Source organism: Balearica regulorum, chromosome 4, assembly GCF_011004875.1.
Source record: "Balearica regulorum gibbericeps isolate bBalReg1 chromosome 4, bBalReg1.pri, whole genome shotgun sequence".
NCBI classification, from domain to species: domain Eukaryota; kingdom Metazoa; phylum Chordata; class Aves; order Gruiformes; family Gruidae; genus Balearica; species Balearica regulorum.
The window spans coordinates 46,277,760-46,410,225 of NC_046187.1; the positions used below are offsets into that span (position 1 = coordinate 46,277,760).

The window sequence follows — 132,466 nt, forward strand, 5'->3', positions numbered from 1 at the left end:
CTTTCTTTTCCGTGGTTGTTTTTTTTTTTTGTTTGTTTGGTTTTTTTTTTTTACAAAGGCAATTCTGTCGATGTAAAGTTTATGAAACATTCAAGTTTTCAAAGTGCACAATGTACTCCTTTACACAGGTGTACTTCCAATTTCAAACCTTTTTTTTTTTCCCATGAGTAGTTCAGAGCTCTTCTGCCATTATCAGCAGGGCTACATCTTTAAATTGCTTAGAAAATAAGCCAGTGGTTCTCTCTATAGTGCCTTGCTAAATGTTACACTAAACCAGTTTGCATACATTCAACTAGTATTGTAAACTGAAGATCTTCTCCTCCCCCCCTTTTTTTTACCTGTTTGAACTGTGCTGGAGAGGAGATGAAAACTACTAAAATGACAACGTGACAGAAATACTCTACAAGTGAGCAATCTAGATTTTTTTTTTCTTCCTTGAGTGACTGATCTGTAAAAACAGCTGGAATGAAAAGCATCCAGCTTTGTGCTTGGAGAAAAGAAGTCTTTGGGTATCTCACCGAGTAATAGCACCTGAGATTCAGAGCTGGCTGTAGGGCCCCTTTGCTGTTCCCGTGTACTGGTCGGTCTGAATTGATCTCGGTATTTAGAGCACAGACTGAAAGAAGAGGCTGATGGCAGAGCCCTCGTGCAGAGGCTGCAGGTGCTTGCTAAGCCTTCCTCCTCCTCCTCCTCCTCCGTTGCTGGGTGCTGCGGCTGAGCCCAGCCACTGAGGCACCCGGCGGCGGAGTGATCTGCGTGGCTCCCAAACGAGCAGCTGCTCCTCTCCAAAGAATGTGCTCAAGAACACTGGCACTATTACTTTATTTTATTTGGCATTATTAGGAAAAGAAAACAAAACACCCAACCCTAAACCCTCTGTTGTCAGGATTTTCTTTAAATAGCCAGTTCTGGAAAGAGGAAATTCCTTTACCTCTGGAAACAGGAAACAGATCTGACTGTTACATATTTGGTTTAAATCTTTCAATTATCCACTGCTGCCCGTCACCTCTGACTTTCTTTCTGCAGCTCTGCAAAATTCTCATATTTATTTTTGATAAGCCAGTATCTGTGTGAGTATTGTGCGAGACTCAAGGGTATGCTGCCATGGAGTAATTCAATGTATTTTGTTATAAAACTGGCAGGGCTGATGTTTTCTGTATTCACCGTGTTCATTATATGTATCAACACAAGAAGTTCTGTTTGCTGAGGTTTGATACAGAGGTATGGTGTGATGACTCCATAAGTAATAAAAAAAGAATGGAGAAAATGAGAACTGGCATCACAGAACTAAATGAAGGACAACTTTTTTTTTTTTTTTTTTTCAAGGCTAATAATCAGAGCCTACTGACAAGAAAGGGCATACCAGAGGAACTGGAGTACTGCTAGAAATTCAGGGCCAGAAGGGACTTCAAGATATCTTCTAATCCATCTCCTTGCCCCTAAGAAGAATAGATGTTTATCTCAAAACCTCTGATGAGGGTGATTTCACAACCCATCAACAAATCCTGTGCCAGGTCTTCACTCTTGGTGTAGTCAGAAAGGTTCTTCATAATACCCTCAAAGCTTATTAGGTGTAGAGTAGGGTTTTGTTTTCCTTTGTGTAGTAGAACAACTGATGGCCATCCTTTTCATACAGTTATCTGGTCTCAGGACTGTATATTCTCAGGATGTATTCACCGCCTCTGTAACCTTTTCTTAATCTTGTGAGCTTTTACCCATAGATCATGTTTGCAGATGTCTTTTGGCTCTTGTTGCTTGCTTCTTGGACTGTATCCCAAATATGCCTGTCTTTTTCCGAAACGGTTATTTCCCAGTTTGGGCAAAGTCTCCACCTGAAGCTTCAGGGCTGCTGAGCAGAGGGAAATAGCTGCCCCTCAAGCTGTGCCTATGATGTCCTGTGAGTCTGTGCTTTGGTGGTCTTTGCAAGAGCTGTGTGTCATTGACCCCTGATCCATTTGCAATGCTCTGTTACTTTGATGTTTTGGTGGTACTGCTGCCTCTCCGTTTATTCCACTTTAGTTTTTGCAGAGTCCTCCTTTCTAAGCAGAGCACGGTGCTGTTAACTGTCCTGGGAACGTGTTGGCTCTTAAATCATCACAAGCTGGGCCGCTGTGCCAAGTTTTCGCTTGGACTAACTGTTTTTTCTGCTTCCAGACCTTGATGTAGCTCCAGAAAACTAAAGGTGTTTACGGATGCAGTATGAATTAGCACCCTGCTTGCCAGTCCTTTGTAGCTGAGTCCCAGCTCCGGCAGGGTGCTGTGATGCCTCTCGTGCTGTGAACATGCTCGAGCCGGCGGGAGTCTCTGTCGATCCCGTGGCGTTTGCACCTAGATTCTCTCTCTCTCTCTGCTGTGGTGCAGTGGGTTGTTCTCAAAGCCCTTTGGTAGCCTCTTGCATACAGGGTGGGACTCGTCTTTGCTTGCCCCAGCCGTGCTGCTGCCCTTGACGCTGAATTTGCTACCTCTTGCTCGTTCCCTCCAAGGCTGGCAGGGCGTTGATGCCTTGTGCCCTTCTTGTGGTTCAACCCGGCAGGCAGCTAAAACAACCACGCAGCCCTTCACTCATTCCCCATCCCCCCAGCGGGATGGGGGAGAGAATCGGAAAATAAAGGTAAAACTCATGGGTTGAGATAAAGACAGTTTAATAGGACAGAAAAGGAAGATGATAATAATAATAATGATAAAAGAATATACAAACCAAGTGATGCACAGCACAGTTGCTCACCACCTGCTGACCAATGCTCAGCTAGTTCCCGAGCCGTGGTCCCAGCCCCCCGCCAGCTTCCCCCAAGTTATATACTGAGCATGACGTCATATGGTATGGAATATCCTTTTGGTCAGCTGGGGTCAGCTGTCCTGGCTGTGGCCCCTCCCAGCTTCTGGTGCACCCCCAGCCTACTTGCTGGTGGGGCAGGATGAGAAGCTGAAAAGTCCTTGACTTGGTGTAAACATTCCCTAGTAACGACCAAACCATCAGTGTGTTACCAACATCATTCTCATCCTAAATCCCAAACACAGCACTATACCAGCTGCTAGGAAGAAAATTAACTCTATCCCAGCTGAAACCAGGACAGCCTTCCTTCCCAAAGCACCCCAAGATATGCAGGGCTGCAGGGGTGGCAGAGGATCAGCGAGGTGTTATCTGTTGTCTAACCGTGCGACGCTGGGCTGCAGAGACCCCCGGAGCTGGAGGGAAGAGGGCTCCCTGCTGCTCCCCAGCACTGCAACTCACCCCTGCAGTCCCAGGGGCTGCCTCAGCATCCATCTCACGTGCTTCTTGTTTGTAACCTGCTTTACGCTTAGCTGACTTCTCCCATAAGGGTCTCGGGAACAGAGATAGAGAGGTAGTGGTTAACACCAGTTTAGCAGTGACCTGCTGCCAATAGGCACAGCTATTAATCTCTATACACCCCACTGGGCAGCTAAGCAGAAAGTAGCTAACAAGAAGCCTGTAAAACCTGAGGAGGCCTATCTTGTTCAGTAAGGAACCCCCCAAATATATCGATAGTTTTTAATTCGCTTCTGGTTAGTACAGAATCTATAGTATCTCATCCATGCTTTAAACAGCACATCGGTTCTGGGCACAGTATGCCGCACTGCTCAGCCCGGCCGCTTCCACCTGATCCCTGGCATCGGTCTGCTGCAGGACACAAGTGCTTTTGATGTTAACTTTATTTGCTCTTAGCAAAGGGTAGCAACTCTTGGCAAAGGATCCTAAAACAGTCACCACATTAGCGAGGAAATAAAACAAACCAGAAATAACTCTTTGTTTTAATTCCAGTGTAACGTGTTGGAGCAGTTTGAGTATGCTTTGGCATGCTGAGTGGTAATGGAGATTTTTTTCTGTGTTGGTTAGTTTGAAAAATAGCGATCGATCACAGCTGAAAGAAGAACGATGTGCATCTTCCAGATCAATAGCTTTGTAGCTCATGGACAGCCTGCACAGCCCTCTGACCGTTCTGATACCTCCTTGCTCGGAATTAGTACGATGTCTTTCTCTTCGAAACATAACCAATGGGGAAAAAAAAAAAAGTGATTAGCTGCTAGTTGAAGATAAGCTTCCAAATGATGTCTCCAGAAATATAAGGAAAAAGAATAAGAAATAACTTTTTTGTGTCCAAAAAAGCAGTAATATTAATTTTTGCCAAGTTTCTTTGGAGCCTGTCGTGGTGTGCGGTTGAGTTTACCTGAGGTCGATGGGAGCCTTGCCGGTGATTTCATCATGTCTCAGTGCAGCTCTGTCATGGTAACAACTCATCTTTCCACCTCGCTTGGGGAACAAGTTGGAAATCCTGATTCCAATGCAGAGGAGCAGAGTAGCCAGCTAACCAGTCTGGCTGGGTGGTTTTGGTGTCATCTTCCCAGATTGCAGAAAGGCAGCTGAATTTGTTTTTATTTTGTTTTATTCAGCCTCCCTGAGCCAGGGTGTTGTGTTTGTCCCTGTTTTTGGGCAGCAGCTCTTGACAGTGCCAACTCACTGGGTGTGCTGAAGTCATTTTGCACAGAGGCTGAATTCCCTACGTACACAGCAATGACTTGCCAGGGCACCTGAACATGTACATGAGCTGGGCTTGGGTGCAGCACTCGCTCTGCCTGGCACTTCTCAGCAGCTCTGCCCAAGGATGTGGCTTGTGGCTGTAGCAGAGGACGGCCGCTGCTGGAGTAACCTCTCAGGCTGGCCAGGTATGCCTCCTGTGCTTCCTTCACCTGGGAGTTTTATTCAGGACTTGTAATATTTAATTATTGCCATTCCCATCAACATACACAAAGGTGCTGTATTGGGTTTGCGTGACAAGGTTTTGGTAGTGGGGGGCTACAGAGGTGGCTTCTGTGAGAAGCCGCTAGAAGCTTCCCCCATGTCCGACAGAGCCAAGGCCAGCCAGCTCCGAGATGGACCTGCTGCTGGCCAAGGCTGAGCCTGTCAGCAACAGTGGTAGTGCCTCTGGGAGAACGTAGTTAAGAAGGGGGGGGAAACCCCAAAACACCAGGAGCAATTGCAGCCAGAGAGAGGAGTGAGAACATGTGAGACAAATAACTCTGTAGACACCCAGGTCAGTGCAGAAGGAGGGGCAGGAGGTGCTCCAGACACCAGAGCAGAGATCCCCCTGCAGCCCGTGGTGAAGACCATGGTGAAGCAGGCTGTCCCTCTGCAGCCCATGGAGGTTGATGGTGGAGCAGAGATTCCACCTGCAGCCTGTGGAGGACCCCAGGCTGGAGCAGGTGGAGGCACCCAAAGGAGGCTGTGACCCTGTGGGAAGCCCAGGCTGGAGCAAGCTCCTGGCAGGACCTGTGGCCCTGTGGAGAGGAGTCCAGGCTGGAGCAGGTTTGCTGGCAGGACTTGTGACCCCGTGGGGGACCCACGCTGGAGCAGTCTGCTCCTGAAGGTCTGCACCCCGTGGGGGACTGACGCTGGAGCAGCTGGTGAGGAACTGCAGCCCGTGGGAAGGACTCATGTTGGAGAAGTTGGTGGAGGACTGTCTCCTGTGGGAGGGACCCCATGCTGGAGCAGGGGCAGAGTGTGAGGAGTCCTCCCCCTGAGGAGGAAGGAGTGGCAGAGACAACGTGTGATGAACTGACCGTAACCCCAATTCCCCGTCCCCCTGTGCCACTGAGGAGGGGAGGAGGTAGAGAAATCAGGAGGGAAGTTGAGATGGGGAAGAAGGGAGGGATTGTGGGAGATGTTTTAAGATTTGTTTTTAGATCTCATTACATCACTCTGATTTGATTGGTAATAAATTAAATTTAATTTTCCTCAAGTCAAGCCAGTTTTGCCCATGCCAGTAACTGGTGAGTGATCTCTCCCTGTCCTTATCTCAGCCCAGGAGCCTTTCCTTATATTTCCTCCCCCTGTCCAGCTGAGGAGGGGGGTGACAGAGCAGCTCTGGGGGGCACCTGGCCTCCAGCCAGGGTTAACCCACCACAGGTGCTAATCATTCTAGCTTTCCCCAAGTGTGGGGCACTGAGCACAGTCTCCTGCACTACAGCATGTATTTTTCTAATATGACATCTGTCTTGCACCAAATAATTTACCTGCATCAAATGATCATTATGCTCCTGTTTAGTATGTGAATCAGAGGACTCTTTTGGTATAAAGCACCCTAGCATTTTGGAGCATGACTCATATTGAAGGCATTAAGTTTTCAAGGAGTTAAGTGTATTCATGTGTATTTCACAATGAGGCATGTGAAAAATGGTGAGTAGGTTCCCTCTGCTGCCTTGAAAGAGGCTTGCCTTTTTATTAAACCATGGATGATCTTTACTGCCTGTCTTTCACTTAAACAAATGCATAGCTGGTAAGCTTGTTGCTGTTTTATTAGATGGCTATCTAATCTTCAACCTGTGGCTTCACAAATACGTACTTTAACATTTATATTAATTTCTACAAAATAGGAGTAGCACATAATGTAAACCAGTCAAATTGCTGGGTTTTCTAATGTCCGGGGGCCTGGAGTGCACGTGTTTTGGAAGAGTCTGAGGGACAGGGACTTCTTCAGCCTGGAGAAGAGATGGCTTTGGAGAGGGACCTTATAGCAGCCTACCCCTACCTGTGGGGAAGTTAATGAAAAGATGGAGCCAGGCTCCAAGGGACAATAGTTGCAAACAAAATATTAAAAGAAAAAAATCTCTGTGGGGATAATTAAGCATTGACAAACCATCCAGAGGGGCTCTAGGAGTTATGTCCTTGGAGGTTTTCAAGGCCCAACTTGACCAAGCCCTGTGCAACCTCATGTGAAGTCAGGGTTGGCTCTGCTTTGAGCAGGAGGCTGGAGACTTCCCAAGGTCCTATCCCACCTAAGCAACCTTATTTAGTGACATTACCGAGAAACACGGGCTTCGGAGGTGAGTGAAATGCAGCGTGGCCAGAGCTTGCACTCCCGTTGGTATTCCACTTCGGAATGGGAGTAAAGAGAGACACCACCATGATTGTGTTAAACGTGGTGTTAGTGGATAATTCTGCTGCAGGAAATGTTTCTGTGTTTGCTGCCTGCCTCATTGCATCCCGGGGGGGGCGGGCACCGGGAGGGAGGGAGCATGGGGTGGTTATCTGTGATGCAGCAAACACAGCCCTGAAGTCATCCTAGCCTTCAGTCTTGCTGTTGTCCCCCTTTCCCAAATTGATGGGCGAACACTGACAGACTGTATGACATCACCAAGATCATGTTGCAAATCCAGGTTTTGTTGGAGGAAACTGGAAAAAAAATAAGGTAAAATAAAGTCTTCTATGCTGGTTGGAGCCTGCTCACCCCAAGCATGCCGGCCCTCCAGTTGTTGGGGTGCCTCTTCCTGTGGTCAGGGGTTGGGCCATCTACGCAGGAGGGGGGGCATGGGATGGCAAGCTCGCGGCAAGCGGGCTGTGGAAGAAAGCTAGCGTCCAGTGGTCCCGGGGCCGGTGTTGGCAGCTTGGGTGGCAGCCGCGGGTCAGTCTGCATCCTCACCAGCACCTACTGGTTTTGCAGTTCCAGGGGCCAGTTTCGGCAAGCAAAGTCTGTGGAGCGCGTGGGGACCTTGTGAACGCGTCACCCCGAATGGGTGACTACGGATGATGCGTGTAATTGGAAAAGCCAGCAGCCGCAGCTCTCGCGCCCTTGGCGTCTCACTGCGCGTGAGGCTGCTGCTGGTGGGGCTGGGTGGGATGAGGGGCGCCGGCAGGTGGGGCCGTGGGGCGTGGCCGTGGGGCGTGAGGCGTGGCCGTGCGGCGGCGGGTGCCGCTAGAGGCCCCTCGAGGCGTGGGGACGGCGTGGCCGTGGGTTCGTGGGCTGCCCGGGCTGCCCTTGCCGCAGCCGCGGGCTCGCTGGGCTCCCCTCGCTCACCGGGCGGGCGGAGGGGAAAGGGTTCCGCAGTCAAATCCGTTTATAAAAAAACCCGGTTAAAATCGCCTGAGCAGAAGGGAAGAGGGAGGCGATGTGTTGCGGTTCTCTGTTTTTTGTGGGATCTCTGCCGCCGGCCCCCACGGGGTTTCCCCGGACAAGCCCCACGTGAGTCCAGCTGAGCTGATGCAGAGGCCACGGGTGTGCGTGCCACCCCGGGTGGGGAGTGAGGCAGATCCCTTTCCAAATCTGATCCACAGCTCAGCCTCGACAGATCCCGTGCTTTGCACCATTTTCTGTGGGCGCCAGTCTTTCTGCTGACACAACGAGATCGTAGACGTGCAAGCTGGAAGCGTTACCTCTGCCTTTTCAGGTCTCGATTATTTTATTCTGCTTCCGCCTGTCACGTTCTCTGGGAAATCTGTGCCACTTTAGGTGCCACTATTATTCCTTATTTTATTCTTTTTTGCCCTGTCTCTCTCTCTTCCTAGGCACGAGGGTTTTAAAGCAGAAATTACTTGGTGGTCTGAAAACTTCAGCTGCGTAAATTTATCATACAGATTGTGTTTGGCCATTGCAAAGTATATTTGACAGCACTAAGCTAAGTGGCTAAAATGCCTTGGTGATTTATAGTCCACTTAAGGCGCAAACGTAGTTATTCGTTTGCCTCATCAAAACAAAGAAGTTCACCCTTGATGAGGATAGTTCGTCACAGCTCTGCTGCCCAGAAGTAGTTTGAGATGCAGGGATGGCCGCTGAGCTCTGGGGAGGGCGCAGAGAGCAGAGCCTGGATGCTCGGTGTGTTCGGGGAAGGTGTTGCTGCGCACTTGTGCTCTCCTTGCAGCCTGGCTTGCAATAATTTCAAGAGAAAAGAAAGGGAAATACTTTTTTTTTTCCCCCCTAATGTGAATATCCCTGGATGTATTTTTACAGTTGTTGGGCGCTATCCTGTATAGTGTGTATATATATATAAAATAGCAAGCATTATGCATTTAAAACCTGTCCAATGCTGTTTTTCAAATGTAGGGTAACCCAGCAGTATTGACGTACTCCTTCACAATCAGAAGCTTTATTGACTTTTGTGCAAACATTGTTCTGGAAATTATATATATATAGTCACTTAAGAACAATCATATGTGATCAACTGATGAGAAGCATGTTTTAGAATGTTCCCCTTTTTACCTCTCCAAAATTGTATTTATTTTTAAGTTTAGAGAGACACCAAATCAGATTTTTCAACATAACGTGCATAATTTTTATAATCTCAAGTACGACAGCACTAGGAATGTAGTTTTGAGCTGAAACTTGAGCTCCCAACTTTCAGCCTCACAGTGAGACTTTGTATTTGCATTTTTAAGCTTGTAAAAACTAGGGACTCAGAAGTTCTGGCAAACCGTGCTTCAGCATGTTGCAATAACAGTTGGGCTGCAATGCCTGTCTGCACAGCTCACCACCATCTGCCTGTCTCTTCCCCTACGCTTTTTTCCCCTCTTTATATTGTTTAGATTTGAACGACTGTGTCTAAACAACAGGCTGGCTTCCTATATACAGTGTCTTCTGCTATCTTAAAATAAAAGTTTACAGAGTGGAAAAACAGCAGGAAAAATGTTTCAGAGATGAGAAAAATGGTGAAAGGGAAGCAAAGCCTTCTTGATCCATGGCTTTTAAGGGATAAAAGAAAAATATATTTCTACTAGCTCTGGTTCCTGAGGGTTTTGACACACCCTTTTCCATCTTATTCTTATGATGAGAGATCTAAGAGAGAAATTGAATTCTCATCCATCAGGGGTAGCCTGGTTGTTTCCTCCCCCATCCTAACTGCTTGGTCTTCAGCAGCTAGGTTGCTCTTCCACAGCCTTTTTTGTTCGTTTTCCTTTTTTAGGCTCCAGCTTCTGTTTCTACCATATCTCTTCCTTCAAAGCTGCTCCTCCGGCTGTTCACAGAGCCGTCTGTCCTCATTCTCCATCTCGTCCTGCTCTCTCGGACATGCAGTGCCCCATGGCTGGTTCCTACTTGTGTCCTGCGGTTGTGGACCTCGTTCCTGAGAGGGGGAATGATCCTCGGGATCCAGGGAGCAACCTGAAGGAGTCAAACCGGCATGCAGCCTTTTGCCAGCCAGCAGGTGAGCGTGCAGTGTCGAGCCAAGACATCAGGACTGAAGGGCAGGAGGTGTGATGGAGCGCAGCCAGGTTGGGGGATGAGGACTGACATTGGCCAGGTTCCTGCAGCGGTGCTGCCTCCTTGCGCTCTCCTGTGGTCCCACCCCAGGCTGCGGCACTGATGCCTGTCTGACCCTTTGGAGGCTTGTGTTAGCTTCAGCGTAGTGGGCTGAGACATCAATGTCTCTGTCCCACAGAATGAGGGGAAAAAAAGACATTTTGAGAAGTTTTTCATTGATGATCTGGCAGCAAGTCAGAGCAGACTTAGGCTGGGGCTCAGCTCTCATCTCCCAGTGATGTTTACTTTCTGAAGCACGAGGATAATAAACACAGCAAAACGTGCAAGAGAGAATGAGACAAAGAAAGTCTTCCCTCCCTTTCCATCTCTGTGTCTAGCTGTGCTTTCGTCCTGAGAGTGATCCTCTTGGACTGAAGAGGTTATAAAGGATGAGATTTCACTTCTGAGCAGCCCATGGAATAGCCCAGGGCAAGCCATTCGTAGAAGATGCTTCCCCCTTCTTAAGTGGGTCATTAACTTTTGGATCTAAATACTGCAGCAGGGAGATGAGAGAAAAACAAATGGGGAAATAGTTTCCTGAAAGGAGGAAGAAAGAGCTGTTGTTCATATTCACTCATCTGTTCAGGATATTATTAGATCTGCGTGGGAACAGCCTAACAAAAGGAGGAAGCTTGAGAGAGGCAAGCCAGGTGACAGTGATGTGCATGGGGACAGTCCTGAGGGAGCTGATGCCGTGTCATCCTTAGGCAGAGACACGGTAATATTCTTCCCAAAGGATTTCTTCCCCATTTCCCATCTCTGTCCCCTGCCCCTGGTACAGGGGAGTGGGGGGAGGAGAGGTCTTTAGAAAGAAATTCGTCAGCTTTGATTGCCACTGTGCAAGTATCAGTTGTGATGTTGCTGTTACTTTGGTGCAAGGAGCTCAAGGGAGGCATGGTGACACTGCGCCGATCCCAGGTTGCTCTCCTGGAGATCCCAAAGCGTTCACCTGCGCTGATGTGCCCTTCCAGGACGGCAGGATTGAGCCAGCGGAGCAGGGGCAGCTTTTGTTAAAGTGATGGAGGGGAAAATGCGGCTCACAGGGAGCTGGACAGATGCCCCAAACTAGGAGTCTGCGTTGCCTGCGGGGAGGAGAACGAGCTCCTGCAGGGTCTGGTTTGAAGCTTGAGACAGCTTTGCAGAATAGCAAAGGATTAGAGCTTGCTGCTTCTCTCTGTCCCCTACTGGCAGATCACTTTTGACCCCAGTCAGATTTAATTACTTCAGATAGGTAATTAACAAATGCTCTTATTCAGTAATTAGGGGCGTGTGAGACTATATTCCCGAGGAGGGGGGAAAGTTGTGGCTGAAAAGTCCAGCTGGCAGCGCTGCTTCCATCTGCCCGCAGCGTCCAGCGGTACAAGGTCTTAATACCCCCGCAGGTCTTCCCTCCCCGGGGCAGCAGCCGTGGGAGGTATTGCTGTAGGCCACTTGGATGTGATTTTGGTTTCTGTCGGGTTTTTTTCCTGGCCACCTGAAATGCAAGATTGATAAAATAGATCTTAAAGAATGATATGCAAGAAGGGCGGTTTCTTTGTGGAAATTGTGGAAATGCTGGCATTACTCTACCTGGCTGGCAAGGCTAGGGGAGGTAGGAAGTCTTGCCAACTTCTGTGGCAAGGGAACAGGGGCAGCTCGATGGTCATCTCTCCAGGCTTTTATAAAATACCAGATTTTGGATTACAGCAGCTGCATCAGGATTTAAATGCCATGTCTATTACGCTGTAGCTAAAAGGAGACAAAACATATTAATGGGTAGCAAGGTTTTGTTCCCGCTTAATCAAATTATCCTTCCTTGCTGTATCTCACTCCTGTAGATGCTTCTAATAGGTGCCGATGGATATACTGTGGCAGAAGAAAATAACATTTACGTTGCCTGTTACATTAATTTCTCTGATAAAATGAGGCTACCAGGATGACCCCTCTGACTCCTGCGATATTTTTGTAAAGAATGAAATTGAGTACTGATGTTATGATTAGTGTATTAAAAGTGTTAGGTTTGTTGCGTTAGTTGTGCTGTGCTTTGTCATGCTCTCTCTTACGCTGATTGCTAATGACAGGCTTTGGCAGGAGCTAGCCTAGGCAGTCTTTCCTGTGATGGGAACCAGATGGATGGTTTCGCTCTGGCTGCCCCTCCAATTGAACACCAGGAACGGGAGGAGGGGGAGCCCTTTTGGAGGGGGACGTTGGTGGAAAAGCAAATGAATGTCAGAGGACCAGTTCTCCTTTATCCTCCGCTTCTCTTCCCTTGAGGCTCCCTGTTTTGCAACTTTAAGCCTCACCCTTGGCTTCGACTTCTTGGCTTTCACGGGATTGTGCTGTACGCTACATTTTCATTACTGGTACAATTGATGGAAAATCACATTTTATTATGTGAAAAATGCAGTGTTCTTGACTGTCAAATCTCCATTCAGCTGGAAAAAATCCATGTGAGGCACTCTTTTATATTTCATGTATTTTGTGCATTGGTTGGAATGAAAAAATAATGAAAGCCTGTATTTTGTCAACTTTTGCATCTGTCTGACTGGCAGCGCTGACTGATTTGTTTTTTAAATGTATTTATTTCTTGCACTAAGCGCTATTATTCTCCACCCTTTCATGATAAATGCAAATAATATGTGGAATGTTGGGAAGAGATAGATGCAAATTATTCGATCCCTCCAGGTAGGTCTGCAAAGGAACTGGAAATGTGACTGCAGTGTGGAAAAGTACTGTCTTTAAACGAGCTGCAGCAGTGATAACAGGGCCACTGCTGCCTCTCTGCGTTTCAGGTTTCTGTGGACATGTCTATTCTATTTTATTTTCTTAAATGCATTTTTTTCTTCTTCTCTTTTTTCCCTTTCCTCTCCTGCTCTGAAACTTCAGATGGGATCTGGGGACTTTGAACATCTGAGGGACATCATTCTGTTCATAAATCCCTCCACCCCCAGTGGGACCGCTGCTGCTCAGGCACGATGTGCCCAAACCACCGAGGCTGTTGGGTTGGGCACTGGGAGGAAGGTAGATAGCCTTGGTGTCAGCAAGAGCAGGCAGATACCTCTATAGCTCTCCTGAGAGCCAGGCTGGTATAGTTTTTAGCATGAATCAAGCTTTCCCTTAGGGCAGAAACGTGGCTTCCTTCCCTGCACAGCCGTGCGCCAGCTGCGTTGGTACGTGGGCATGAGTCAGATGGAAGGAAGCCAGGCTGACTTGATGCTGTGAGATGCTGCAACTCTTGGGATGTCTTTGCAGCAGGACTAGCTTTTGTTCCTACCTCGCCATCGACCCTAACTGTGCTCCTGCCCAGAAGTCATCACACCACTCTGTGCTGCTGAGTGGTGGGATGTAGCTCTGGGCGTCTGGGCCGTGCTCATGAGGCAGTAACCTGGCGAGGACTGCGTGGTGTAGCTGACCAACCTGTCCTGCCTGGTCTGCTGGGGCCATCGCAGCCGCCGGGATGTACTCTGTGGTTCAGGCATACCTCTGATTCAGGATCTCCATGCAAACTGAAAACAGCGTTTTCTTTTATTACAACAACTTTTTTTTTTTTAGTGTCACAATTGTCTTTGTACCCAGATCATTATAATTGCAATTTCAAGTGAAGAGCCTGTGAAAAGAGGTGTCAGGGTGCTCCTTCTCAGCATTGTTTCATTATTGCCATTTGTAAAATTCACTCCCGATTCCAGTTAAGATTTTAACGTGACACAAATTTTCAGTTATTCTAAATACTAAAAAAGTGATGTCTTTATTTGTGCTAGATTTTCTTTCAATGCAAAGAAAGTAAACTGAGCAGTAAAGGCTTACAGAGAAAGTAGTAAAAGTAAGGGCTTGCAGTAAAATCTAGAAAATCCTTCTTTATAGCTGAGACATTGTTTATCTCTGCACTTCTTGACTCCCAACCCTGTACGTGTTAGGAGCTCTTCAGTGGGGACCATTAGGAGAACCTTGGTCTGGAGACCTTCCTGGCTGGAGGAGGGTACCTCGCTGTGCCTTTGTAGTCAGTTGGCCTCAAAATCTTTGTGAGGGTGCTGGGCTTGTGAGAACTTGCTGGCCTGGATAGTAAATGGTCAGCAACGTGTTGGTTGGGGTGAGAAGGTCTAACAGAAGAGGATCCCAGGATAAGTCGGGTCAGAAGGGACCTCAGGAGGTCTCTGGTCCAGCTCCCGCTCAGGGCAGGGCCGGCTGTGAGATCAGGCCAGGTTGCTCAGGGCTTGGTGCAGTCAGGTCTTTGAAAGCCTCCAGGGATGTGGATAGCACGGCCCTGCTGGGAAACTTGTTCCAGGACACTCTTGGTAATTTGCTGTTCATTACCACCTGGCACTTAGAGCAGTCAGAGGTGGTCAGAGGTAAATACGTGCCATCATTCTCTCGCTTTGTAGATGTTCCTGAGACTCTTGTTGTTCAGGAGGCAGCGTAAGCAATGATCCCACAAGCCTGGGACGCTTCTCCTACATGGCGCTCCCTGCCATGAGGAGGTGGATGCAAGAGATGAGGACCTGCTTTGTCCTCTTTTGGGGGCAGGTGTGGGGCAAGCAAAGCCATCCTGCCGATCGGGGGGCAAGAACCAGTCCCAACCCCTTCCCTCCCTTCCTCCCAAAGCCCCAGCTGGGGATGGAAAGCCAAGCCTCGCCGGGCAGGACGCAGCCCAGGAGGTGCCTATTGGACTCTCTGTGCATTTGCATTTTCTAATCTGCTGCCTCAAGCATTATCTTGCTTGCTCAGACAAGTCATCCAGTACATCAGGAGCGTGTGGGAAAATAACCCAGTCAGTATAACCAGAGGAAAATAAATGATTGTGTGGTTGGCCATTTGGAGCTGAACTAGCTTGGGATTTTTTTTTTTTTCTTTTCGCAACACCCTGAAAAAAAACGCAGTGTGAATGGGTGTGAAATATAAAGAGAGTTTGCTTCCTTCTTGCATAGGCATACATCCAAAAAAAAAAAGGCAAAGTAAATATCCAGGCAGCTATTCCTAAATGCTTTGGTAGGGCTTTAGAGGATCCGAAGGCTCAGTGTGTTTGACTGGTGGGACATCGGATCTTCTCCACTCAAATGAGCTTTGAATACAAGGGAAGTCTCTGGCACGGAAGAGAGGAGAAGCCGCGGTGATCACCTGGGGTGTTTCAATTGTGCTGCTCAGTCACCCAGAGCCTACTTCTCTTGATTTTCTGTTTGTATTTGAAGAGAGGACCCCAGACGTAATGTAAGTACAGAGGGGCAAACCGTGTCCTGTGTTAGGGGCAGAAATACCAGGGTGCAGTGGGTCAGATCTGCCAAGGGGCTGATGTTTGTTACCGGGGCGAGGAAAGAAGAGAGAAAGCATCCAGGCTAAGGCAGTTCTGAATTCCTGCCTATTAAAAACACGGAGTTATTTTGCTCCTGTGAGATGTAAACTGGATTTCACAGCTACTGTTTGCTGTTGCTGTTTAAGAGATGGCAGCAAAACAGAACAGGATAATGTCTTGTGCAGCAATACAAATGCCGGTGGAAATAATTTATTTGCTAATTGGTAGACATTCCTCTAATGACAGCGATCTTTAACAACAGGTTATTTGTACCATATCTAATCCTGTATTCTAGAGGTGGCTCTTTCCCCCTGTTGGGTGTTAATGCAGTTGTGTGGATTAATCACACTGTAATGCAGCTGAACAGCTCTTGTCCCTGCTTGACTCAGGGAGCAGAGGCATTTTGGCTTGATACTTGCATGAGAAAAATCACATCCAAGTTTTACAAAGTATATTTTGGAAATAAAGGATGAAGTTTAATTAAAAAACCAAACAAAACACTTTTTTTTTTTTCCAGTAAATGAGGTCATGCTGCCTGATTGCCTGGCCCATCTGTTGCTGTTCATAAGTATGTTATTTTTTTAAAGGGCAATACTAAATGGTATTATGTAGTTATCTACTTTCGTATGCCTCTTGGCTTGTCAAGCACTGTCATTATATCGACCACTGTTCTTAAAACAGGATTTTGGTTAAAATAGTATATACCTGCCATCTGGTTGAAAAATGTAAGCTTCCTACACAACTAAGTGGAGTTGTACTGCGGTATTAGGAATAGCTCGTGTTCTCTTGAAAATAGCAGCTGATGGCAGATTGCAGAAATCAGCCAGTTATCAGTTGTCATTAAGCTATTTGATATCTGACACACATGGAAAACATGCTATTTATAAGTATGCATTATGATATAGAACTATTCTTTTTTTTAATTGTCTTTTTTTTTCTTTTTTTTTTTTTCCTTGTTTAAATGTGTTGATTTGGCTGGGCTGGAAAGCAAAGTCCCCCTTAATATCCACAGACCAGATGCGCTGCAGACTGAAGGTGTGCCAGACTGCGTGTAATATTTCTGCCATCAAAAAGTGGTCCGAGAGGGGTCTTGAAATAAATTTGGTGTTCCTGTGCTATAGAACAATAGGTGTCTAAAGACAAATGTCAGCTACAAAGAGCCCAGGAAACAGAAATACGTGGAACCAACCGGTAGAAGATTGCACATCTAGAAATTGTAATGGAAAAGATGCATTTTACTTTAATATGTATTTGCATTTCAGCTGCGAGAAAAGAAATTGAGTCTTAGGATCAACTAAAGCAGAAACACTAAAGACGTAATTATTTGGTAAACCTGGGCAAGGCACCGAAGACTCTCAGAGCTATAGGCTAGTCACGAACATGAAACCTGAACGCTAACCATTAAGCAAGGATGCACGTACAATGCAGGGCAGAGGATGCTGCTGGAGAAGGCAGCGAGGCATGGTGATGCTCTGTCCTGTTCCCTTGTAACACATTTTGAGGTAAATGATGATTAGTGGATTAAGTATTATTTCTATGAGTGGAAAGATGACCAAAAAGAGTCGTCAAAATAGGATGGGGTGCTGCAAAGGCTGTTAATTTTACTCTGAGATGGTATGAGGAGGTATTATTTTCACGTGGGCTGGGGTTTAGACTGTGATTAATGTGCTTCAGCGACATTGAAATCTTATGAGCACATCCTGCAAGATTTTGGTCCAAAATGCTATAAATGATAGGTGATTATTCTTACAAGATTTTGATTACATTAAACCGCAAAGGTTTTGAGAACTATGAGGAGCTCGTTGTCTTCACTGGCAACCCCCACCATCTCTTCTCCTATATGAGGGTTGACTGGAAAATTAAGGTCTTTGTTGTTTTGGCTTCAGCATGATCTCGATCAGATTTGAATCTGTTGGGTATGGATCTGAATCCTCTTGGCTTTTCAAATGACATCTGAGACCCTGGTTTTGAAAGGTCTCCAGTAATTTTGCCTTTAAAAGTTACTTCACCCACAACCATCCATCCACGATGAAAATGCATTCAGCTTCATAATTATAAGTCTTAGGCTGTTACAGTCATCAGAGGTATGTTCTAACAGAAAATTGGGTAGCAAAGGTGTAGGTCAGAGGTTGTGGTTTGTTTTTTGTTTGTTGACTTTTCCTTGCCAGAGGAGTATTTGGAAAGCTTGTTATGGAGACTAATGACGTCTGCCTTGCTTCAGGCTTCTGGAGACCTTCTTAGGCCATCAAAGCAGCTTTGGCAATCTCAGCATTTTGGTAACATTGCAACTACCTTGACCATCAAAAGACTCGAAGCTGGTGCGGAGGGCACTCCCTGCAGAGGAAGGTTTGCAGGAATGAGTACTGTGCAGGAGTAATTTCAGCTCTCAGCACTCCTTTTCAGGTGTGTGCACACACGCCAGCTCCCTGCGCTTTTCTGGTGAGCGGGGCGTTCCCAGTGAAAAGCCTGTGGTCTGCAGGTGCTGCAGAGAAGCCTTCTGCTGGCACACAGGGAAGGCTGGCAGAGGAGGAGGGACAGAGACCCTTACAGAGCAAAAAAAATGCAGATGTTTGACAGTTCAGGGCAGTTTGGCAGAAAATATCTCTTCCTTTCCACTTCCCAGACAGCGTACAGTTGTTTGCAATTCTTAGCTGCTTATTCTCTAATTTAGTAGCTAACCACTCACCTGCCCTGGTACGCTCCTCCTCCCCTCCCAGCCACCAGCTCTCCCTGCTTGCTCACTTGCTCACCAGCCGATGGGAGCAAATTTGCTGCCCGGTTTGGTCCCCTTTGGCTCGACCTTCACAGGCCACTTCAGCTCCCCCCACCCTGGCAAAAGGTTAGTGAAATCCCATTGATATGCCTCTCTCTTCTTTGGTTTGTAACTTTTTCATTTATTCATGTTTATCTGCGCTAATACAGGTCCAGCAGACGGCTAATGAAAAAAAAAGTAGTCGAGTAATCTAAGTTTGTCTTCTGTGGGTGGGTTTGCAGAGAAAATTGGGAGGGAGAACAAGCGCTCATAGGTCAAAAGTAGCTGTGTAGGCAATTTTATTGAAGGACAGAACACAGTATGGTGTTTTACTTCTCACATTTGAGAAGAAAAAAGTGTTAAAAACACTGATTATAGTTGAAGAAAGCATTTTTAAGTGTATCAAAAACCTGTAAAGATGATCGGGGTGGAGTGTGGTAATTAGGTATGAGCGTGAGAAGCAGGCAGCATCCTGGAAGACAACGGATGTTTCTCAAAGGAGCTCAATGGTTTAGCAAGCACGTAACAAAGTTTGCCTTTCTCTGTGCTGTAGGCAGATGCCAATAACACTGGATGTGGTGGCGTGTTACTCCTAGCATCTGTATAAGGAGGTTAGGAAATGATGTAAGAACATGGTAGCAAAAAGCAGGGTTGTTTTTTTTTTCAGATGGGTTCCGAGAGTATTGCCTGTCCAAATGAATTCATTGTGTCAGGTGTAAATGTGAGAACTTACTCTCGGCAGTCCTGGACTGCTAAACTTTTCCCAATAAAAACTTGTCTTGGAATTGAGCTTTCTGGGACATCGTCCTGTTGATGTTCTCAGGTTAATTGTTCCAGGTCGATTTTTCTTATGGAAGCTTAAGTCATTTTCTCACCTTCTCAAATTCTGACCTCTTTGCGTCAGCAGGGCATCTGGTAACACCCGTATTTAGGCCACCAAATGCACTGTGTTATGAACAATTTCCTTTTTTTCCTTTTTTTTAGGTGAAGCAGGGGGTGGGGGAGAGGAAATCTAAAACTATTTTTGTTTGCAGCAGCATATAACTTGCCTTTGGCTTAGGGGAGCATCTTTCCTTTGACTTGGGAAGTTCTGCTCTTACCAAGAAAGAGCTAGAAAGTGAAAATTCTCTTGCCATGGCCTACATCCCTTGAGAAAACTTTAGGTGTGCCAGAAAAATATGTACTCTGTCTGGACCACACAGCCTTCAAAGCAGCAGCAGCCAGAACTGCTCTGGGATTGCCTAGGGAACTGTGAGACGAAGAAGAGCTTCCCAGCACCCAGCATATACCCTGAGAACCTTGCTGAAGGGCACCAGGTGATAAAAGAGTCTCTCATCATCCAGCTGGGAGATGCCCAGGAGCAATCTCCAGGCCCTGCAGTTAGTGCTGGGGAGGCAGCGCTCTCTTGTTCCTCCTTCCTCCCAGAGCAGCCACAGCCTTTCCCTATCATCTGATACTGCTCAAGAGGAGAACGCATGTGCTGAAGGTCAGGATCAAGTTTGACAGGCAACGTCCAATGTAACCTGTCTAATCTGAAGATTTTTTTAGGTATAGTTTAAGTTTTTGATGAGTGTCATGTAGTAGTTGCTGGTGCCAAGAAGTATTCTGCATATATGTTACTGAGTATATTGCACAGAAAATTAGTGTTTTGGCTTAAGATGAAAGAAGAAGAAGAAAGAAAAACTTAAATTCTGTAACCTCGGCACAAAGTACTCTTGCTGCCTCTACCACTGCTGCCACCATGAGATTAGCCTTCAGTAATGAGGCCCATCAGGGCAGCATGTTCTGGAATAATGGCTGTCCACAATGTAAGAAAGCAGATATTTAGGGCTGTACACATATAGCGTAGAGCATGCATTTGCATGTAATTAGCAGCCTTTCTGTTTTGCTTAAGTCACCTTAGGCATTTGTGTGCTAAAACCTGAAATTAAAAGCTCTGAAGGCAAGCGCTCGCAGCTTAAGAAATCACAAATTTATAATTTCTGGTACAACCTTAAGTTTTGATGTTCTCCTGCGTGTGGGTTATGATGGACAAAGACTCTTTCAGGGTATGTGTATGGACCTTGCTATCTCCGTACCAGAACGTATATGATATTTTTCTGTTTCTGTGATCACAGAAGCCCTTTGAGGGAAGGATGTGTTGCTATTGTCATTTTACAGCTGAGAGCAGGAGAGAATACATGACCACATGCTGTGTTTTTTCCCCAGGATTTCTGCTTCATACTAGCTACGCAGTAGCTATGAGGGAATATATGGTGAGGGCCACTTGAATCTGGGCTGTTATACTGGGAAGGGTGTCCTATGGCAATGTACTGGTGGCATTATTGCATTGCCTCAAGTGTTCATACATCTTCTCACCAGGTGGATATCTTTGTAAGAAGATACAGGGAGAGCTGGAATCTAACATGCTTTACCTGAAATTATGCAAGGATCCTTGTTAAACGCTTTCTTTTTGCTGTAGGGGAGACTCGTTTCATGACTGTGGTTGTGATGTGCAAAAATAATGGTTGTGAAGTACTCGTTGTGCCTGCTGAAGAGGATGGTTCTGGCATGCGGGATTCCCGTGGGCTCGGGAGGCAACGGGCCCATGTCTTTGTGATCCTGTACCGTTCTGTCTGAAAGAGAGGTATTTCTGCTCTAGGTAATATAAAGATTAACATAGAGCTTTAAAAGAACAATATGTCCTTTGGACTTTTTCATCCTGAAAATACAATTAAAATTTTTCATCGACTACAGGAAAGACGCAGGCATTCGCACGTACGACGAGTGGTGCATTACATTACCTTCTCAGGTAGCAAGCAGAAGCCCACGCAGCGCTGTCCTTGAGGACTCATTTGGGTTGCTCTTGGACCAAGGTCTTGTCTAGATTAAAGGCTCAGATTGAGTTAGGTGAGGCGCTGCAACTGCATGCATACTCTTTGGTCATGACAAACGCAAGGTTACTTGACTTATTTTAGATCTCCAGTAAAAGCCCTGGGGCTGATAGCGCGATAGTGATAACGTTCAGCTGATGCCTGGTAGCTTCGTTATGAATTGACTATTGAGAAAAAAGCAGGAGTGTCGGTGTACATGCTGCTGGGTTGGTTTCATTGTGTTGACCGCTCCCAGCTGAAGCCCGACTTCGTGTTGAAATGCAGGTTAGCTCGCTTTAAACAGGAACAGGCTGAATTCAACCAGCCAACGCAGATCTAAAGCAGACCTGCCAAATGCTTGAGGGTTGCCTGACGTGTGATGTTTCTCAGCCCTGCTTTAAATGGGTTATTTGGCATCACCATCACGTTATTCCCATAGCCCAGCAGAGATGCTGTGTGTTCAGCAGGGCTGCAAGATGGGCCGGCTGGGGCAGCTCGTGACCATGGAGCAGAGCCCCAAGCAGCTCACCTCATTTTGGATTGCCGGGGGGGGCACTCATATGAGGAGGGAGAGGTGGCAGAAGCTTTCCACCTCCTCCGCTGTGGTGCCTACCCCGCTCTTTCTTCAGATAGACCCTACTGGAGCCCATGGAGAAAACATACGGAAAACTTACTTAGGACTGGGCTGTCGGGCACGTTGCCAGCTTAGCTTATGGGTGGAAATGAAAGAACTGGAAAGGACGACTCCCTCGCTTTTCTCCGGGGGAGGGAAGCCAGCCGCAGCAAGCTGGCTGGCTGTACTTCTCTTTCCTTGCCACCGCTTTATGTAAAGGAGAAGCAAAGGAGAAGCCTCAAACTTGGCTAATTGCATGGATTCATAGGGCAGAAACCAAGCACCATGTTGATATTAGCTGTCTGCCTTGTACTTAGTCTGTGTAAGACAGAAAAAAGGAAGTATGTATCAATTCTTCCCTCTTCTCTGGAATATCTCCTTTGATTCCAGGCTAGAGCAGAAATTATCAGTTTGGGAAAACTTATTTTTTTAGAAAGAATTTTCCTACCATAACAGCTTCATGCCAGTTTTTTGTTCAAGAACAGTGTGGAGACCTTGAGAATTTCATGTTTCCTGTAAAGTAAGAGACCTTACATTTTCATGTCAGTGCATTTGTGTGACACTTCTGTTTCATGCAACATGTATGTGTGCAAATAACATCTTCTTTTATGACCTAACTTCTTGAGCACTTTTTAATCTTCATCAACTTTGTTGAATTAGATTTTGAGTAGAATGCTAATAAACTAGTTAAAATGCAGAAGCCTTGCTTCTGGAAAATATTCCTTGTTCATGAAATGGATCAGAATTCATAGTCTGCTGCGAGACAATTTCTGTTAATCTTCTTAAAGGCAGCAGATAAGATTTCAGAATCAGATTAAATATTTGTATTCCACATTAGGAGACCTCCCCGGTTCTGCCTGACAATCAATAAATCCTCTTCAGGCTCGCAGTTCCTCCAGTCTGCGTTTACCTCTCTTATGTTGTGCATCAAGGACCTTTTATAGACAGTTAATGCACATTTATTTGGAAGTTGAAAATTACATCAGAGGTTTGACCTTCCCTTATGTTTGTTTGTCTTTGTTTTGTTTCTTTTAGCCGAGAGTAGGGAGAGATGGGCACTTCCAGCTCACTTGAATTTAGCAGGAGCGGTGAGGGCAGTGTGTAGACCATGTCCCACTGAGCTGTTTAGGCGTTGTGAGTGTCTCGTGATTAAATCTCATGCTGAGGGTGCTGTACGCTCCCCCCACCCAGCCGCCCAGCGTCTCGGCTCACTCTCAGCATGAATTTCCCACTATGTAGATGTGGGAGGAGAGCTGACAGCTTGCTCGCAGACAGAATGCAGGATACTCGACGGGAAGAGAGAGTGTAAAACACATCTGCTCTAAGCTGGTACTGAAGATGTTTGCATAATTTATTAGTTAGTATTTTTAGAAAACAAGAGTAATTAAGGAAATAAATATTTGTCACACATACAATATATCGTGTTGTTTAATATCAAATGATGTCATTGTTCAGTGGTGCTTTGCCTATTACCTCTGTATGCAGCAGAGGGCACTATGTGGTGCTTAGCTTTTAAAGCGCAGCAAAATTCTGCATCTTTTTTCTTCATTGCCCAGAGAGCTGCCTTAAGAATACTTCTTGTGTGTCTCAGTTACCGTCTAGTACTTTTTTGTGTGCGTTTGTCAGATTCTTTCCATTGTGTCTTCATAAGATCTAGAGAAATGGCCCATCCAAGGGCAGTCTACATGTTTTGAAAAAAAAAAAAAAAAATCAAATGTTACACTCATTTTCTTAGTTCATCTGCAGTCATCCCTGTCATTATGACTCCTTATAAGTTTCCAGGCACAATTGTGATGAAAATGGGGAAGACCTAGACAGATCTCTCATCCTGCAATGGTGATGTAGGTGAACTCCTAGAAAAACAGGGTTAGAATTTGAAGAATTTGCCAACCTAGAGCAACCACTGCAGGATTGGAGACTGAAGTATTTTGATGATTTCTACAGGCAGGATATTTTGCACAATGCTGTAACCACTTTTCAACAGAAAAATAATCTAAAATAACTTTTCTGGAAGCTGTCTGATATAAAAACTGTGTGGGATGGTTCATTACAAGTTTCATAACCCTACACTAAAAAGTAGTTTATATCACTACCATCTCTTGACTACATTCAATGTGCCTGGTTCAAAAATTAACTAAAATAAGGCAAGAGTTCATTATATTTAAATGCAACACATCAGAGATGAAAACGTTCTTCATGGTAAGAGGTGAGGAGGTGAACTGTTTCTTCTCTGAAGAAGGAGCATATTGTGGTCAGCCTTTGTCATGCCTGTTTGTGCATGCAACCTTAGTTATAAACTCCAGTATTCAATAACGCCACAGCTGAATTCTTTCTATATTGAGAGCGATGCTATCCCCCCAAAATAAAACTGTTTGAAGTGCCCAGTAGCCACTATCCCATCAAATCAGGCAAGGTCAATAATGTTGTATAAATCTGTGCTAGTACATAAAGACAACATAATCATAAGCTGCAATGACATGATGCTTCAGAGGTGGGCTTGTCCAAACCTCATGAGGTTCAACAAGCACAAGGTCCTGCACACGGGTCAGGGCAATCCCAAGCACACCTACAGGCTGGGCAGAGAATGGACTGAGAGCAGCCCTGAGGAGAAGGACTTGGGGGTGTTGGGTGATTAGAAGCTCAACATGAGCCGGCAGTGTGCGCTTGCAGCCCGGAAAGCCAACCGTGTCCTGGGCTGCATCAAAAGAGGCTGCATCAAAAGAGGTCGAGGGAGGCGATTCTGCCCCCCTACTCCACTCTTGTGAGATCCCACCTGGAGTACTGCGTCCAGCTCTGGGGGTCCCAATATAAGAGAGACACTGAGTTGTTGGAGCGAGTCCAGAGGAGGGCCACAAAGATGATCAGAGGGCTGGAGCACCTCTCCTGTGAAGACAGGCTGAGAGAGTTGGGATTGTTCAGCCTGGAGAAGAGAAGGCTCCAGGGAGACCTTATAGCAGCCTTCCAGTACCTGAAGGGGCCTGCAGGAAAGCTGGGGAGAGACTGTTTATCAGGGAGTGTAGTGATAGGACAAGGGGTAATGGGTTTAAACCAAAAGAAAGTAGATTTAAATTAGATGTTAGAAAGAAATTCTTTACTGTTAGAGTGGTGAGGTACTGGAACAGGTTGCCCAGAGAGGTTTGTGGCTGCCCCCTCCCTGGAAGTGTTCAAGGCCAGGCTGGATGGGGCTTTGGTCAACCTGGTCTAGTGGAGGGTGCCCCTGCCCATGGCAGGGGGGTTGGAACTAGATGATCTTTAAGGTCCCTTCCAACCCAAACCATTCTATGATTCTATGTGATACACTTTAAAGTTGTTGCTCACACAGGCACTGCTTGTCAAGGCCAAAATAATATTTGGGGGACATTAAACCAAAGGGAGCTGGGTTCAAAAGAAAGAGGAGGTGATTCTTCATGTCAGAGGGAGTGACCTGCAAGATTTCTGGCTGGACGATGCTGTGGGTGCAAGGAGTTTACGTAGGCTGATGGGGAGACTGGGCAAGGCTTTGGCAGAGAGGTCTCATGGAGACTACTTGACAGAGGAATCACAGCAGGCGCAGCAAATCCCATGAGCTGAAAATGGCAGGGGGGACAATACATGGATTATTAGGGAGAGGTATGAATGCCACCTTATTCTTCCCTGGCTGTGCACTGCTGGCCCCTTTAGGAGGCTCAGTATTGGGCTAGATGTGTATTGGGGACTGCTGGGGCTTTTTTCTATTTCAGTGGTCTTGTAATTCAAATTTAAAAAAATGAAGCTGTTGAAAGCAGTTCTTGTGCAAATGAATCATAAATGTAAAGCAGTTTCAGGTGCCTGACAAACTGCATTCATTGCTTGGCTATCAGAATATAAATCATAGTTACAAACCCACGCCTGTGGAAGATTTCTGCTGTATTTATTCAGATGGCTTTCAAGCCTCACTGAAGAATGTGTTTCTCTAAATGTTTTCAAATGCTACCTTCTCGGGGTTTTTTTTGTTGAATAGCTTACTAAAATGGTATGAGTTGAATAATTGTGATATTAATATTTCTTCCTCCTGACCTCCCATATTCTGTCAGTTCCACTAATAGATCTTCAGTTTACAGGATGTTAGAATTCTAAGTTGAATAGTTGCTTTCTTTAATGTCTTATTCTGAGAGCCAAGGTACTTGAGCAGGTTACAAATGCTATCTGCTATTCAAATGACCAGAATATAGAATTCTGGACTAAATTAACGTGCGTTCGTTGCAGGAGTCCTGTGGCCAGAGTAGTAAGTCCAGTCTTGCCTTCTAGCAGAAAGGCAGCCAGTCCTGGCAGGGAATGATGGCTGCACGTCCCGCACTTGCTGCACCTCCGTGCAGCACAGTATCACCAGCATCAAAGGCACGGCTCAACGTCTTTGAAATGACCCTTTCATTTAGTCGCAGAGTAATCTTCCTAACCCTGCACCGACGGGTTTTACTGAGCAAGCAGAGCCCGTCTCATCGCGGCTGCGGCGCACGCAGGACTTTGCGCAGGAAGGTGAGGTGCACCAGCCTGCTGGTGGGATGTTTCTCTGCCCGAGCAGGGCTCATCTTCCCCGCGTCTGCCGGGGAGAGCCAGGAGCAGAGTGGGGTGTGGAAATGCCGGGGGGTACCAAGGTGCTGTGGATGCCTGGAGCATGCGGGCACTGGCTTCTGGTGGGGGATGCGTGCAGTAATTTTGCCAGCCTCTGGAGGAACAGCTTTACCCTTGGCTGGGTTTTGCTGCGGCCGGTTGGCCTGCCCGGGCTTGGGAGAGCGCTCAGAAGTGCACGCTCCGAGGTTTGATCTACATTGCTTTAATCATCCCAAACAAGCCAGTCCTGTCCACATGCAAATATTCAGTAAGTGCTGAACTGTGTCATCCTTTTGTCTTTCATTTAACACTTTAATATTTTTCTTGGTTTGGCAGTTGGTGTGTCTTATGAGAGTCATAAACAACCCCCTTGCTTGGAGTTGGCCCTTTCGCTTATTTGGGCATACGGTTTCAGATAAGCATCAGTATTTCAAATCCTGCTTTCGCCTTCTTTCTAGCCCTGAGCAGAAAGTGCCGGTGGTGGGACTGGTGGGATGGTCTGGAGGCACGCAGGCATGCCCGCTGGGAACGGCGCTGAGGTGGGGCAGAACGAGTTTTCAGATGGAAGCTGATCGCAGCATGAGCCTGGGGCTGGTGGGGCTTCCTCTTAGAGCTGAAAGGTTTTGGTGTGGTAATGAGTCCTGTGAGCAGTCTCCATTCTTCTTCCTACCTTAAATCGCTGCTACGTTAAAAGTACGTTCCTTTTCTCCTACACCATTCTTCCTCATGTCAAACAAAACTGTTTTATCATAAGGCTGAGCAAAAAAAAAACCAAACCAAACTTTTAATTATTTTTTCAGGGGCCATTGTACAGGTAGTTTAGCATTAAAGATAAATGAAAGATTGGGATCATTTGTATCTGTGTGTCTTCAAAAGCTACCCTGTCCTTCTATCTATGCTTGTCAGTTTAGGGCAAGCTGACATATAGCCCATGGATAATATGTGCACAAGGAACATCTTTTTGCTCTCTTGTTAGGATGCAGGGTCAGCACTAGGAGATACGAGTGCTGTTCCTAACTCTGCTCCTTGTGTGGTGCTGAGCGAGCTCCTGGGATGCTCTGGAGAGCAAGCGGTGCACTGGAGTGTTCCCCTTTTAGGAGTCTCAGTTGGAGCCTGCTGGGGACTGATTTTCTCCTCCTTTTTTTCTGGGATGCTGAAGCCCAATGAGAAGCCAGTGGCCACATTTGCAGTTGTGGGATTTTGGACTTCTGTGAAAAATAAATTTAAAAACATCTTCCTCTTCACTATGAAAAATGAGGCAAGTGAAATCACTGGACAGCTTTTAAAAATGGAAAGTACTAGACTGTGTACCTCTATGTACACATACGTCGTATGTCCCAGAGTGCTGGGAGGCTATTTCAGTTACTTGTATTCCAAGCTACAGAAATGCTGTAGGTAATATATTCTATAATTAATAGACCACACTGTCATGTAGGATTAATAAACCCCTCTGACTTGACAACTCCAGTACTTGGAAATGTTTTTTTTCTTTCTTTTCATTTTAAAATGTAGATGTGAATAGGAAAAAGATGGCTATGATTTCACATATTTAGAAAGAAGGGTTTTTTTTGCTGGTCTGGATTGAAGTTTTCATTGTATTTGCATTAATGTATGAAATTTAGTGTTCTTTCTTCATAGTAGAATGAATAAAGATGGGACAAAAAAAAAGTTACTTCCTCTGTAGACTTTATGTTCTTGCACAGATGTCAGTATTGCACATATTTATGCCTGTTAATTTTTATAGAAATAAGAGTTTCTTCTAGTTAAACTTCATGCTCCCACAGAAATTTTTCCTTTTTTTTTTTTATTAAAATAAACAGTGCAAGCAAATTCAGTTAGAAAACTAAGAGCAGTGTTGTGGGAGATGAAAAGTACATTTTGACTTTGTTTCTTCTTCACTACATACAGAAATGGAAAATGTAAGATTGTATTAGTGCTCTTAGACCATCTCAGACTATTATACGCGGGAGGCAGGGAGGAAGGGAGGAAGTCAAACGCTACAGTTAAGCAGATGGTGCTCATGAGTCTGTTTGTGTAACACTTCCTACGCTGTGGAGTGGGTGGAGGGATGGGGGGAGACTTCTCTACACTGGCACAAGGGCTCCGATGCTGCACCAGGTACGGTGCGAGGCTGCCTGGACCAGAGGTGGGATGGGTCAGAGGGGAGCGTTCCTGCTCGGAGCCCCACTTTCCCGCACCGTACCTGCTTCCTTCTTTTGGGCTTCAGTCTCCAGACTGCAGCTGTGGGACCTGCTGTACCCACGGTCCCGCTGAAGCCCGTGGGACTGCAGAGGTAGTTGTTGCAAGAGGAGTTGTTTGGAGCTCAGCAGTTTCTTCAGAGAGGCTCCCCTCTCCTTCCCCATGGCAATATACCTAGGAACGTGAAGGGGATCTGGTCCATGCATAGTGGTCTGCGAGGGCACCGATAGGCACGGCCTGCATCACATTTACGTCCTGGTAATTCAAAGAAACTACCGAAAAGTGTTGTGCTCTACTTTCAGCACTCTTACCAGTACGTAAAATTACACTGACTATTTTTTATCCTTTACTCACTTTAGTTGCAGTACAAGAACACAGTGAAACTTTTGCTAGTGGGAAAATAATGTAAAAGCTCTTTGTCCAGAAAACACGGGCTAGGAGGTGGTTGCCAGTAGCCGTAGCTGAGGGCAGTAGCACTACTGTAACTGCAGACAGAAAATATTTTCTGGTGATTTTCAGAGGGTTAGATCGCCACACAGTGACCTTTCTTTCCTGATTTTCAGCAGCTCATCTGGCAGCTGAAATATTTTAATTCCTTTCCCAACACTGTATTTATATATAATTGGATTTTATGTGCTTAGAACGGCTGCATTATTTTTCTATGCCCAGAAGATAATGAGAACAATTAAAGAGAAGATAATGAGAACAATCCTAAAGAGGGGGTGAGATGATCTAAGAAGAATCTGTGTTTTCAAGAATGGTTCGTGTGACAGGGCTTGCTGACACACAAACAGTGCCTTTTGCTTCCCAACCATGTGACGGTGGTTTCATCATGCATCATGCAGGGTTAGCACCGGGGTTGCATCCACAGGGGGTAGAGAACAGGCAGAGGTAGCAGTTCCTGAATAGTGGAAAGGGTATAGCGAATAATAACAGGCTCAGTTCCCTGCCCTGGAGGACCTCAACTACTTCTGTCCTGTCTCCAAGCCAGTGAGCAGGGCAGCTGTAACCTTGTGATCCCCTTTCAGCCAACCCTTTCCTGAGCTGCGGTGTTAGACACACCAGCCGCTTACCTCCCTGACCCTGGGAAGGGTCAACGGTGGCTTTTGTCATTGCAGGAGAACATGTGGTAATTTGAGGGTATATACTTGATCCCTTGCTGTTGTGTGTAGGTAGCGGTATGTACTGTGTATATAATATATACATAATATATAATATAGCTGCCGCTAACATAAGGAAAGTTTCTTTTTTTGCAAATATGTGAGTAAATAAACAAGTTCAGCCCACATAAGTCAGCAGACCGAGAGTGATAACTCATTGGCCATCTGCTTCTCTCTGCGACATTGTTTACCTTGCCTGCTTTTCGGATGCGAAAATGTATCACAGAGAGCTTCAGCTTGCCATCTTGAGATAATTCAGTTGTGGCAGTCATCCTTGGGAATGATGGGTGATTATGTTTTGCTTCTGACCATGAAAATCATCATAGCCAAGAAAAAGTTGACTTCCAAAAAAAGTCAAGCAAACCATGAACTCATACATGAATTATGAACATGATTTCTCCAGTTTGTCAGCATAACTATTTGTACTGGAGTCATTTATTTTTAATCTAAACCCAGTAATTACCCTTTTTGGTAAATGTGGAACCCTTGCTTGTGCAGGAATAGGTTCAAACATGGGTAAACATAATTAAGTTTCTTTAGGGGTGTTCAGTACCTGTTAACTTGCCTCCATCACCTGGGAGGTGTTCCTGCTTGTAGTACCTGTAGTAGTTTGTATTCACGTTGCTGGGTACATCTCCATAACGGACTCTAAAGCTACGCATCCTGTTTTGGAAAGGTCTTGTGCACTTCTTTCCATTAAAGGTGTGTCGTGTTACTTTTTTTTTTCTTTGAGAGAGAAAAGATAGTCTGAATGTTTTCTGTTCTTGGTTTTGACCACTGAATTTTCTCACAGTTGGTAAGCTCACGTCTCTTTTTTAAACATTATTTTATGAGTTAGAAGGTTTGAATTTCTTACCTAATTGTTCCAGGGGTGGTAGAATATTGTTATTAGAAGATGGATATGGGGAAATTTGTGTTTCTAGCCATGTCTTCTCTTGGTCTGTTTGTTATGAAATTGCCAGGCTTTGCACTGATTTTCAAGGTGTAGCAATCGGGGAGAATGCAGTTTTCTGAAGTGGTACAGATAAATAGGAGTCTGTTCAGACACCCTCTGAATCAGCTCTTACCACTTTCAAAGTGGCCTAGTCAACATCTCAACTTGCTAAAAGAGGAATCTGCATATTGTAGTCGTGTGCTGAGAGATCAGTGTTCTTGCTTGGTTTGTTGGGGTTTTTTTCTTTAAATAGGGAAAAAGTAAAATGTGTTGGAAACTTCTCTAACTGGTTACACTGAAACAAGAAGTTGAACTAAATATTTAAATGAGTTGTTGATAGCATAGTTATGAAAAAACCCCATACTTTTATAATGTTAGTGGTATATGTCTCATTAAAATTGACAAGAAGTCTTACTCATCAGAAATATGTGATTTTAAAATTAATATTGAATCATCAAAATTCTTTTGCAAATAATGGGTTACTTTAGTTGAGGACAGAGAGTACGAGCGGTTTTGTTTCATACTGAGTTTTTTTTTCCTCTTGGACAAACCAGGCTGGCTGAGTGTAGTTGATATTGCAAACAGTGTGAGTCAGGACAAGCCTAAACTGTGTCTGTGAATCATTGCTGCTGACTCCTAGGAAATTCTGTGGATCTGATCTCCTCTAACAATAAACTACCTACCTACCACAGTTCCTCTAGGGACACTTTTTTAGCTGCACACTGCCGAAGCCTAGGTGCAGGTTATAACTACTTGGAGTTCGTTCTTGCTTGTTTTATAGGGGTGAGGATTCCAACAGTCAGGCAGAGATCACTATGTACCTTGCGTTGATTCCTGCCATGAAGAGGGAGGATTGAATACAAGGAACATTTTTGCCTGTGTCCAGCAGTGCCTGTTCTCCGGCGTACTTCCAAGTCTTTATACTGCTTTGCTGGCCTAAAGCAGGGGGTCGGGGCAGGGCCTTTGTTTCGGAAGACCCCCGTCTTCTTTCAAACTGCGGAGAGCCAATACTGCCTGTGCAGCTGAATTATTGAGGCACGTTCTTCTGTGTGCTAGTCTGGCATGTTATAAAAGATGTCTGTGATCTGTAATCATAGTTTCTGTGCTTGTTTAATCATCGAGGAACATTAATGTTTCTGCTTACCCTCCTTTGCCTTTCATCCTCCTCCATCCCACCTTGCCAAAAGCATGTGATGTTCCTGAGCTTGTTATAACCTTTCAGTCCTTTTTGGTAGCTGGAACATTTCTGGGAACAGGCTTTCCCTCCTCTGAAGGTACCCAAATAATATAGTTCTGTCTAGAAGCAGAGGACAGCAGCTTGTCAAACATGCATGTAGTCACAGCAATGGCAGTTTCTGTGGGCTGGGGTACGCTAATTTGCAAATAACTTCAAACTGCAGTAGGCTGGTTCTTCAGGATCACCAGTGATTTAACCACACATTTGCTGCTGGCTGGAGCACTTGTTCCATTAACCACTTCCACTAATTAAAGGGGTTTTTAACTCTTGGTACCCTTCATAAGACTGAATTCCAAAGGCTCTTCAGCATGCGGACATCAGTGTGGCAACAGGTCATGTTCCTCCTCATCCATGCAATCTGTAAATCTGAACAGGGATGTTTCTATGGATGTCTGGTGGAGCATCTAGCCAGAAGCTAGTACGGACTGGGCTCGTGAGACCTCGCGCGACGAGCAAACCAAAGTTCTTCAAAATGAATGTAAACCTCATTTTTCATTGAATTTAACATACCCAAATGAGGAAGGAGAGGCACTGAGTGTTCAGGGTGGGGCAAGGGCCAGAAATAAAACTCCCATCACCCTGTGATGGGGAATGCAACTGGACAGGAAAACTTGATCACTGACCAACAGTTTTGAACCACAAAACTCATCGCTTCCAGCTGGGGCCTATGTCAGTGGCAGGGCACTGTTGTGTTTGCCTGCTTCCCTACCCCATAAGCAACTCTCTCATAGTTTAAGCTGACAGTACTTCTTGGCAAAGCTGGTATGCTAAACTCACTTTCTTTTTTTTTTCAGCCTACCTTGAAAATCCCATCCTCCTAAGTAATTACCTGTACTTGTTGAGAAAATTTGCAGTGGAGAAAAGGCTTGTTAGTGTATGGGATAAGAGGGGATAAAACAGGTCTTGCAATTTTCGTTCCTTTTGTGTGCACTGGAAAGCTCTTGGCAGAAAGATAGCTGGATTTCCAGTGCAGCAGGGAACCACACTGGCTTCTATTGAAATAATTGGGCAGATGCTACAGAAGATTATGCAATAAAACCTATATGTTACTTTTAAGTGGCTGGGTTTGTGATAATTGCTGTAGGACCATTTATTAGGTAAATAATTAGTCTTTCCAGATAAGAAGTGGGATACAGTATACGTTGGAGAGATTTACGAGAGCTAAAAGGTAACACGTGCATATATTAGCAGCTGTTTACAGCACTAATTTGTGTGTTTCATTTCATTCCTGAATTTTATTTCAAAAGCTTCAGACAATGCAGGATTGAGAATACGGTGGCTGAAAGCAGAGCAACTGAGAAATGTATTTGAAAAGCCTGCATATGATATCCATTCCTTTTATACAGAATATTTCCTTTATGATCTCCTCCTGCTTTGTATTTAACATTTCAAAGAACTTTGGGGGACTGTCTGTAGGCTGTGTCTTCATGAAGCCAGTAGCCAAGGATTTAAAGTATTGTCACTGCTGGCCTGAAGCTGAAAACTGCAGGTGGTTTTAATCTCAGGGGGTGTGTGTGGCGTGTTTAAACCCAACCTTTTGTGTTCAGATTAGGAGTGCAAGAGGATAGACTTAAGGGGTGTTAGTGAGAGTTTTTTCCTCTGGCAGCTCAGTAATAGCATCAGGCTTTGGAAATACTTTTTTCCAGTTCTTTGTTATTTCAGTAATTACTATGTGGTGGGTAGAAATCCATAGGGTTTGTATTTTTTTAAGTACCACAGCAATGACACGAGGATGTGGGCAATAAAAAGAAGTACTTGTTTTTATAACTTTTTACTCCTTGGACGACTGAGGGCACTTAAATGCCTTCTCGGATAGGCTATCATTTTTTTAGTCCTGGATATCTGTGTTTATTTTGTCTTGGTTCCATCAGCTGGGATAATAGTAAGATCCATCTTTGGAGAGGAAGGAAGAAAAAAACCCAACAATTTGACACTGTGTGGTGGGTTGACCCTGGCTGGGGGCCAGGTGCCCACCAGAGCCGCTCTATCACTCCCCGCATTCACTAGACAGGGGAGAAAAAGTACAACGAAAAGCTTATGGGTTGAGATAAGGACAGGGAGGGATCACTCACTGATGATCGTCACGAGCAAAACAGACTGAACTGAGAGAGGAAATTCATCTAATTTATTACTAAGCAAAACAGAGTAGAGGAATAAGAAATAAAATCAAATCTTAAAACACCTCCCCCCACCCCTACCATCTTCCCGGGCTCAACTTCACTCCCGGCTTCAACCTCCGCCCCCCCTCAGTGGCACAGGGGGACGGGGAATGGGGGTTGCAGTCGGTTCATCACACGTTGTTTCTGCCGCTTCTTCCTCCTCAGGGGGAGGACTTCTCTCATTGTTCCCCTGCTCCAGCGTGGGGTCCCTCCCACAGGAGACAGTCCTCCACCAACTTGTCTAACATGAGTCCTTCCCACAGGCTGCAGTTCCTCACCAGCTGCTCCAGCGTCAGTCCCCCACGGGGTGCAGACCTTCAGGAGCAAACTGCTCCAGCGTGGGTCCCCCACGGGGTCACAAGTCCTGCCAGCAAACCTGCTCTGGCGTGGGCTCCTTTCTCCACGGATCCACAGGTCCTGCCAGGAGCTTGCTCCAGCCTGGGCTTCCCACAGGCCACAGCCTCCTTCAGGTGCCTCCACCTGCTCTGGCCTGGGGTCCTCCATGGGCTGCAGGTGGAATCTCTACAGCCCCTCATCCTCCCTCCATGGGCTGCAGGGGGACAGCCTGCTTCACCATGGTCTTCACCACAGGCTGCAGGGGGATCTCTGCTCTGGTGTCTGGAGCACCTCCTCCCCCTCCTTCTGCACTGACCTTGGTGTCTGCAGAGTTTCTTACATCTTCTCACTCCTCTCTCTGGCTACAAAAGCTCTCCCTAACTGTTTTTCTCCTTGTTAAATATGTTATCACAGAGGCGCTGATTGGCTTGGCCTTGGCCAGCAGCGGGTCCGTCTTGGAGCCGGCTGGCATTGGCTCTATCAGACACAGGGGAAGCTTCTAGCAGCTTCTCACAGAAGCCACCCCTGTAGCCCCACCCGGTACCAAAACCTTGCCATGCAAACCCAACACACACTGGTGTCATGGTCTGACAAATCTGAAATCTGCCAGTTGTAAAGACAGATTGCCTGATCTACCTTACGCTGTCTGGGAGATGGAGAGGTTCCCAAACATCTCTCCCAGCAAGAAAAAGATCAAAGGCAAGTCACTGAGCACTTGCATGTGGAGTTTCTTGTACTTTCTGTTAGAACGCAAGAAATACTTGTCCGGAGTATTTGTCAATGCCTGGAATAGCTGGGGGTACAGAGAGAGCACTTGAAACTTTTAGGTATGGAAACATGGTGACTCCTCGCAAGAGTTTCTGAGATGAGCACCATAACTGGTAAGATTTACCACAGTTGGCTTGTGAAGGTGTTGAGTTCAGCTCAATAGTGATCAGTTTTAATAAAGACTACAGATTTTCTAGCTCTTCATTTTGTACATGATTCTTTCAAATGGAATTCTAATGCTAGGAAATTTCACTTTCATGTAAATTGTCTCACTTCAGATGTTTGCTTCTTCTGAAAAAGATCTTTTTAGATTTCCAGAAGTATTAAGTATAAGTGGTTCTCTGTGCCTCACAAAAATTCATTATAATATGAAAAGCATTTTGAAAGAAACCTTATTCTATGCCAGTGCCATTCACATGTTTTAAAGGATAGAAGTACGTTTTTGTGGTGGGAGTGAGGAGTATGCTTTTCAGAACTAGAGAGGGATTTTTTTCTTTATTTTTCCAATTTGATTTTAGTTTACTTTTCTTAATTTCACTATTTCCATTTCGTTATTGCAATGATATTCTTCTGTAATAAGGGATGTTTTCCTTCATAACATGTACATGTTTCACTTGTTCTCAGCCTTGATTCTGGTGCTGAAAAATTCACACTAGAGACTGCTTTTATATCCAGTGTGATGCTCAAGTGCTATGTTAGAAGCATTTCACTAAGGTGAGGCTTTGGGTGCTCCTCCCTTCTGTTTAGCTCCACAGAGGAGTTAAAGATCTTGCACTGACCTTCAGAAAATCTGGGAGGTAATGGCGCTCTGCTGGATTTAAGTCCCTTTTTGTATTTAAAAACAAATTAATTAATAACAAAACAACTGACAGCCACTCAGTAATATAGAAAGATATATAGAAAAAAGTAGTAGAGCTCCCTGTGATTGGTACATTTGCTTTAACAGATTGCACTGTTATGTAGGGCATCACTTAGTAAGACAAAAATTATTTTGTTTGACTAGTCCCCAGCTGAAGAATGCAACTTTCTTACAAGGTGATTGGAGAAGTTTGAGACCCAGTGCTATAAAATGTTTTTTTCTTGTTCCTCTACTAGAATACAAAAATCTCTGCACTCAGGAGAAATGCTCAGAACAGCTTCTACAGAGAGGCAAGTGCAAGTGGTGCCTGCGTAAACCTTCATCTGAACAGGGCAATGGGAAATTGTCTCTGGGTGCACACAGGTGGGTAATGTCAGAGCTTCAAAGGCCAAGGGGAGGATGGCAACAAGCCGTGGTAATCAGGAATAAGCAAGGCAGCTGTCCCAGGAATGGAGTCTTCCTTCTGACGGGCACTCCTGTGGCATCAAAAGCGACCAGAGAAGCTCCAGGGTCCCACTGAAAACCAATGACTAAAGAGTACATGGGAACAAACTGACCCTGCAACACTGTGGTCTGGTCCATAGTCCACAGAACTGCAGGCTGATAGTTTTGCATTGATTTTCCAGAAGCCTTTGGTCAGGCATGTGTTGAGTCACCTAATTTCTGCCTGCATTTACGATTCCTCTCTAGAGTTTCTTCCTGCCCAAATACTAGTATATGCCAATGAGACAGCCTCTGAATCTAAGACTATAATAAAATATCCAAGAAGTAATTGAATTAACTTTTCTGTGAGGTGATGAATCAGTGCTTTTTCACTCTTGGGTTTGTCTCTTGCTTTCATTCTTTTCAAACTGATGGATGGGAACCATACATTTTCAGTGCTAAACCACTATTTTGAAAGCCTATTTAATATAGGCAGAGCTTCATGCACATATGGAAGTAAATTCATGACAAGAAGTTGTTTACAAAGGGTGGAGTAGCCTGTTTTCGAGCCTCCCAACTTTTCTAAGGTTTTTAAGATCTCTGCCTGTTATACATGCTATATATAAAAAACTCTATAAAATATACTCAGTATATTGCACAGCTGTATAAGCAAGAATTTTGAGAGGGAGCTTAGTACTGGGTTGTTCAGCAAATGCTCTGTGGAGTTATAGCAGCTGCTGGGATTTAGTTCCCTTGGTATGCTGCTTCGGTTCTTAGGACTGCCCGTCGAGTATGTTCATTGTCCCATTTGCAAACATGCCTGTGGTGCTTTGTTCAGTTTTGTGTATGGTCAGTAATTCTTCTGGACAAGAATTTAGCATTTAAAACTAATATATGGATAAGTAATAGCCATGCAACATGCAAAAAGTGCCCACTTGCTATAGCCAATGACTTTTTTTTCTTTCTCAATGGGTTTTTCCTTTAAAGGTACTGACCTGACATGCAGAATCTGCTCGTTGTTTGTGTTGCTGCAGCACCCAGGAGCCTCACAAGAGCCCAAGGCCTGCTCATTCTAGGTGTTGTCTTTGCAATATCATGAGGTGTTACATGAGCATAAAGCAGAAACACGGGCTCTGTGGAGGAATGGGAAGAGGCGCAGAGATGTGTGAATTAGTCTTTAAAAACATAATCTGTAATGGCTTTTACTGCTGGTAGGCTTTATACTGGAAACTTAACTTCTTGCTCTCTATTTATTCAACTCCCAAAGCAGAAGGATAGGCTGTCTTTCTAACTTACAGTACAGCTGGCCCCCATATATCAGTATGTTACTTAAATACCAGGGTACTAATGATATGTGACACCAGTGGAAAACAAGAAAGTTGAGGCCAACATTTTTGCCACATCTTTTACTACTATATCCTTTGGAAGAGCAGCCAGTGAATGAATTGAGTTGCTGTAACCCCACTTCTCCGAGTTTTTGAATTCTATTATATGTGAGAGGTTTAATAAATGCTTGACTGTGTGAAAATCTGTGCGGGATTCATGGCTTGCCTCCCTCTCCAGTTAGTTTTGTGCACTGAGGAGTTACAAGCCCAGCTTCCATCCGTTTTAACTAACCCGCTTTGAGTCAGTGATAATAGGAGAGGAAAAGCATGCGTCAAAACGAAGGCTGTATCCTACAGCCTGTGTTCCTTTTGGTACGCTGGTACGTTTTTAGGTAGTCTTGGGTACCCACATTTGAAACCCTTCTGCATCAATTGTCTTCTGTGCAGAGGAAGCACAGATTCAATCAGAAGGTCTGGCATGAGACAAAACAGGGGAGCCTTTCTTCTCATAACGGAGGCAGGTTTTTCTTAAAAGTCATGCAAGTTAAAATAAATACCACAGCGCATAAGCCAGCACACAGAAAAATGAATCGGTGAGCTACAGCATGTGCGCAGCAGCAGTACTGCATTCCTGTCATCACGCATTCCCAAAGCATAACAGTGAGAGAAATATGATCCGAAACTGGTTTAATAGGTGCTGTAATTAAGCCAGGATTACTACCATAGTATAACACAACCTGATAGCGTTCTGGAGTTAGACTGAAGACTTGCTTGTGATAAGCTCGGAAACATTTACTTTTTTTTGTATTTGGAAGTTTTTTCACTTGCACCTTTGGCCTCGGGATTTTTCCTTTCTCTTTTTGGTGGAGTTTCTCAAATGCTGTCTCCAAGGAGAGAGGGTTGTCTGAGCAAGCCCAACGTCTTCCTCACCAATAAACCCGTTAAGTGAGACCGCCTTATTTTGTGACCTCGACCACAAGCATAGATTACAAGTACTTGGCTTCTCTTGTGTATTTGAGTAACAACAAGCACTAGGAGAGGTGACAAATTAATGGTTTTAGTGTCAGAAGTCTAAGGGCTGCTGTGAAAGAGGATGTGCTGCATCATGAGTTTTCTGGTTTGTTTTTGCCAGTACATCTGATTACAAAGACCTGGAAGGGAAAACTAGTACTTCCTACAGCCAAAGACAGTTGCAGCCTGTTGCCAGACCTCCTTAACCAGTAAGGGATTGCACAAAACCACCTTTTTTTAGAGTCCGAGTTCTGCACATTTGTTAGTGTAGAGACACAGGAATCCATGCATGAAAATGGTGAGTCTTTGCAGTGGACAGTTTTCCCCCTTCATGGCTTTATTAATATTAGAAATGCAAGTAATGTGTTTTCTCAGGAAGGCTATTATACGAGCTGTAGATCTAATAAAACCACATATCGCCAAGGCCTGTGATGTTATCCCTGAGTTTGGTGGTTTCCCCAGTTCTGTTTTCAGGCCACAAGATGACCCTCTGCTCCCTGTTTTACCTGGCTGCCCGTGACTGTGGCCTTCGTTAGGGCAAAGCCTCCCCTGCGTCCCAGTAATACCAACGCTATTCATAGTCTTTGTTTCTGAAGCTTGGGACCCTGAAAGGACACTTATCATAGACCTGCAGAGAGCGAAGCCACAAAGCTTTGTGCCGAGCACTTGGCGTCTTGACAGCGTTGGTTCTTCTGGTGGTGTTGGGTGCTTGTCAGACACCAGCTCAGCTGACAGTAATAAAGCGAAGCCATTTTAATTTCCTCCCTGCGAGGCAGTCCGTTGACTATGTGCAACAGGCATGGTAGCGACAGGGTAAGGGACAAACCAGGCTTTGCATGCATAGTTTGAGATGATGATTTTAGAGGTGTAGCTTGTCTTAGCAAAGAGGAGGACTGCTTTCCTCCTTGCGTGTCCTGTTATTTTGCTGGTTTTATTTGGCTTGCATGCTTATTTCATTTGAAAACCTCATGCCATCAGTCCCCAAGCCAGGCAAGCTGAGGTGGTGACACCAGCCCACCCTGCTACTGAAGCCTGCTGCTCTCCCCTACGGAAACTCGTTTGTCATGGGGAGGAAAAAAGAAGTAGCCCCAACCGAAACTTGAAATACCACATTACATGGTATTACCACATATGCACACGTGCACAAGCCTACATACATGCATGCAGAGAAATATATATACCTATAGATATATACAGCTCACCATATTGTACCCTGCTACATCTTTTTCAATTGAGGAAAAGTAAGCCTATGCAATGGAAGTTGGGACCCTTGAGTTTTAACACTATATTTGCCACTGATTTCCTACACTCTCCTGGGCCAGTAATATCCTTTTCTTTTTGCCATTTTCCATCTATAAAATGGGAACAGACCTGCTTAGCAACTAATAAGTGAGTGGTTATGAAGATCAAATGCGATAGATATCCTGAGTAATATTTGTTTTCTCACTTTTTAAAAAGGTAACACAGAAGGTTTTCAGAAGCTAAGCTTTTGAATTGCTTCTCCAAAAGCCTTTGGGCTCCCTATGAATTCGGACTGTAGGGTTGTGATTGAAAGCTTGAACACGTAAGAATCCTTTGCAATGTCCTAAGCCTCTTTTCTGAAATCCATAACGTTAAAACAGTGCCTTGGAAATGGCTACTATTATGTTGCCACTTCCTGATAAGGAATTGTTAGGTTAAAAGGGAGGCAGGATGCCTATTTTTGGTTTAGTTCAGACTTTTTTCCCTAAGATCTACATGGTCTGTTCATCCAAGCCTTACCTCTCCTTCTAGTAATTCAAGAAAAAGATGGTACCTGTTGAACTTTAATGATAAAAATAAATGTTTTATCTGGTTTTCAACAAAAAGCTTCTGAATTAATGCTTTCCTTTAGTTAAAAAAAATGCTGGGGGTGAATAAAAAACAACCCCAAAACCAACACCAAAAAGCTTTGAAACCATCTCCTTTTCCTCTTCATCAATGATAGCAAGTCATCAGATTCCCATCACTTCAGTTCCTGCTTGAAGAAGGATTTTCCCTTGTTCCCAGCAAGCTCCATCAGACTTTTTCCATATTTCTTTTTACAATTAGGCAAAACTTTACCAATGTGTCACAGGTAGGCAAAAATATTTGTAAATTAAAGCAGAATTTCCAACAGTTTCAGCCAAAGAAAATTATGATCCTCCTCACCCCTGTTGGAACAGTTGGATTCACCAGTATATTTTTATTTATGTATTTATTTATAAATTTATTTATTTTTATTTCAAACCATGCTTAGAAGGGTACTGTTCAGCAAGCAGACAGCCATTTGTAGCTGGGAACTCTTCTCTCCCTACCCTGCTCTAGCATATCCATACGAATCCAGACATTTATTTTGGGTTTTTTTTCCCAAAGCCCTCAAACTTTAGCTTTCAATTCATCTGAAGAAAATTATTTTATTTCAGTTTGGCCACCGAAGCAAAAAATCAATTACACTCACAGTTCTAGCTCTATTTCCAAAGAAAACAGCCAAAATTTAAACTTGGTCTTTAATTATATATTTGATTCATCCCAGTAACAACACTTGACTTCAAACAATGCGAGAGCAGGAGGAAACTTGCTCTGAATTCCTGTCTTCAAAGGGAAGAAGTCTTTCAGATACCATGTCAGAAAACTTTCAGCTGAAACCGAAAAAGAGAACTGTGAGAAGACTGAATACAAGGAGTTTTAGCTGACCACAGGAAAAATGTCTCAGTACCAAGAGGAGGCCTCCAAAATTGTTTTTAAACAAATCTCCCCACATTTGGGAAGGGAAATTTGACTTTGCTAAGATATATTTCTCTTTCTCTGCCTCCCCATTTTAATATGAAAATAACTTCTCATTGTTGTAGGAGCAAATTACTTGCTCAAAATTATCACACAATGAAAATGCATCCTGTTATCTGTGCCCAAAACTATAAACCAGTCTGATTAATACAATCAATAAATAGAAGATACTGTGTGTTAACCATATGGACTGTATTACTCTCATGACAATTCCTGCAATCAATTTTATCAGTTTAAATAAATTAAAACTACTTGAAAGACTTCTGTGCACTGACACCACTTTGTTAGTGCATAGCAAATTGTTCAAAAAGAATTGGGGTATGAGTGCTTTATCGGACAGTTGCAGAGCTATCCCCTGGTTTTTGATCTGGTACTTGTTAGACTAGGTCTGAAACTAGGCTCAAATATTTTTAGTTGGGAATAATTATGCAGAAAGCCAGCGTAAGGATCACTGTGGTCTTGTTTGTTCCCCCTCCCGCTCCCCGCTTTGTTCTGTCTTTCTACTTCTTGACCTCATTTTTCCTCCTCATTGCTTATTCCTATTTGTGTCTTGTCTCAGATTATGCCTCTTGTTCTCATGTCTTTTTTAATGGAACAGATTGATATCTAGGGCTGTGTCTAGACTAGGAGAAAGGTTGAGTTTAGTTCAGCTGCAGGTTGAAGTTAGCTGGCCAGATATATTCAACCACTTCTTGACAGCTGGAATTGCACAGGCATCGTTCATTCAACTTTCAGACAGCAGAATGAGAGTTTACGCTCCTGGCTAGAGTTTAATTTGCTTTTACATCTGGTAAAATGGGTAGGTTTTTTTAGGTTTTACTTAGCTATGTAGTAGTGCTAGTCAATCTATTGCAACCTCAGCCTTCAATGAGAAAAGTTGAACGATTCCAGAAGTTCTCCTTACGTTTTTTCTGGTCTGAGGGTGAAAACATGCTCTATTATAAGCTTTGCGTAGGTTGATGAGTAAATTGCTAGATGAGTAAGTTGCATGATGGAAAATATCTTATATTTTCATTAGTGGAGCTCTAGGCCATTTCTTTTGCTCATCTTATTTTTTCCCTTTGCTATCTGTGTACAAAGTATCAATGAAAAAAAGTCATTCCCTGATGGCTTTTCACACGGCTGGTTGGAGATGAGGCTGAATGAGAAAGGACCCTGTAGTATTTATTTTTCAACATTCTTGCTGGGTTTCATTCACATAATTTCTACTTGTGTGAAAAGGGTGGCTGCGTATGAAACCCTGAATGATTCTTCAGTGCATGTTGTGCCCACGGTAGCAGAGCTGGGCGAGCTGGGGTGGGTACTGAAGTGACTAACCCAAAGCAGCGCTGCAAGGCAGCAAAGGGATAACATCGCAAGGTCCGTTGGCTTTGATGTTCAATTCATTCACTGACGGTCATCCTTTTACTGGTTCACCACTACTGAAAATTTTCAGTTACTGACAAAATTAGCCCTCTGATTTTCCATGCTCTTAGAAATGTGACACAGCCCACTGTAAGAAAGGTTAAAATAATTATAAAAATGTAAATGTAAGTAATTTATTGGCAACATTTTCAAATCCCTGCATTGCAGTTGCCTCCAACGGGAAACACTGGCACCACCTGACGTCAGGCGTGCTCAGAGCTGTCTTATGGAGGACGAACTAAGTCCGTTCACACGGTTTTGGTTACCCCGAGTTTGTAAACCCCTGCTGCCCTGGCCGCCTGGCCCAGTTCAAGATGGTGCCCTGGGCGCAGACTCGCGTGCCACTGGGGTGAGAGGCTGGGTGGCCTCCTTCCCACGGGCGAGGCAGGTAGGCCACATGTCCTGGATATCCTTGTGGGGTGCAATGTTTTTTTTAATATGGTGGTGTGACTGACCAGGCCTCCCAGGGGAGAGCCAGGAAGCGGCAGATCTTCAGGCGCTGAGGGAGAAACAAGGCGCTGCTGAGGGAGGATGCGTGGGTGAACCCCGCAGGCTCCACGCAGCGGTGGCGTGGGCATACAGATCTCTCCCGGCGCCCATCCCTCCGCTATATCCGAGGTTGTCCCGGGGCGGGAGCGGTGCCCGAAGAGGCCGGCAGACGAGGCCCGCCGGGCCCTGCCGCCGTGGCCGCCCTGCCCTTCCCCTCCTTCCCGCCGCTCGGGGCGGTGCGCGCCGCTGCCCCCTCCCTATTCGGCTGCCGCGGGCGGCGCCCGGAGCCCAGCGGTGCGGGGTGCCCGGCGCTGCGCATCGCGCTCGGCGCCCCCCTCCCCGGGCACGGCACGGCCCCGGCGCTCACCCGCAAGAGCCACCGCCAGGGAGGAGGGAAAGGAGGCGGAACGGGAGGGGGCGGGCCCCCCCCGCGGTGCATGGGGCTTTGTACGCGGGTGCCTGCAAGCCGGCCCGAACCCCGGCCGGTGCCGACACGGGGGAGCGCAGAGCCCGGCGGGACCCGCAGGCCGCGCCGGGACTAGCATGAGCCCGGGCGGTGGCGCGGCGCCCGGCGCTCCAGCAGCAGCTGCTCGCGGCGCGGCGGGGCGGAGAGCGGGCGGCGGGCAGGCGGGCGGGCCGGGCAGTGACCTCCCCGGCGGCCTCGCCCCCCGCGCCGGCCGCCCCTAGCGCGGAGCCGGTGGCGGTCCAGCCCCGGGGACAGGCGGGCGGGGGTCGGGGTCAGCCACGGCGAGGCGCGACGCTGCCGGGGGCCGCGGGCCGCTGCCGGCTGCCTGAGGGGGGCGGCGGCGGCGCGGGGGTCGCGGCTGCTTCCGCCGGTCCCGCGGCCGGGAGGGGCGCCTGCGGGCCCTCCCTCCTTCTCCTCTCCTCCTCCTCCTTCTCCTCCTCCTCTTCCCGCTGCTCCTCCCGCCGCGCCGGGAGCTGCCGCCTGCCTCCCCAGCGCCGGGCGCGCCGCTGTCGGGGTCGCAACCGGCGGCCGCGGGTTTTTCCTCATTTGTTTGGGCCTTTTGTGTGGCGGCTCACAGTTGGCTAAGCACGGCCGGGCTGAATCGGGCCATTGTTCGGGACCCCCGAGCTCCCACGCTGCACGTCTCTCGTCCCCATCCCCCCCTCCTCTCCGCACCCCCCCCCCCTATTTTTTTGCCTGAGAAGCCACATAACGTGCCTTTCCTCCACGCGAATCTGGGAGCTGTAAGCCGGACCGATTGCAAATGAAGTGTAATGCATTGTGGGACGTGTGTAAAATTGGATCATTCGAGGGGAAGAAAAAAAAAAAAGGAAGGGACCTGCGGCTGGCGCCCTAGAAGAGGTAGCGGCGAGATGCGCGCAGGTTGTGCCCCGGCGGTACCCGCGCTAGGCTGATGCCAGGCAGCGCGCATCCGGCGAGCCGCAAGGCCTGACCCATGCTGCGGCGGGAGGATTAGGCTCGGGCATCCTCAGGATGAAGAAGACACGGAGTACGACCTTGCGGCGGGCCTGGCCTAGCTCCGACTTCTCCGACCGGGCCTCGGACCGTATGAGGTCCCGCAGTGAGAAGGACTACCGGCTCCACAAACACTTCCCACCAGCTTTTATTTCCCAGGCATCACGGGGCTACATGACATCAGGTTTGTAACATAATTTGTGGGTGCGAGAGAGCTTTATTGCGAGGCTGGTGCGGGATGTGTGTGTCGCTCTGGGAAGGCTGTGTCGCTGGGTACGGAGGGGAGCCTGCAACCGGGAGGATAAGTTTTTATGAATAATGCAAAAAAAAAAAAATAGCATACATCCACCATTTTGTACCTCCGCAAGATTCACAGCGGGGCCCTTGCAATATGGTGTTTACTATCTATTAGTCGAGTGAAATAAATGCACGAGAGAAACGGTCGCGCGTGTCTCTGTTGTGGAAGGGCAGATAAAAATGACTGAGCGTGCAGAGCATGGAGCCCTTTGCTCCTTTTGTGCAGAAAAGCATGCACTGGATATTTACAGCTGCCCCAAGCATTCCCCTTTTAATGCAGTTAACTCTAGTTAACTCATTGGGCTTTCATGTTTTTCCATTTTGGAAAGGAAAAGGATCACCTGTGATTGCAAATGCTCTTGCCTTGTTAAATGTTCTCTGGGTTTCAGCTGCCTATTTCTGCAATGGCAAAGCACGCTTTGGTGAAAATGACTGTAAACACATTTGCATTCGTTATTTGAGGCATAAAAGGAGACCAGACATGTGTATGTGGGGGAACACACATGTGCATGTATATTCATTCGTCTGTCGATTGCTTTCAAGGGAGGCCATAGGGAAATAATGGACACTGCACCAACATGTTTGTGCATGGGAAAGAGAGAGCGCAAACAAAACAAAAAACAGTGCAGGGAAAGGCAGGCATCGGGGAGAGGCTTGGCCTCTGATAGAGTGCTGGTGCGATTTTAGAAAGCCTCAGTACTATTAATGGAAGCTGCTCCATCCTGAAATGCACCTTAATGGCCTTGGAATTCAGACATTTCATAAACACCCGAAAGAAGACTTGGGAAAATGCTGATGGGGAGGGGGCCGGGGGCAGAAAATCCTGGAAACCTCCTTTGTTGTTCTGCTGCCTGCTTATTGTGATGATTGGACATAACGTTTCATTACTATGATGGCAAATTCCAATTTATCATGAAGGCACGTTTTCCCTCTAAGGCTCAATTTAGGTTGAGTAGGCAGATTCCTTTAAAGGAGAAAAAGAGAGAGAGGGAGAAAATGAAGGTATTTATTATGCGTTACTGAAAACATTTCAAGCCCTGTGCCCCGTTCCCCCCTATTTCTGCTGCAAAGGTTGAGCCAGAGATTGTGGTTGTTAGTTATATGCTCACTTTCCTATCTCTGGCCCGAATAAACATTTCTCTTCAGTCAGGATTGATTTCTCATGTTTTAAAAATGTCTCATGACTGTTATTTCTCTAACGCCTGAGCACAAGGGAAATAATACGCATTTTATTGAAATATCTGCCTGTGTAAGAATATTGTGCTATTTTGGCAGTAGCTGCTCTGACTTTTCCCTTTCCTGGGAAGCCACATATTGAGAGGAAATGACAAGGATAATTTATGCTTGAACAGCTGAAGAAGAGGAGAATGGTGGTGGTAGAGGGGTTGTTTTGTTTTGTTGGTGCTGCAGGACCTGAAAGCAGCTGGAAAGCCAAATCTGTCCGTACTGCGAAGATTGTTGTTGTTCTGCGTGAACATCCTGATATTCCCCCTGTAAGATACGCTGTGTCAGTTCTATTGAAGTCAGTACTTTAAGGCCTTTCTTTGAGTGTGGAAGCCTGTATTTAAAAGAGAAGGAGCTCACGTGAACGTTTTGCGCCAAGTGGTGTGCTTTTTTGCTTGTTTTTAATTCTTCAGGGAAGCAGTCTGGCTCAGGAAAGCTTTATCTTGGCAAGATTGGTACAATTCAACCAGGCGCTCAAGCACCAGCAATCTGCAGAATCAGATGTGTCACCCTGCATTTTTTTGGCAGATACCTGTGTCATTGGGGGGCGAGCAGAGATTTGTAATCTACTAGAAATGTTTTAAAGTAATATCTGGACCCCCAGAATACCGTGTTTATACATATACAGTGCAGTTATTTAAACTGCAATAATTGAAGAAGGACAAATGTCATGCTTAGTTTGAGTAATTCGCTAAAGTTGTTGGAGGGAGAATACATTGAAAATTAAAATCAACAAATGTTTGTTGTTTTTTTTTTGAAGTAACAACTTAGTAGGATTTTAGCTGGAAGTCCAATTGTTTTCTCTTGATGGATAGTTTCCACATTCATTTATTTTTAAAGGATCCTTATCCGCTGCGATCCTAAAATACTAGTTTTGGGAGGACTGGCTACTGTATTTAACACTTCTTGCTAGTTGAAGAAGACTCTCTTCCTCGCAGGAAATCTATAGGAAGTCTTCTGGCATAAAAGTTGTGGGGATCAGGAATACAAATACATTCTTTGTCACCCGGAATGTTGTAGGGGAGAAAGTGTCCTGAAACACATGGGCTTTTCAGAGGGCTGCATTCTGTTTATCCAACCATTTAACCTCATCACCATTAGCATTGTTGTGTTTCTCTTCTAATTAAATGCCGCATTGTTTGGAGTGGGGGTGGAGGGTGGGAAAAAAACCTTGGGGTTTTGCCTCAATTACTCTGCTTAGGGAAATACGAAAAAGCAGACAGTCAAACGGCCTTCAGTAAGACGCTAAAAAGCTTGAAACGTTAATATTCGAGCACGCCTGAATGAGGCATGGAGAATCGTATATACGTACTTTTCTTTCAGCAGACAGAAATAGTGAGGAATGGCGTTGTGGTCAGTGCCGTGGTGAGAAAATACAGTCTCTAAGCAGAACCCTATTTTTAATGAAGGTGCAAACCTCATGCTAGAGTGGTGAAGCACATTGGATTTTAAGCAGCCTTTTCAGTAAAACTGAGTAAGGACCACTTTGATATTTGCTCGATTAGAAGCAGCATTGGTGGCTGGAAGTCACATTTTCAGTACTTGGGGAAGAAACTGCCCGTAATTGTAGAAAATTGATGCAGATGTAATTCATCCGAAATTTAAAGATTGTTTGACAGATGAAGGGAGATGGAAGTAAGGAGGAAAAAAAGCAGTGAATTTAGAAACCCACACATTTTTACTGCTGAATAATCTCTCGATACATGCTGTTAAATCGGCTGTACTCCAGGGTTTCTTTAGGCCTCCTAGCAACCACTAGGTTCAAAGGCCATGCAAGGAGTTCATTGTTCATGTGGAATATTAATTTCCCAGTGGAGGACTGACTTGGAGAAAAAACGTTGAAAAAAAAAAACTACAACAATGTAGAGCTTTGACCTTGCATGAAAAGTGATGTTGAAAAGTTTGAATCCCATAAAATTCATACACCTTACTGAAAAAGGGGAAATATACTTGGAGTTTTTGATAGATTGCTGCTTTAATTGAAGGGGAAATAAAGAAATCATATGAAACTGCCAAGCAGGATAAAACTTACTGAAACTTAGAAAGGCTCCAAAAAATCACACAAAATAATATGTACAGCTTTTGAACTGTTGGAAGCTTCTTGGTTTTTTTTTTCATCTTCTTTTTTCCCTCTTAAATAACAAAGGCAAATCCTGGATTTTGTTTTAGCGGAGAGAGGAACTGCATCCTGTGGTTGACCCAGCCGTTAAATGTTACCAGAACTGAGTAGCACTCTGGAAAGAAGTAATTTTTTCTGCAGCCTTTCGTGAGCTATTTTAATTGAAGATCTTGGTGTTGGAGGTAATGTGTCAGTTTGAGATGGGGGTGGTGTAGGGTAACAGTCTAGCACACACAGCATGAAGGAATGTCTGAAGAGCTTTTTACAACGGTAAAAACTAATTCCAGAGCATGATTACTTGAAGGTTACCTTCTGAAAAGTTTGCAATTACTTTATTGCTCTTTGCTATAAAATTTCCTTGCAGAGGTTTCAGTGCTCCAAAGTTGAAGGGTAAAATTCAGTCTCGGGGTTGCTCTGTTGTTACTGGAGTTTGATTACCAAGTTGAAGCAGAAGGGAAAGGAGAGAAGTACGTGACACTGCCACCCAACTGATAGTATCTGTGTGCAAATTAAAATTTGTATGAGAAAAAGATAACCTTATTCTCTGTTTCAAGGATGTTTCATGGAAGGTCTAGGACTGCCTCTTCAGCTTCCTTGAACAGCAAGAAGGATCTTGGGAGTCATTTGAGCAAATTTAAGAGTCCTGAGTATTTTTCTCTTTTAAAGCTTGAACCTCTAATGAAAATTAATATTTGGAGATAACCATGCACGATCTGAAGAACTCAGGTTAATGTAATTGAGAAATGACAGATACATGCAAAGCCTTGAAGCTCATTCAGTTCTCCTGTCCCTTAATTCAGTTATCTAAAGGAATATGTTCTAGCTTGAAAGTAGCTGTATTGTAATTAATATTTAATGGAATAATCAGTATTGCATCACCTTCTTTTTCTCTCAGTGTGGTATTAAGCAACACCTTCCAATTTGTCTGCTTAACAGTAATGCGATCTCTTTGCCTCCCTGAATTCTGAGTAGTTTTAGGCTGTCTTAGACCAGATCCATTAATGGGGCAGTAAAAACTGAGAGCGTGTAGGTGTCAGTGGCTAGCAGGGCTTGCTTTGCCTCTTGGCTCCTGCTCTGTCTCGTGCTCAGCCTGTGCTGACCTGGTGAACCCCAAGTGGGTCGCTCCGTTCAGTTACTGCAGGGGCTATGCTTGCTTTATTGCTTGGGAAGGTGCTGCTCCTGGGCTCACTGTGCCTTCCAGTTCCTTTTGGCTGCTGGTGTATCTGCTTGCCTTGACAGAGAAATAGGAACTGTTACTGCAGCCTGGTTTGGGGAGAGGGTCTAAGTGTGCTCTGGCTTCAAACCACAAACTTGGTCCAAGTTCATGGACCAGTCATTTTTGCACTGTTTCTAGCTCATTTCGCTGGTTTCTTGCTGTCCTGGTTTTGGCAGGGATGGAGTTAATTTTCTTCCTAGTGGCTGGTGTAGTGCTGTGTTTTGGTTTTAGGATGAGAAGAGTCTTGGTAACACACCGACGTTTTTAGTTGCCAAGCAGTCAAGGACTTTTCAGCTTCTCATACTGCCCACCAACGAGAAGGTGCGGGGTGCACAAGAAGCTGGGAGGGGACGCAGCCAGGACAGCTGACCCAGACTGGCCAAAGGGATATTCCATACCATATGACATCATGCTCCATATATAACAGGGAGAGTGGCTTCGGAACTAGCTGAGCATCAGCTTCGGGTGGTGAGAAATTGTACCGTACATCACTTTTTTGTATATTCTTTATTATTATTATTCTTCCTTTCCTATTAAACTGCCTTTATCTCAACCCATGAGTTTTACCTTTTTTTTTTTTTTTTTTTTTTTTTTCCCTTTTTGATTGTCTCCCCCATCCCGTGGTGGGGTGGGGGGAGTGAGCAAATGGCTGCATGGCTCTTTTAGCTGCCTGCCGGATTAAGCCACGACACTTGCCTAAAAGAATATAGAAAACAGCCTTCTCTCTTCTCCTTCTGTAGAACCCTGGTTTTCACTCTTGCGGTAGCCTGTGCAGTATTAGCTGCAGTGCTGGCATACAGCACTGTGCCCGTACCTGTCTGCACACCTGGTCCTTTCCCACCAGATACCAAGATGTTTTCTGCATATCCATGCTTTTAGACCAAGCCACAGACAGTGGCCTGTGTACCAATTGTCTATTCAACTGACCAAACTGCATTTGAGTACCTGTTGTTCTTGGCTGCTGCAGCCTATGAGCAAAGGGATCCAAAGCAGCTTTTTTTCCCCAAAGTAAAATCAAAGGGGAAGGAGTATAAGAAAGAAGCAAAAGTCTGTGTGCGCGCGCCTGTCTTACCTAGACCTGTTAGGGTTTCTATCTCGTTTCAAAGCAGTCATCCCCTCAGGGCTAAGTTTCAGGTTATTTTTCTTCCCTGGCCTCTGTTGCTGCTTGCACTCAGTCCTGGTGTCCTCTCTGCTGGTCAGCTTGGACCTCTGGCCAGGTCGGGGTGCACAGAGGTGCTCCAGAATCAGGTCACCAAAGGGTGTCGTCTCACTGGCATTTGCTCAGAGGTGTCAGTCTGAATGTGAATACATATTTAGGTGTGTTTTCCAGTAATCCTGTGATTGAAGTAATTTGTTATATGGGCACTAGACGTCATGGTAGCCTACTGAAGATACAGGAAGCTCCTCTTTCAAGAGCAGACAAGGGTTCAGAACAAACACAGTACTGATTCATCACAAATAGCTCCCAGTCTTTCACAGGTGTAGAAGTTATACTCTGTCGGCAACATTTGATAAACCTGAAGGGTGTTGAATATCTTGCCATTTTGGAATTGAATAGCAGCCACATCTTTGCAAAATGCATTACTTGTCGGAGGAGGCTGAAATGTGAGGATTTTGCAGATCACCTTGGTTTAGCCCAGTGACCTGCTCAGTTGTGAGCAACAATAGGCCTTCATTTGTATGCAGGACTGTTCATCCCAGAGTAGACTACCATCTTTGTTATGTTCTTTGTACACTTGAAAGAGATATAAGTACAATTAGGTATGAAGACTAAAAAGATGCTATTTTGCTATGCACATTGTAGAAGTCCTCCAAAAATTGGGTGTTTCTCTTCTTTTGCGTGAGACTGCTCTATAAGCAGTAGCAGGTTGTAGAATATCTCTGTGAACGGCATTAAAACTGAATTGATATCCTATCACCTAAGCTCTGGGCCATGATTCAAGTAAAGCAGTGTTGAAAAAAAATTTTGGATACAATTACTCTTGGCTCGTCCTAAGCTTGCTTTTACCTGGTTGGAAGAGGCCAGACAGCATTAAAGCTGTGATCAAAAACTGTCAGCTAATTCAGAACTTGTGTAAGGATTGCTAAATAATACAGTATATGTTGTGGTGTTGTTTTTTTTTTTTTTCCTTGAAAAGCATGATACATTACATTATTTTAAATGATAAAGCTACCATTAAATGATCAAAACTGGGTATTAGACGTTTTTGGTGGAGTAGATATAAATCTGAGCCTAAAAATAAGGGTTGCCCTTTGTAAGAAGTATCTAATGAATACTTCATGCAATTCCACCTAGCTATTGGGTTTAATTTTCACCAGAAAAAGGAACACAAGTAGTAACCATTGAAGCTGAGACCTGAATGTCTGAACTTAACCAGAACACTTTCAGTTATAGGTCTTTTTTTCTAGGTAGATTAAATATGATGACAGGAAGCAGAAACGAGGGTTAAAAGCTTCTCTCAAAGTCTGTGGAAACTGTGTGCTTCTGTACTTGCCCTTGCAATAATTTTTGGTACTAAGGCCAATGGCAACCAGAGTACTTCTAGGGAAAATGCTTGAATATTGAAGCTGCAAAACTCTCCCAAACCAGGATTTGTTGCTCCCAAGTGACTGCCTGTAGCTATGAGGGGGGTATGAAAGTTTTTTATAGCTACTGGCTTGCTTTTTTTTCAGCACATTTGAGTTGGTTGCTTTACTGATGCTGTTTTATATCTCACTCTTGAATGACATATAGGTGCTGGAATTATCTTGTTCAAATAGACCATGGAGGAGAGGGGATTAAAAAAAAAAAAAAAAAAAAGAAAAGAAAAAAGGAAGACCTGGCTTCACAGGAAGCGTATTTGGGTGTGCAGCATGATGGAGTGGGTAGAGCAGTCTAGTTTAGACAGAGCCCTGGGCTCTATTGGCAGTTTTTAAGCAGTCTGCAAAAGGTAACCAAAACAAGAAAACTTGACTTCCAACAGGCTTGAATTCATTATAAAAAGGATAGCAAGTTTCCCTTTTCCTTCCTCCAAAGAGACATTGAAATCACTAGGTTTGAAAGTCAGGAGGTGAGGGAGGTGTTCCCACTTGTGTCAGTGGTCATCTTTGTTTTCCTGGGCACTTGAACTGTTTCTGCAGTTCCCTACACTTAGGTTGTAACCTGTTCGGTAGGAGAACTGTCTCCTTTATATTGTACTGTAATATTGCCAGTCACAGAAAAGGTCCTATCTCAGCCCAGAACTTGAATTGCTAACAATGGCTAAGAATGAACATCCCAACATAGATGTATTCATTCCGCAAGTGAAATCCTGCGTTCAGACCAACCTTTGAATGCCATGGTATTCATAAGAATTTTCCATCTCACCTTCCTGCAAGCTGAAAAAGAAAGCCCGTTTATAATACCAGCAGTAAATGATGTGGAATGATTGTTACTCGGTACTGTTATCTCTTCTACTTGTCAACCAGCTCCTCACAACCCAAAGATAGTTCTGTTTTTCATTAAATTGTAGATGATGTGATTCCTATAATTTTTAAAGTGTAGGAGTGGTTCTTGTTACTTCAGTGGGAAATGCTTTCTTCAGGAGATAGCTACAAATGCACAATTTATGAGAAATTTCAAGTCGTGGTGTTGGAAAAAACATATCACGATGGTTTTATTGGATTTGATAGGGTGTGAAAGAAAACAAAAGAGGAAGAATGAACATTTTATTTGAGGAACTGCTTTTAATTTGTGGACTTTTATGTGGGCCTATGATTTTTGAGGGTAGGGATGGCCTGTGTATTGCATGTGAATTTCAGGTATTGTGAAAAAGAATGAATCAGAAGTTGATCATATTTATACTAGGTCTTTTTATTTAGTGAAAGTAGCAAAATGCCTCTGCTGTCTCTCGTCTTTCAAGTCTTTAATTTTGTATTGGTCTTGTAAAGTTACTCCTAACTTTTGTTTCTCTGTAATTCGTTAAAGGTATTGGTAGCTAGGCAGCGCATTGCATGCTTTAGCTTTCAGCTGAAATGATCCAGCAGTAACTGCTTCTGTTTAGCAGTTTTTCTTTAAAAATTTGGCCAGATAGCCTAGATGAACTGTAGCCTTCTCTCTTCCTTATGCCTTATTGAGCACAGGAGTTATTTTGAAAAGTATGTCTAACATTAGAGCAGAACAGACTCCTGGACACCGATTGTCATCCTCCCAATCATGACAGAGAATGCAGCTGCAGTGTGGCTGAGATGCTGGAACTGAAGCAATTCGAGAATCTCTTCTTGAGTTTGGGTACTATCCTCAGGGTGGTACGCCTGTCCATGAAGCATCTCGCACGCCCGTTCTTGAGGTGCCGATGGCGAGTAGAAACCTGCATTTAGTGATCTCAAAACACCTTTTCCAGCTACTATTTTCTTTTCCAGCTGTATTGTTTAAAGGAAAAAAAAAGAATGGCCCTTTCTAGTGAATTTGACCTCAACGTTTTGAGGCCCAAAGAGTATAATAGACAATTCAGAAATACTTACTTAATGCGGCCTGGAAAAGGCAAAGTTCAGTGAGAAAGTTGATTTCATCATAACACAGGAAGCTGTGTTGGGAGAACCTAGATTATATAAACTGTTTTCATGCCCATTTGTGTTCTTTTAATTTCCTCCATAATTTCCTATGAATTTCCTGTTGATGACCTGTGACCTAGTTTCAGAAGATGAACTTCTGACCATGTGTGATAACATTTTAAATGCCATAAATTGGACCGTTCATCTTAGAAGCCAGTAAAGATGATGTACTAATTTTCATTGTGGTACTTAACTTTGCCTCTTGAATTTTCACAGTGTTTCAGAGCAAAGTAGCGATCTACATTTTCATAGGATGTTCTAAATTCTGCTCCCTTGAGAATTTCCATTCTTGGATCATACAGTGACTTTGTTTTACTACACATAAGCCTTAAACTAAATATTTTTTTTAATGGGGTGAAAGGGAAATATTTTTACAAGCTTTTCTTAGGATTTGTGTGCTTTTAGGTGTAAATGCTGCATGCCTGGCTGGGTGACTGGAGGGAACAAAAACTTCAGAGGAAAAGGTTTATTGGCTTTAACATTAAGTTGGAAACAGCTGCAACCCCCAGGTGTGAATTGAACATATCTGCAGCGCATCTCTTTTGAGAGAGGGAGGACAGATACCACTGGCCATGGAAAGTTCACCCAAAGGCCCAAGTGGTCCCTCAGCTTCTGGTGTCAACCTCAAGGCAAGTTTACTGACACGGAGACGGAATCTCACAGCACGGCTCGCTGCTGTTGGTCCACGTGCTGGCTTCTTCCCTTTATATATTGGTTATATTGGTTTGTGATGGAAATTATGAAAAATCTTAGGGAAATTATGGGGAGTGGTGTATATATATATGTATTCACTTAGTCAGTAGGAACATGGTATGGAAGTACTGTGAGACTAGCGCTCAGTGAAAATCATTTGGGCTTCTGTATGGGATAAGCGTCCTTCCATAGGCATTGACTTTCAGGAGTGAAATCTTGAAATCATATTTGCGTGGGATGTCTGTGTAAGAATGGATCTGGTTGGAATATTTGCACAGAACACAGAAGCAAAAAGTGGTTTTCTGCATTTTTTTCAAGCCAAGTCTAATGAAGTCTCAGTTTCTGAACAACTTTTTGGGATTTCTCTGGAAAGACATATAGCCATCTCTAAATAAAACATTTTGCAGACATTTTAAAATTATTATTTGCTAAATCATGAGGCGTTTTCCTTTGGGTCAATCTTAGGTTTGGTCTGTACAATTATTTTAATTGCAGAAATATTCTCTAATAACTATGAGTGTAAAGTTAAGGCATCTTTTAGAAACCACATTTTAAAACCCACGGTCTTAACTACCTCTTTTCACAAGAAGGTGAAGTAGCTATGTAAGGTATTGTTTATGTTAGAGACGTGCAATAATTTTTCATCAGATACATGGTCTGCCATATTGCCCTATGTAGCACAGTAAAGCGTAGTTTCTGTAAGTTTATTAAATTTTATATGTTGCAAACCTGTGCTCTCTGCATGTGTGCTAATGGCTCTTCATGAGAATGCATGCTAAGTCCTTAGTGGGAAAGGTGGGCAGATTTTTGGTTGACTGTTCAGGTAGGAAACCTTAACTTCTAGCAGTGCTGCTTCCATGTATGATGCACATATCCGTCTCCCTTGCACATGCTCTTTGCCTGCATCAGGGAATTGGAAAGGCTGAGGAGGGAATAGCTGTAAATGCTGAGTAATGCTCCCTTTTAATTGAAGTCTGCCTTTGAATAAGGGCCATAGATTGGACAGCTAGAGAAACTAGGGCAGGCTTACCAAAACCAAGGGTGGGTGCGATGGCAGCAAACAAAAAGAGGAGTCGTGGGCAGAGTTGTTCTGCCAGAGCAGGCTTGTGTTGTTGCATCCTGACCGCGAGAAGTACGCTTCCCCAGCTCACCCCGATTTCAATGTAAGTCATTTAACTCGCTGGATTTAAATCAGGACCATCGCTCCTTCACTTGCATGTCTCTGAGCTCATTTCAAAGGCTAATGAGTGATACAACTTTTTTCTGCATACCAGATGATAATCTCATTCAGTTTTGATCCCAGTGCTGATTGTTCCAAATAGAGCAGTAGGCATGCAGCAACACAGTGCACTCAGCTTTTCATGGTTTCCTTTTTCACGTCTTCAAGAAATACACTAAAGTAAAATGAAGTGTTTCACTGTAGCTTGCATTTAGATTTAAATAATAAAAAGGTAAGTTAAGAAAGTTGAGTGGAAAAAAGCTTTACCTACTTGTGTCGTCGTAGTTCATTCACAGGTTAATGGGGCGGTTGAATAGAACAATGTATTTCGAGCAGTGCTAAAGCATACAAAATGATGTCAACTGTTGGATTTTACTCATGGATTGGTGTCAAAGCAAGCTCTGTCAATGCTAGGTGTGGTCAGATTGTCTGGCAGTGCAGCTGCCCTTGGGAGCTGTCATTTATCTCTGGTAGCAAACTAGCTTCAAACCCAACTTTTCAGATCAGAGTATTTGGCCTGGGTTTTGTGTACACCTAAATGGATGTATGTATGGCATCGCTGTGCATAACATTAGGAGGCCTGTTTTATTATGGGTTTAAGCTGAAGGAGGGTTGATTTAGATTAGATGTTAGAAAGAAATTCTTTACTGTTAGAGTGGTGAGGCACTGGCACAGGTTGCCCAGAGAGGTTGTGGCTGCCCCCTCCCTGGAAGTGTTCAAGATGAGGTTGGATGGGGCTTTGGGCAACGTGGTCTAGTGGAGGGCGTCCCTGCCCATGGCAGGGAGGTTGGAACTAGATGATCTTTAAGGTCCCTTCCAACCCAAACCATTCTATGATTCTATGATTATGGGGGACCAGCAAGGAGAAAAAAACAACATGTCAAACCCACTCTGGTATACATTGCCGTGCAATGACAGTTTTAGATGGTGGTTTTCCAGCAAGAGCTGGTAGGAGTATGGAAAATTTTCCTTTTTTTACCACAAGCAAGGTCATGAGAGTGGCTGTGCCAGTTAAGACCCAAGTCTGTCTTGCCCACTGTGCTGTGTCCAGCTGTGACCCCAAAGAGGTGCCCAGGGAAGAGTAGGAAGAGAGCAAGTGGCGTGGTACTTCCCCAGCGTGCTTCCCTGCCTCCACCCGTTTCAGGCAATAGGGTTTGGTTAGTAATCCTCACCCGGTTTCTCCTGCAGGTATACTCTGTGGTACCTGTGGGAATATTAGGGGAGTGACAACTCTCGCCTTGTATACGAGGAGCTGCCCTGTGGCAGCCCTGGGTTGTGTGCATTATCAGTACTAAACTTGAATCTCACGGTGTCCTGTTTTGCAGTATTTCTCGCTAATGAGGAATATACGCACATGTGAAGAAGGTTTTGAGGTATTTTTCGTGGTGGGAGAGCAGCAGATCAGCTGCTTTTAGGTCAAGAGGCAACATTTATCCCCTCTCTCCACATACAACACACACAAATTGCAGATTCCTGTAACTGGGATATGAATAGTATTCACGTCATAACACATTCTCTATTTACATAAAATAGATTGTGAGGTCATAAAAGAGGCGTTTGTTAATTATTTCTGTGATTCCACTTACTCCTTCTTTCAGTTAGTTTTATTCCCTTAGTTCCTCCCTTTCCTTTCCCTCTGAATCCTGGGCATTGTGAGCCGTCTCATCTCGAAGGTGACACATGTCTAGATGAAAGGCTTGCATTAAGCAGGAGTTTCTTGTTATATCAACTCTTGACATTCCAAAAATGTCAACTCCTGATTCATGTTGCAAGCAGGATCTGGTGCCAAGATGTTACTCGTTTCCAAGTCTTCCACTTATTAATGAGGCAGAACTGCTGTTTCAAGATAGAGTTGTTCTGAGAAGGTACCGCAGAAGTGGATCCTAACGTTTCATGTCTCCAAGGTATCCCCTTTCCTTATTTTGAAGGCGTTGTCTTGCTCACGAGAATAATCTTGGGTGGGAGGTAATTGTTCAGCTATTAGCTAAAGACCGTAACTTTTCATCATGGCTTCCTGAGCTTGTGACATATTGGATGTCTCACTGAAAGTGCTAGTTTTCACAGGAGCCAAGCGTTCAGCGTCTCTGAAGGCTGGTAAATTGGGCAGTGCAGGTTTTAAAATCCACGGACCTGGATTTGCATCTGGGCCTGAGCTGACCGACCCCATCCGTGTGCTTGGCAAATGGACTGCCTTTGAAAACGGTAACAGGGCACAGAGCTGAATACCTGTCCGGATGCTCTTTCTGCGGAGCTGCCTGAAGCATCCATCAAACTTATGTCCCAAGCTCTGTCAATTCATAGACCAGCATCACAGAAATGTGTTTTCTGAAATAGATTTCAGGTGTGTTGTGTAAATGTGGATGGAGACAACTGTGTGTGGTGATGGTTCCAGTGATGCTCTGTGTGTGCACTGCCCGTGGTCCAGCCCTCCCAAGGGACGCCGTCTGCACGCTCAGTGGCGCTCATGGGAATCATCTTTTTGCTGTGTATGCGCAAAATAGCTTTACTGTGCGTGCTGAGTGGTATAATATCTTTATATAGGTTATACATAATTTTACCTTGTATTTATGTTCTTTTTAAGACTGCTCTCTTTAATCTTCACCCTTCTGCTGACATTTTTATATTCTACTTGTTAATATAGCATCAGAGCACATCCCTTTAATATATTCTATTTGGGGAGACTATATTGTATACCAACGTGAGTGTATTTTGTTTATGCTTTGTGTACATCCGCAGGTGTTTTAATTCAGATGTGCATGCTGTTAGTAATTGCAATTAATGTTGCAGATGTGTTTCCTAGCAAGACTAAAATATAAACATTGGAACAACAATGCAAATGGTAGCAAACATAGGATGCAAAACAGTAAAAATGATAAAAAAGTGATGAAATTTTAGTAATAGACTTGAGTTTAAAAAAAATTAAGAATTCTCTCTCAGCGATCTTTGAATTGGTCACTTTTTGGTTCATCTGCAGAAGTGTTGTTAGCCACCGTTATAGCACTGAGATTCTCACAGGACATCGATTTTTTTAAAATTTTTTTTTTTTTGGTCCACTTCAGTCCTTGATCTAATCTAACCATTTAGTGGGTGCTTAATCAGAGTAACTCCAAAGTAGATGATTTTACAGTCTGAAGTTACTATTACATGTTTAAAAAATTAGCATTTTAAATTCTAGTGCACAATAAGAACATATCAAATGTTCTTTACAGATTCTAAAGCCTTTATTTTGTGAACTTTTGAAAAAAGTGTGTACTTTTAATCTGTATAAGCTAATCTAGAGGCAACAGCAAAGGTCAAATGTTAAATGTTTCATTTGTCTTCTCTAATTGTAGGATTATTGAAAATGACCTGATAGGCTATGGGGTCAGATTCTTCTTTGTATGCCAGTGCAATTCTATTGATTTTTAACTGAGTTGTTACTAGTTTATTGTAGTGTGATAGTGAAAGCAAAGCCATTGCTGGCAAAAGGAGAATAATTTCTCTAGATGGAGAGCTAGGCAACAAAATTGGACTTCACTTGATGACAGTCAGGGAAGACCAAGGATCATTTGCAGTATGGAAATCAGCACTCTTCAGTCCTCCGTTCATTAGTGGTGCTGGTTAATTCCTAATTGTCTGATTTAAAGGGGGATATTCACACTCACATTGAGTAATACCATATGTTTGCAGTAGTGCCATTGAAATGTATGGTGCTACTGCTGTGACAGCAGTGAGTTCAGTCTGGTCTTGCACGTGCATGGAGGCTGGTGATCCCTGCTTGCGCAAGGAGTGAAAGTGGACCTAGAGCTCTTGGTGCTTAGGTGGAGGTGAAGGAGAAGACGCTGGGGCATTTATGTCAAATGCACACAGGTGAGGGAAAGGGAAGAACTGGAGCTTAAAACGGTTATTGCTGAGTATTACTTGCAGGTAATCCTAAAATCAGGGCAGGGTGCCAGATTCTGTGGTAAGATGTCATGCCTTGCTGAAACATGCTATGGTGTGACACCACAGTTCACCTTTCCCTCCCGTGATCCTGAGCTGTACCTTGCTGTCATTGTGAAATGTTTATCGATGTTCCATCATGAAACCAAACCCTCAGAAAAGTCTATAAACAGGTCTCTAAGAAATACATGGGTGCCCTAACTTCAGCGTATTTAATTTACTTAATAGTTACCTACTCCTGGTAGGTAAACCCAAAGCATTTTATTAAAAGGGAAAGGTTTGCCTTGTCAATCCCAATTTCAGAGCTCTTCATGAGCAAATTCTTTTAACATTTCGACCCTGGCTTTTGAGCAGTGACAAGGAATGAGCTGGGTGACTGCTGCAATCCGGTAAGGCTATCCTCTCTGTTGCAAAGCATAACCACCTCATCGGTACTTTAGGGTAAGATAATTTATTTAATTCAGCATCAAGGGCAACCCTGGATGTGTAAATATGAAAAGAATGGGCCACAAATAAAGTTGGAACATTCAGCAGTGTTTCACAACTCTGAAACAAAATACATGAAGTGCAGTGTTAGCAAATGTTTATATAAAACATGCTACAGTATTACATTGAACAATTATACCTCTTATCTCAGGCACTTATCTCTAGCTAAAGCCAAGTGGCTTGCAGGTTTAAATTGCTCAGTATTTTTGAAGTCAGTGTGGTAATGAAATATGCTAAGCAGCTGGGTTTTATGTGTGAGCATTTTGGGTATTTTTCTTGGCCTGCCTACTTTTATCTTTGAAGACACAAAACTAATGTAGTCAGAAGGAAAAGGCCAAAGTCTAATGAGCTTAATTGCAAAGAGCTGATGTTTGTAGTTGCATTTAAACCTTCTCTTTAGCATTTGCATCTCAATTTCACCATTTCTGAAACTCTTTTGTATAGAAATATTTATATTATATGAGGGTAAATTCTACGCCTTCCTCCTGTCACCTCTTTCACAGTCACACAGTGACAGCAGGGCTGCTGTTCCCATGGTCAGGGGCAGAGTGGTGGGACTGAGACCCCTTACACAAGGAGCTAATGGCTCGCCACCAAGCCTGCCTGACCAAGCATTTGTGAATGGATGGGAATAGTGTAAACTAATTTGTTGGATGTCTCATGGCTCCTGCTGTGTTGTATACTTGTAAAAGCGGCCTGAAACCAGCTCAGAGGAGCAGTGAGAATGCATCGAGGCATGGCTTGTTTTTAGAGATCTAGAAATCATAGTTATGCTCAGATCTTTCTTGGTACATGTGGGTTTGTTGTATTGGTTTTGTGCTGTGAAGAGCAAAAGGCATAACCTGCTTTTGTAGCTTGTGTTCAGGTAAGAAGTTCATGTTTGCCTATAGTTTAAAATGGCAGATTTTTTTTTTTTTCTCTTTTAGTGTGTGAACCACAAAAGTTGGGATCTTGTGTTGCTTGCCCTTACCTCTGTAATTATAGAGGACAATATCATCTCGTTTGCAATGATGTCTCCACTGTGATTGCAGCTATAGTTTACATGGAGGAATAACATTAGGGAGCAAATTAATATTGGATTTATAGCTTTTCTTAGGATAGTTCCTCAGACAAGACCAGCCAGCTCTTCGTGTGACATTAGCAAATGCTCTGTGGTTCACCAGTAGAGCAAACCTTGGAAATACTGCAGTCTGGCTTTGGAGGTCAAAGGTGGGATGTGCTTTCTGGTAGTTCTCAAAGCATCAGCAGTATGGAACAAGTGGAGATGTGTTTTTTATGGGCTTAACGGTAAGCATGCATGCTTTTAAGTGGTTTCTTTTTGATTTCAAATCTAGCACTCCTGAAGTTCCTATGCTTCTCATCTTGACTAATCAAAGGTTATCTTTTTTTCCCTTCCATTACTTCTCACTCTCTTCACTCTTTGCTTTCACTCCCCACATTGCAGTTGGGAATAAGTAGAAAGTTCAGTGTCAGAATTCCTAAATTTTACTGGGACCAGTAAAGCCAAAGAAGCAAGTGCTTCTTTGTAGCCAGAGAGACAGGGAACCCAGCAACTTGGTATTTAAGTGCTGGTTCTTAGCTTCTTAATGCTGCTTTCCACGTTTAGCACTACTTTGCCAGGTTCCAGGTTGTGATTTTTTTACTACCCTTCTCGCCTTGCCTCTCCAGGCATTGGTCAAATGGACCTCAGGTCCAATAGGCCATTTTAGAAATTTTGTTCATGCCCTTGGCTCTCGAGAGAAACAGCTTCGCATCAGCTTTACAAAGGGGAGCTGAGTCTGCCTGGAAGGAGCTGAGTTATGTTACTCAGGGGAGCAGCCAGACAAGTGAGAGTGGACGAGTAGCTCAGGAACCCTGAAGCCGAAAGTACTGACATGTGAAGGGATTTTTAAGCTGTATTTTTGCAGGATTTACAGTCTTTTTTTTTTTTTTTCTCCTGAAAATGTCACTTCCTCACACTGAGGAAATGAGTTGTATTTCAAAGATCATGTCACCAAGAGAAAGACTGTGTTTTTATTTATTTCCTTTATTGATATCTTAAAGTGTCCTCTAAAACACCTTGAAACATCTCAGGACCGTTGGTGTCCTGACAGTGAATGGCTCTATTCTGAGTTATTTTGAAAATAAAGCTTTTACCTCTTCCTGTGCCAGCAACTTTCAGATGTGACATTTGTAGGAAGTTTGACCTGTAAAATGTCAGCAAGTATGAGGAGAGTCTCAGAAAACCAGGTTAAGCCACTGATTCTGAGCTCCCAGCACATCTGCTTTATCTCTGGTTCTCTCAGATGAGATCTCATCTGTGCAGCAGTGAGACATTTTTGCTCCTCACTTTCACCCCGAGACCTTCCTGCCTTACTTTCACACTCACCTCTTCTGGGATCTCTGCCCCCAAGTGGTGACCCTGCTTTCTGGAAAGGTCCATTCCCACAACTTTGCTTTCTGCTATATCATGTAGGCAGAGCTTGAAGTACGAGGCTTTGAAGGTTTCAGGAAGAAAGACTGAGTTTGTTTTTACCGGGGAATCAAAACAGAACTCTGACTAATCAACATAAGCAAGGTATCAAGACCTGTTGGATTTTGGGGTACAAGCAATTGCTCTTTAAGTTACGTTGAATATTACAATACTGTATTTGGAGAGAGAATTTTTATGACTTTTTATTACTAAGTGGTGGGTATATATGTGTTGTCTCTATATGGATACATTTGCTTGTGCCCAAAAGTAGCAATACTTCCCTCACATTAGTCAGGATGTTTTACTGGGATCTGGACCATGCATTCAGGCCAAGCTTAATGCAAATTGGAGCATCTTATCAGTAAAAATGCAACAAGAAGTTTTAGCAAATTGGATACAGTTTTAGTTTCTCTTGCTACCGTTTTATTAAAAACCAACTTAATTTAAAGATCAAAACCAAATGTTGTGCACTGATCATTGGCATGGCTCATTTTGTTATTTGTAGGTAAGTTGTTTTGTTGTTTGTGCTGATCTCTGAAGCCTTAGGCCTTGGGGAGAGATAAAGTAATCATGTTTATTTTTTGCATGAGCAATGTGATATTTTGGCTTCCAAGATGACAGTACTGTGTTGAAGTAACAGTTTAAAACTAGAGGCAAATGCATGCTTGTTGTGTAAAAGTCACTAGCTGACAACTTTAGTAAAATGATCTTGAATTTGTTGACCTAACTTTATATAGCAGGTAGCAAAGAAACTTCATCCCAGAAGTATAAATTGAGGTATTAAATGATCTGGGATGCTACCTTTCACCCATTCTTAAGCCATTCATTAAAAATAAGGAGAAAAAAGAAACTAAGAGTTAAGGTTGAAATACTCTGACTTTCAGTGTAGTCATTCTTCTGCGCAAAAAAATTTTTTTTAAATATTTCATGGCTCACTTATGTTCCACTTATGTTCCAGTGGCAAGAGCACTTGTTCTAATTCGGAGCATTCAGGATTTTAAAGTAGTTTAGTCAGACTTTTATATTTGAACTAAAATAAATAGGCATATGGCAAGTGGAAGAACATATAATCACTCTGCTGCCTCAAAATTCTTTGGAGGTCAAGAATTTGAAAACAGGAACCTATAGTGTGGCTTGTGAACACAATAGGAACAGCTGGTGTTGAGCACTTTTGAAAATGAGGTCACTTTATTCTTGGTTGAAATGTGCAAAATGGGTCATCTGGGCATAGGCTTAAGACAAAGGCTAAGCATGTGGCCATTTATAACCAAGTTGTCCACATTTCCAGAACTAGTTGGTTAAAAGGATTCAGTTAAACAAGGAAACACTGGGATAGGTCTGCATTTTCCCCAACTTTTGGAAGCATAGCTCCCACTGGGAAAATAAATCTCTGCCATATATTTCCAAAGATCTGCTCATCCTAAGGATTACATCATCCATATTTTCCACAGTCACCCCTCCCTCCTGTGCCTTTCTGCTCATCCTTCACATAACCTACTTTAGGAAACACTGCTCTATTGTACAGTCCTTGGGAACGCTGGCTCTCCACCAGTCTCAGCCCTGGGACTTCCCTGGCCCTGCCAGCAAAACAAGGGAGAAAATCCCAAACGTGCACAAAACATCAGCAAAATCTAAAGATGCTTTAGGAAAGATAACAAGAACTCTATTTAGATTTGACTGTTGAGTTTTCATTATAAATATTCTATTCAAAATATACATAAGTTGATAGCATTAAGGCCCAGATTCTGCACTTTTGATTAACTGAACTGCTGTTGCTTACACATCCAAGGTGATGGTACGAGTCACAGGATACAGGTATATCAGAGTTTGCAAATTTGAGACCCAAGATTGATCGCTGTTGGCTGTTGCATGATGTGCATCAGAAGTTTAGCATGAGAACTGATACATATTTTCAATAGGAGTGTGCAGGTCTTGGATTCCAGACCCTGCCTCCAGTCATCCCAGTAGCCTCTACAAATTGGCATCCAACTGAACACCTAGAGGGTCAAGATCATAGGAAAATTCAGATTGGAAGGGATCTCAAGTGATTATATTCCAACCTCTTCTTCACTTATACAAGCTGTTCCTCTCAAGTGAATTTGAATATTTGTGCACAAACAATGCTTTTTAAATTAAATTCTGTTAATTTAGTTGGGGAATAGTACATGCAAATCACGCTGGCCTTAAGTAAAAGCTTGAACCCCATGCTAAAATAACCTGCACCCCTAATTCAAGGACTACCCGTTTTTGTCATTAATGATCTTACCTAGAAGTGTATTTTGTTTATCTGGCACTGTTTTATGCCATTTCTTGCTTTAATTGCAAAAATACCGGTTTTGTTGATGACATAATACTTCTGTGTTGTTGTTCTTATTTTTTGTGCAGTTTTGTGTCCAGTTGATGGAATAACCCAAGAATGTGACGTTACCAAGAATAAACAAAGCAGAAAGAAAAAAAAAAAGTGTTCTCAAATACTGTGCATTTTGCCTCCTGAAGTGGACCTGTGCTAGAATTAGCCAGGGCTGCATCTCATAGCTAGCACCAGATTTCAAATGTGCCTATGAGAATGGTTCTCGTTATTTTATTATTATTGTAAATATAATTTGCTGAGGGAGGCTTGGTGATTGCCTTCATACAAGTAAGGTAATTTGCCAGTCTAAACCAAGCTTATATTTTGGCTAGTTTTTCACAAGAGCTGTCAAAAAGAACATGAAGGAAGAAGACAAAGTGGTGATAGCAGCAGTACAATGAATTCTGGACTGGAAAAGCAGAATATAAGGAGGCAGTTCCGTGGTTGGCAAAGTGCAGCCAGGGCTGAGCCGCGATACCAGCACACATCATCACAGAACAAAGTGTTGCTTGTATGACATGTTTGGTTTTGAGAAGTGTTTCTTTTCCATCGAAGAAACTTTCATTGAACTCATATATATGATGTGATAAGTATTCAGTGGCAGCTAAGTAGTTAATATGAAGATGGATAATGGGTGGGTTTTTTTCCTCTCTGCCACAAGAGAAATATCTTGGATATCTTTCAGCAGTCAGAAATACTATCTTGTGATACCACATGGCTTTACTACTTTCAGTTTCACCGGCAGAGGAAAGCACTTAAAAAGCGAAGCGTAAGATTCCCACAGTGTCTGTTTCCAAGGTTTGCCTTGGATGAATTGCTGCACTGAAGAGTGATTAATCACTAGCCAGGAGATGGAACAAGGGTGGCTGGCATAGCAGACAGAAACAAAATTGTCTGCTGGATGCCCAGATGAATGGACTGTGTCTGGAGGAGCAGTGGTGGTGTCTGTCTTGTTTTCATGTTGTGAATTGTGTCTCCCTTTTGACTTCATCCCAAATTGTAGTAGATGGTTTTCAGGTGATGACCATTTTGCAACCACTGTAATTGATTCTTGCTTTGCAGATGTTGTGGTTTAACCCAGCAGGCACTCCCCACCCCCCTCCCCCAGTGAGATGGGGGACAGAATCGGGGGGGAAAAAAAGAGGTAAGACTCATGGGTTGAGATAAAGATAGTTTAATAGGACAGAAAAGGAAGATGATAATGATAAAAGAGCATACAAACCAAGTGATGCACAGCACAGTTGCTCACCACTCGCTGACCAATGCTCAGCTAGTTCCGGAGCTGCGGTCGTGCCTCCACCCAGCTTCCCCCAAGTTATATACTGAGTATGATGTCATATGGTATGGAATATCCCTCTGGCCAGCTGGGGTCAGCTGTCCCAGCTGTGGCCCCTCCCAGCTTCTGGTGCACCCCCAGCCTACTTGCTGGCGGGGCAGGATGAGAAGCTGAAAAGTCCTTGACTTGCTGTAAACATTGCCTAGTAACAACCAAACCATCAGTGTGTTACCAACATCATTCTCATCCTAAATTCCAAACACAGTACTATACCTGCTGCTAGGAAGAAAATTAACTCTATCCCAGCTGAAACCAGGACAGCAGAAGAGGTATTTAAAGTGTAAGAGTAGTATTTACTAGTCATTCCACAGTACATTGTGTATTTCATCTCATCCTGAGTTGACACTGTTGCTGGCCTAATAAATATAACAGTTTGTAAGTTACTTCTCCAGGATTTCACGTGTAGTAATTTCCATCCTTGCAGGAGTTGCCACTAGAGAAGCTGTGTACAGTGCAGGTTCCGTTTAGAAAAGAACCATTTCTGGCATCCCTGCAGTATCTTTTACATGACTATGTTTTTCTTTCTTACTCAGAGCTGAAAGATTTGTGCCTGTGTTATATGGATAAAACTATTTTTGTGCCCTTTAATAATGCAGCAGTGATTGTGGAACTTTGTATTGCATTATACATTTCCCTTGAAGTGGGTAGTTTTCTTTCAAGTTTCTGCACAGCCAAGACTTAAAAGCAACCCTCCATCAAAGTCTAAATATCAATACAGGTAGGTTGCAAGCCAGTTCTAGTGGTGCTTTAAATATAGTCATTGAGAACATTTGGACTGCACGTGTCCCCTTAATGTGGAGCAAGAGGAATAGAGAGGCTCTTCAAGCCCCTGATCTGCCTGGAGGAAAACTGTCCTCAGCACAGAGACTGGAAAGTAATTGTAGGGATGCCATTCGAGGACAGTGCGCAAGCCCTATTTAGGGTGCCTGCTGGGAAAAAAAGAAGGTATATTCCTGGATAAGATTTCTGCATGCTGTGGAGCTTCAGGGAGATGATTGTAATCAAACCCTGCTGAGACCACAGAGCAGGGCAAGGGGGGAAGCCCAAAGGGGATTCAAAGTTGTCTTCGCCAGGCTTGGTGTTCTCTGGTGGGCAGCAATGAGAGGAGACAGGAGCGTAACCTAGTGTGCACCATGTCTGTGCTGCAGCAAGAAAAGTGCCCTGGATTGTAAATGTATACATTTTAAACATAAATCAAACACCCCCTGCCCACCAACTCTGCCCAAATCAAACTTAGGGCACTTTGCTTCCTTGTGTACCTAAGGTAGTGGCTGCATAACAGCTCTGATGTCTTCCCCTGCAAAACGCAGTATTGCAACTTGCCATACTTAGTGTTGGATGATGTGTCAAACCCCTTGGTTTAAACAATGTTCAGGGGGTAATTAGCTTTGTCTGCAATATTCTAGTATTGGCTGTCGTAAGAAATGGTACAGAACATCTTTCCTGTGCTAAAGTCTTTCTCACCTGCTCCGAACCTCCCTCCCCAACACTTATGTTTCTGTAGAACAAAAGTTTATTCAACAAGTAATGCATGTTTCCTTGTATGTGTATATATCACAAATACAGACATTTGATTCTGCACTTTAAAAAAATCTTTTCTGTGCTTTTTTTGTTAGGTAGCATTTAGTTTATTTCAATGCAGCGTACTATGGTGCTGAACACTGACTGCATCTGCTTTGTTAGATTTTTGTAGTGTTTTTACATTTTTAAGTGAAAGCTGTGGGGGCCTATATAGATTCTTTGTCATGCATATGAGCACATTATGCAGGCTTACTTTATTCTGTCTCCATGAGTCTTGCTTTAAGTGTTTTCTGTCTGTCTTTTGCTTTTTGTGCGATGGGTTAAATCACAGACGTGATGCTTTTGTTTTGGGTCTGTGGACAGATGACTCCCAAACTCTGAGACCCTTTGTGATTTCCCGGTGAACATTGTCATTATGAATACTCATATGAATACATATTTTTACAAGCATTTACTATGCTTCGTGTCTCTGAGCAAAATTCAGTTGAAATATTCTTTGAGATCAAGTACAATGTTTTGTTGATATTGCTACAATGGATTTTCATTCTTATTTCATTGAAGTAATACATTTTTGCCCAACAACATTGAGGTCTTCAAATATTTGGTGTCAGATACTTTTGTCTCAGTCTTTTTCAAGAGTATTTTGGCCAACAAACTTGAGCCTTTGTTGATTTAAATAACTTCTCGCAGCAACTAGTAGTAAAAATACTTGTTGGTTGATTCTGAGGGGAAAATGTGAAGGACCTAAGGAGACAATTTCTTAGGAATTGTAATGATGGTGAAATTTTGGGTTAGCCTGACCTCTGCTGGGTAAGTCTTGGACTTGACCCTTCCTCCCCATCCCAACCCAACCCAGCTCTCCCTTTCTATTGACAATGACCAGAAATTCAAGTCTTGGCTCTGCAAGCGGGGAGACTTCACCAAAGTTCACATGCCTGGTGTGCAACTGAAGAGATAATAATGTCAATTTATTCTTATCATAATTATTTGTTTGTATTGCAATTGGGTACCTGTTGTGCTGGGCACAGAAAATAAAGGACTGGAAATGCCCGTGAAGTCTTAGGCTCGAAACAATGTACTCAGAGAGGAGTAAGATGCAAGAAGAGATGGAGATGCAAAATATGTGCAGAGTAAAATATTCTCCTATATTTTATACTACCAGTGAATTTTGTCAGTGAAATAACCTGGATTCTTCTTTGTTGCATTATTATTAACTATAGTTTGCAAGAGAGACCTCACTTTGGAATTTGGGGAGTGTGGAATAAATCATCTGTTAGGAGCTTTTATTCTCTCTTTTGCAGCAGAGCCATTACCTTTCCTGTTCTTGTAGTTATGTGCAGAACAGTGGAGTTAAAAACAGCCTCCGTAAATGATGCATAAACTGAATTGATTTTTGTTTAAAAAATACCAACAAGAAAAAAAAAGAGATAGGAGTAATTTATAAACTTATGTCATTCAACCCTTGTCTGATGATGAGAACCAGTGTGTGTTAAAGAGTATGTATAGAAATGGAGAAAACTGGTAACATAAACAGAGCCCCTCCATTCTGAAGTGAATAGTCCTGTCAGCAGTAAAGATGAAGTATATTCTTTTAGCATTTAGGTCATCTCTGTCTAATGGTTTGATGTTAATCTCTGTTTTCCCAAGACATTGGCAAAGCAGAAGGCAAAATTGGGAATTGCCTGACTGCCTCCAAATCACTGTGGCTACCAGAATAGCCAGAACTGTCTTACCACAGTGGCTGGCGAAGTCCTCCTCGATGTCTGCAAGGCTAGACTCTGTAATGTTTGCCTGGGGAGTGTTCAAAACAAAGCTGGGTTACAGACCTGCTACCTGTCATCGCTGAGGCTGGGAAAAGGGAAAAAACAGAAATGTGGGGTGCCATATTCTTGCATGTCAGCTTGACTTGACTGAGCAGCACTGTTAGGGAAATGGTGTGCATATGCTGTTGTGTGTGGCACATGTTCAATACGCATCACTGTGCTCGGTGATGGGGATGTAAGTGAGACTTGTTTTATGGGGCTTTAAGGAACTTTGAGAACTCCTGAAAAGCTGTGACTATAACTTGCTGATCTTTTTTCTTTTCTGAGCATTGACACCCATAGGCTGTGAAAGTAACCCGATTTGTTAACAAGCAAAAGAACTGGAAGGAAAAGAAAACAAACCCACAAAAAACTTTTGAGGTCATTCTAGCTGCTTATACTCAGTTGTATTGTGCGTTAAATATGTAAAATAAAGAATTTCCTAGTGCATGGGAAAACAGGGTTTGTCACTTCTAACTAAGCTTATATTCCTCCTCTGGGGGTAGGGGCCCTGGTATAAGTAGGATATGGTTCATGGAGGTAAAGTATAATACCTGGTTATACATTCACAGGAGATATTAATTGTTGCCTGTGTAACTGAATGTATAACAAGAAATGGAGAATGGTAACCCATGGAGGCAACCACTGGAAAATTAATCTACCTGGGGTCTCATAAACTGTCTTGAGCTTCTTCTTAATGAAGAGTTCTCAGGTGATACATGCCTAGACTGGGAGAGATTATGGGTGGATATTAACACGATGTTGAGCTAGTCGCTGACACAGAGCTGGTTCACCTTCTTTCTTCACTTTGAACTTTAATTATATCCTGAGAATGTGGAGTGAATCAAGAAAGAAAAAAAATAAACCAAGGTATCCCCCTCCCCTCAAAAAAGCAGAAACCCAACCAAACAAAAAAACCCAACCAACCAAACCAAAGCAACCCAAGAAAGAGTTCTTGGGAATCTATTTTGAATAGCAGTTCATGGGGATGAAGTGAGGGAGCTGCTGTCTGGAAGGTATTCTGACTTCTGCAGTAACCTGGTAAGAAATCCTTCCTCTCTGCACCAGGTTGTCCCATAGCTGGAAGGGCCGAGCAGCATTTGGAGGCCGTGGATTCCACCCTGCTTCCACAGTCATGCCATCCCCCAGGCCAGCAGCCCAGACCTGTATTCAAAGAGGTGCTTGGAACATTAGTTCAGGATGCTCAGCCTGTTTAGCAGTGCGGGCCAACCTAGGGCTTCTGCTGTGGTTTTCATGCATCATCCCCAAAGGACCATCCCTTCATTTCCTGTGGTCAAGTAAAGAGCTTGTTAGTTTTGTCTTTTTGGTCTGGGTGGCCAACAGGACCATTGTGCTGATGGTTTTTTGCTGGCTTATAGATCTGCCCTGATCTTGTCCAGTTTTTCTTTTGGAGGAAAAGCATTTTCCTTCCCCTTCAAATGCCAGGGCTTCGTAACAGATGGCGTCAGCATCTTCTGGGAACCCCCTCGGTGTAGGGGGTATCTCTCTCACTTTCTCCTTTAAATCTTTTTTTTTTTTTTTTTTGGTCTTCTAACTTAAATTTTAAAGAAATTACATCCGTTTCCCTAACACTGTAGATATTTTCTTTTCTCAGGTATTTAAAAACTATCAGTTTGTCTCTTTTTTTTTTTTTTTCCTTCCTAACTCTTTAAATCTCTCTCTTTTTTCCTGCCCCCCCCCATCTTCCATCTCATTCTGGAAGAGCCTTTCTTCTTTCTCATTATATCATATGTGCTCTTTTGCCCCCCCGCCCCCCCCCTTCAGGCAGGAGAGAGTACACTTCTAATCACCCCTACTTTTTATCTTCTTTCTAAATCTTAAGCAAAGCCTTTCTGATCTCTGTGTGTGTTCTGGAGCAGAACACGCTGGGATCGGGACAGGGTGAGGCTGAAAGGAAAGTCACTGAAGCAATGTTTGAGAGTTGTCTTGAAAGCAAAAAGTTAACTTTGTGATTCATTATCTTCTTACAAGAGCTAGAAAGTTCTTTCCATGTCTGAACGTTTAAAGTGCTTGCATTTTGAATGAGCGCAGGAGGTTTATTTGGAGAGTTAAGGTACTGGGATGAGAGTTTTAAGTGCATTGTTTGAGCACATTTACGTTTTTTGGAGTCTGGCGTTTATCATGTCAAAACATTTCAATTGTTCCCTGTGTTTTTGGGGAAATTTTTTTTGAGTGGGTGATTTTTTTTTTTTTTTTTTTCTTTTTAAGGGGGTGCAGGGGAAGTAGTCAGAGAATCAGGATAATGGCTTTAACAAACGGAAATAGTTTGTGCGAATAACTCCACAAGCAGCTCCTCATTCAAGCATAATTAGAAACACATTTTAAATCACTTTCACCCATACAGTTTTGTGTGCATCCTTTGGGTTTGTAATAGAAGGTGGCACAAAATTAACTCCCAAGATGAGGGATTCTCTTCTGAAGAGGCTGCATGGCTTCATCCATGTTATTCCTGAAAGATCATAATTTTCTTTTTTTCTCTTTTTTTTCTTTTTTCTTCTTTCCACGCACTCAGAATCTACCTGGATTTTTGTGGAGCTCCCTACAAGGTATGAGATCCAGTTAGATAAAGTAGAATTTCAGGATGATATTTCTAGCTAAAATACTTTTCTGCCTTTTAAAGTTTAGCCGTGTCTTAGTTTACTGCACTTTCAAAAAGTTGGTGCCACTTTTTAATGGACATTTTATTTTTTTCAGCTAATAGCTGGTTAATGAATAGCCCTGGCTGTTACAAGAATGATGCATCCAATACAACAGAGGCATGGGGACATTCCCAGTGGTGTGTCTACCTTGTTTTGTGAGACACTATCCATCATTAAATTTCCATTTAAAACAGCTGGTGTTAGGTGCTCATCTTTGTGAGAGGCAATAAGAATGTCACAGGACTTTTTCATTTACATCTTGGTAATAGATGATTAATATTGAACGGTGTTATTAAGGATCTGAGACAGTAGAAAGACTCACAAATAATCTACATTCTTGACCACAGAGCTCAGACACTAGATCACAGAGATGACAGACAACTACTTGAATGTTGTGTCTTGAATGTTTCAAGAACCTGCCCACCAGTTAGATCCTCTTGTCACAATGCTTGTTTATTATTGCTATTTGATATGTTCACTTCCAGTGAGAAGATGCCAGCTTTTCACGGGCTTTAAATGTTGGTGAGCTTTAAGGCAAAACCACAGCAGATCTTTAAAGCAGTCTTGGAGTTCTTGCTATGCAGCAACCAAAACTCATTTTTCCAGACTATTTTTGTACGTGTTAGGAATTGGTGACACAGAATGTTTTCTTAGTATGATTTGTTCACTTGCAGAAAGGTTACCCTTTCTGATCCCTTGAACATCAAAGTAGGCACAAACTGAGGGCTGGCAGTCCCTTCCTACAGAAACACTTGGTTAGGCACTCCAAATCTTATTCCCAGGAGAAAATTGTCTGCTCCTGAGACTCCTGCCTCAATCACTCAAGTTGCTTAATCTGCAGCCTTGTACTAGGTCTTATCCTGACCTGAAAAGCCTTGTTAGCTCCACATTCTTCCAGTGGGATCGTGTTCTTTCAGCAGCAAGCCTGGGCTGCTAAGCTTGACAGTGTCCTTCTGAGCTGATAGGCAACTTGCAAGGTGGGGAGGATGAAATCATGCTCTAGACAACATCGTTGTTCTGCTTCCTTTGCTTGGGGCTTCTCTTTATCATTTCAGAATCAAGATTTGAAATTAAAAATAAACATTTACAAAACAGTCCTGCTGCCCTGCAGGGGTTTGTCTAAATGCTTTCTCCTTTGTAGCCTGTCTTCTAGGTATTCAGGTGCTTCTCCAGCTAACACTGTTCCCCCAGCTGCGTTCTGGTAGGGGCCTGAATCTGAAGACACACACGTTTGGGGTGTTTGAGTCCCATCTCTTGCTATAGCTGCAGGTGACTTAAACCTTTCCACAAATGGCTCTAGATCCATTTCAAAACCAGGTTTTGTCCCTACTGTTCCTGTACTGCTACCCCACTGCTGTCACATGGCTAGCAGTCTTGGTCTCAGTTCTTGTCTGAATTTTCTGTTTGCTGAAACAATGCTCTTTTTTGGGTGACGCATGGTGAACGTCTGCCCCAGCGCTGGCTGTTTTGGACCCTTACTGTCTGTTCTGCCTAAATGCATAGCTTAGCTTAAAGAGTGGTAAATGTCTGTGGTGCAAAATGAGGTGGTTTTTTAAGGTTTACATTTTAGATTAGAAGAAGAATTCTTATGTCAGTCATTTACATTAGATGCTGACTAAGTCTTTGGAAGTAATCTGTTCTGTAGTTTATCAGCCATTTCCTTTTGGTTTCTTTTCAGTTTGTTTTCTCTTTAAGTGTGATGGACAAGATCTCTGTCTTAGACTTAAAATATTCCTGCTTTCTTTTTGAAACATTTCTTCAAGCTCTTCTTTTTTTTTTTTTTTTATGCATGAAGTGCTTAATGCCCTCAATCTGCATGAAAATGTTTTGTATATAACTCTAAAAGCTCCCTTAGGACTGAAGACTTTTAAAAATGGAACAATTTAAACATTTTCCACACAAATGGGCACTTGGGGCAAATGTCATTATAAAAATTTGTTAGGTATTTTCACTGGTTTTTGTGTTTGGGTTTTTTTTTTTTCTTTAAGACCTACATGTCTAGTCATAGTGGAAATTACAAGTCAAATAGCATGATTTCTCTTACTAGTAGAGAAGTGAAGAGTTTGTAAGGCTAGGAAGTTAGATATTAATAAGAAAAAGAAACAGTAGCCAGTCTTCTCTGCTTCAGTCAACATGGTGCAGGTGTTGAGGCTGATGTAATGGTGTTGCTGCTTTCCTACTCTGAGTTGTACATACATATTTATAAACACATGCAAGTCAATCAAGTATTGCAGTTGCAAGATAAATTAACAAAACAGGGATTGAGATGCAGAACAAGGCAAAACCACTTCCAGTTCAAATCCTGCTCAGACTGAATAAAACTTTTCATTCGAAACTAATGTGTTAAGATTTTCAAGTTTCACATGAGGAAATAAATGATACTGGATATTCTTGTAAGGACATATGTTGAAAATTGTGCTGTAAAACCTGAGCCTTACATATGGTGGACTAGTAGACAGAAGCTCTATTTTATGGAGGTTTTTGGATTCTAAGGAAATTGTTTTCTGATTTGAAACAGAGCTCCAAAGTGGTCACATTTCACGTGGAAGAAAATCTCAAACCTAGTATTTTTAGACCAGATGAAACACTTAATTCCAGCAGCATCAGACTGTTTTGTTTCAAATTTGACTGTTTAAATGTTTTAATATTGCTCTACCTAATGCAGCCTTTCAAACAAATTAATTCGAAGGGAGAGAAAGAAATGCTTCATGTAGGAATGCACTAACAGGAAGTTCTGATATTTGACAAAGTATTTCTCCCTCTCCCCAAAATTAATATTTCACAATACTAGTATGGTTTTCTGGTACATTTTAGTATCAGTGAAATTGTCCTCTACTCAGTAGGACATCATTCATGTGAAGCCATTCTTTCTGTGTCTCGTCTGTTTTCTAGGGAAATACTCCTGCAGTGGGTGGAGAAATGCAGGATTCTGCCTGTCCTCTCCTGCATGTTATTTTCCACTAGAATGGTTGGTATCTGATGTCTAATAGACCATATTCCTTGGGAAACTCAGTTATTGCTGGTGACGGTTTTTAACAGATCCTTAGTACTACTGGTGAAAATGGGTACATGCTGTCTCTGTCAGAACAGCACTATTTTTAAACACATTCTTGGAATGTGTGCTTGCTACATATATCCTTGTTTCTTCCAGCTATGTGTCCTTACTTTGTTCAAGTCCTGATGGTCTATCAAATATAACAAACTATGCTGCCTTTTGCAAAATATGCCCTTTGTTGATAAAACCAGCACACTGAAGACCTGAACCCAGATGCCATTAAAACAGACAGACTTTAGTAAGCCTTTTTAAAAACCCTTTGAAAATTCCAGCTGTCATGGGGATTTGCTGTCAGAGTGTCAGTCATTTTTGTGGTGAGTGGCCATATTACAATGCAGTTTCATGATAACGAGTTCTTAGATATAACTCGTAGCCCCCAGAAGCAGGAGGGGTCCTGTTCTCCATACCTACATTGCCTGTGGGCTATTGCCTCCTCCTTAGCTCTGAGACAAGGCCTCCTCTGTCCTAACAGGGCACCCATTCAGGGTTTGGCATAAAATATTCAGGGGTTTTTGGCAGGACTAGCCTTTTGCTGAGTTAGCTCCCTGTCCTGGTTTCGGCTGGGATAGAGTTAATTTTCTTCCTAGTAGCTGGTATAGAGTTGTGTTTTGGATGTAGGATGGGAATAATGTTGATAACACGCTGATGTTTAGTTGTTGCTAAGCAGTGTTTACAATGAAGTCAAGGACTTTTCAGCTTCCCAGGCCCTGCCAGTGAGGAGGCATGAGCCTTCCACGAAGGGGCACAAGGAACTGGGAGGGAACACAGCCAGGACAGCAGACCTAAGCTAGCCGAAGGGATATTCCATACCATATGACGCCATTTGTATAGTATATAAGCTGAGGGGAATTGGCTAGGGAGGGCCATGGCTCGGGAGCTGGCTGGGCGTCAGAAAGTGGTTGGTGAGCAACTGTGCTGTGCATCACTTGTTTTGTATATTCTATTATTGTTATCTTCCTTTTCTGTCCTATTAAACTGTTTTTATCTCAACCCACAAGTTTTACTTTTTTTTATTCTCTCCCCCATTCCACTGGTGGGGGGGGAAGTGAGAGAACAGCTGTGTGGTTGTTTTAGCTGTCGGCCAGGTTAAACCACAACAGTCCCTGCACTAACTCACGGTGGTTGATCGGCCATGAATGCTGGCTGTCCTGGGATGGGTGAGGAGAGCACTGGTTACCCTTTAGATTGGTTAGCTCTGCTGCACAGTTAGGCATCTATGAATGTTTTGGCAAACGATGGCTTGTCTGCGTAAAGGCTTCCAGCATCTATGAACAAAGGGGAAATACCGCAAAATATCACCGGCATGGTAGTGGAGTCCTTGCGTCATCCGAAGTAGCAATGATGACATCCAGTCAACAGCATTTTCAGTGTTAGTCCAGAGGATCTAGCTGAAAATAGTTGTTCACAGTGGCTTTGTTTTCTGCTGTAGGTCAGGTTGGGATGGTTTGGTCTTTTTGGGGCTTACCCAGACTTACCTGTTGGCAGTGCATCTCAACAGGGGCTGAGTGCTGTGAGTGGATTCTGAGCACGCAGCTCAGCTTTGGTTTCTCCAGAGCTGTTGAAGGGAGTTTGGTTCTGGTTCCACTGCCAGCTTAGATGTTTTGCCCATTAAAAGCACCTGATTTCCTAGTAAGTTTTTAAGCACAGACAAGAGTGTATAATTTCTAATGTATGCATCTGACATGAGTGTTTCATGGGTAATATGTATATGTATGGGGGTTTTTAATTGCCTCTTTAACCCTATCTGTCTGTTATAAATGGAAGATTTCTGACATGGGAGAGACTATTTTGCATAAACTATTCAGTAAGGTTTTCCAGATGCTTAGATTTCAAAACTAAAAAAAAAAAAAGTCTAAAAGAGCCAAACATATGTCTAGGATATGCTGAGTACGAGGAGCTGTACGCATGACTTCATTTTGTATAGGCAGGCCAGAGCTAACTCTAACCTAGTCAGCTCTGTTAACATGAGCAATGTAACTGCTGCACCACAATATTCAACACGAACTGCAAAACCTATTTGAGTGGTCAGGGAGTTACCCCACATGGATAGCTTAAAGCTGGCCCAGCACATTTCCATCAGTTACAGTCACAGCAGTGAACACACCACAAAAGTGTCAGGTAGCTTTACGTCATCTTTACCACCCCTTGCTTTTGAATCAAAGCTGTTTTCCTGGTGCCATTTAGGGAATCCTGATGATTAGCCTGCAGCAATTAGGTGTGCTGGACCTGTCCTGGAGCTTTTCCTGGTGGCTGGAAGAATCCAGGTATGCTGTTTAAGGATCTCCTCCTGAAGTTATTTTTGGTCAGCGCAGGGGGGCCTCAAATTTGGTTCTTGCTGTAACTAATTTGCTTGATAATCATCTGTTCAGTTCAAGCTGACATTTTTTAGCCTGCATCTTGGAGAGGTGGGAAGTTGGCACAAAGTGAGTGCCTAGCCTAGTTTAATCTTTGCCATAATCTTTCCTTTTTAGCAGTGAAGGAGAAAAGAGTAGAAACATCCTGTAAGCTTCGAGCAAAAATCCAGAATTTTAGTATCTGGTTAAATCCCATATGTGGAAATTGTAGTTAGATCCTTCTAGGCTTCCAGTTAACAGAAACTATGTGGAGAAAGCTAAGGAATCCTTTGCTTTCAATACTGCAGAAATATGTGAGCACCAGGTTTTTTTCTTATTTTCTTTAAATACAAATGAGATGCCAACAGAAATGATGACTTTTGATTGTAGGTTTATCATCCTTCAGCTAATAGTCATGGCACATCTTCTATGGATTGTGCAATTTGGTTGAGCAGTTGCTACTTTAGCTGTAAGCTATTGTCAGTCATCTTGTCCTCCCTGGTTGTTTGCCAGGTTCCTCCTCCTGTACTTGAGGAAAAACGGAATCGTGAATGTTAATATAACTGAAGGTACATGGTTGGTCCCAAAGCCAAATACCAAAACTGATAAAATCATTATGAGCCTTTTTTTTTTTTTCCTTTCCAAAGGAACCTTTTAAACAGAAGTAATTGATAACTATGTAAAGCTGAAGATCACAAGAAGGAAGTGATCTCATGCTTCCATGGCCTCATAGATTGTATCTGAAACATGTTGGCTGTGTCTAAACTAGGCTGTGAACTCCTTGGGGCAGGGCCGGTCTTCTTCCAGGTCTTGTAAAATGCCAGACATTGCTGATGTCACCTGGTAAAGAACCATTTCCTCATACCTGACTTGTAGAGGGAGTGATGGATTTCAGTTGCATTAGTGATGGAAAGATGACTGCCAGCATTTAAATGTTTCAAAGATAAATGACAAACAGAGAAGCCAAAGCAATACTATGGAAAATCAATGTATAGGCAAGAAAATGCTTTGGACTCAATATGGTGGTATGACTTTTGAAAAACATTTGCACTGTCTTGGCTTGTACCTTCTGCACTGAGCCTTGGCCTGGGATTTTCTGTATGCCAGGGATTGCATGATCATAGGAATCGCCTGCTGTTGCTCTTTTATATTGCCTGGCATGGGGAAAAAAGGATTTATAGAGGTTTTGGGGTTTTCTTTCTTCACTCTTTCAGCTATTTGTTTAGTATGAAAGGGCTGTACCAGTGGTCTTGTGGATTGTGTGTGCATTTCCAGCTTGTAGTTGCAGGGCTGGGGAAATCCTAGCAGTTGTGCTGCCATCCACAGTTCTCAGTCTTGCTTAGAGTGGTGGCACTTCCCTTTCAAAATTGGTATTACTCTACCGTGTTACCTTCTTGATCTTTCTTTCCATTGCTCAAGCAGAAAGTTTCCATTTCTTTCAAGTTAGCCAACTCCAGTAAGGAGTTGCATGTCAGTCTGGAATAAAAGCATTTGTGCAGCTTCCTTAAGTAATTCAAATGATGAGTGAGCTCATAGAGGGAAGAACATTGAAATTCAGGCTGAATCAGTGGTTAGTTGGCTGCTAGATCTCAGCTTCCCTCATGCCTGAGGGCTGGAGGAGGATGAGGTCGTGGTACTGATTCTTGACCACAGCATGCTGCAGACCTCCTATGTGTTACGAGGGCTTGCATCAGCTGCATCCCAAACACCGAGATACTGTGACACAAATACTGCTTTAGCTTTCTCCTAAACATTCATCAGGTTGGCGTGGTTAGGCTGTACGTGTTGCTGATGCCTGTGGACCATGAGACACACCAGCCCTAGAAACCAAGATGCCTGTTTACACTTGTGAAGAAAGCCTTCAGCCCAAGTTCAGAGCAGAGCACAAATTCATCCTCAGGATCTACAGCAAAGCACCTTTTGTTACCCCGTGATTTGCCTTTATAAACTAATTCTTCTTGCTTTTGATGCCTTTTTAAAAAGACTACACAGTCAGACATCCTTTTACAAGCAGAACCAAGAGGGATGGAGGATGTGGTTTGTTTTAGCTTTCTGATTTGCTCTACAGCATTGGTTTTCAGCAGGTGTGCTGGTCACTGTTTTTACAAAGCATGTTTGGTCATAGAAACTCCTGCATCTGTTCAAGACAGAGGTAGCAGGTCTTTCTACCCTTCTTGTGCAAAATCATTTCCTTTGTCGTTGTCTTTTTAGATGATAACTTCTTCAAAAGGTGGAAAATTGGCCTAAGTGTCTGTACAAGTTTGGATTCTACCTCAGTAGCACGCAGAGGGGTGTATTAAAAACAAAACAACAGAAACCTTGGATCAATTATGAAGCCATGCTGAGTTAAAAAGTCGCATGAAATACTTGAAGGGGTTAGCCTTTTGAAGAAGGGGGTGGATGTGGTTGCTGTGACTGTTCAGATGTACTTCTGGTGTCATCAGCATGTGTCCCATCACGACAATACCCTCGAGGAGGCAAAGGGGTTTTTGTGCCTTTACTGGTTTGTTTGGGGTTTTTTTAGAGTAGCAAGCCCCCGTCATGCCCTCCCTTCAGGTGAGAAGGTTTCTTGTGAGGACAGAGTGCCGATACAGGAATTGGATGGAAATCTGCTTTACCACCATGTAAAATCCCCAACCTCACAGGAAAACACAAAGAAACCCCGCAACCCCAAAGAAACCGATCAACAAAAAACTTTTTAATTTTTGTTTCCTGTGGCAGCAGCAGCGCACAGACGTACATGTCCTGTGGGAACTGCTCCAGCATCCAAAATGGCGCACAGGTGACCTTCACTGAAGGAAAGTGCTGCCCCTAGTTTTGGTTGAAAATGTGAAATGTGTAGTAAAGAGGTGGGGGTAACGTAGTGCCTTCGAACTAGGTGAATATTGCTTTTCTTCCTTGTTTTGGGGGGCCTGAAACGTTGCCAGCTTTGCTTTAAGATTTGGGAAGGGAGATGGTGCGCCACGCGTTGCCATGACGACGGGCTGCCGTGCCCCCCCCCCCGCCCGCGCGGGGCATGCCGGGACGGCGGCGGGGCGGGCCGGCCGCGGTTCGGCGCCGCCGGGAGGTGCCGCTGGTGAGGTACAGCGTCGCCGGGAGGTCGCCGGGCCGGGCCGGGCCGGGCCGGGCCGGGGGGAGCGTTTCTTTTCCCTTTTGAGTCAATTACCCGCTTTGCTGCACAATAAAACCTCCGTCGGCAGCGCGGGGCGGTGGGTGGCAGCGCTGCGTGGCCCCCCCCCCTCGTTCGCGCAGGAGTGTCGGTTGGTGCGGCGGGCGGGTCCGGTTGGGCCGGTTGTACCGGCGGAGCTGCTCTTCTCCCCGGGAAGCGTGGATGGTGCCTTGCCTTTGTCTTCGGGATTAGCAGGGGGTGTGTTGGCGGTTGAACGTGCGCGGTGCTGTAGCAGGCCGCTCGGAAATTACCGTTCTAGTAAAGGCCGTGTGTTTCTCTTCGGTGCAGGTTTAAAGAGACGGTGCGGGTCAGAGTCCGCTCTGGTGTAAGCACACGGTTCGTTTGAAGGGAATAGTGTCTTATTCGGCCGTTATTTACAGGCCTAGAAAGCTGGAGAGTTTAGTGGCAAAGTGAGTAAATCTGGTATGTCTTAGCAGTTCGAGATTCTTCATTGTTAATGCTGGAGGGCAAAGAAACAAATATGTATTTAAATAGGTTACAAAATTGCAAAGCATACTTCAAACACTGAAACACCTTACCAGTCAGTCTGTGTTATTTCTTCTTAACGTTTTTAACAGTGGTCCAACTGCAAACTAGAGATCTAAGTTTTCCAGACCCGTGAGTGGACTCCAAGGGAAGTCTTGAACAGCAACTGCAAAGTTGTCCAGTGTTTTCTTCCAGTCCTAGAATGGAAATTGGTATGAGTGCCTACACTCATAATGCTGGAAGTCTCTCCTTCCAGCTCCAGTAAGCTGCAAGTAGGTCCTTACTCAAAATTTTTCTCAAGTTGCAAGATGCTCTCACACTATGCAACTGCTTTATGGTTGCATCACAGCTCAGGTTGCAAATTACAAACTGGGCTGTTTTAGGATTTTTAGATCTTAATCTTTAAAATCTGGGACACTTCCTGACAGGTAAATTATGCATGCATAGTACACCTGATGTGTTGGACCTGCTGCACATGTGAGATGAGTCTATATGCATGCAGTAGCTAGTTTCCAGACATCAGGCAGCCTGAGTTGCCAGGCATCTGGAGAAGTGGGCAATTACTTCAAAAATATGGGAAAAGTGTTTTCATGTGCAAGCATGCATGGGGCATGGGATTTCTGTGAATAATGTAAGTCAGTTCTCACCTGCTATCATTCTTCCTTTCACCTTCCCCTGATAGAATATAACTTACTTTTAAAGCTGAAACCAAGTTAACTTTAATTTGTGTTCTGCATAGTTGCATGGAAGCCCCAGTGGTTCCTTGAGGGCCCAGGAAGCATTCGTCAGGTGGTTTTATTTGTGCTATTTTTGAGTTGCTCCATGGTGGGGACGTGGGAGGTACAGGTTTTGGAATAGTTTCAAACAGGTTCTGGAGTTCTGTATTTTACAAAAGTTTTAAACAGGATATTCATTGGGGATTAAACCAGTTATTGATGGAAAAAAAGGAACCACTGGGAGCATAATGAATTATTAGTACAAGTGTTTTATTCTAACAGCAATGTTTGTGGTGAAGATTCCTGTGACTACAAGTACATTTCACAGGGAAGAATCTTCTAAGAAAATACTGGTTCTTGCATTGTGAACAGTATTTAAATAATTGTAACTTACAATGCATATTTTTTTTCAATCTTTCTTAGGAACATAAACTCCCAGTTTGGAATCACCTTCACAAATCCTTGGCTTAACAGTATGATGGGCTAATGGAAGATGTTTCCATACTTCCTTTTCTTTCTTTGTTTTGGGGGGCGGCGAGAGCATCGCTTTCTGGAACTTACTGCCACCTTTGAAGACCTGTGAATAAACTAACCAGGAGACAGTTTGAGGAAAGTGGTCTGACTGCTGTCTGTGTTTGACTGAGGAGTCAAAAGATGTGGAAGTTGTTTCAGGATTCATCTCCCATGTAATAGCTCAGGAAGGCAGCCTGCTGTTAACTCAGTTATTTGGGAGCTGTCAAAGAAAGCAATATCTTATTTTACAGTATTATTTGAGAAAAAGGTGCATGTCAGACAAAGACAATTTACAACCCATTTATTTTTGACATTCTCCTAATTCTCATTATTTGAAGTAAAACCCATCTTCCTGACAGACCAGCTTCTTCATTCCCCTAATGCTGCAGCAAAGTGATAATCCTTTATTTGTGACCTCATAGACTGTTGCTATGGAGAATGCTGTGATATCAGAAAGACAGCACTGTGACTTCACTGTTGGTGGAAGAAGCCACGGTTGAAGGAGATGGCCTGCTTTCTGCAGGCCTGGGGGAGAGTTTATGTACTACTTGTGTTCTGCAAGCGCTTCCTAAGGAGCAGTATCTGGCAAACAAGCTTGCATAATGTCTGTCTGCGTAGGTGATGATACAGTCAGCAGCAGTGTGTGAGGGGAAAAATTGTGGTGATTATGTTTGGCAAGGTTACTCCTGCCCTTGAAAGAAGTTACGTTGTCAGGAGGAAAATGTCACTGGGAAGTTACGCAAGGCTTTCACATCCTCAGTCTCCAAAGATATCATGAGGATATGACTCTGAATACCAGAATTATTTTCTCTAGAACTAAGAACTCCTTGGTCTGTATCCCTTTCTTTGAGAATATAATTTTGTCAAACCCAAAACTTTCCTTGGAAACATTAATTACATCAAAACTTCTATCAAAAAAAGTTTTTCAGGACCAAGGCAAAAGATACATAAGTCACATTCAAACCTTTATACCCTAAAGTAGACGTTTGGGCTTTTATTTATAAACTAAATTTTATTTATAAATGGAAATATGAAGGAGATGCATAACTTCAGGCATTGTGCCCGAGATTTTCAGATACTCCCAAATAGCTTATATGTGTGGATTCTTTGCACGTTCAAGTCTGAGCTTTTATACCAGCTTTCTGAATTGTATTCCTAAAATTAGGCTCCTGAGTAACTGTCCTGATTTTTCAGTAGTACTGAGAGTACAGCAGCACTCAATGGAGCTAAAGGGTAGTGCAAACCTACATCAGTTTTGAAACTCAAGCCATGACTATTAGAAACAACATATGGCAATAGGAACCAAATTTTGCTCCTCTAATAGCTCTGCCTTTGACCATAACAGGAAGTTTTTAGAGAAATAGTACTTGCAACTCTAAATGTTTGTGGTTATCTGCTCTTCAAGAGTTAAGGTATCAGAACCAAGGAAAAAGTATTAGTAAAAGAAAAAGAGTAATTCCTTTGTTTTAACATTTAATTTTTGAATATGTGTGATTGAACAATAGGAAGCCACATTCTTGCCTCCAATAAAATTATTACTGTCTTTTTACTATTGATTATTCCATTTTTCATTTTCACTCTTTTATGCATGATGTGAAAGTTCATGCAGAGGAATTTAGCAGGATTATGCGTGTACAACTGCCTCCATTGATAGAACTTTTGGAAGTTGTATAAGCTAAATCAGGCTAAAAAATCGCTCTTTTTCCAGAATAAATGGGGATTTATGTAGGTATAATTACACCAAGATAATTCTGGCAGTAAATTAGTCTTTTAGACCAAAGCCTTGAGGTCAGTTTCCATCTTATCCCTGTTACACAGATGTTCCCCAAATTGTGTTCAGAGAATGTACTGAACTAGATGCTGTGTAACAAATCTACAGTGCAATATCTCAATTAAATATAGTACCAGAATTAAAAGACCACAATTTAAAGAGGAAAAATCACAAGCCTTATGCAGAGGCTTTGCAGACCACACATGGCATGCAGGATGCACTTTGTGAAGCCCTGCATTTTCGAGTTCTTGTGGATTACACCTTCTTTCTATGAAACTACATGTGCATGTGTGGAAGGGCTTCTCATAAAGCAGGAGAACACTTCTAAAGACAGTATTGGTGATGACATGCTTAACTGCTTGCACATGTTTTGTTTCAAACTGCCCAAACCATTAGCATGCTCCCTCAGTGGAGTGATGTTGCATGTGTGCCTTATTAATTTACTCTCAGCTTTCTTGACTGTCCTGTAAGCTCTCATCCTTCCCTTAGCTTTGATCTTTCATCATAAAAGCTTAGAAGCAACCCTTTGGAGAACAAGCTAAATGTTTCTTTTTAGCTATTCTGCCTGTTCCAAACACTGGGAAGACTCATTCAAAGCCACTGGAGGATGCAGTTCCTTTGGCCAGAGCCAGGCACCCTGGCTTCCGCCTGAGCTGCTGGGGATGCTCCGTCGGCTGGGTCGCTGGCACTCGGGCTTTGGCTTTGGGCTGCAGTGCAAGATATGTTTGTTCTTCCAGGCTTTTAATTGAGACTTTGAACGGAGGCTTTCATTGAATCCTTTGTGTGCGTGGGGTGAAGGTCAGCCTAGAAAACAAAACAAAGGCAAGCACCGAGTGGATGCAGAGCACATGCAGATCGGCCTTTACAAAACAACTGTCCTTTTGTTCACTTCTTTCTTCACTGATACACGCAGCTGTTCCCACTTCACTTATTCCAGCAGTCCTGTAGACCCTTATATTTTCCCAGCCTTCCTACAGCTGGAGGTACTAATTTTATATCTTACCATTTGTTTATTATTCCTACTTCCGTTTAGCCCCACTAAGCATTTGGATTCTTTTAACAAGTCTTCTTTCATCATTAACATCGCATATGCTGCATCGCCTGCTTTTGTTTTTCAAACAAAAATCATCTTTTTCCTCACATTTCCTTTTAATCTTTCCTGTGTTTTTTCTTACTTATATTGTTTCTTGTTTTTCTCCCCGATCTGCTGCTGCTGCTAATTCAATTTTTATAGCTTAGGGGTTTTTTTAAGTAACCTCTACATTAGCTGTTTAAGACTAAAACTTGTAGCTACCAAACAGGCAGGAGGAACAGCAGAGGTTTCAAAAAATGCTTTTAGGGCTACTTACCTCCCCTGTGTTTCCACGGGCTGGTCTGCACAGCAGTTCCAGCCTCCCAAGGGGGGTGAACAGGTGAGGAGAGGGGCATGTACCATCCCCTTCACTATGTGCAATGCAGTGTTTACTGATGATCAGAAATGCTTTTGAAGCAGAGAGCCTTGTCAAGCTCTGGCTCTGACAGACACTTTTTACCCTTCTAAATAGGAGTCATGTGCCTTTGGGCCATAAGGTCTGGGTGAGTTAAAGTACTGCCTGTGGGGGTAGCTTGTTGAAAGAGTATGGCAGTAACTGTAAGCCCTTTTTTCTTATGGTCCAGAATGAGGAATGACAACATAATGACAAAATAAGGAATGATGTTGTCATTGTTTTAATGGGTGTTAAGAAAATATTGTCTTGCTATGGCATAAAATGTAATCATTCAGAGCTTGGATTTCTACATCCCCTATGCTTTAATCTCAAAATTTTGTTATATGCGATTTTCTCTCTCTGTCCAGTGGTTACTTGCCAAATTTATTCAAGAAATTATCCCAAATCTCTCCTTTTGCCAGCCTTCTGGTTTAGTTCAATGTAAGTTGAGATGATCATAAGCCCCTGAGATCGTCTCAGGAATCTAGTCTTGATATCCTAGTTTAGGTCTCTCTCTACTGAATAAGAGGGCAAAGATGCAACTATTTTTATGTACTCTCATCTTTCAGAAAACTGGGTCATAGTGACACTTGGGGAGTACAAGGACTCTTCCACGATCTAGTGCTTTATATATGCTTGGTGAACGTCCAAGAGAAAAGTCTTGTCGAGCTCAGTTTAGAATACAGAGGAGAAAAAAGAACAACAGCAAGTTCTGGTCCCTGGAAAGGGTTAACAGTGCTCTGTGCAGCAGGGATCGATACCAAATGTTTGGGTTTTAATAGCTGTATTAGAAATCTGAAGGATGGAGTGGATAATGAAGTGGTAACCCTATCTGTCAGATCACAGTTGTTCAGGTTCATTAAGACTGCTGAGGAGGACTTCAGAAGGCACTAGCGACAGCTGAGTAAAACAGCTGAGCAATTCTGCAAAATAGGGACATCAGGAGCGTAGCGTAAGGCAATGCAGTGAACAATGAAAAAATCGTGCTCAAATATGTTAGGTTTCATATTTTTTAGGAGCATGGTCTGCACATTGCTGGAGTCAACAGTGAATGTGTTAGATGAGTGAGGTGGTGGTAATTAAAAGTCTAAACATAAGGCTGTGTAAATTAGGAGATACATAAGAAGTCAAGCAAGAGAGCTCTGTCTGTGGAATTGATAATTTCATCCTTGTTTTGGATACCAGGTTCAGTTTTGTGGCTCATGTACAGGGAGATTTTCAGATTCCTGAAATTTCACTTTAAAAAGAAAAGAGCGGGAGGTAGGGAGGTGTTACTGTTGTAATAGTAGTAAAATGCCTGGTGTAGGTTTTGGTTTACTGCTTCCTATAGTAAAACAAGTGCTCAATAAAATCAAGAAGCAAAAAACCATGTGAAATGGACAGGAGGAAACATTTAATCTAGTGAGTTGTTTAACTGTGGGAACCCCTGGTTCCGGGTACTGTCATTTATTTGGGGAGGTAGTTTTTGATTGCTGCATTTACTGATAGTCATACTAATTGGGAGAAAAAAAGGAAAATGTGGCAGTCCTTGAGGATCTCAAAAGAATTGTTTCTGTCTAGAACAAGTGCATTTCCCTTTAAGATGCAGTATACACTAGTGGCAATGTGTGCAGTCGGTTTTCTAATGCTTCCTGTAAGACGCTTGACCAGCATGAGAGGCAGCAGATTTGGTGAGTTGCTGAGCTGTTGTGCTGTGGCATTTCCCCGTGTTTCCATCCGCACAGCTGATCCCCACACAGGGGAGACCAAAGGACAGAATGTGAAAGTATTTTGAGCCATTGTGGGAAACAGGGGCCGCTGCATCTATCCCCTGCAGGTAAAGCCCATTGGCAGATTATCTTAGTATAGCTACTTCATGTATTAGGGTGTAAGATATTTTTATTTCATAAGCATAAAAGTACATCTTCTTAAATGTACTCCAGCCATAGTGAAAACTTTTCTTTCCACCACAGGGAAAAAGATGACCCAGTAAACTCTCAACTGCTAAGTCTTTGGAGTGTCTAACCTTTTCTTTTTAAAAATCACTTTGGCACTATTTTAATTGATTCCATGCCTGGCCTTTTCATCAGTTCTTTCCTAGCCAGGAAAAACTGGGCTGTTAAAGGCTGCTGCAGTACCATGGGACTTGTGCTCAGTGTTGCAGGTTCTTATTTTAACCTGAAGTTATCTGCCAGTCATCGCTATTTGTCTGAAAAGCTGTAACTACTGCAGTATCATCTTTGGGATGAAAATCCTTCCATGGTTACAGCAGTCAGGGTAAAAGAGGGCGTACTATGTCATTGGGTTGTACTGCTAATCATCCCTTCACCTTTGAAGAATATTAGCAGCAGACTAGACTCTTGCTGAATATTTGCTGCAGCATCCCCAGCCACACTGAAAATGTGTTCTGGCTAAACTGAAGAGGATAGTGAAGAACATGTGGCTAAGACAGGCTGATTGTTTTGTTTCAACAGCCACGTTCTGTGCTTTCAGGAGTGTTTATAAAGGAATATTTTCCTCTGCCTTTATAAAATTTCCACCCTAAAAGAAAACATCTAGGTTTATCATTGTTTGTTGGGGGGGGGGGTGTCTTTTGTTTCTCATGTGCTCGCTCTCTTTTGCCAAATCTCCTCTAGCGTCAGATTTTTTTAATGCTTCTGTCTTTCCTTGTGTTTACTGTTTGCTGCCAGAACACAGGCGGGCTTTGTTTTTGAAGGGGTGGTGTGGTCTATAACAATATAGCTTTAACATTAATAAAATGAAATTAATAATAACAAGTTTCTGTGCAACACCCCCCCCACCCCACCCCTCCTCCCATCCCGTGGTCCTAGCTGTCCTGTTAGAGAATTCTTCTGTGCGGTTTAAAATATCACATACTTTCCAGTGAGCTATAATTTAAAGAAGTCTCTTTTAGTAGTGGAATTCGAAATAAACAATTGTTTTACCTACTGGGCTTTTTAGGGTGGGAGTTTTGTGGGTTGCTTTGTTTTTCCTGTTAAGACTTGATGGGTTCATTCAAATGCTGTTTACTGGGTTGTTGTATTAGCAAGTGTGGCACCTGGTTATGGTTCTGTCCTGCATTAGGTAACATATAAAGTAGTGTTTGGTTTTTGTTTTAGTTTTAGTGACTCTTTTTAGCATGTGATAAAATGGAGATGCCTAAAGATGGATAACAAATAAGAAGAATTGGATGGTCAAAGATCCTTAATCATATCCACAGAGTGAGCTGTTAAAGTATAATGGGCAAGATCAAGGTCTTGAGAGGCAAACCTGGGAATATTTGCTGCAATCTTATTAGTTGCAGGCAGCATAAAAAAGATATCTGGAACTGGTTGTTCAGTTGTGGGGTGACAGTGAACCAGCTATGAAAAAAAGCAAGTTTTGTTCCTATTATAGGGCAGGGTATTTCCACTAAAAGTATGGAAATTTCAATTTCCTTTTACGTGATGCAGGTGAGAGCTTAGCTGGAGCACTAGAATATGGTGCAGAATTCTGATTGTTGCTTTTTAAAGAAAAATTATGTAAGTTAGAGTAATGTAGAAGAGTCTTCTAGAAAGATTAAAGGGGCAGACATAGGTAAGAACACTAAAAGAGTGCTTTTTTTTTAAGCTAGTGGAAAGCAACCTGAAGGAGGGGAAGTATGTTCTCTGCAAATACATTGGGGTATTTTGCAACAGGAGAGGGGAAAAAAAAAGAGTATTTAAGCTCCTAGACAACGTTAGCACAAAAACAGATGGGCATTACTTGTTGGGATATTGCTGAATTTAATACCCTGATCATGTTCCCTCTTGTGTTTTCTTAAGTCATTTCTTAAAGAACGAGGGGATTTGTTCAGGTAAGCCAAGTGGAACTTATTAGCATACTGCAAGTAAGTTGTTATTAGTAGAGCACTAATATTGCAAAATTCTTAGAATGAAGAGATTTCCTAAAGAAATGTAAGTGTAAGTTTGTATCTTTCTGATGTTCCTTAGTCTGGTTTCTTCTGGGGCCACAGGGTTCATGGGTTGGGTTCCCAGTCCCATGTTTGGGTGCTTCCTGCTTTGTGAGGTTGGTTCTTGTAGAATTAATGGTAGATAATAATGGTAGATGACCATAGTCTCTGCAGCTACAGACTTTGAATGCTGAATGTTGATGGCTGATGTTAGCCTCCGAAATTCAGGATCCACCAAAACTGGTCCAGGCTAGTCTGAATTTTCTCGTGCTTTTGATGGCCTTCTTGACATCTTTTGACGGTGTTATTTTTTAGCCTTTTTTTGTTCTCTGCCCCGCTCCCGCCCCCCCCCCCCCCCCCCCCCTTGAGGACATTCCTTTTTTCCTCTTGAGTTTCCCTCTGGTGATGGCGAAGGGGCTGTGGCAAAGGAACGGAATCCCAGGCCCTGGCTTGGGAGGACTCAAGGGTGTATGCAAGCTAATGTGGAATTTGACAAAGGAGTCTGTGTTCAACTCCAGCACAGTGCGTGTGCAAGGCAACAAAATGGGATCTTTACATCATGTGCTTTCTCAGTGTATGAGAGAGATCAATCTCAGGCTACACTGTATGCTGTACTGGTCTATTTGGATGCACGTGCATGCATGAAGTTATACAGGACGAAGTATATGATCTGTTCATGCCATACACTGTCAATAAGGCAGCTTTTGTTTCAGTACCAACTTCTGTCATGTGCTGGGAGGGAGATGGGGGATGGAGGAACAGAGTAGCTGCCTTGATTGGGAAGTGCATGTGGTATTTTGGCTAGACCTTCCTCCTGTGAGGTCATGCTGCAGTAACATCACTGATGATGGCAGCACTGGTTTGTCCATCAACTTCAGCTCTTCTAAACAGTCTCATTTACATTTTCCCCACTGCTGGTGTCTCCTTTCACTTTTGCTCTCTGCCATGCTTGAAGTATCAGGCACTTCTTGCTGTTCTTAATAGTGATGAAAGGGCTGTGTAATGGTGCTGTGAGCTGATGAATTTGAGCAAAGGCATGCCTAGGTGCATGGGCACACTCAGTGTGTTCTACATGTCTCTAGGATGTTACATGTGCAAGAGGAATTGTCTCACTCAAAGAGCTTGCAGTTGTGTTAGTCTGTTTGGAGTAGTCAGGCTGGTCCTAAGTATATAATTTGGGTTCAAGTGCTGGATAAATTTGCTAGAGAGAAAGGGTATTAGGGTTGTGGTATGAGCTTTATCTTTTTTTCCGCCAGTATTTTAACTTTGTTTATAGTAGCATGACTGCTGCTGCAAGAACTTGTGCATGTGTGTGCAAACAGTACCGCACACACAAGCCCAGCTATTTAGCTTTGCATGAATGTTGTCTGGTGCAAAGGAAAAGCAGAGTGGAGCTCTGGGGTTGGTTGGTTTTTTTTCAGTAGGTGCCTGTTGTAATTCACTTTTAAACCCACAGAAATTTTTCTTCTTGTTGCTGTAAAGTGGGTGTGGGCTTAGCAGACAACCAACCAGAGTTTCCACAGGGTGATCCTGGGGGACCCAAACATCGCAAATGCCAAGTTGGATTCATTAGAGGCTTTGCGGCTGATCCTGGAGCCCCAGGGAAGGCAAAACTCCTGTAAAGATGAAGGAAGATTTCCTGGAATGAGGCCTTTCAGGGAACACAGAAATGGATGACTGTATAGCAAAAGCCCGGCTTTTAATGTTGAGATTTCGGCTACTGTGTAGTAACTGCAGGTGTAGCATAGCACCCAGTTTACCTTACACTTGTAAATTAGCCTGTTTATAATATGGTTTTGCTGCATAACAATCACCATAGACCTGTCAACAAAAATGATGTTTGTTACTTGTGCAACCCAGCTATTTACTTGTTCTCTTGAAGCCCTTACATAGACCTGTTTTAGGCTGGGTTTGACTCTTTCACTGCCAGGGTAGTTGCTAGGGCTTACAGCACAGTGAGGTGGTGACCTGTGTGTTCATTTAGGGGAGAATTGAAGAGAACTGCCTGTTCCAGCCCAGCACAGGTGAGTCCTGAAGTGCTGTGTTTCTGGATTTTACTGATAACTAACTACTGTGCTTGAAACTATTTCAGAGCGCTTAGGATACAGGAACCTTTGAAGTAGTGCCTTGTGGCGGCACTCCTTTTTTTGTTTGCCCCTCTGTTTCTGCATACTGGTCTTCTCATTTTGATGACTACATCATGACTACAAATAGTTCTTTTGCAGTAAAGGCAATTTTAAATGTTTCCTTCTCTTCAGGGAAAATCCTCAAGCATCTAAAAATGTTTCTCCAAAACAGCAGCATCTGTCTCTCATCACACACTATTCCTACCTCTTCTTCGGTGTTTTCCTGATGCTTTAGCTTAGCATATCCTCACCAAGCAAAGGAAAACCTAGCCCTGGGAGTGAGATCCTGACACAGTGACCTCGTTCTGAGCATTACCTTCTTTGTCAGCAGCGGCAGAAGCTGAAGCAGCTCCGCTGGCTTTCGGCACTTGGAGCAGTTTGACATTTTCTGTCTGGCATGGTTTCAGGGCTGACTTTGTTGTGAGCCCAAATGGTGAATGGGATGATGAAAAATGAGCTTGCAAGAACTTGTCCACCGCTTCTAATTTTTTGCTAAACAGCATGCAGCAGCACAACTTTGATCCAGCATACAGCAGAGCTGTTTGTTACCTGCAGGTCTGCAGCATTCTTCAGGACTGACATAAGGAGAGTAAATCTTTCTTTTTAATCAATAGAGTAAAAACTGGTAAGTGTTATGCTAAATAGTGAATTATTTAAGGAAATACTGCTCTGTGTAAGTGTGCGCGGGGTTGCATTTGTGGTTTTGTGTATTGGAGCGTTGTGTATTACATCAGGAAGATATGTTAGGGGTACATTTTTTGTCTTGACTAGAGGGTTAAAGCTTTCACTTGTCTTTGCTAATGCATGTAAATAGCTTTCTTGTCTACTTAATGAGGAGGCTGGCTTGTTATCCTGTACAATGCAGCTGGGCACCGTTCCAGAAGCCGAGGCACTTGGTTTCAAAGACAAAGAAGCCAGCACAGACGTAGGGAGAAACCTGGAACGTTGCGCCGTTGATTTTTTTCACAGCGATGACTCATTTCAGTTCACAAAGGATTCTGGGCAGGGTAGTGAGAAGTCAGGTTGGCTGATCCATTCCTATGACTTCACTTTGCAGAGAGCCAGGGAGAAGAGGAGTGACACTGCAGAATCCTGAGGCACTGCAGTGGAGAGGTGCTTTGCGAAGACTGTGAGTGCCTTCGGAACAGGGGGTGGTGTCAGAACGTGATTCCAGCCGTTCTGTGGAAATAGGGCAAAAGGAGAGAGATGTTTTCAAAACAGTGTGTGGGAGTTATATTTGTAGTCCCCTTTAGATTCTCTACCTCCACCTCCCCTGTCATTTCTTAACCATTTATTTCTCGTACTTATGTGAGAATTGTGTGAAATAGTGTTCCTTTCAGTGGAGCTGCATAGATACTGCATTATTTTTTATTTTCAGGAAGCCCCTATTTCCTGCGTTAAGAGGTGGGTGTTCAGTATATTACTGCCTAAAAGCATGCTTTTTTTTTTTTTTTTTTTTTTTGTCTTCTTTCAGGTCCTGTGGCACTGACCTATGCTGCAGCCAGCCACCTTCCACAGTGATACAAAGCCCCAATATTGCACATTGTTGTTACATGACAGCTACTCTGGATACTGTACTGGAGCATGGAACCAGACCATAGGGGTTCAGGTAAGTCCCCCTTTTTTAACATATTGTGTGCCAGGGATATTGACATGGGCATTTATTAAAAGATGCATTTGAAAAATACTGTTTGAGGAAACACATCCTAAAGCACACAATATATTAAAAAAAAACAGTCCCACTCTCCTTCTTCCCAGGATAAGCAACGCCACCAAAATCTCCTTGACTGAATCCTCTGGGAAAGTTCCGTGCTCCAGGAGAAACTTTTTATGATCTTAGTTGTAACACGTGCTGGGATATCACTTTGGATCAGGAGGCAGCTGGCCACAGGACATGAACAAAGAAAAGGAAATCTAAATCACAGGAAATACGCATGATGAATGCATGTAAGACAAGTCTTCTGTCTGTGGATAATTTAGCACCTGTTTCTGAAAGTTAGCGCCACTTGGTGAACCTGGAGATCATGCTTTTAGCTGGGTCTGAATGATTAAAAAGATCAATTTACATGGTTGAAGTTAACAACTGGCAAGGGACTAGAACTTTGTTCAGAGGCCAGTGTTTGTCATATGATTGGTCATCATTAAGATTGCTGTGTTTTCTTCAGGCTGGTTAGAATTGGAGTGGTCACACTGCCAGGTCACATTCTTGACGCGTTCATGATCTGTATCTGCAAGGGAAGGTATGTTTTGGCGTGCATGCATTTCAGAGGTGCAGAAGGAGCTTGCTGATTAGCAAATGTGGTACTGCATTTGTTGAGCCTTTGTTTAAACTGCATTTAAACAGGAATAAATGGACAAATCTTTAATGTATGTTTTTTTTCTTACTGTTATTAGTCCTCTGATATGTGCAGCTGTCTAGTAAACACAACCTGCAGCTTTGTTCATAAAATACTCCAGGAAATGTGGTTTAAAAGGAGGATTTAGCTATGGCTGAGAACAGCACAAGCAACACACCTTCTACTTTTCTTTATTTCAGATTTTGCCAGAAAAATGTGTTCTTTTCTGTGTTAGTGTGCTAGTGCAGATCCAAGATGTTTGAGAGTAATACCACAAAAATCTACATATTCTTCCTCCTGGTGTTTATTCAGATGGAAATGTTGTCTGGCTTAAAATGGCAATTATATATACATAAGAAAGGTTTTATTTGCTACATCTATGTAAGTATTCTATAATTAGAGTGAGTCAGTCACGGGGTTTGGGGAGAAGAAGGGGTGATGTGCAACCCAGACCCTTCTTTAAGTAAATCTGAAAATGTGCTTTTTCTAGAAGGGGCTTTTTGTCCATTACCAGTAGTTTTGGTTTTGTTAGCTACCTTTTGTTTGAAAAGGATCTTTCTGTAGTTCTTCCCAGAGTGAAATCATAGGTGTTGACCACAACAGGCTGTTGGCAAGACATTTTTTTTAGGGGACTTCTGTTGCAACCACCAGTATAATGATGAGGTGCCATGAAGTTACTATAGTTTGATGTTTTCTGATTAATAATGTAGTTCTGTAACCAGCGAAAGTAGCGAAGTCAGATTTCCCTTGACAAATGTGGGGTTTTTTGACTGGATTCTCTCCTGTCTGGTGGGCGGTGACTATCCTGAAGCTCTGTGCAGATGGAGCGTGCATAGCAAACACTCAATGTAGAATCTTTGTTGTCTAGTGAGGCTTGACACATGGATGTACACAGATTGTGATTGTGCAAGCCTCATTTCCTGTGGAAACCAGGCTAAAAACATGTTTAAAGTTTGTCTTGATCCATAGGAAGCAAAAAGTTAAAAAGGTGTTGAGAGGCTGGATGGAGAAGAGAAACTGAGCTTTGGCTTCCTGTATTTTACAGGATGCAGAGTGTAATCAGAGGGTGTCTTCCTCATTTCAGGGAAATAGTGTGTATAAATTCTAATAAAGTGTGGCTTTGCACTGTAATTTCCTTAATTTTCCTTCACAATGGCTGTACTGAATTGGTTCCATTTATAAGTCAAGAGGTGATTTTACAAACAATCTTCTTGCAAACTTCACGAGACAGGGAGTTTGACTTCAAGGTCACTTCTTTCCAGCAGTAGAATCACTAATAAAAATTCTGTCATCAGCATGTAGTTGATAGTTTAATTGCTGATACATGTTGCAGAATATAGTCTACTTCATTTTCTTGGTGGTACCAAGACTTTCAGAGAACAGAGACACTAGATGAACTGGCACAGGAAAGGTTCTGGCTGGTACGGGTTCAGGAGGTGTGAATTTTTGTTCCCAGCTCTGTTACAGACTATCACTTTCTCATCTGTATGCTAAGGATAGTTATGATTACCCAGTTTTTCGGAATGTTTTGAAATCCGCTGAAGAAATGTGCTATGTAAGAGCTAAGTGTTTATTTTATGTGCTACATAATCTTTTGTTCTAAGTAACAATAATTATTTTTTTCCCACAGGGTGGTGCTACAAATCTCCAAGGCATAAATGAGGACAAATCCTATTAATTGTTTGTCTTGTGCTTAGACATTTTTTAAAAGTACCACTTAAAATGAGAAGTCTAGAAAACTTTTTTAATTCTTTAGAGAAAAGTTTTGAAAGACACTGCAGAAATAGAGCTAAAACTAGATATATATATCATCTCATATTTAAAGAAAACATGCAGTCAGCTGGTGAAAACTGCTTTCTGAGCTCCAGTTTTCATTTAATTGGGAACATAAACATATGAAAGTCAAGGATAGTAATTTGATTTCAAAAGAAAGCTGCTTTAGACAAGCATCAGTCAGACCTAACAGGAGCCATATGCTAGATGTTTTATGTAAGTGATGTGGCCTTCCAAAAAAAAAAAAAAAAAATTAGGAAAAGCATTTTGGATTTTTTTAAAACAGATCTTTCCTAAAGAATTTCTAGTAAACCTTCTGATCAATGGGCTAAACAGTATTTATGCATGTAATTGATGTTAATATATTTTATTAAATTGTAGACACACGATAATTTCTGTAGTTGTGCATCAAAGAAGTTTATTCACTGAACTGTAACCACAGAGTACTTGTAATTTCCCAGAGCCATGGGATAGTTAAGATAAAACTTGGCAAGTTAGAGCCTCCCTGAGTTTAGGGGCTTTTGGCTTTCTATCACTAGGTCTGTTGAAAGTTTTACATATGTGTGCTAGCCTTATTAAACCAAGAGCCAGTAATTATCTCCAGCAGACAGTTATGGACAACAATATGGAGGTAATTCTGGCACAACAGAGGTGAAACAAGAGTTGCCTTGTCATAATGAAGAAGGTTGAAAAGCACTCAGTGGAAAAGAATAAGGCTTAACTGGTGATAGTCCCTTACAAAACAGAAAGAAAGGTGTTCACATAAACCGATGTCGGCCATTTCTGTTGCATTTAAAGCCATTGAAATTATGATTTTATGGACAATTATAGTTGTCTTTATAGTTAATTAAATGGTTGTTAAGCTCCCAAATGTTTGCAAGCAGAATGTATGTTACCCTGGCATACTAACTATAGCATGCTTTGCTAGACATTGTGTTAACATTAAGGAACTGATACTGAATGTTTTATATTGCTGAGTTATGTGCAGTATAGTTAGTATTTCAGTGGAAACTTTTGGCTTGTTCCCATTGACAAGAACCCAACTGGCAGTGGTCAAATGTGCAGACTGAATGTTTTCTGCACACTGACCTAGAAAAGCTGGAGGCCTACTTTGAAAGGAAAGATTTTGCAAAGTGCAAGGTTACTAAAATCCAGGTAAACTTTATTATTCCTTAACTTGTACTTAGCTGATTTTAAGTTAACAAGCCCTGACTGGGAGTGATCCCAGAGGTGAATCTCTGCAGGCTGTTGACAGTCAGGGGAGTGACATGGGGTGAGCAGAGTAAGTGGTTTGAGTTCTTGTCCAGGCATCCCTCTGGGGGCAGCTGGGAGGCTGCAGAGCAAACCTACATAAATCAGCAACACTCACTAGGCTTCATATATAACCCTCTTCGAGTCCCTTTCCCACTGCAGGAAGCTGATTATGGTATTAAGGCCGATTCCTTACATCCTAAATATTATTCTGGTTAGCTGCAAGTGGATCATTCTGGGTGCAAGGGAAAGAAAGAGGTCTTCCATCCTGGTGGCTGCGTAGGTGGCAGTGTGAGTGCATGGCTGGGAGTAGGCACAGGGATACTCTTGCCACGGTGCTTTGGTTTAAAAAATTACCGGATCTTTGATGATCTAGGTAAAACAAATGAGGAAGTTACTGCCCTTCACCTGGATGTCCTTAAAGCTACCCAGGGAGCCCATTTCAGTGCCCAGTGAACCTAATAAGTTTAAACCTCAACTGAAGGCAATATATACCAATCTGTTTGACGTTGCACTGAACTGAATTTAGTACTGTTCACCAAGACACCCATGACACAGATAAGCTCCCTGTGAAGGGCAGTGATTTCTTAAATTGCTTAGCTAAATCTGCATAATTCTTATCATAATTATGATGCTTTTTAGACATGAAACTAATCATTAAAGAAACTGATCCCCTACAGCGTGACTGTTGATCAAAGTTGGTAAAGTTATGTGTCTGGTTGATTACAGAGATTCATCTATGGACAAGTTTAAGCTGACAGCAGGTATAATTATTAGTAAATAGTAATATAGTAACAAATTATATTAAAAGTATAAATGGTGTTTGCTCCAAAGTCATGTGAAAGTGTATCTGTCACATTTCCCTGTAAGTTGCCTGTGATCTTGATTGCCATTGTCTGTAAAGCACTTGTGGCAGGAACTTTTCAGGTGTACATGCAAAAATGCCCAGAAAAGGTTATATTTTAAGGCATCATTGTGTGGTCAGATAAGAATGAGGAGGATCTCAGGGTGCACTGTGTTGAAGCTGGAGGAATGCTGCTGTGTTGGGATTGCGGCATTGGTCTGGTCAGGCCTGATTAAGCAGAAGCAATCAGGAAGCAATAGCAGAAATGTGTATTTTAAATCATTGCTGTGTCTTCAGTAATGTGTATCACTGTTGTACAACAGATTGTACAGCTGGTGTATTGAAATATATTGCAGTTATGCAATTTGCTACTCCCACCAATTTTTTTTTTCTAAAGTACTGAATATAATGCAAGATTAAAAGCATTTTGATAATAATTTTTAGAAACCGCTGTTCCTGTTTAGTAGGTGTATTAGGAGTGTAGAATTAATAGGGCAAATATCAGATCCTCTAAATAGTGGAGGAAAGTTTGAATTTGAATTAATTTCCAGTATTTGATTCCTGATTTGGTCACAAGGTATTGCTCCATGACAGCAGAAATATGGTGATTTTCCTGAGTTTTCAAAGCCATTTAGGTAAAACTTAATCCCTGGCTGTTGACTGACCTGTGGCCAGAAAAGGATTCATAGTCAAGCACCCCTTGTACTGTCTGTTACTCTTTATTATTCCGTTTCCAAAGGAAATCTTTTAGCCTGCTGCTTCCTTCTATTTGAGATAATTGGGGAACTGTTACCACTTCAAGAGGAGGTACAGAGCAGAATCTAAAAGCAATTTCTATATTTATATGAACTGTGTTAAAATGCACATATATGTGTGTATTTGTGTAGTCATGCTAGTATTATCAAATTGTAATTTCTCCTATAACTTTTATTTTGAAGATCTTTCAATGTTTTGGGGTTTTTTTAAGTATGCATTAATGAATTAATTTTAAGGACAACATGAGAAAAGTTACAACAAAGTTAATTTTCACGCCATCCTGGAACTATTAAAACTTCTCTTCTAAAAAATATGTAGTCCATACAAAGACATTTGACATGTAGATCCAGGAGAGATTTATTCAAGGTACCAATCTTAAGGCCTCTAAAGAGTGTGCTATGCTTTATCAGCTGAGCGAAAATGTTATTCATTAACTTAGCAACCTCTTTTTTTTCTGATCTTTGTTACTATTAAGAAAAAGTATTCTATCAAGTGGAAGTGGTGGGTGATCCATACTGCTAGTCTTTGAAAGGGGAGTGAAATCGCCCCTTTTATGTCCAGAGGAATAAATGCAACTATTTTGTTTGTGCAGTTAGCTAGCAGGATATTTAAACATGAGGTTTTGCAACGATAAGTGCTAATATGTAGATATTTTTTCTGAATCAATCTACTGCACCCTTTGAGAAACTATGTCTGCATAGTGTATATCTCCTATTTTCCAAAGTTCACCATGTTGTAAGTTTTGAAATAAGCCATTGAATGGTTCTCCATTCTAAGAGTTTTAGCCCCAGCTCAGTACAAAGACTACAGAGCTGTGTGCATCTTCTCCGTTTGTATCTCTACATCCTTGTTCTATGAGCAGATTTTTAAACAAAATGCTTCATTGCACATCTGTTGTCTTTTTACAGGTGATGTATCACCCATCAGCATGTCTCCCATCAGTCAGTCACAGTTTATTCCACTTGGAGAAATCCTTTGCCTGGCCATCTCAGCAATGAACTCTGCCCGAAAACAAGTCACACAAGAAGCACTAATGGAGCACCTAACAACCTGCTTCCCAGGTAACTGAACATTAATAAATCATTGGTCAGATGGGCAATGGGCGCATGTCTGTAAAAGGGCATTTAAAGAATCCCCAATCCCTACCCAAAAGGATGCTTATCTTTTTGGCTTCCTTAAAGAAGGAGTTGCAGTGTTCGGTAGTCTGCTTTCCTTCACTTTTCTGGACTCACTTTTTCAGGAGTCATTACTCCTGAGATACTACCCAAAAGTAAAAGGAGGCTTTAGGGTTCTAATCTTATAACCTTTTCTTTATTCTTAAACGTACAGAAAATCGAGTTCTCTTTGACAGGGCTTTTCATGTGAGGTGCATTTTGCAGTTTTAATTCCTGACTTTATGTAACTGTTAAAAATAACTTGAAGTACTAAACAGCAAACTGTATTGGTATATTTCTTTTTTTCAGACCAGTATCAGAATAAACTTGTTTTGTGATTTTTCTCACAATATAACCTTCTTTATCATCATAGTCAAAAGAGCATAGGACTTCTTTAGTAGTTACGGAGAACAAAATATTTTATCATAGCCAGAGCGGACTTATTCCACCTTGTGGCTTTCAAGCCAGTTGTGAGCCAGCTCATAAAAGCTCTGTTGACATCATTCAACCAGTTCAAATGTCATTGTCCAGTCTCCCTAGACATAACCTCATGGAGGTCTCTGTGTAGAGCATTGTCTCTTAAAGAGCAGGTTTCCCACATACTGTAATGTCTTCCTCCACCTACGACAGGCTGTCAAAACTGGTGTGGCCTGATGCAAGTAATAGAGTCCAATGACAATGATGTGCCTGCTTCAGGGAGAGGTCATATTTAAATTGAAAAGAGGTTTGGTTTCCAGGGGCTTTCAGGGTCTTCTTGGACACAGTTCTGGCTTTTGCCTCTGTACTGCCCTTGCTTGAAAATCTTTAAATATTTTGTTTGGTTGGTTTTGGTTGGTTTTTTGTTTGGATTTTTTTTAACACAACAACTTCCTCCATGACTGAAGGTTTGGGGAGCCATAGATACACTTGCTGTGTTTGTACGTGCTGGTGTTCAGAAGATATTCTTGTCAGCATTTGAAAATATTTATCAAATGGTGAAATGAAAATGTTGTGGATTAAAGACACTGTAACATCAAAAAAAGGAAACCTGTATTAAGAATGTACTCATGAATATGCTGCTTCCCAGCTGGCAGTCTGTATCTGGAGTTGGTGAATCATGCAAAATGCATCTTGTAGAGCCATCTAAAAGTGTGGTGTAAAAGCACTGGGCAGAGGTTTACTGCTCAAGAGTGCGTAACTTTTTCACTTGTGCTTTGTATGATAACAGGCAAGAAGTTTAACCATTCTGTCTCTCAGTTTACAATTCTCTAAACTGGTTGAGAAACTTCTCTATTGTACCTCTTTTACAGCTGTAAAAATTACCTAACTAAAAATGCTTGTGGTGGGTTGATCCTGGCTGGGGGCCAGGTGCCCACCAGAGCCGCTCTATCACTCCCCGCATTCACTAGGCAGGGGTGAAAAAGTATAACAAAAAGCTTGTGGGTCGAGATAAGGACAGGGAGAGATCATTCACTCATCACGAGCAAAACAGACTGAACTTAGAGAGGGAATTCATCTAATCTATTACTAAGCAAAACAGAGTAGAGGAATGAGAAATAAAAGCAAATCTTAAAACACCTCCCCCCACCCCTCCCATCTTCCAGGGCTCAACTTCACTCCCAGCTTCAACCTCCGTCCCCCCTCAGCGGCACAGGGGGATGGGGAGTGGGGGTTACGGTCAGTTCATCACATGTTGTTTCTGCCACTTCTTCATCCTCAGAGGGAGGACTCCTCTCATCATTCCCCTGCTCCAACATGGAGTCCCTCCCACAGGAGACAGTCCTTCACGAACTGCTCCAACGTGAGTCTCCTCCACGGGGTGCAGACCTTCAGGAGCAAACTGCTCCAGCGTGGGTCCCCCACGGGGTCACAAGTCCTGCCAGCAAACCTGCTCTGGCGTGGGCTCCTCTCTCCACAGATCCACAGGTCCTGCCAGGAGCTTGCTCCAGTGTCGGCTTCCCACGGGCCGGTGCCTCCACCTGCTCCGGCCTGGGGTCCTCCACAGGCTGCAGGTGGAATCTCTACACCCCCTCATCCTTCCTCCATGGGCTGCAGGGGGACAGCCTGCTTCACCATGGTCTTCACCACAGGCTGCAGGGGGATCTCTGCTCTGGTGCCTGGAGCACCTCCTGCCCCTCCTTCTGCACTGACCTTGGTGTCTGCAGAGTTTCTTACATCTTCTCACTCCTCTCTCTGGCTGCAAAAGCTCTCCCTAACTGTTTTTTTCCTTGTTAAATATGTTATCACAGAGGTGCTGATTGGCTTGGCCTTGGCCAGTGGCGGGTCCATCTTGGAGCCGGCTGGCATTGGCTCTGTCAGACACAGGGGAAGCTTCTAGCAGCTTCTCACAGAAGCCACCCCTGTAGCCCTACCCGGTACCAAAACCTTGCCACGCAAAACCAACACAATGCTTCAGTAAGAAAGCTACTGATGTGTCTACCTCATCTAGGCAGCCTAACCATAGCTGTGTTTTGATGTCTTGAATTTTTTTGCTTACCTTTCAGAGCAAGGATTAGTTAAAGCCTTGAAGGTTACATGGCTTTTGCTATAACTGATACTAAGTCCTGATATTTTAAAATATAATTCTGGATCGAGAGCAGTGTTTGAATAAACAATTCTGTCTGACATGTAATAATTGCACTTTGGAAAATGTTACTGCAAGTATGTTTTGTGAATACTGGCTTTCTGTCTCAGTTTGTGGTTTTGTTTATCAGGGTTTGTTTTTTTTTTTTTCAATATGCTTGGCTGATTTTTAAAATAGTGGTGAAAGTTGTAAGAGAATACAAAGTTCATGATTATAATTCCAGTTTAATTAATTTTGCTGATTTTTTTTTCCAAGTCATGTTTCCTATATAGCTATGTACTAGAAGAATTCCATAGGTTGCAAGTATTTTTCCTATTATTCTGTCAATGTATTTATGTAAACATTATTGCATGGTGGAAATGATAACTTATTGGTGGCATCCCTTGAATTTCCTGGGATCATGATTATCAGTTGACTTGGTGTGTTGTGTTATTCTTGCTAGACAGAACCATACATCAAAAATAATTCAACAGGCTAGATTATTTAGTAGACTCTGCTCAGAAGAACCCTGAGGAAAGTTAGCACACAGTTTCTTGCTGCCTCTTTTTTTTTCTCCCACTATCTGTGAACATGTGCATTTCTCAACTCTGACATTAAAAAAAGAACCTTGTTTTTCCTACCTCACTTCCCAAAATGTAAAGAAAATTATTTGGGGTGTGTGTGGAAATCCTCCTTTTGTTGTCCAGTTTTTCCCCTCTCTCTAGAGAAATGCCTTTCTTTCCCAGCCGTGACATGTTGAACATAGCAAACATACATGTTTCCTCAGTATATGAGGATTATCAAAAAAATTTGTCTTTTCCAATAAACAGAATCTCTTCTTCTGCTGAATTATATTTTTCACTTGTCTGCCCAAACTCTCTCGTAAATCAGCCGTGGCTTTTTGAGCCCTTGTGTTCACTGTGGCTATTTCCAAATATCTGATGTCCTCTTATATTCTGATAAGGTGCTGATGCTTAGAGAGAGAGGAGAGCATTACCAGTGTAGATGTATCTGTCATTGTCACATAACCTCTCTGGATCTCACCCTGCAGCACCACTTGTCTGCCTGTGTTGTTTGTGTTTTAATGAACAGATGCTTCACTGCATTTCATGGCGTGTATAAATTTCCTAAGACCCCAGATGCTATTCTCAAACTGCCTAAGAATAATAAACCTCTTTCCTCAGTGCAGGATCTTAACACTTGCAGTCTAGCCCTCTAGTTTGCTGAGCCATTGTGCAGGCATAAATCTGGGCCATGGCTCTATCTGAAATAAGGTATGCTAATTATTTATAACATCACATAGCAACCACTCCACATCCTTAACTAGTATTTCATGAGCCAATCAGAGTATTTCTTTTATCCCTTGTTAAGCCTTAGCATCAGCTCAGGGGAAAATCATTTTAGCAGATTTAACACCATTTAAATACTACTTCAGATGTATTTTTCATGAATTTATTTTATTGAAAAAGTTTGTAATGATAATGCACATCTTATTTGTGGCTTTTGTTATTTGTCAGGTTTTTAAAAAAGCAAGAGGGCTGCTGCTGCACGTGGTGTCATTATTCTAACTTAGAAATAGACAATGAGATGTTTGTACAGCCCTACTTTATAATTTATTGACCATGGTTTAAATCCCGTACATTAAATGTAAATCTTTGAAATCCAGTATAAGGAGCTAAGAATGTAACCTTTGTTCCTGTGTTTGGCAGCCAGACCCTCTTATCAGTGTGAGCCTGGCTGACGAAAACATCAAGCCTTAGTCTATGCTGCCTTTAGTAAGGATTTTTTTTTCTTTTTCAATTTTGTCCACATACTTATTAAAATCATTATAAGGTGTTCAGAATTTCAGTGTAGAAAATACATGTGTGTATTGGACTAGGTTGCTTTCCAACTGAACAGTTTTCTGAAAGCTGGCAAATTACTCTGACATTCACCTTCATAACTGTTCGCTCTTTAAATATGTGAAATGTATGTGTAGCACTTAAAATAAGTGTCTTACATTAACTGAGTTCACTCTAGGTCAGTGTTCTTTGTGAGCAGCAAACAAGACATAATCTTCTGTCTGGAAGCTGAGTGGATGGCATAGTAGACTCTCTTGAGATGCAGAAAATGTACATGTCTGATGATTCAGTGTCCAGACAGTTTCTGCTTTTGAATTATTAAACCACTACATAATCTTAAATAACACCACTGCTGTCATGCAATATTTTGTATGCTACAATCTCTAAACTACTTCTTCCTATTTAATGGAGGAAGGGAGACCACAAAGAGACTTCTGAATGCAGTGGGGTAGGTTATGTATAGACATGATGAGGGCAGGTTGCTGTAAAGAGAAAAGTCTTGAGAAAGCCAGGAAATCTGTGTTTAAAATAGCAACAATGGGAGCCAGAGTCGTGTCATTGCTCCTGTCCACCATGCAGGAAAGCCTAATGCAAATTTGGGTTGGTTTTTGCTTTTGTAAGTACCTGAAAGAGATGTGAAAAAAACCTGTAGCTAGCATTAGCTGGCAATGCTGAGCTCCAAAGATGAGCACCTGCCATTGTCACTGCTGGCTTAGTGAACCACAAAGATGTACTGTGCTGGGAGTGATAAAAGTGATAGTCTCCAACTCCAGTGGGAAGGCGGACACAATTAACTTTACAGCACCATTGACCGCCCAGGCACACTAATTTTTTTTTTTCTTGGTGTTTATCTGCACGTTCTCTATTCACAGGACTTAGTCAATTAATATAACTACTGTGCTTCCAGTATTTAGAGACTCATTTACCCAACACATTGTAGTCATGGTTTACTGGGTAAAAAATACATATTATTTTTACCCTGTATTTGCAGTGCATTTTTGCCTAAGTTAGTGTAAAATATCAGAAGATCCATTTCAATCTCTTTCCCTAACTTTTCTGTAAACTCCCAGGAGAATGTTTTCCTCTATTTTATTTTTGTTCTGATGTTTTTGAAACAGTATGTTAAAAAAGTAAAGTAAAATGAAGATGAAGGACCAAGTTCTTGCAGACAAAGATAGGTATGTGTTGATGTACATGTAAGCTCCTGGAAAATGCAATGGATTGGTCAGGTTGTTTATGTAGAGACAGGAAGAGAGATTGGCTGCTGCACAGCAAGTGCATCTCAGTTGGACCAGGACTGGACCCTGCTGTGCATTTTCAGCACAGGATGGAGAAGCACATGAGCTTTGAATTTGGGGTCATCCACTTCTTGGCGTGATGCAAGGCGTAATGTAAAAGGGGTGATGTTACCCAAGCAGACATAGCAGCTTCACCGCAGGAAAGAAGTCAGATGATGACTGCTGGTTGTTATGGGAATTGAAATCACTCTTTGTATTCCTGTGCTTTACTGAAAGCTCATAGAGAGGGCAGCCTGCTTTCCAGTTGCCACTGCCTCACAATCCAGAGGAAGCTCAGCGTGTTGTTTACTTCAGTCCAGAGAGATTCAGGACTCTGGGCTAGGGAGGGGTAGTCCTTTTTTCCCCCCCCGGCTCTCTGGATTTCAGCTTTCCCCATCTGTTGCTATTTCTGGCACGTTTGCTTGTCCAGAAGTTCTGGGGGTCTTCGTTACTCTCTCTAGGATTATCACATAAATTGTGGACACGCACATTAAATGGAGAGAAAATGCACGTTCCTGATTCTCCATTTCATTTGCGTATTCTTTCCAATTTTCAGTCTCATTTATTCTCTCAAATTATATCCTTTCTTTACCTTTTTTACTTCCTGTGTTTGGATTAGCCCCAATCTTTCAGCTCGGTGGACTGTGCATTAAATACATGTACTGCCCCCATGTACTTCTCCCTGGCACTTTCTCTGTTGTAACTGCTTTCAGTCATGTGCCCATGGTATTCCTAGCACTTTGCTGTTTCCATTGGAAGATTTTTAGTTACAGATATCACAGGATGTGAGCAGTATGGTCACGTCTCTAAATTCAAACAACATTCAAAGCCAGACATAAGAATATTTACTATGTTGCCTGCAACCCAGTAGTGAGGAAGAGGATGAGATAAGGAATTAGTACAACTTCTCTATTTCTTGTCACTAATCTTTTGATGGGGTGTCAGTCATAGTGCCAGAGGTGTTGCTGTCACCCTCATGTTTGCTAACACGAGGTCAGTGAGCTTGCAGGCTCCAGCCTTTGTCATGTGGGAGAAGAGTTGGTGACCAGACACTGTGCTACTGACGGTACTGTGTTTGTGGCAGGTACGCCTGGTTCAGATTTTTATGTGAAGTATTTTTGTGAAAAGCATATACTTTGCTGAAATGTTATTGCATGCACAATTCCATGGAGTTTCCGTTACTGAAGATAGATTTTGACTTGACAAGGTCCTGACTAACATGATCTAAGTTGGCCCAGCTATGAGTAGGGGTGTTGACCAGATGTCTTCATGAGGTCCCTGCCAACCTAAGTTACTCTCTGATTCTATTTTTTTCCCTAAATTAGTTTTGTTGAAAAGAAAACTAAGACCCAGAGCAAATAATATTAACTTTTTTAAACTTTAAAATAGACCATCCAAACTTTTGAAAAAAAATTCTCTACTTCTAATAATGTAAACCAGGTCAGTACCCAGCATTAAATTAAAATTAAAATGCATTTTAGTTCAACAAACTGTATTGATTGAAGATAGCTATTTCCACTGAAAATTTTGAAAGATTTTTATTTCTTAGTCAGCATAAACAGATTTAAAAAAAACAACAAAAAAACCCCTAGCTTGTGAACTAAATTGCTTGTTTCTTTAGCTCTAGATGGAACTTATTCCTATGCACAGCATGCTAACTTGGTATTTTATCAAATAAAATATTGAAGACTTGGTCCTGCGCCACTGAACCCAGCAGGAGTACTGGTAGTGGAAATGACCAGGCTCACAATGCGAGGTCTACCATGTGGCTAATGTGGCATTGATGCAGGGTTGTCATGCTTTTATCCCTCTCAGTATGTAATATATGCACTTAGGTAGCGTCCCTCACATGAAAGGCAGGGAACTCAGAAGCCAGTTTTTAGGAGCTAAACCTTTATCTTCCAGCATAGTGGAAAAGTCTGTTTGTGTAAGATGAACTGTATCATTCAAGGCATGTCTTTTTTGGAGCAGCTGACGTAGTTGAAACATGTTTTAATGGGAGAGGAAATCAGTTCAATCAAGTTTGTGATACAGGGGCGGTTTGGGAGAATGCTTTTTTTTCTGTGTAGTGTTCTTCTGTGGAAAAATGACTTAGGCATCCAAAGTAACAAATAAACACTCCTTTATACGTGACTGGGCATTATAATAAATACTTCTGGTGAACTGGCATATAAATACTTAGTTGGAAGAATAAAAGTGAAATATTTCCCCTGATGCCCTTCGATTTCTAGTAATTCCGTCTTGTAGCTTAAGGTCACCTGTACAATGGAAGTGACTAGAAGTTCTCTCCTTTTTTTTTTTAACACTCCATTAATGGCCTCCTTTCTATTTAATAAATAATTGATATGTCTGAAGCGTAGGAGATAAGTGCAAAAACAAACAGAGAAGAGAATGCATAACAAAGTGCTTTGCCAGAGTTGTTTGTTCAGCATATTCCAGCTTGAACATTGGAGAAAACAGCTTTGTTTGTTGGGGAGGGGGGAGCCAGAGAGTCCTACATGGTTTTATGCACTCCCTGATACATGTTTACTGTCATTTCTAGGAGTTCCAACACCCAGTCCAGAAATTCTTCGACATACCTTGAATATGCTTGTACGGGAGAGGAAAATATACCCAACTCCGGATGGTTATTTCATTGTAACCCCGCAGACTTACTTTATAACACCATCTCTCATAAGAACTAACAGTAAATGGTACCATTTGGATGAGAGGATACCTGACAGGTCTCAGTGTACCTCTCCACAACAAGGAACTATAACTCCCTCCACCTCGGGATGTGTCAGGGACCGAACACTACCCAAAAACCACTGCGACTCCTGCCATTGTTGCAGAGAAGACATGCACAGCATGCATGCATCTACCCTGCAGAGGAAATCAGCAAAAGACTGTAAAGAGTCATACTGTCCTCCTTCATTATGTCAGGTCCCACCTACTGAGAAAAGTAAAAGTACTGTCAATTTTTCTTATAAAGCAGAGACACTCACAAAGCCTAAGGATGTAGAAAAGCAGTCTAAGAAATTTGGACTCAAATTATTCCGATTAAGTTTTAAGAAGGACAAGACAAAACAGTTGGCAAATTTCTCTGCACAGTTTCCTCCAGAAGAGTGGCCGCTAAGGGATGAGGATACCCCTACCACTATACCTAGAGAGGTGGAAATGGAGATTATCAGGCGCATTAACCCAGATTTGACTGTGGAAAATGTCATGAGGCACACTGCACTAATGAAGAAACTTGAAGAAGAAAAAGCTCAACGAAGCAAAGCAGGATCTTCAGCTCACCACAGTGGACGAAGTAAAAAGAGCAGGAATCACAGAAAGTCTCACGGGAAATCGAGGTCACACAGCAAGACCCGGGTGTCCAAAGGAGATCCATCCGATGGGTCTCATTTGGATATACCTGCTGAAAGGGAGTATGAGTTCTATGATCCCTTGACTCGATCCCCACGGGAAGGATGTTTTATAATAGAACACAAGGGAGATAATTTTATAATGCACAGCAATCCTAACATGATTGAATCTCACTTTCCCATGACACCAGAGTGGGACGTGTCTGGTGAGCTGGCCAAAAGAAGAACTGAAATGCCTTTCCCTGAACCTTCCAGGGGAAGCTCCCACTCCAAGGTCCATCGGAGCCACAGCCATACACAGGATAGAAGATCAAGGAATGAGCGGTCCAGTAAGGCTAAAGAAAGGTCTAGATCCATGGATAACTCCAAGGGACCTCTGGGCTCGGCTACTTTAGGCACACCTGAAGACATAGGTGAAGGCTGTAGCCCAGATGACCAAACGACTAGCCAAACTTACATTGATGATAGTACCTTAAGGCCATCTCAGTCGCTCAGTCATCAAAGGGCTCTGATTTCATCTGCAAGCTACAAAGAGACTTGCATCCCTGAAATAGCTAGTGGCAGTGTAGAAACTCCCAGTTCTTGCAGCCTATTGGAACAAAGCAAGCCTACAGAGAATTTGCCATCGTATAGCGAGCTCAACTCCTGCACAACAAAATCTGCAGTCGATGACTATTTTCAGTGCAACACATCCAGTGAGACTGTGCTTACTGCTCCGTCACCACTGGGAAAGAATAAAGAGGATCATGACACACTGACAGGGACAGATGGGCTCAAAAAAATGACTCCTGCAGAAAGACAGTCTCAACATATTGCTAGGGAACCTGGGGTGCACAGAGAAGAGTCCCCAAAATGCCCGAGCAGTGGTTCAGCAGTTGCTGGCCAAACTCCAGAGGTGATTGCAAATGGGCGGCTGGTTCAACACCATAGCGCTGAATCAAGCAGCCTTGATAAAAGGAAAGAAATATTTAGCAAGGATACACTCTTTAAACCTCTGCACAACACTCTTTCTGTGAATAGTTACCATAAGTCTAGCACACCCCTGCTAAAGCCCCATCAAAAGACCCCCTCTGACACATTGCCAGTCAGATGTGAGAAACTTGAACAAGCGATAGTAACCTCAGTTACACAAGTCATGCCCGTTTCACAGAGACAGCAAGAGACAACTGGGAACCAGGAGGCCTCCTTCGACTACTACAACGTATCTGATGATGACGACTCAGAGGAAGGAACCAACAAAAATGCTGAGGAAGAAAAGAACAGGGATGATGTCGGCACAATGCAGTGGCTTCTAGAGAGAGAAAAGGAGAGGGATCTGCAGCGAAAGTTTGAGAAGAACCTTACTCTTCTCACCCCGAAGGAAACAGAAAATAGCAACAACCAGAGGGCCACCCACTCCGCCCGCCTGGACAGCATGGACAGCAGCAGCATTACTGTGGACAGCGGGTTCAACTCTCCACGGTAGGACTGTCACATTCATTGCAGCTTTACAGACTAGAAAGTTCCATTTTTAGTTATATGTGTGTGTGATATTGGTGACAGAACGTAGGGCCATATTAAACAATTTCACACGTTTTCAGACAGTGTTTTCTACAGCTCTGGAATCAGCCATTCAGATGTGTGGGTTTCCCACCATATTGTAAGGAACCAATGACCATTTGAAGCATTGACTCTGTATTAGTTCATTTTCTGTTTGCTGAAAACCTCCCTGTATCCTTTTTTTTTTTCCTGTATTAAACTTGTGTTTGCATTTAGAATAGAAGGGATGACCTCCTGCATACTCCTTCCACTTCCCTTTCCCTCTTAAGATACCATCAGCAAGACTAATTGGACGACTAGACGTGACTAGGTGGCATAATCTTTGGCTCAGACAAAAAACCCAAACATGATGATTGTTTTGTTTTGGTTTTGTTTGTTTTCTTCAAAAATTTTGGAAGTCTATCTGTCACCATTCCAAACTGGTGAGACTGGAACAGCTGCTCCCCACACACAGCTGGAAGTGCTCAGGATGTTTGAACTTCAGAGGTGACCCAGCGCTGCACCAGCAGAGAGAGAGGTGCCTTGCCTAAGATACTTGGGAAAAGAGTCCAAACATTTGCATGTGGTGGTGCTGGTTAGTCATGTCCATTCCAGGGATCTCAGACATCATGGAAGTCTCAGTGTGCTAGGAGTCTTACAGGTGTAGGGAGGAGAGAGTTGCTGGTGTGTTCCCTGCCTTGAAGATTTCACAAGCTCTCATTTCCAGGTTGAGAATCTTTCACTGGAGCCGCCTTCTTTCTGTCTCTCTCTGGCTCCTGATAGTCCTAGGTCCCTGCTGGGATGGAGCTTGCCTGGTTTTGTTTGCCCTGGATAGCAACCCATCAGAGTTCAGAACAGTGACTCTAAGAGCACAGAAATAATTTACAATAGTAGTTCTCTTACATGTCTTACTTCAGCTTAAATTATTTATTGCCTGTGTTTAAAAATAAAACCTGCAAGACTGGATTTGTATTAGGTGAAAGAAGATGGGGGTTTTTTGAGGTTTGTTTTTGTTTGGGTTTTTTCCCCCTGTAAAAGGTATTCTTATTCCTAAGAATTATACATTTTTTAAAATCTATAGCAAAAGCTCTCAGAAAGGCATGTGAAGGATTTCCTGCTTCTACACAGGAATTTCATTTTCAGTTAAAGTCACGTCACTCTGGAATACATTCCTTTGGATTTGATGGCTACTCTCACTTGATGTTAATGACAAGGCAGCAGTTACTGGGCCTGCTGCAGCATGCAGTGATCATGAAACTAGAGCAGGCTTTTAACATATGTATAATTTTTCTGAGTAAAAAACAAGAAAAATAATTTGAGTGAATTGTACCACTTGCACTGAGTCCAGCTTAAAAAAGAAACTTAAGCAGCTTTTGAATTTGTTCCTGTTATTGATTGTTCTGCAGATGCTTGGCATCTTTCTTACATAAAACTGTTGTATGAGACTATTTGCATTGTTCTTTTTTAAAAGTAACCTCTTCTTCTAGTTGAAGTGCTATACTTGCAGTCAGTTTTTGTGGGGGAGTATATGTTTGCTTCTTGTCCAGCCTGTCTCACTCCGCAGAGTGCATTTCACCTCCAGGACAGGATGTCAACGGGATAAAAATCAGTTCTTAGCCCTCTGTTTTGCTAGCTGTATGCTAGCTGAATATCAAGCTTGCATTTCTGGTTAATGCAAAGGCAGACATTTCCTTCCCTAATTGTTTACACAAAAGCTAAAATTTCCGTTGATGTTAAACTTAGCTAACAAGAGAACAGAACGTGGCAAGCATACTAGATTTAGTGCTGCTATACCACTTTGTTTAGATCAAAAGGAAAACAGATAAGCAGCTTTTAATAATGATTGTGTTCCACACATCCCTTTTTTTTTTTTTCTAATTTTACTGTTTACTTATTAACAAATGTCTTTTTTTGGCAAGGCTACATAAAGTAAGCCTTTTTTTTAAAAAAAAAAAAAAGCAACATTCTGTAGGGGTTTTTTGTGTAATTGTTTTGTAAGACCAGCATACAGTGTAGATATTTCAGATGTTTTTTCATGAGCTTTTTGCATCAAGATGATTAAATTGGATGGTTTTGCTGAGTTTTGGTCACTCCTCGGTATTATAAGTCTATTAAAATAAATTGAGCTGAGGATGAATTCAGCCCTTTGGCTGTAATTACCATGTTGTTATTACTTTCCTACTTTAAAACAAAAAATGTACTTTACAGCCCTTTTCCAGGAAATGCAGAAAAAGCCATCCGGCATCCATCTGGTAAGATTCACCTAGACCTGACAGTGTCCATTAGCAGATGCCTAGGGAAGAGTATAAGAACAGGATGCGCGTGTAGTGATATTCTTCAGGTATACTCTTCTGACCTCCACTCATGTTGTAACTCTTGACTTCCTTAGGTGTGGTAGTATCTTTTCATTTAAACTGAAGTGTGCAGTGTTGCTTGGGGAATCAAAATTACCAATTCTACACTGTGAAAGAAAAAGCATATTTTTAAAGTGTGACAAATTGAAAAAGGGGGCACTTAAAAAAAACCACCAGGGTGTAGTTAAAGAGATTTGCAATGGTCATTTGACTTCAAAAGTATTTTGTGTGCAAAATTTGTGAACACATCACCATTGGGAAAACAGCCTCACAGTATTTTGTTCATTGCTTTTATGCAGGTTGTATATAGTAAATGTTAGCTGTCAATATTAATTTTATTCCTTTATTTTTAGAGCTTATATAATACTACTGCTCTTTTGTCACCTAAAAAAAGAGCTAATTTTGGCATTACTCTGCATGCAAAGTTCTCACACTGCAGTCTTCGTGTATATATGTTGTAATGGTCAGTTTGTAATATCAGAATTGAAAATGTTTGAAGATCTGGAATTGGTGGGCCCATAAAGAATGATACAATACTGAATGATCGCTGAAAAACAAAGGTTGCATCTATTTTCATTAAAAACCAGAGGGAGAGGAATCAAAACATGAGCAACAGAAGCGCACCATGCGTCATTGCAGCTCAGAGAGATCTCTTACTATGTGCTTCACCCATCATAGCTGTTTGGATCTACTGACAACAAGGCAATAATTGGCAGATGATGATCGGTACCATTTTGATCAATTTAAAAGATCTACAGGAGTTTTCCTAAAAGCATCATTGATTTTCCAGATTCAGTCAGTTTAAGATGATTTAAATCTGCCCTACAACAAAACAAGGTGTTTCTTCCTTACCCTATGCCATGCACTGACACTTTCTCCCTTGCCACAGCCAAAGCTGTGCATTCCTACTCTTCCCCTGATGCTAGCACTAATCTGTTTTGTTTTGTTTTGTTTTTCTTAGGGCTAGTATTTAACTGAGAGTGGTCCCTGATCGGGCTGGCTGCAAGGCTCAGCATCAGGGAAGCAGCAGAAACATGTGGCAGGGTCAGGTCCGCAAAAGGCAGGCAAGAGCTGTCCCTTTCAGTAGCAGGTAAATTTAGGTTGACTTTAAACTGACTATGAAACTCTGTCATTAGTATCTTTGTTTCTAGTGTTTATTTAACAAACCCATTCAGTCCTCTAAATGTACTCTGTAAACAACTCCATAGAAAGTGGTGACATCATTTGCAAAGACGTAGGGATACAGATGAAGGGTACGTAACCAGGGACCACATGGCTATTTGAAACCCAAATCTCTCTCTGCACAGGAACACGTTATTTGGAGATCAAAATTATGAAGAGTGGAAAGAGAACAAAAAGAGTAGTACTGGTAAAACTAGGCTTAGCATATCTTGCCTGAGTTTTTTAAAAGCTGTAGAGTAAAATACAGGCTCCTCTGCATTCATAATTAGATGTATCATTAAATGGCTTAGTCTTTAAAGTGCTAAGTGTCCTGTCACTCCCGTGGATAAGCTAAAGGAACGTTGTCCATTTTATGAATGAAATAGCAGCACTAGTCATTGTTTAGGGCGTGATCACAGACCAGGCAGTTAAGATTTCTCAGCCTCTTGTAAGTTGCAGTTGTCTCAGCTGCAAAGCAAAATTGAAGTGTTGTGTTTAGCAGCATTGTGGCTTTAATGTAAAGTAGCATTTTTAGTTAATATTTTGTGTACAGAGGCATAGGTAGAAGAGGAGATGAGAGGAAACTGTGTTACATGATTGCTCTCCTAGCTCTGCCTAGTCACAGAGCTGATTTGATGAAGTTACTTTGTGCAAAAATGCACCAGTCAGGAAAGAAAATTAATATGTTCCATGTGCAAGATGGAAGCTATTTCCTTGGGTGAAAAATCCAGATGCTTGATACTGGTTCAGCTTGCAATTCATGTGACAGCTTCAGCTCTGCATAGCACTATACCTGTGATACAGTATGATGACTGCTGAGTACCACTGGAACCTGTTTTGGAGGAACATGTGTGTACTGTCAAAAAGAGACGGTTCATTGGTGTGACATTGCATACGAACACAGGAAGCCTATTATAAAACACTCTATTCTCCTTTCCTGTCTGGTCAATAGATATATAGGCGTGTCATATATGAGTGTGTATATATATTTCTTTTCCATTCTAGTACTCGTGAGAGCCTGGCGTCCAACACTTCAAGTATTGTTGAAAGCAACAGACGTCAGAACCCCGCTCTGAGCCCTGCACACGGTGGTGCAGGCCCAACGTTCAACTTCCGAGCCACTGCAGACCCATCAACCAGTGAAGCTGAGAAACTGCAGAAACCTGCTAACTGCCTGCAAGCTTCTGTCACTAGTGTCTGATAGTCATCCTGCCTCAGAACTTCTGTCTCATCCCATACAGCAAAGTTTACGACACTGGGACTGATGTTTACATCTTTGGGGAAAAATAAAAAAAGCATCTCAACCACAGTTTTAGTGTTTACTTAAACTGTGCTGCTATGTAGACTAGGGGCAACAAAGAAATCTTTATTTCAAGGTATTGCTTTTCACATTTGCGGCTCTGTAGCAACAGAATAGCAGTAGGGATAATATGTACACTTTTTGCTTCACTTAATTGTAACTGAGCACATATATGAAAGTCTAGACACTGTAAGTGTAATCTGCATTTTCAATGTCCATGCAGTTGCCAACTTCATTTTAAAAAAATGCCACAGATGTGTGATGCCCCCGGTCAGAGGCTAAACTCTGCTGCAGAGTTGATCGTTTTTTACTTCAAAAACTGAGCCACTGCTGAAAGTAACCAGCCAGCATCACCATGAGGAAAAACAATGCCAAACATGACAAGTGATGACCTCAGCTCTGTCTGTGAATTATGAATACTAATCAGTCATTTTCACTGTGTGTTTTTGTGACACAATTTTGCAAATACCCTTTTAAGCGAGTAAAAAAGAGGTTTGGGGTTTGTTTTGTTTTGGGGTTTTTTTAAGTGGAGGGTGGGAAGGGAGATGGCTTCTCCTTTTGCGTTTCAAAAGTATGAGAGATGTTTTCTTACTGAGACTTGCTACTTGACCTTCCATAGTCACAAATGAGGAGGTGGGCCTTTGTGTGGAGGGGGGAGTGGGGAGGGAGGGGAAAGTTATAACTGTCATGGAGCCACAACGTGGAGTGACGCAAAATATATCAAATGTTTTCAGTATAAATCAAGTATTTAAAAAAGATAGTCTAATTCTTGTGTCACTTCTGGTATTGCAACTTGCCATTAATACAGGAATCAGGATATCTAATTTCTTGGAACAAAAATATTCTTTATGATATAAATGACAAGTATGGCCTGAAGAATTGATTTCTTTCTAGTGGAAGGACATAAATCTATTTTATGTAGCTTATTACATAGAGTGCCTAAATTAGGCTATTAAAAATAGCATACATTGTAGTGATTATCAGAGAACAAAATTTAGAGAATTATAAACTTCTGGCCTTTTTATTCAGTGGATGTTATTTGCAATTTAGCATTTTATGGACACATCTAGTTTCTAGAAATTAAATGTGTCCACATGGTTGGCAGTAGAAATCTGAATTCTGTAGGTATGGTATATCCTAATTGCTCTCCCCTAAACTGTTACTCCAAAGTAATTAGTACTGTGCTAATTACTGCAGAGTAACTTCTAAGGATAGTTAAACTCCAAGAGTAATTTTTAGGTATAGGGTCAAATTTTGCTCTGTTACTCATGCAACCTGGTAGTGCAACAAACTGACTTCAAATTTAACCCTGTTTTTTATCAGGACAGACAAATTGGCAGAAGCATAACAAAGATACTAAATTGTTCAACAGCCCAAATTGTTGCATAGAAAAGGGACATTTACATTGTCTAGCTCTTGTAGTACACAGGTATGAAACCCAACTGTACATATTAGAAAAACAGTATTTTCATCAGGTTCTGGTGACATGTATTACTCTGTACACAAAGTCATTTGAGCTTCACTCATGTTCTCTGTTGTCATCAGAAGTCTTTACTGAAGATTCAGCTTTGTGTTACACAGTTGGATATAGTTCATTTACTTACAAAACAGCTTTCTAACTCTGGACACAATCAGTTTCCGGTTCTGTCAAGAACACCCAGTCAATGCACAGGTCTGTTTTCCTTGGTTTCAGTGTATAATTTCCATTTCATAGGAGCAATAAGACCTTTCAGTGCACATAAAGGAAATTATTGTGCTTTTGGTTGGTTATCAAAGTCACTTGGCCTTTAGCCTTCTGCCTTATCATACCTTCCAAGATGTGCTCTAATTACCATATAATGCTTTGCATGACGCATCTTATTATTCAATATGTAACTCCAGCCGTACTTTTTCCATGCGAACTGTAGAGTCAGAGTTTTTGTGGGGAATTGTCATATACTATGCAGTGGCTGACTGTGATTTTGTTTCTGAGGCAAGCTCTGACACCAGTAGTATGTATCAATTCAGTAAATAAAAATGTCGAAACGATAAAAAAATTTACAGTGATGATCTGAAGTACTAACAGCAGTATTAAAATGTGAACAGCAAAAACAAATTTCACCTTTGGGGGAAATATTTGCTTGTCATAAACTAATCAGAATTTTATGCAGGCAACTGGTTGTACAGAAGACATAATTCCAACAAAATACGATAGTGCATACCTATAAACTGTATAGTATGTTATTTCCTAAAGTTCCCAGAGACCAGCAGACAACATAAATGTCATATTAATGTTGACATGGCATTGTACCAATATTAATGTGACTCTTGGAATATGGAATGTAAACAGAAGTTTCAAATAGAAACGTTCTAATCTTGAATTTTTTTTTTTCTTTCCTTTTCAAATCAACAGTGGAATATAAGGAAATTCCATCTTGAGGTTCTGGTAACAAAACCACGAGAGTGGAGCTTGAGTGCTTTATGTCACCCTAATCCTTTGATGAAATCATAGCCTTGTATTACATGGTTGCTTATCTATCATTCTTCTAATGTATCAATTTAAAGGTTTACAGAGTTAGATTAGGTTGAATCTGTGTTGTGTTCAACTGTAAAGGGTCAACACAAATCTGTCGGCATTTTGCACACTTAATATGTATTATTATAATACAACATGTTACTTTTATGGTAATTTTTTTTACACATATAACTACCTCCATGAATTTGATGAAATGCAGCAACATGAAAAGTGTATTGTACAAAGCAAGGTTAAAAACTTTGAAGCATTAGGTCATGGCGTTCTCTTGTGTGTCAATGCTTGTGTATGAAGTCATCATGTTTCCATTGCCACAATTTCCTTCTACAATATTAAAAATCTGGCTTTCAGATGAGTCACTTAAAGACTTTGACAAGGCTGCATAATTGGAATAAAAGTGAAAGGGAGGCTGAAACCTTCTGTCCTCTCCCCAGTCACTGCTAAAATTTCTGCCTGGTAGAACTTGAAGATGTATTTGTAATTTAGCAAATTATGAACATCTACAGTCTGTGAAATATGATTGACAGTTTGGGTTTAACAGAAGACACTCTGGGTATTTTCTTGGCAGCCTTCAAATACTTTGGGCCCTATTCTGCCTCCATCTTTGTCAACATATCAGGTCATAGTTTCTCTGAACTGGCAAGGGTGTTAAAACAGCTCTTCCTTTCACGATACGCACTCTGTTCTCTAGGCTGTGTGCGTCTGAAACATTTGCTCCTATGGAAATTACCAACAGCCTTTAATTGACTTTGCTGGGAGCAGTATTAGGGTCCCTACTTGAGGTATGTGCCTATTGTTCAAAGAACGTGGGCGAGTTTCCAAGAAAAACAATGCTGGCTTTTGAAAAGTAGCCAGCTGCAACAAGCCACCTTTCAAGAGGGAAGAAAGAAAGATTTTTCCAAAAACTAAAGGAAGAAAGTGGCAGTTCAACCTAAGCAGATCACATTTATATACAAATCCCGACTTAGGAACACCTCTTTCAGCAAACCTAGTACCATTATCCTGATGCAAATTAAAATACAATCATCAGTTGAGCTAATTTTGCCATTTTAAGTATTTCAGTTAAAAATTAGAAGAAATCATTAGCCATTTGACTCCTTGTAAAATGTCCATTATACGCAAAACAATGTTCACTCAACTTTAAAAAGTAAAATGTATTGGAAAACAAATATTTTAATGAAAACCATGGCCTAAGTGCTTGCCAGCAGAAGTCATTTTTAGAGAAGAGAACAAGCAAACCAGTATTCAGAGGCCATCATAAACACACTTTGCACTTAAATCACGCCTTTTCGCCTGAGGGCCTCGAAGCACTTGGTACCAGCTAAGCCTCGGAGCCCTGGAGGTCGGCAGAGCCTGACCCTACTTTGTGTCCAGGCACATTGGAAAAAAACAAAAGGCTAAGAGTCTGTGGGCTAGTATATTAACCAGTTTCTTCGTTAAAGTTACGGGAATAAGTTTAATATTAAACCAAAGTGTTTCATATCTATACTCTGAAGTTAGTCTTTTGGTGCATTCAGTTTGTTAAAGAAACTACTTTGCCGTCCTGCAGAGACTCTGGGATTAGAAGTGCCAAAAACAGTTTTTAGTCATACGAGTACTGCCAGCGGTGTTTTATAAAGTTATTTTAATTAAAAATTTGTTTTTCGAATACATTTTGCAGAGCTTTTCCCAACACGATTGTTCAAATTGTTGTGCTGAGAAAGCAAGTAGCACTCCTAATCTGGTGTCACACCCACAGTTTACAATTCTCTTTGCTCTTCTGAAGAAAACTGTACAGTATTAGAGAGATATGTTCTATTTTTTACGAAATTCTTTTAAAAAAAAAAAGGTATATATCTAAAATGTTCCCCCCAGCATAAGTAAAGTGCATCGTTACTGCATGCGAAACATGCAGTGGACCCACCGAAAGCCAAGCTGGTGCTAGAAGAAAATGGGACTATCACGCTTCTTTCATAGCGGCGCTCTAAACGTTGGTTTCAGTTACGCAGGTGCGAATCTGGTGTAACTCCCCGGATCTCCCGCGCAGCTGACGGAGATGGGAATGGGTCGTTAACTCCATTGAAGCTCAGTTCTGAGCTGAGGGTTTCCGTGTTCCTCTCCCCCACCCCACTCCCGCCCGAGACACTAAATGCAGAGGAGGAGCAGGAGGCCACACGCACGCCCCTGGCTCTGGAGGGGCAGCCTGGGTCGCGTCCCTGGCGAAACGCAGAGCCGCTCCGCCGGGACGCTGCGACAGCCACCGCGCCTTTCCCACCCCGGGAGGGCGATTTTCGGTGTGGTGCGCTGCCCTCGTGTTGTATAGCGGTTAGAGCCACCCAAAGGATACCCACCCAGAAGTATGAAAGGGCCCTTGGAGTAATTGGCACAGATGTTACTTTTATATGTGGAGGAGACTTAAGTTTAAAGGGATTATAATTCTGCAGGTAATTTTCTGTGAGTGACTGAATGTGGCTGTTGCATTAGGTTTAAATGAGTTAATAAATGCAAGTGGGACTTACTGTATGTTAGAAGGGAGTTTTGCAGCCAAGACTGCCTTGTATAAATGTGTTTGCACTGAAAAAAAAAAAATTAAAAATTACTTGGTCTCTGGTTGCTGTAAAGGTCATCCAAGATGGATGTTCTGTTTATATTGTATAGTATTTCATATGAAATAATTACAGTTCATGAAATGTCTTCCCTAACGTTACTGATTTATAACAGCACATTTGTAACATGGTTTTTATTGTGTCAGTGTACCATATTGTAAATGATGATTACTTGTCATGCTTAGTATAATAATTTAAAGGAAAAAAAAAAAGGACAGGGATTTTTGTAAGTCTATATTTGAAAGTCCCTCCATATGGTAATATTGTGTTCATGTTCTTTATGTAGTGTTGTGTGAAATATCCATTTTGGATTGTGTTACTTTTTAAGATATTAAATAACATTTGGTTATATGTTTTAAGTGGATTCTTTGCACCCATCGGTGGTTTTTAGAGAAAATATTTACATTTCTGTTTAACACACTGTTTCTCTCCCTCACTTAGGAAACCAGAAATCTGAGAAAAACAAGGGTTGTTACAGCTTGCTGTGTTCATGTACACTTCATAAAAGGCCCGTGAGCCATTCTAGTAAGAGTGCAAGGGAGAAAAATCACTGATTTTGAAATACCTGGGTTTGGATTGGACGTGGAGGCGATGGGTGCAAGGGGGAATGTGATCCCCGCCGAATGTGTGAGCACCCAGCTGAGATGCATCCAAGCTCCAGGGAATTAGAAGTCCCTTAGGGCATCCTGGCGCCAGGATCAACGGGTGTCGGGTCCCTTTTCTCCTCCTCCTCTCCTCCCCTCCCCTCCCCTCCCCTCCCCTCCCCTCCCCTCCCTTCCCTTCCCCTCCCTCGGGCTCTAAGCAAGGAGGTTTTTTCACATCCTTCAAAAAAATTGTTGGTTTTTTTTTTCCCCGTGCTGTGACATCAGCTGATTGGAAAGGCCCAAGTGGACAATGTAACATGCAGGTGCCATTTTCCTGCCCTCTACCCCCACCTGGAAGAAGGTTTTGAGGAGGTTTAGGCTTCATGAGCTTTGCCAGAGTTTTGCCTTGAGAAGTGCTGTTTGCCAAAGTCGGCTATGAGGATTTACAAGATTTGCAAGATACAAACCAAAGCAGTGTCCGTTGGAAGTAGGTGCTGTCAGAAGCACCTTGGCTCATCACCTGCTACCGACACATGCTACTACCATGCTATTTGTACTCTTTGCTGGTTCCTCTTCATCCATTGCTTCCCTTCGTAACCCATCTTGTTGAATTAATGAATTTTTAATTGGGGGGGGGGGGGGGGGGGAAGCGCCAAAGCCTGGCAAAACCTGGTTTGGTGAGGACTTTATGCCAGCACTGACCTAGTGCCTTGCGCAGGCAAAGCCAGTTCTGGGGGGTGGTCAGAATGAGACTTTCAAGGCCTTTTCAGTATTGCTGGAGATAGTTTGCAAGCACTGTTTCGCCTTCAGAAAGAGCTATTTCTGTTTCTCTCCTGATGGTGGGCTCGTATTTTAGGCAATGGATTAGGCTGATCGTTCTCTAGAGAGAAGCTGTTGTTGAAAGCCATCACACCTTGCACTTTACAACTTGCTTGGAAACCTGGCTTGAAGTCTCTTTGTATTTATTCTACTGACATGTAAACTGAAGGTCTTAAGCAAGTGACATCTTTTTGCTGAAATGTGGCCTATAACATATTTAAAACGTCTAGGGCCACTGCTTGGCTGAAGGACTCTTCCCTTGCTGGTGGATCGTGCCTTTCTGCTGAGAGCACTGACTTCAGCAGATTTTCATCCCTCTCTATCTACAGGTATTTGCATCGGTAAGATAACATTTTTTAAAGTTATCCTTCTCTCTGGGCTTGCACTTTTTCTATCAGCCTCTCAATGTTTCTTTAGGGTCTGTTTTTTCCTCCCAACTTATTTTCTAGACCGTCCTTCCATTTTATCTTTTTTTTTTTTCCCCCCATTGCTTAGAATCTTCTCTTCTGCTCCTTTCTTGGCATTTTTTCTCCAGGTTAGGGTTTTTTCCCACACATTACTTGACATGAGATGTCCTCTGCCCCTTTTCTCACACTCCCCTGTCAAAATGTCATCCTAATCCTATAGAGTCTTTTCCCCACTTTTCCATTACGTTCTCTTTTTTGCTGTCCTAACTCATCAGAAAGGTCTCAGAGAAGAAGAGGTGATCAGCTGCTTCAGGATAGGTGCTCCTGTCATCACTTCCCTTCAAGCCATGCTGTTGCAGGTTTCTGATTTTTAAAAAGTTTAGGAGTGCATATATGCCCCTGCTTTTAGTCCCTTCTGTTCTCTTCTTCCTTTTGACTGCTGCTCCTTTTTTTGACTATGTGCTTTTCTGCCCAGCATCTCTGTGCTTTGAGGGCTCAAAGAGGAGACCCAAACCCCTCAACAACGTGAGAGCAACAGGTCACGTTTGTCTTCTGCAGGGTACCAAGCAAGGCTCCAGGTAAATGCGTAGAAAAACAATTCTAAAAATACCCACCTGTGCTTCTTAGAATGGCTGCAAGGAAAAATGGCCTCATCTTACCAGCCTTTCCTGAACTGCAAGGAGGGAGCCCACTGCTCCCACACTCCTGTTCGCCGCAGCTGGTACGTGAAGGGAGAAGGGTTTTGGAGCAGAGTCGAAGACTCTGGGGCTTTGATAGCTGCCAGTGGTTTTGTGCAGAGATGGCTGCGCTTGCATGTGCGAGCAACTTCCTTCTGTGCATTTAGGTCCTCGTGTTTAACAAAATATTTTTAGCCTGACTGTCACAAAGTGATGAATGGGGACTGGAACCAGGAAATCCCAAGTACATATTTTTTTTTTTACATCTTTTTTTCTTATCTCTCATCCTAGTAAGCACAAAAAACCTAACCCTATGCTGCCAGCTATTTGAAAGTAAGCGAACAGTAAATAAATCTATGAGCATATACATGCCTGTGTGTACACTAAAATAATTATGTACCCTGTTTCCTTTCTGTCTGTCTTAGGGAAACCTGGAGCCTTTTGTTTTGAGTTCTTTGCATCTCTCTCCTCTTGTCCCTCTGCTTGTCGCTGGTAAAATTGGACTGGTTGTCTAAGAAGTGCCAAAGAGGGTCAGTCTGGCAGGAAGCTGCAAAAGTAGCACGGGGACCACTGCTTCGCTGGGTCTGCCCGCACCCGTGGGTGCAAGCAGCCACGAATGTGCTCTCCCTGCACTCTGGTGGGTGGCTTGTGAGCCAGCTCTGGTCTGGAAGCTGTATAGGTAACAAGCCCTAGCGAGTGACATCTTTTAAATTAATTACACTTCATCTGTATGCTACTACCTATCGGGGGTGTTCACAAAGTCTGACTTTAGCCTGCAAAGCTCCTTGGCTGCATCTGTGGTCAAGAAAGCAAGCAAACCTTCCTGAGGGGACAATTCAAAGCAGCCTACAGATGGAATCTGGGGCCATTGGTCTCCCTAGACTAAGCTTAGCTTTGGGGATGTCCCCCCTCCTGGCTGCCTGCTGTGTCACCCCACCCACCAAAAGGTGCATGGGCAGTACCTCCCTCCTCCTGGGACCCAGCTCAACCCCATTCCTGAACATCCTTCTGGGTCCTATTAGCCAGGTTTTTGGGAAATAAGGACCTAGGCAGTTAATTTTGCAGGGCAGCTTGCACATTGAAGGGATTTGAATGCAAACCATATCCCGTGTCCCACGTACCTGGAACCTGCCATCACTGCGTAGCTGTGGTCTCCACCGCCTGCGCACCACTACGCACGTACCACCGGGCAGCGACTGCCAGGAGCAGCCATCGAGGTTGCCAACTTGAGGGCTCGACAGCGCAAACCTCAGAGCTGGGTGTGCCTCAGGATTGTGAGCAGCGACCGGGAGGAGGACAGCAGAGAAGGGTGTTTGCCTTTCTGGCTACGGCAGGTGACCGCTGCCTCTCCTCCCTCCGCACTGCTGCTCCTTGCAGCCGGTCGCCCAGCCCACCCCAGTTGCCTTGAACCAAACCCCCAGTCCCGGCTCCCTGCCTGGCGAGCCCCCAGCACGGGGAGGCCAAGGTGGGGGGGAAGAGGCTTTTCTCTGTCCAATTTAGCTCTTGCCTCTGGCTCAGGCCCAAAGTGGACTTGCCAAAGAGTCCTATTTAGCATCCAGCTGCTGGAGTTTAACATGCTTCTGCTGGACACAAACTGGTGATGATTTTCAGATGGCTGTAACAGAGCCAGCTGTAACCCTCAGCTAAGGCACGGCCCTGGCAGAGCTTCTCTGTAAAACAGAAACCACTTTTCTTTTTTCTTTTTTTTTTAAACCTAGACAATGCAGTATATTTTTTTATTTTCTTCTAAAGGAGTGCTGAGGCACCTTGTCTGAAACTTCCCAGCAAACTTTGGGTTGAGGCAGAGGTCTCGCCATCACCCGAAGTCTGCGGCAGAAGCATCAGTCAGGGGAGGCACCACGGGCAGGAGAGGGGCCGGGGACACTTCGTCTGTCGTGGCACGAGGCCAACCCGCTGCCCAGCCCAAGGAACAGAGGTGCAAAGCTCACAGAGGGACCCCGATCAGAGCCCAGACTGCCTGCCTGGTCCCACGGAGGGGAAGGACATGGCCAGCCCAGGAGAGGAAACCCAAAAAGCTCCTCAGCTCTGTTGTTGCTGTGCTGTCCCTTGGCTCCTGCACCGGGCAGGCTGGCAGCCCCCCAGGAGCCCTCCCCAGCAGCACGGTCACTGCTAGCGTCCCGTCTTCTCCTTCTCACTTCCTGCTGAAGAAAGTCATTTTATCTTCCAACCGTAGTGTTTTATTTGTAAGTAGTCGCCAGCAGACCCTGGAGATTTATTATTCATTCATGATGAAGAAACTCAAGAGTCCTCAGACCTAAAGCAGCCAATATATTTATTGTTCCTCCTTAAAGGTAGAATCTTTGCCTATCATGGTTTTATTATTACCTATAACCCAGTGTGGAGAGACAGTCATTCTCCTGCTTTGCTGTTATACAGCAGATAATAGTTTCACCACATCACAGCTTGTACAGAAAAAACCAAACCAAAATACCCAGTTATTTTTGATGATAGAAGTAAAAAAAACCCAAACCAATCACCCCACCCCTGAAAACTAAAGCCTTACAGAAGGACAAACAGTTTTGAAAAGCTCTTTCACTGCATTTAAAACATTTGCGTGGAGACGGGTGGATTTTCCTTGAACCAGAAACTAACAAAAGACTATTGCCTTAAAATATTTAGACTGTTGCAAATTTCAGAACTTTGTCTTTCTAAAAATGAATGACGTGGGATGTTGCTGAGGAGGAAGCTGCCTTTTTAACACCAGATGAGTAGCAGGGCTAACTTATCACCAGGTCCTGCCGGTTGAGACCACCAGCTTCGGTCTCAAGAGACAGCAAGGCGACTAAGTTAGTCCCATGTCAGCCTAAAAAGGAAGACTGTTGTCATTTATTTTTTGGTAAAAAATGAGAAAATAATCTCTGGACTATACTGACAGGTAGCGTGTGAACTCTATGTGTCATGACTGCTGCCTTGTGCCATGGATTATGCAGAGACAGTGATGCAACCCTGGCGTGAGTCGCCATGAACAGACAGGCCATCACCTTCTGCCCAGGTTTCTTCCAGATTGGGGCTTCTGCAATTTGAGGGGAAGAGAAGGAGGGTGGATGCATTTCCCCAGGAGAACAAGGGAATCAAAGTATCGAGGCTTAAAAACTCGAGAGATTTCACTAAGACAAAGAGGAAAACTCAAAGAGGGGAGAGGAATGTGAGGGTGTACTTCAGCAGCAAGGAGTCCCTGTTGGGACCAGGAGTCGGAGAAGAAAGATGTCAGCTGAAGACAGAAGAAAAAAATCTTCACGTTACATGGAGGTCAAAGGATCCTGGGGTCCCAAAAGTCAGCTGAGGGGGGGAACCACATGTGCCTGCCTTCACGGTTTATACAGACCTAAAATAAAGAGCAATCGATACTGGAATGTTCTGACCCGTGTCTGCGGTTGTGCTGTAAGGATGTGGTGTCCCTGAGCGATGCCCAGCCCGGGCCCTTCCCCTGGAGGTGCCCCATTCCCAGGCGGAGTGGGATCCTGGAAAAAGCCCTGCAGGAAGGGATGGAGAGGGACGCCAGCAGCGCCTGCCTGGCAGTGTTGTCACGAGTTCTCTCTGCTGCCCAAGTGCAATGGCCCTCCTTACTCCTGGCTAACTCCTGGCCTGAAGAACAATTGCTGTCCTTCACACTTGAGGTAGAAACTAGCCACAGCTTGCAAAACTGGCAGGGTGCTCAGCACTCCTGGTAGTATTCCCTTCTGCTCAGGCAGCCCCCCCAAAACACAAGTCATAATTGCTTGTATCAACCCATCAGCCTTCTCCCTCCCTGTGCGCGCAGGAGGTTTCTGCTCATGAAATTTTTGTGCGCTCTCAAGGCTCCCACATTCATCTTGGAATAAAACCTTCTCCCTTCTTTCCCTCAGTCCCTATCGTATGTGCAATAACTTGCTGTTCATTCCTTTGCAAAGGCTGCGGAGTGCCTCTGAGCTTAGTTTGTGTCCAAAAAACCATCTCCTGTCTCCAGCAGGAGAAGGTCCATGATGCATCCCAGATGTTTGCACGTGGCAGCAGTCTCCAGACATAACAGATTACGGGAGGGAGTGGAGAAGGAAGGAGCAATTGCTTCTCCCCATGCCCCTTCTTGGAGGCAGGGAAGTTTTGGCACTGGCTCTATTTACCACACTGGTGTGTGTGAAACCTTTTAAATGTCACTCAGAAATGTCTCTGCTTTTAGCCAGTTGTACTTGGGAAAGCCTGTGGTTGACATGGGGAACTGGAGGGGAGATGCAGAACAGTTTCAGATTATTATATAAGATTTATCTTATGTCTCTCTTTGGTTACCTACTGCCAGCTCCAAATTAGCCCATTTCTGTCCCTCCAAACAGAAGGAAAGTGCTGCCTGAAACCATCTCTTCCCTGCAGCTGCTGTTCGTGTGCTCAGCACAGCCTCGAGCTGTGTTTGTGGTGCTCTCTGGTCACCTCCTTCTTCCCACCCTTGCAGGATTTTTGGCAAGGACTGCTTTATAGGGCCAGGTTTGTTACTGGCTGGTGCCCTCTTCACTGGCTGAGGCCCTGGATGCCGAGCTTGTTATAAGAGAAATTATTCAGTCTTAGGATGCATTTTTTAATATGAAAGCCATTAGGCCAAACAGGGTCTCCATGCTGCGATGACTACCTATGCCCAGGCGTAAAGACACTGTGATCTGAAGGCTGGTTTGCACGGTGAAGCTGCTCACATCTTTATTATTTGCCATGCTGGCTGGGACGGCACTGTTAGGGCTGTCACTGCCCATGCTGGTGACAAACAGCAAGGCTAGTGGGGGAAGGTGGACACAGAAAGAGAACTCCTTTTACATAAAAATTTCCCATGCTTCATCAACACTGTGCTGGAAATAGGGCCAATGAAAATAAGATTTTTTTTTTTTTTTTTTTTTTTCCAGGAAAGAGGTGGCTTAAATACTCAGCTTCAGAGAGATGGGTGAGGGTCTGAGCAGCTCATCACTAGAGATGTTTTTATTTAGAGGTTGGAACTGGTAAAGACCTTGTCCACTCTCCCATGCTATCAGCAGCTTCGAATGAAACTCTGTCGTGCTCAGCTTCCCGGAAGGATTATTGTATGCCAAAGCTTAACATCAGCAGAAGCAATCCTTTCCTATGGGCAAGGGGGGAGAAAAACCAAACCAGTCATCTATAGCGATCCGTGTCGACAGCTTTTTCTGAGAACAAGTCCATATAATTCACAGCAGGAAAGAGATTTGTATCAAGAAATTACTTCAGAAGAACAGACTTTGATGAGGCAAATGGGACCAGTCCCCCAGGCTGCACTTTGGTAGAAGGTAATTTCTACAAAACGCTGTCCTGGTGATATCTCACACCCGCTGGATGTGTGCAGAGAGGCAGGGTAGGGGTAAATGTGGGAGGGACAGCACAGAGAACTTGTGATGATGGTCACAGTGTCATCCTTTTCCAAGTGGGATGACGAGCTCCAGCTTGTACTGATTCATAGTTTGTTTTTGTGGCACTATTTATAAATCTGCTAATGCTTCCTAAACAGTTACCCTCATGGCAGATTACAAATCCTTCATAATTTGACTTGTATCTGAATTATTTTGTGTGATTTCAGTGGGAAAAATAACCATTCTCTTGACTGACTCAGAACAGCGAACACTGGAGACCGTGAACTGATTGGGAACTGTGAAGCACTGTATGTGAAACCTGGCCAGAGGTTGATCTATTGGACTGGAGCAGACCTGGCTCTTGTTGGAGCCAATTTGGGAAAACCCACCCTCAATCTCAGCCCCTTGCCTTTCCCATCATGGGGTACCGCGGGCATTTTCAGAGATGCCCATGCCATCAGCTTCAGACTTCCCTGAACGCAGCTCTCCTGCAGGCACCGGGGGAAGCTGTGGGACACGCAGGGCAGCAGCTCCTGCGGATTGTGGGGTCCTTCAGCAGGGGCTTCGTTTGGAGCCCGTCTATGGGAGGTGCAGGGCAGCTCTCCAGGGCAGCGAGGACACGTGGCTGTCACAGCTTTGCCCGTCCCACCTGATGAGGCACTTCACCCACTATGGAGCAACCCCCTTCGGAGAGCAGGTCCTGTTTCATTCACCTCAGCTCCTACACCGTTAATTCCTCCATCCTCCTCCTTTGTGTTCATTTCTTAAGCTGCTCTAGCTGTCACATCTGCAGGCTTAACAGCTGGTTTCCCATTTTTAATTGCCCTCAGAGGGCTTCTTCAAGACCCTCACCTGCTTTTGTATGGGCCTTAATTTGTCACTGTCCAAACCGGAGCAGCGAGCATTTAAAATTCAGCTTCTATGACTGTGTTGTATTTCTTTAAATGTGTGATTAATTGCTGGGCCTTTACAGGCTACATTCAGCTATCTCTGCATAAAACAGTCTGTCTTTTGCCGGAAAGCTCCCCGCATCATGGCTATCAAATATCTGGATGTCAGTGGGACTTGTGTTTGTTCATCCCATTTGTTCTTGCAGGAAGAGGCTGAAATGCAGTGAGAAAGCTCAGGGCTCGCTCCATTTTATTCTGTTTAGAGAAAATTAAAAAAAGTTATTTGTCTTTGTCAAATCTGTTCTTACAAGGAAACATTTGAGATTATGGCATGAGAGGATCTTCCAGGTCATTCTGTCCAGCCCTCACAGCGGTGTAGGCAAGCTGGTTGTATGATCCAGCTCATAAAGTGCTTGAATCTCCACCTTAAAAGACATTAAGGTGGTTTTTTTGGTCCTTCTTCACAGCTGCTATGGGAAGGCTGCATTAAAACCATGTTTTTAAGCCCAGAGTAAATCCATGCTCAGAGCAGCCCTCCATGGCTGGACAAGGAGTGCTTTCTTTCGCTCTTACAGCATCTTCTCAGCCAAAACATGTGCGGGACGTGGGACGTGGCCGGCCAGGGTTGTCCCTCTCCCACCGACAGGATCCTTGGGGACAATCAATGAGCTGCAAGCTGGAAACCACAGCGCTACCTATTATGGCAAACCTAGAAAGTCTTGCCCCTAAAAGAGTCTTGCCCCTAAAAGCCCCACCAATATGAGGAAGACATGGAAGGAGTAGCAAGGGAGAGAGAGATTTACAGGTGGATGGATGGATGGGCAGGCAAATAAGGTCTTTTAACAAGTTAATTTTGAATTTGCCAGAGCCTCCTTCTGCCCAGGAGTCATGTAGAGGGTGGGAGACTCCTCTCAGAAATCAGAAGCAGGGTCCTCCTGAGTCACTTTGTACGGCCACGGCTTGCAGGGGCAAAACTAACCTGACTAAGGGAGCACAAAACAGTCATTGCCAATGCACTGCTTGTTTTAGCACTGTAGGATGAGCAGATTGCATCACTGAAGAAAGGCTAAAGCTGCCTGTTATGGACACGTGGCTCAGTTATATACATTTACACGGGATGTGGTGGCCGGGAACCCTGGCGTGGAGGCAGCCCAGTGTGAGCAGCAGGTCAGCTGGGTGTTCGGCGGGGATTGCAGCTGATCCCCCACAAGCCCTGCCTGCGCTCCGTAGCCTTTGCAACAGCTGCTGCTGCCTCGGCCTCCCTTTTTCTATCCAGCAAGGAAGCAATGCTAGTATCTCCATTGGTTTTGAGGCTTAAATGATATTCACCAAGCGATATATGTAAGTGCTGAGTAATGTTTTAACATATTATTAATTTCTCAAGAACACCAGAAGCCTTCTCAGGAGCCTCCAGTGCCCACTCCCGCAACCGCAGAAAATTGGTCACGTGGGAGATGCCCACGCGGTACCAGCGGAGGATGGAGCTCGGGAGCCGGCTGCCTGCAACCTCTCAGCACGGGACACAGGGGCTGCTCCTGTGCCAATGCCGGTGCCCCCACTCCTGAAGGCTGCTACAATCCTGATATTAAAATACCTCATTTGCCGTGGCCAAGAGGGGAATGAAACGAGCTCCCCAGCTAAGCCCTGATTCATGCTGGCACAGGAGATGGACACCATGCCTTCCCCCACCTCAGCCCCCTCTCCTCAGCCCTCCTCGCTGTTTCCACGCTTTTATTGCTTTAATGAGAGTCCCCCTGAGCTGACAAAGGCTCAGAGTCCTCCTGAGTGGCACTGCCGCACCGGTGGGTGCCACCTTCACCCCAGCGCAAAGCCGCAAGTGACAACGAGCACCAGAGCAAGGAACTGCATCGTTCATCCCCGCAGCTCTCTGCTCCCCTCTTTCACATATGTATTTTGTTTCCACTAGCGGGATCAGGCTTTAATAACAAGAAAAGCAGCTCTAAATGCAGCCCAGGTCCTCTGTATTTGGAAGTACGTCCAGCTGGTTCCTGTCAAGGATCATTAAGGGCCACGTAAACATCCAGGTCTCTCTGAGGCCAGTCATCCTCCTACTGAAATTAGGGCAGAAGCAGGTGGGAGGCTCACTCAGGAAACTACATGGAGGCAGCAGGTTTGTGGGGGGCCTCGGTTTTGTGGGAGGAGGAGTCAGCCATAAACTAAAGGGTAACAGAAAGAGAATTAAAGGGGAGAAAGAGAAAAAACTGCAATGAGAAACACAGAATGAAAGAAAAGTCCCAATTCTTACTTTGCTTGCTACAACCCTCCTGCCTAAAATTTAGTGATTTCTTCCCCCCCCCATTCACCCCATTTTTTGCAGGAAGGCCGCGCTGTTCTCCCCTCCCCTCCCCTCCCGGGAGGCACAGGGTGGTCGCGAGGCGCCCCCAGACCCTGCGGCTGCCTGTGCCGCGCGGGCCGCCAGGGGGCGCTGCCGGGCCGGGCGTGCCGGGGCCGCTCGCGGGGTCCCCACAGACAGCCCCCCCGAACCGGGGGTCCTCCTTCCTGCCCCCGCAAACCCAGCCGCGATTTAGGAGGCTGCACCTTTTGCAGTCACCTCAAACAGACGCCGGGCAGAGTTAGGGGCCTGAGACCAGGGCGGGTTCGCTGGCAGCTCACCGGGACTTTCTGATGAAATGGGGCTGGTAGAGCGGAGACCGTGGCATGGACAGGGAGTTCCCAGATTTGGGATGACGTTATACCAGTTTGCAAGTCCGTAGTGACTTTCAGATTTTACCGGAATAATCCATACAGCTATAAACGTCTGTACAAATCTTGCGAATTATGGTGTCCAGTCAACTGTAATTCTGAAATGTTACTTTTGAGCGTTCCACAATAACTTTCCTTTAACATAAATGCATTTCAGTACCTATGCGAAAAACATTTTTCCATGTAGGTGAAAGTTGTGTTTCAAAACAGTTATTAAGGACTCATTGTGCTAAAATGGAGGGTTTCAAACTTTTCCCTTCATTAGGCCATGTTTTCTTAAAAACTTCTCGTTGGATTTGCAGCTGCCTGCCCTCCGTCTTGCAGCCCTACAGGGAAAAGGAGCATAGGGTAATGTTACACCAAGCTTTTCCAATGTCTTTGACTTCCCCGTGCCCACAGCTCATTTGGTCTGCATCTCCCCCTCAGGTGTGAAGTTTAATGTTTGACAGATGTTTTGGC

The 132,466-nt window shown here is 43.2% G+C and overlaps 1 protein-coding gene across 5 annotated transcripts; it reads left to right on the forward strand.

Annotated features, from left to right (window-relative positions):
* The first annotated feature begins 43,438 nt into the window (after positions 1-43,438).
* STOX2 (storkhead box 2) lies at positions 43,439-120,918 on the forward strand. Of its 5 annotated transcripts, XM_075751946.1 has the most exons (5): positions 93,127-93,145; positions 94,182-94,256; positions 99,885-100,037; positions 108,333-110,598; positions 115,176-120,918. In XM_075751946.1, the coding sequence occupies exons 3-5, from the start codon at positions 99,905-99,907 to the stop codon at positions 115,369-115,371; spliced, it is 2,595 nt and encodes an 864-aa protein (XP_075608061.1). In that variant the 5' UTR covers positions 93,127-93,145; positions 94,182-94,256; positions 99,885-99,904; the 3' UTR covers positions 115,372-120,918. The 5 variants fall into 5 exon arrangements, with proteins under 5 accessions (XP_075608059.1, XP_075608064.1, XP_075608063.1 ...); XM_075751944.1 differs by lacking the exons at positions 93,127-93,145; positions 94,182-94,256 and adding an exon at positions 43,439-44,787; XM_075751949.1 differs by lacking the exons at positions 93,127-93,145; positions 94,182-94,256 and adding an exon at positions 80,914-80,935.
* Positions 120,919-132,466: the final 11,548 nt, after the last annotated feature.

What these genes read in the sequence shown, in the direction of transcription:
- STOX2 (XM_075751944.1), top strand. Translation starts at nt 44,622, where the DNA reads ATGAAGAAGACACGGAGTACGACCTTGCGGCGGGCCTGGCCTAGCTCC. An exon ending in CCTAACAACCTGCTTCCCAG is followed by an intron (nt 100,038 to 108,332) that starts GTAACTGAACAT and finishes TGTCATTTCTAG; the next exon opens with GAGTTCCAACACCCAGTCCA. An exon ending in AGCGGGTTCAACTCTCCACG is followed by an intron (nt 110,599 to 115,175) that starts GTAGGACTGTCA and finishes TTTCCATTCTAG; the next exon opens with TACTCGTGAGAGCCTGGCGT.